We start from the raw sequence: 144,179 nt of genomic DNA, 5'->3' as shown, positions 1-144,179 counted from the left end.
AATCCCACCACATGTGGAAAAAGTCCCTTCTGTTATTTTACATTTCCAACACTTGCTTTCCTTATAAATAAGGGGTGTTTCGAAGCAATGCTGTGTTCCAAAATATTTCAGGGAAGTTCGAGGTTGCGGTTTAAGCTCAGAGCTGAGCTGAGATTCAAGAGGTCTGGGTACGATTTCCACTCTTGCCACAAGCTTCCTGTGCACCGAGCATTAGTCAACGGAGCTCTCTGGGTTTCGGTTCCCCGTCTGTAAATAGGAATAGTTGTCATCTATCATGTGGGAAGTGTCATTGCAAGCCGTGCTCTCAGTGGGTTTTTGCCTTGTTTTGTTTTTTAGCTGCTGAACTGAAAGCTGGGATTAAGGCATTTCCTGTCCTTTAGCAGGCTTGTAAATAGTGGAATTAAAAAAAAAAACTGAAACAGGAGAAGCAATGGACAGCAATTCCTGTTCATTTCAAGCCTAGGTCTTCTGCCCAAACTGAAATCATGAATGTTTGGTGGTTGAGATTTCAGACCAAGTCTCTAGAGAATATAATATGTATTGATTTCATTATCGGTTATTGGGACACAAATTGTTGTTGTTGTTGTTCAGTCGTTCAGTCGTGTCCGACTCTTCGTGACCCCATGGACCAGAGCACGCCAGGCACCCCTATCCTCCACTGCCTCCCACATTTTGGCCAAACTCATGCCAGTTGCTTCGAGAACACTGTCCAACCATCTCATCCTCTGTCTTCCCCTTCTCCTTGTGCCCTCCATCTTTCCCAATATCAGGATCTTTTCCAGGGAGTCTTTTCTTCTCATGAGGTGGCCAAAGTACTGGAGCCTCAACTTCAGGATCTGTCCTTCTAGTGAGCACTCAGTGCTGATTTCTTTAAGAATGGATAGGTTTGATCTTCTTGCAGTCCATGGGACTCTCAAGAGTCTCCTCCAGCACCATAATTCAAAAGCATCAATTCTCCGGCGATCAGCCTTCTTTATGGTCCAGCTCTCACTTCCATACATCACTACTGGGAAAACCATAGCTTTAACTATACGGACCTTTGTTGTCAAGGTGATGTCTCTGCTTTTTAAGATGCTGTCTAGGTTTGTCATTGCTTTCCTCCCAAGAAGCAGGCTTCTTTTAATTTCGTGACTGCTGTCACCATCTGCAGTGATCATGGAGCCCAAGAAAGTAAAATCTCTCACTGCCTCCATTTCTTCCCCTTCTATTTGCCAGGAGGTGATGGGACCAGTGGCCATGATCTTAGTTTTTTTGATGTTGAGCTTCAGACCATATTTTGCGCTCTCCTCTTTCACCCTCATTAAAAGGTTCTTTAATTCCTGGGACACAAATTATGATCGTATAAAGCTGGGAAATAGCTTATTCGTGTAAAATGTATTTGCTCTGAGTTGTTATTGTATTGTTCTGTTTTCCAATTAAAAAAAATATACTTTTTTCTTTTTAAACTGTTCGGAAGGCTCAGTAAGGCAAGATGGTTTAGAACTGGGTTCTTGTTTGCTAGCAGCTGCCAGAATTTTTATGCCTAGAGAAGTGGAGATCTGTCACTATATCACATATTAAATAATATTAAAGAAAAAATATGGAATTGTGCACTAATGTCAAAACTACCCATATTGTCAGTTTCAGAGAACAAAACAAAATACCTGCCAACTGTAGGTCAAGATAGATTGTTTTTATTGATCACAGCAGGATATAGAGATTATTTTCCAACGAATGTTATGGGTTTGTAGTGGAAAGAAAGGAGAGAATGAGGGGGGAGGGGGAGAAAAGAAAAAAGGAAGAAGGAGGGAGGGAGGAATTGAGTTGATTTACTCTTTGTATCCTGCTTTTCCAACAACAAACATTGAACTCAAAACAGCTTGCAATAACCACAGTAGCATTAACACTGAAATCACTATAACATCAAATGCAGTAGCAGCTAAAGCAAACCACCACAACAAAATTTCATGAAAACAAGTAATACAGTTGCTGGAAGTGGTGTCTCCATCTATGAAAGCCTTTATTTAATTTCTTCTTATTAAATAGTTTGGACCGCACTCCCCTTCCATGTGATATTGTCTCCAATTCTCTGCCTTTCAAATTCTCCCAGATAAGTACTGCCCTCTGTTGCTTCTTCTTTTTGCTCAGATCCTGAATTTACTTAAACTGCAGAAAGTCGAATTCATCAGCCCGGGATTAATTAAAAGACAAACTGAGTAAAAACAAACATTTTTGGCCAGGTCTGTGTAACCGGACATTTTCACAGTGCCTTTCCATTTCCAGATTTAAGGGAATGGCTTCGAGGATGTTGCACTCCAGCAAATACCGAACATTATGCATGTTCTGGCACTATGGGAAAGTCCTGATAATTGATAAAAATGTGTGCTCCTCCTGCCGCTACACATTTTATCACAACAAGCTGTCACAGAGTACACAGGACAGCTTAATCAGATATAAACAAGCAAAGGCATTCCAGCATTTAGCTAATATTTGTGGGTCATTTCCTGCTCTCCTCCCAAATAGTTTTCCAAGCATCTCAGATGTTCTGTCTGAGAATGAACGGGAGGGTGCTTAAGACTTCTGGCTCAGCTCCAGAGCAACTCAGTGTTTTAGTCTAAGCTCTTTGGACAATGGCCGTTCCTGGCATCAAACGGGGTGCGCATTTTGCGCGGTCGAGCGCAGCCGCCTGGATCCCAGAGCAGCTCCTGGTAGTTCGGGCTGGCTTCACCTTCCCGGGCTGGATACCTGGGGTCTCCGCCTACCCAGTCAGCGGCCCAATCCCACCTGGGGGAGGTGTTGCCAGGGGGATTGGCCAGGTAAGGGGAGGGAACACAGACCCACACAATAGAAGGTGTTACATACCTGGGAAGCACCACTCGGGCTCCAGACCTTCTCCCACCCTCCACTCCCTCAATTAACCTTTTCATTTTTGCAGGTTAACCTCTTTTTCCACAGGTACACAGGTGCTGCTATGTTGAAGGGCCGGAAAGGAATTTCCCTGCATTGGCAGGTTTCGCCTTTCCTGTAGCAATACGTCACAACTTTGGCGGTTGCAGGCCTTGGGCGGAATCCTTTAGTCATCTTCATAAAGGGGAGGCATGGGGTGGTGACCACTGTGGCATCGATACCAGGGTTTCTGTTAAAGGGGTCTTGGGGAGAGGCATTGGCCATATGCCCAGAGGTTGTCATTGCCCTCCCCTCTCCAGCGGCGGCGAACAGGGGGCAGGCTATCTGCTTGAAAATATGTTCTCCAGAGCTAGCCCAATCCCCTCACATGCTGGATAACCCTGAAGTTACCCAGATCCCCGGCTGGAAAGCTGGGAAGGATAAACGCCCAATGCCTGAGCCAAGGTCTCCCTACATCTGAATCTTAATAAAGTTGTGGCCTAATTTTAAACCCATAGCACGTTGTCTTGTGTCGTTATTCCACTCAGGGGCTGCCTGGGGTTTGGGGGACTCCGCGCAACTATAGAATTTCAGGTGGTTGTGACTAAGATCTGGTTCTCACTGAGATGGTGAGCCGTTTTCAGGGCAAGCAGGATGCATGCGGGGGCTCATATGGCTGGATGTTCCTTAGTAGAACCAACTGGAAAAATAGAGTTTGGAAAGATGGGGCCTGGCCTTCCCAATTCCATGCCATATTTCCCATGTGTGGATGATGTCGCGCAATGGACATCATCTGTCCCCTAACTAGCCAATGCTACTCAAGCATTTCCCAGGCAACCTTGGATAAAAACTGATTTTCTGGATCCATTTCAAACAAGATTTAGTCCTGGCACATATCACTTGGGAAGACAGGCGAACTAATGCCAGTGTACTGGAAGAAGCAAACATCACCAATGTTGAAGCAATGATTCTTCAACAACAACTTCGTTGGACTGGCCGTGTTGTGCGGATGCCTGATGATCATCTTCCAAAGCAACTACTCTATTCCGAACTTAAAAATGGAAAGCTTAATGCTGGTGGTCAACAAAAGAGGTTTAAAGACTCTCTCAAGGCAAATCTTAAAAAATGTACAGTGGTACCTTGGTTTACAAACTTAATCCGTTCCGGAAGTCCGTTCTTAAACCAAAACTGTTCTTAAACTGAGGCGCGCTTTCCCTAATGAGGCCTCCCGCCGCCGGTGCCCTTCCACCGTTCGGATTCTTTTCTGAGACCAAGGTAAAGTTCTTAAACCAAGACACTATTTCCGGTTTTGTGGAGCTTGTAAACCAAATCGTTCTTAAACCAGACTGTTCTTAAACCGAGTTACCACTGTAGTATAAACACCGACAACTGGGAAACACTGGACTGTGAACGCTTCAATTGGAGAACAGCCTTTACCAAAGGTGTCATGGACTTTGAAAAACAAAATAAGATAAAAAAAATTCCTTCCAGTAGCACCTTAGAGACCAACTAAGATTGTTCTTGGTATGAGCTTTCGTGTGCATGCACACTTCTTCAGATCTGGACACAGAGTTGACCTGCACCTCCATGGACAGTTGTGAGTCCAAAATGACTCCCGGGCTGCGCACCTGGTCCTTCAAGGGCACAGTTACTCCATTCAGGACCAGGGAGTCCTCCACACCTGCCCATCTCCTGTCCCCCCAAAACAGTACTTTTGTCTTGTTTCCTGTCTTTAAATGTGCCGCGCAGAAGGGGCCCCAGAGTGGACAATGGGTGAAATAGCTGATCCGGTATAAGACAGCTTTCTTTATTCCCAACCACATATCCCCAGCTGAACGACAGCGTATATTGTACTGGTTCTTCCTATAATCTAACTGGCGGAGCCAGTTCAGAGCTGTGGTAGAAACGTCACTGACCAGCAGAGTGGGAGACACAAGATCAGCGACTGCAACTGGACATCTGTGGCTCACAGCTTTCTCCTGAATGATATGATTGCTGCCATGTGCAACACATCTCTCGGACACATGTTGCAAAGCTCACCGTCCTGGGGGGTGGGCTGTGTTGAAAGAGTGATGACATCACTTTCTATCGCCATCCATAATCCCGCAGCAGGCTGCCTTCTTCTGCAAACTCTCAGGGAAATCAAAATAATGTTTTGCACATGCCAGAAGCTCTTTGCGTTTGGAGTTCCACAAGGATCCACAGGACAGAAAGGAAAAGCAGCTTCAAGCTAGAGCTGCCTTCTTGAGGAAGCATGTTCTCTCAACTGCTAAGGGACACATGGTTTCGTTTCTGTCAGGAAAGCCAGTGGAATTCACAAATGTTCCCACATTCATTTCCATGTGTGTGAAAGGTGGCTGCGACATCTTTTCCTTGCATTTAGATTTTGTTCTACGTTTCAAGAATCCAGAGTCAGGAAGGAAGGAAGGAAGGAAGGAAGCAAGCTTATGCTTGTAATCTGTTGACAGGAAGGGGTTATGCTTTTATTTTAAAAATGACATGATAAACCAGGGGTCCCCAAACTAAGGCCCGGGGGCCGGGTGTGGCCCAATCGCCTTCTCAATCCAGCCCACAGATGGTCCCGAAATCAGCATGTTTTTACATGAGTAGAATGTGTCCTTTTATTTAAAATGCATCTCTGGGTTATTTGTGGGGCCTGCCTGGTGTTTTTACATGAGTAGAATGTGTCCTTTTATTTAAAATGCATCTCTGGGTTATTTGTGGAGCCTGCCTGGTGTTTTTACTTGAGTAGAATGTGTCCTTTTATTTAAAATGCATCTCTGGGTTATTTGTGGAGCCTGCCTGGTGTTTTTACATGAGTAGAATATGTCCTTTTATTTTAAATGCATCTCTGGGTTATTTGTGGGGCCTGTCTGGTGTTTTTACATGAGTAGAATGTGTGCTTTTATTTTAAATGCATCTCTGGGTTATTTGTGGGGCATGCCTGGTGTTTTTACATGAGTAGAATGTGTCCTTTTATTTAAAATGTATCTCTGGGTTATTTGTGGGGCCTGCCTGGGGTTTTTACATGAGTAGAATGTGTCCTTTTATTTAATAGGGCCTGCCTGGTGTTTTTACATGAGTAGAATGTGTCCTTTTATTTAAAATGCATCTCTGGGATATTTGTGGGGCCTGCCTGGTGTTTTTACATGAGTAGAATGTGTCCTTTTATTTAAAATGCATCTCTGGGTTATTTGTGGAGCCTGCCTGGTGTTTTGACATGAGTAGAATGTGTCCTTTTATTTAAAATGCATCTCTGGGTTATTTGTGGGGCATAGGAATTCGTTAATTTCCCATATATATATATATATATAGTCTGGCCCACCACATGGTCTGAGGGATGGTGGACTGGCCCACAACTGAAAAAGTTTGCTGACCCCTGTGATAAATTATAAGTTCTCATGGTACATATTCCATTAACTTCCCTGCGCTGTGTGGAGTAGACATTATAGCAACTGGGGTTCATTGTTTTCGAATTTGTTTCTGTTGCTATGGCAACACTTTTTCTGCTTTCTCATGTCTTCATGCAAACACTAGGTGCTTTAAGATAACTGACTCCTTGCATATCCTTATAGACCTAGAGGGCGGCAGGAATGAAACACTAAAGACCTTCTTCAAACACAGTAAAACCTACTCAAAATAACTGATTATTTGTCCGATGACACTTTTTTATACTCTCTGCCTACATATGCATGGGTCATCTTCATAGGCCTCAGACCACAGCCAGCATCATTCAAGAATAAATTGTATGGATCTAATGCAAAAGTCATTAAGAACTGATACTAAACACTAGGGGTGGGTGGTATCTGGTTTTCAGCATCATGATCAATCACCAGCTAAACGTTGCGATATACAGATTTACCATGATGTCTGAAATAAGGTTGGAGCTACTGTATGTGGATACATTGGCTGGTTTCATGAGTTTTGCATAGCACATGTGATTTTTGCATAGCACATGCACACACACACACATCATGATTCACAGTATATTGCCAGGTCAAAAATTATGAAACCAATATCATGATATGGACTTCAAACCAGTTTGGGACGATCTATCGCCCAGCCTTAATAGACTCACAGGGCCCCAGAACGCATCCTTTTTATTGCACATTCATGATTACTTGTGCTCAGGATGCTATCAGAGTGGTCACATGTGATTTAAATACCTTTTGTGCCCGCAAAAGTTTTGGGTGGTCACGTTGCTTCATTTCCAGCCAGTTCATATTTGGAAACTACCAGCTGAAATGCAAAAAAAAATTATTCCACAAACATTCTGGACTTTGTTTTGGTCCTGCTTTTGTTGCACTATAGCCCCTCCAGACATCAAGAATGCAGTAACATTGGGAAAGCTCCGCAGAACAAACAGAAGCAGAATAAACCCACCAGTTGGTTAGAGCATGGTGTTGATTGTTGTGTATTGATTCAAGGGTTATCATATCTGATTACTATTGTCTGTATCCACATTAGGGGAAAGTAACTGCCTTCCTGTTCCAGAAGGAACAGTTACTACTGGTTCATTCAAGTTGCTGCATTTGGATCCCCAGTCTTATTGGTTCCCACCAAAAGGCAGCTTTGTGATTGCTTGAGATTGTTCCTTCCAAAATGTATCCTCTACTGTCCCTATAAATGTAGCATCCCTCTCCTCAGTTCCCCAGTCTTGTTTGTCTGAATAAAGAGTGTTACATGAAGAAGCTGTCTCCTGCCTGCTATGTCAGAGCTGAAATCACTTGTGAATCACAATCCCCACGTTACAACATTGATAATAAGGCCAAGGTTGCAAGTTTGATCCCCGTATGGGATAGCTGCATATTCCTGCATTGCAAGGGGTTGTACTAGATAATTAACAGGTTTCCCTTCCAACTCTGCAATACTATGATTCTAATGCATTAGTGTTGCGTCAAGAACGTGTTGCAGAATACACTGCAAAATTCAGCCGTACCTTGGATCCCGAATGCCTTGCGAGTTGAACGTTTTGGCTCCCGAACGCCACAAACCCGGAGATGAGTGTTCCGGTTTGCGAACATTCTTTGGAGCCCGAGCGTGGCTTCCAATTGGCTGCAGGAGTTTCCTTGGTTTCCGAACGTTTTGGAAGTCAAACTTCCGAGGTACGACTGTACATGTTGCAAAATACATGTTGCGAAAAACACCAGTCTGGAAGGGCCTGTAGATGTTACAGTGGGTTGGATCCAGACTTGTCCTTTCTATTCACAGAAAGAACCAGGATCCACAGGATCTGTGAGAGTCTCCCAATCCTCTGGAGCAAATAGAGAACTGCAGGGGAAATGGTTAAACTGCTGAGAATCGCTTCCTTGACCCTTTCCTTTGACATAACTTGAACACCACTGAGCCCACATCTGAATCCACCCTAATAAATATCTAAAATTTGGCGACCATTACATATGAGCATTGAAAAGCCCATCCAAATTTGTTGACGACCTGACAACTGAGCCATATACCAGTGGTTTGTTTGCATTCACTGATGCATATAGGTGGGCGAAGAGGACAACACAGGTTTATTTTTCAGTCGTTCCTCGAATTCAATCCATCAGCAGTCCCACACGTATGTCAGTATTTACCAGATTTTAGATGTTTGCTGCAGCACTATGATCCTGCATGGCCAACGCTGTAAACAAATATATTTTCTTCTAAAAATAGTATAATCTTGGATTGAAGTCAAAACAAAAAAAATTAAAATTAAAAAAAAAAATCCTTCCAGTAGCACCTTAGAGACCAGCTAAGTTTGTTCTTGGTATGAGCTTCCGTGGGCATGCACACTTCTTCAGATACACAGTGCCGCGAAATAAGATTAAGATCGGAAGAAGAGATATTTTGTTATTGTGAAGAAGGAGAGAGAGAAGAAACACACAGCGGACACACATGCAGACGTGGTCCTTTCCTGCAACATTCTCCCTGACACCTAAAAACTCGGTGACTGTTTAGGAAGAGTGGGGTTGCCTGGGGGGGTGCGCAGAGTATAGCTGTCAAGTTTCGGATTTGAAAATAAGGGATCAGCAGCCTCACCTATCCCGGGGACAGTCACATGGCAGTGGTGGGCGGAGCCAGAAGCAAAAGTGGGCGGCACTGGTGTGAACGCGCGCAGTAGGCTTACTGTATTTTGGAAACGCTGCCCGTGGGCTACGACGCATGTAAGCGCAGGAAATGGCTCCCGCTTGCTTTGAGGCTGCAAGGAGGCAAGGTCTTCCCAGTCCCTGGCCAGTGGGGGGGGGGGGGAGAGAGGAGCTGCTTCCTTTGAAAAAACGGGAAATTAAAGGGATATAAAAAATAAGGGATAGCAGCGGGAAACTGCTTGAAATAAGGGAGATTCCCGGGGAAAACGGGATACTTGACAGCACTGGCGCAGAGAAGAAAAGAGGGAGGGATGTTGGAGGGAGATGGAGAGAAGACACTCCCCTTTTCCAGAGTTATTTTTAAATACTTCCTTATAGAGCACACACACAAATACATCATGCTGGCAATGGGGTCTCTGGGGTTTCAGGCAGCGGTTTTTTTCCCCTAGTCTTACTGGGGGTGGGTTGAACGTGGGACCTTGTCTGTGTGAGACATGTGCTCTCCCACTGGGCTAACGAAAACCGCAAGTGGAAAAGCACACCCTCAGCTGGTGCTGGATAGGAAAATTTATTCTAACGCAATCAAGATCATAAAAATCGCAAAGCGTTTTGATAAAATATTCCCCGTGGGGTATTCCGTCTCCCCCTCCCACAAAGAGGATTCTTTTAGAAGCACAACAGTCTTTCAAAAGCCCTCTCTGAATCCTTACCTAAGCAATTGCCACCCTGCTAATAGCTCTTCCATCCCACCCAGTGCTTTTTTTCCTATGAAAAAAAAATGTTTAGGGGTACTCTCATTTTGACTCAAGAAAATCACCGTTTTGTAGTTAAAATCGGAGAAAATAAATACAGTAAATGGACGAAAGTACGAAGATTCACAAAAAAAATTAGGGGCATGCATACCCAGTGCTTTTTTCTGGGGGGGACGTAGGGATAGGCATACCCCTAAACCAGGGGTGTCCAAACTTTTTTCAAAGAGGGCCAGATTTGATGAAGTGAAGGGCCTTGAGGGCCGACCAATGTTGTTGACTTTTTTGGCTTGAAGTTGTTGAGCTTTTTTAAAGATTTTACCCCAGGAAATAAAACTGCCACAGGGGCCGGATTAAACCGACCAGTGGGCCAGATTAGGCCCCCAATATGGACTTTGAACATGCCTGCCCTAAACGGTTTGTGAATCTAAGTTTGGCCTCACTGAGGGCAGTATTTCAATATGGGTAGGAAAATGAGAGTAACCGTAAACATTTTTTAAGAAAAAAAAAAGCACCGTACCACCCATCAAGTGGTCAGATAAAACTATATTCTTCTCCTCCTCCTCCTCTCCACATCTTCACAGCCAAAACTGCTCAATTTTTTTCCCTCCCATTCCGAATCTATTATAATTATGACGTTTTTCGCATGTGGGACCTTGCGACTTATTGATGCATCCTCGAGGAACCAGATTAACGTTAAGCTAAAACGCAAGTTTGTTTCAGTTTAGAACTTGTCGCATCATTTGGCCTAGGTTCTGCTTGTCGTTGTTTTTCAGGATTGGCTTGGCTTGGCGTGGCTATACGTTAAAAATAATCATAATAACCCAAAACCACCAAGAACATTTCCTGGGAATATTTCCCACCACCCTTATTGACTCGTTTGATTTTTCTTTGCTATCCTGTATTTGCATCTCTCTCTCTCTCTCTCTCTCTCTCACGCACACACACACACACACACAACGGGTGGGTAATATGATATAGCCTTTACATTGGCAAAGTGGTTTTTTATGGTCCCAGCAGAGTTCTACAGATGTTGATGTCATCTTCCTACGCGGAGTCTCGTTCTCCCAGATTCTGTAATTTGAACATAATGAGTGGCTTTGGTTTGGGCGGCCCAGCCTTAACAGGCAACCGTCTCATTTTACACTCAGAAACATCTGTTCGCCGAGATCATATTATAAACCAATACTTAAAATTAGTGGGTCCCAGTTTGCACTCTGCCCATTTTTTGAACCTACTACGGGAATTATAGTACAAATTGTTTCTCATGTTCATTGCTCTCTGGACAATCACTGTTATGACTATTTTTTTAATGAATTCATCTGGATTGTATCCCTCAAGACCAGACAAGGGCAAGTGAAAATTATTATTATTATTACTACTACTACTACTACTACCAAGGGCCTTCTGGCGGTTCCCTCACTGCAAGAAGTGAATTTACAGGGAACCAGGCAGAGGGCCTTCTTGGAAGAAGAAGAAGAAGAAGAAGAAGAAGAAGAAGAAGAAGAAGAAGAAGAAGAAGAAGAGGAGTTTGGATTTGATATCCCGCTTTATCACTACCTGGCTAACATTCTCCTTTCCCTTCCTCCCCCACAACAAACACTCTGTGAGGTGAGTGGGGCTGAGAGACTTCAGAGTAGTGTGACTAGCCCAAGGTCACCCAGCAGCTGCATGTGGAAGAGCGGGGAGGCGAACCCGGTTCCCCAGATTACGAGTCTACCGCTCTTAACCACTACACCACGCTGGCTCACGCCGGTAATGGCGCCCGCCCTGTGGAACGCCCTCCCATCAGATGTCAAGGAAATAAACAACTACCCGACTTTTAGAAGACATCTGAAGGCAGCCCTGTTTGTTGTTGTTGTTGTTGTTCAGTCGTTCAGTCGTGTCCGACTCTTCGTGACCCCATGGACCAGAGTACGCCAGGCACGCCTATCCTTCACTGCCTCTCGCAGTTTGGCCAAACTCATGTTAGTAGCTTCAAGAACACTGTCCAACCATCTCATCCTCTGTCGTCCCCTTCTCCTTGTGCCCTCCATCTTTCCCAACATCAGGGTCTTTTCTAGGGAGTCTTCTCTTCTCATGAGGTGGCCAAAGTACTGGAGCCTCAACTTCAGGATCTGTCCTTCTAGTGAGTACTCAGGGCTGATTTCTTTGAGAATGGATAGGTTTGATCTTCTTGCAGTCCACGGGACTCTCAAGAGTCTCCTCCAGCACCATAATTCAAAAGCATCAATTCTTCGGCGATCAGCCTTCTTGATGGTCCAGCTCTCACTTCCGTACATTACTACTGGGAAAACCATAGCTTTAACTATACGGACCTTTGTCGGCAAGGTGATGTCTTTGCTTTTTAAGATGCTGTCTAGGTTTGTCATTGCTTTTCTCCCAAGAAGCAGGCGTCTTCTGATTTCGTGACTGCTGTCACCATCTGCAGTGATCATGGAACCCAAGAAAGTGAAATCTCTCACTGCCTCCATTTCTTCCCCTTCTATTTGCCAGGAGGTGATGGGACCAGAGGCCATGATCTTAGTTTTTTTGATGTTGAGCTTCAGACCATATTTTGCGCTCTCCTCTTTCACCCTCATTAAAAGGCTCTTTAATTCTTCCTCACTTTCTGCCATCAAGGTTGTATCATCAGCATATCTGAGGTTGTTGATATTTTTTCCGGCAATCTTAATTCCGGTTGGGGATTCATCCAGTCCAGCCTTTCGCATGATGTATTCTGCATATAAGTTAAATAAGCAGGGAGACAATATACAGCCTTGTCGTACTCCTTTCCCAATTTTGAACCAATCAGTTGTTCCATATCCAGTTCTAACTGTAGCTTCTTGTCCCACATAGAGATTTCTCAGGAGGCAAATGAGGTGATCCGGCACTCCCATTTCTTTAAGAACTTGCCATAGTTTGCTGTGGTCGACACAGTCAAATGCTTTTGCATAATCAATGAAGCAGAAGTAGATGTTTTTCTGGAACTCTCTGGCTTTCTCCATAATCCAGCGCATGTTTGCAATTTGGTCTCTGGTTCCTCTGCCCCTTCGAAATCCAGCTTGCACTTCTGGGAGTTCTCGGTCCACATACTGCTTAAGCCTGCCTTGTAGAATTTTAAGCATAACCTTGCTAGCGTGTGAAATGAGTGCAATTGTGCGGTAGTTGGAGCATTCTTTGGCACTGCCCTTCTTTGGGATTGGGATGTAGACTGATCTTCTCCAATCCTCTGGCCACTGCTGAGTTTTCCAAACTTGCTGGCATATTGAGTGCAGCACCTTAACAGCATCCTCTTTTAAAATTTTAAATAGTTCAGCTGGAATATCATCACTTCCACTGGCCTTGTTGTTAGCAAGGCTTTCTAAGGCCCATTTGACTTCACTCTCCAGGATGTCTGGCTCAAGGTCAGCAACCACATTTCCTGGGGTGTATGAGACCTCCATATCTTTCTGGTATAATTCCTCTGTGTATTCTTGCCACCTCTTCTTGATGTCTTCTGCTTCTGTTAGGTCCTTTCCACTTTTGTCCTTAATTGTGTTAATCTTTGTACGAAATGTTCCTTTCATATCTCCAATTTTCTTGAATAAATCTCTGGTTTTTCCCATTCTGTTATTTTCCTCTATTTCTTTGCATTGCTCGTTTAGAAAGGCCCTCTTGTCTCTCCTTGCTATTCTTTGGAAATCTGCATTCAATTTCCTGTATCTTTCACGATCTCCTTCGCATTTTGCTTGTCTTCTCTCCCCCGCTATTTGTAAGGCCTCATTGGTCAGCCACTTTGCTTTCTTGCATTTCTTTTTCATTGGGATGGTTTTCGTTGCTGTCTCCTGTATAATGTTACGAACCTCCATCCACAGTTCTTCAGGTACTCTATCCATCAAATCTAAATCCTTGAACCTGTTCTTCACTTCAACTGTGTATTCATAAGGAATTTGATTTAGATTGAATCTTACTGGCCCAGTGGTTTTTCCTACTTTCTTCAGTTTAAGCTGGAATTTTGCTATAAGAAGCTGATGATCTGAGCCACAGTCAGCTCCAGGTCTTGTTTTTGCTGAGTGTATAGAGCTTCTCCATCTTTGGCTGCAGAGAATATAATCAATCTGATTTCGATGTTGCCCATCTGGTGATGTCCATGTGTAGAGTCGTCTCTTGTGTTGTTGGAAAAGAGTGTTTGTGATGACCAGCTTGTTCTCTTGACAGAACTCTATTAGCCTTTGCCCTGCTTCATTTTGATCTCCAAGGCCAAACTTGGCAGTTGTTCCTTTTATCTCTTGACTTCCTACTTTAGCATTCCAATCCCCTATAATGAGAAGAACATCCTTCTTTGGTGTCATTTCTATAAGGTGTTGTAAGTCTTCATAGAATTGATCAATTTCGGTTTCTTCAGCACTGGTAGTTGGTGCATAAACTTGGATTACTGTGATGTTAAAAGGACTGCCTTGGATTCGTATCGAGATCATTCTATCATTTTTGAAGTTGCATCCCAGTACAGCTTTCGCCACTCTTTTGTTGACTATGAGGGCCACTCCATTTCTTTTACGGGATTCCTGCCCACAGTAGTAGATATGATAGTCATCCGAACTGAATTCGCCCGTTCCTGTCCATTTTAGTTCACTGATGCCTAGGATGTCAATGTTTATTCTTGCCATCTCATTTTTTACCACATCCAGCTTACCAAGGTTCATGGTTCTTACATTCCAGGTTCCTATGCAATACTTTTCTTTACAGCATTGGACTTTCCTTTCGCTTCCAGGCATATCCGCAACTGAGCGTCCTTTCGGCTTTGGCCCAGCCGCTTCATCAGCTCTGGATCTACTTGTACTTGTCCTCCGCTCTTCCCCAGTAGCAAGTTGGACGCCTTCCGACCTGAGGGGCTCATCTTCCAGCGTCATATCTTTTATATGCCTGTTGTCTTTGTCCATGGAGTTTTCTTGGCAGGGATACTGGAGCGGCTTGCCAGTTCCTTCTCCAGGTGGATCACGTTTGGTCCAAACTCTCCGCTATGACCTGTCCATCTTGACCTGTCCATAGCTTGCCTGAGTAATTCAAGCCCCTTCGCCACGACAAGGCAGTGATCCATGAAGGGGAGCCCTGTTTAGGGAAGTTTTTAATGTTTGAAGTTTTATTCTGTGTGTAACGTTCTGTTGAAAGCTGCCAGAGTGGCTGGGGAAACCCAGCCTGATGGGTGGAGTATAAATAATAAATTATTATTAGATTATTGTAGAATTTATATACTGCCCTATACCCGGAAGTCTCAGGGTGGTTCACAAAACAAAATATCCACGTTGTGTATGACTTCTGCACAGATTTTTTTAAAAATTCTATGATTCTTTAATGAACTACAGGACTAGACAACAGGGGCAAAGCATCTGCTTATATACATTACTGAAAGAGTGGGCCACTCCCACTCTCAACATGATTGGCTGTCTAAACTTCTGAGCTGCGAATCACGACTCAGAGTTCAAGGGCCAATGGCAGAGGCCCAAATGTTAAAATGTTCTGTGATTGGACATCCAGCCCCACCCACCCACCCACCCATGCACTGCTGGATCTGCGCAGCCTAGGCATTCTGCAGTCACTGTGGTCGCAGCACAACACGACAGGCCACAGATACGAACCCCATACCCTCCAACATTTCCCCAATGAAAATACATAGGGACATCCTATTCTATAACGATAATAATATATATGTTATATAATATATATGCTTTTATATATGTTGGAAGCCGCCCAGAGTGGCTGGGGCAACCCAGTCAGATGGGCGGGGTATAAATAATGTTATTATTTATACCCCGCCCATCTGACTGGGTTGCCCCAGCCAATCTGGGCGGCTTCCAACATATATAAAAGCATAAAATTAAACATTAAAATCTTCCTTATACAGGTTTGCCTTCAGATGTTCTTCTAAAGGTTGTATAGTTTTTTATCTCCTTGGCTTGGGGGTCGCATAGCTCCATACTTTCCAGCATTTCCCCGATGGAAATAGGGACATCCTAAGGGACGCGGGTGGCACTGTGGGTTAAACCACAGAGCCTAGGGCTGGTTGATCAGAAGGTTGGCGGTTTGAATCCCCGCGACGGGGTGAGCTCCCGTTGCTCGGCCCCAGCTCCTGCCCACCTAGCAGTTCGAAAGCACATCAAAGTGCAAGTAGATAAATAAGTACCGCTCTGGCGGGATGGTAAACGGCGTTTCCGTGCGCTGCTCTGGTTCACCAGAAGCGGCTTTCTCATGCCGACCACATGACCTGGAAGCTGTACGCCGGCTCCCTCAGCCAGTAACGCGAGATGAGCGCCGCAACCCCAGAGTCGGACACGACTGGACCCTTTACCTTTACCTTTAAGGAAAAGTGGGTCATTCCAGGATCAAAACAGAAACCGGGTCACTCTGGGACTGTCCCTGGAAAATAGGGACACTTGGAGGGACTGGAACGCCAGATCCTTAACTCTGTACTCCCTCACCCGTCATGGTTCTTCTTCTTCCTGCCAGTATTTCGTCTGCCGTCTTGCTGACTTACTTCCCGTAGGTGGCCTGCCAAATCCCCTCCACAGTTTTTTGGCTACTCTCTGCACTTCCTCTACTTTGCGCATGTAATTCTTCTCCAAATATATCACCCTAAACTTAAGCCAGTATGTCAGCGTTGGCCAGAACGTTGGAGCAGGGCTATTCTTATCTTTATTATCTCCCAGACAATGCTTCTTCGGTTCATGCAAAAACTATATTTGTCTGCAGGGTGTTTTTTTTAAGCAACATTGTGTTTTAGTAACCTTCAAACAACCTGCTAACTCAATGGACAACCGACTCAGCATTCTGCACGTTCAGTTCACCTGACTAAGGCCTCTATCCTTCGATTTTGGCTGCCGCTACGCGCAATATTTGCTGAAGGGAGAGCCCTTGTCTCGTGTGAATTTACATATACGCCCACGTACAGTCATTTTAAAGTTTCAGCACTTGTTTAAAACTCTTTCTGCTACACATGCCGTTCTGCACTAGGGTATGGTTTCAGACCCTGCAAGTGTCCCTATTTTCCAGGGACAGTCTCAGATTTACAGAAACTGCTCCAGTTTCTGATTTGATCCCGGAATGTCCTGCTTTTCCTTAGTATGTCCCTATTTTCATCGGAAAATGTTGGAAGGTATGGAGTTATCCGACCCCCGATCCAAGGAGATAAGTAACTTTACAACTTTTAGAAGACATCTGAAGGCAGCCCTATATGGGGAAGGTTCCCCCACCCCGTGTTTCATGTTTTATTGTGTTTTTATATATGTTGGAAGCTGCCCAGAGTGGCTGGGGCAACCGAGTCAGATGTGCGGGGTATTATGGTTATGATTATCATTATGATTATGGAATAGGATGTCCCTCTTTTCATCAGATAAATGTTGGAGGGTATGTGCTTTTGAGAGATTTTACTTTCTTGGGCTCCATGATCATCACTGCAGATGGTGACAGCAGTCACGAAATTAAAAGACGCCTGCTTCTTGGGAGGAAAGCAGTGACAAACCTAGACAGCATCTTAAAAAGCAGAGACATCACCTTGCCGACAAAGGTCCATATAGTTAAAGCCAGGGGTAAAGACTAAGGCCCGGGGGCCAGATGCGGCCCATTCGCCTTCTCAATCCGGCCCGAGGACGGTCCGGGAATCAGCGTGTCTTTACATGAGTAGAATGTGTCCTTTTATTTAAAATGCATCTCTGGGTTATTTGTGGGGCCTGCCTGGTGTTTTTACATGAGTAGAATGTGTGCTTTTATTTAAAATGCATTTCTGGGTTATTTGTGGGGCATAGGAATTCGTTCATTATTATTATTATTTTCAAAATATAGTCCGGCCCACCACATGGTGTGAGGGATGGTGGACCGGCCCACGGCTGAAAAAGGTTGCTGACCCCTGGTTAAAGCTATGGTTTTTTCCAGTAGTGATGTGGAACACCAGAGATAGATTCATGGAGTCTTGAATGCAGAATGTAATGGCTGATAATTAAAATAAAACTTATTTGGAATATATAAAAAAAACAGTTTTGCAGGGGGGGGGGAATCCATGGGGGGGTGACAAGGAATTTTCCACACCGGGTACCACCTGACCTTCCTACGCCTCTGCGTGGACCTCAGTGTGAAAAAGGTTCCCCACCTTTGTTCTAATGATTGAAGACCCAGAAGCTTTTTTGGGCTGTGCCTCCGTTGCTTTCGGATGGGTGTTCGTTGTGGAATGGGTGTTCCAGCTTTTTCACAGCATCCACATGAACACCATTGGGATCAAGATGCCAGGCTGTACAGATTTGCTCCTTCCAGTGGGGAGGGGGGGGGAATCAAATAAGCTTAAAAAAAAATTAAAAAACTGTTGCAAGTGAAAGTGACCCACCTGGAAGAAACCATAGTAATCATTCTGCTCCCTGGACCATTTCCGTTAGACTGACCCGAACTTTTTGTGTGTGAGATTTGACTGCGGTGATTCTTGTGAATGACTCAAGAGTGCACCCAGGTCATTCATTTATAAAACAGGAAGTGCTTCAAGCTCTCCTCGATATTATTTCACAAGGGAAAAGCGAGCCAGCCTGACTAAGTCATTGAGGAGGACGGGGAAATCTTTGCAGCGGATGGGAGTAGAATAGCGTGGAAACGCTGATATTGCTTCATGCTCCAAATATTTCCACAAAACAATATAAACAGGGTGGTGATGCAATCACTTCTGCAACCGAAACAAGATAATATCACCATGGAAACTATCTGTAAACGCCCATAAAAATGGCAAAAGTAGTTTCTTTCCCAAATCGGTTTCATCTTAAACAGTAGCAAACGCAGTTAATAAGGAGTTTGCTTGTAATAGATCAGTGGTTCGGTGCTCATTTCATCTCTTTCTAAAACAGATTTTATCTTGAACAATTGCAAATGCAGTAAATAAAGATTCCACTTGTGATATGCCAGTGGTTCAATGCTCAGACGTTGTTCCAGTAATCCGACGTTTCGTCGCTAAAGAGCTTAGTCATCGAGCTTTGTAGTAAATAATATACTGTACAAGAGAAAGCAGTATGTAAATGACTTAAAGCAGGGGTATATCTGTCCCATTCCATTGGGAGGAGAATAGAAAGAGGACAATGTCCTTCAGTTTGTTAACTGCTGCTCCCAATGGAAACATGCAAATGTTTGTGCGTGCGCGATGCAAAAATCACAATGTGGGGGAAACCGTGAAGCCAGCCAATGCTTCTCTCGGTTCCTGCAGCCCCTGTTAGCTCTCCTGGCTCAGCTCTCCCCTTCCTCTTGCAGGGGGAAGCAAATCACAAGAGCAGGCGCCAGCAAAAATCACGAGGCAATATAAAAACCACGAAGCCAACCAGCGCCTCTGCATAGCTCCATCCTTCTTTCAGACATCGTGATATATCGGTATATTAGCTGACGATATATCACAGTGTTGAAAACCAGATATCGCCCAGCCCTTCTCGGTGCACTGCTCTTTCTTTCACATTTCTGACAAATTGAAACCAGGTGCTGAGAAGTGTCCGCTTCAAACTGACACTCTCTGCCATGCATGGTGTTCTAAAAACTACATGTTGAAAATATTCCGGAACGACACTAAAGGAATGACAAAATTATCGTAATATTAAAGGCCTAGGGCTTGCTGATCAGAAGGTCGGCGGTTCGAATCCCTGCCACGGGGTGAGCTCCCGTTGCTCGGTCCCAGCTCCTGTTCACCTAGCAGTTCGAAAGCACGTCAAAGTGCAAGTAGATAAATAGGTACTGCTCCAGCGGGAAGGTAAACGGCGTTTCCGTGCGCTGCTCTGGTTCGCCAGAAGCGGCTTAGTCATGCTGGCCACATGACCCGGAAGCTGTCTGCAGACAAATGCCGGCTCCCTCGGCCTATAGAGCGAGATGAGCGCCGCAACCCCAGAGTCGGACACGTCTGGACCTGATGGTCAGGGGTCCCTTTACCTTTTACCTATGGTCGGTAGAGTCCTGTAAGTTAGATGAATCATTCTATTCTATTTTATAAGACTGATCTACCCTCATGAGGAGCATGAATTTCAGGATCAAGACCAATTTCTGTCTTGCCTCATAAGAGCAAATAGCATTAGGGATGCATTTGAAAAAAAAGTGATTATCCATTATTAATGCCCTATCAGGCAAAAATAGGCCTTTAAATATTGGAATATACATCAAACACATACATATTTTATCATCGGGTCACTTAAGTCAACTATTAAACCATCGATGTTCGCTGCAGGATTTTCTTCCATGGGGCAGAACATCCAAGTGTTCTGCATATCTAGTAGGCGAAAATACATTTACAAGCTTTCTTCTAGCTGTCCATTTATTATCTATCTCTGTGGCCATTTCACAAAAACCTCCCATCCATAAATCTCCTAGGAGAAGGCAAGGGTGACCTTTCAGCACTTTTTATCTGGTCCACAAAGTACCTAAGTTCTCGCCAAGGATACGAAAGAGGAAAACTCCTCGAATTTGGTCTTTCTGACCGCTGGTCGTAGTTCACACCGTGTATATTCCAGCTATTTTGCTCCCTTCTGGCTCATGTCTGGGCTGCTAATAAGGGCAGGGAGAATGCCAAAGAGCGACCCAAGTGTTTGGTTGCACCTTCCGGTTAATTTCCAAATTGGACTCAGGAGTTCCTGTGCGATCCAACACAGCACAGCACAGCACAGCAAACACAACACAACACAACACAACACAACACAACACAACACAACACAACACAGCATAGCATACCATAACATAGCATAGCATAGCATAGCACAACACAACACAACACAACACAACACAACACAGCACAGCATAGCATAACACAACACAACATAACATAGCATAGCATAGCATAGCATAGCATAGCATAGCATAGCATAGCACAGCACAACACAACACAACAAAGCACAGCACAGCATTACATAGCATAGCATAGCATAGCACAGCACAGCACAACACAGCACAGCACAACATAACACAGCACAGCACAGCACAACATAGCATAGCATAGCATAGCACAGCACAGCACAGCACAGCACAGCACAGCACAGCACAGCACAGCACAACATAACATAACACAGCACAGCATAACATAGCATAGCACAACACAACACAACACAGCACAGCACAGCATAGCATAGCATAACACAACATAACATAGTATAACATAACATAGCACAGCACAGCACAGCATTACATAGCATAGCATAGCATAGCACAGCACAGCACAGCACAGCACAGCACAGCACAGCACAGCACAACACAACACAGCATAGCACAGCACAGCACAGCACAACACAACACAACATAACACAACACAACACAACATAACATAACATGGCATGGCATGGCATGGCATGGCATGGCGTAACGTAACGTAACGTAACGTAACGTAACGTAACGTAACGTAACGTAACGTAACATAACATAGTATAGCATTTTTTCGTTGTAGTTGACCCTTTCCTCATTATTCATTTGCTTTTATATTGGTTCTCTTTAGTGTACATTAATCTTATCCATTTTCTTTTTCCCCGGTATAGGGCCGATTCGAGAATTTAGCATAGTAACTATAAAAAAAGAAAATAAGAAAGGAAGAAAAGAAAAAAAGAACAAAGCCAAGGGAAGAAGAGACTCTAATAGAGCGGAATAAGAGAGAGAAAGGAATAGTTCTCACCCATCTGCCTCCAGGCAGAAAACCAAATTTTTATATTATGTGGCTGTGCAGTTTCCCCCTTTCTCCTGTTTTCATTACATCAACCCAGCTAGTGAGTGAGTGTGTGTGTAATTTTTTTTTATAATTTTCATTTATATACATTACAACAATTATTTTGCCAAGTTTTAACATTTTCAATTTCGACTCCCTTCCCCCTCTTTCTGCGGTTCCTTACATTTATTTTCATCCTTTCCTGCATACTCCAAATTGTCTTATTCTTTTATTCGTCTGTTCTAATATATCACTTTTTAAAAAAACAACTGCAGGCTTTTACAATAATCCTTCCAATGTCTTAACCTGTTTGCCGTTTGTTTGAAAATACCCAATAAACCACTTCCATTCCTTTCTAAAAAGTTTGTTGTCTTGATTCCTTATTCTTCCGGTGAGTTTCGCCATTTTTGCGTATTCCACAAGTTTTCGTATCCATTCTTCTTTTGTCGGGACCTCTTCATCTTTCCACTTGGGGGCAAATATCATTCTTGCAGCTACAGGTAGGTAGCCGTGTTGGTCTGCCATAGTCAAAACAAAATAAAATAAAAAATTCCTTCCAGTAGCACCTTAGAGACCAACTAAGTCTGTTCTAGATATGAGCTTTATTGCACGAAAGCTCATACCTAGAACAAACTTAGTTGGTCTCTAAGGTGTTACTGGAAGGAATTTTTTATTTTATTCTTGCAGCTGTAGTTGCATACATAAATAAATTTCTATACTGCTTGGGTAGTTCTAATCCTATAATTCCCAAGAGAAAAGCTTCTGGGTTTTTGTTTTGTTTTTACAAATGCTATCTTAAACATCTTTTTCAATCCATTATATATCATTTCCCAGCAAGCTTTAACCTTATTACAAGGCCACCACATATGAAAAAGTACCTTTTTTCTTCCCAACACTTATTTGACTTTGATTTATACATTTTTGCCAATCTACTAGGTGCTAGGTACCATCTATATAGAATTTTCACATAATTTTCTCTTAAACCATAACATGCAGTAAATTTTATATCTGTGTTCCACAATCGTTTCCATGCTTCCATATCTATATTATGACCAATATCTATTGCCCGGTGTATCACTGAGGATTTCACTTGTTCATCCTTTGTCTCTAATGTTAACTAGACTAAAGGTGTTACCTTTCAACAGCTAGAAGCACACTTTTTGCAGGCAGGCAGAAGGGAGTGGTTGCTGGTTTGAGCAGCTTCCAGGAGTTTTTTATTCGTATTTGCTAACGGAGCAAATAGCAGACACTGTGAGTCTCTTTCTATAATAAACATTTGTCTATTTAAGTCAAATTTGATGCCCACAATACTAAGCATCCTTGCTCAGCCATTTTAATAACTCCTTCTGTATCTTCACAACAGCCATGCGAGGTAGGCCAAAGGGTAAAGCTTTTAATATGTGAAACTGCATGTGCTCAGAGTATTTTTATGACTGTTTATCCAGGTTTTGTGCGTGTTTTTCTAGTGTTTAATCACTTTTTCTGCCTGTGAATGCTATATCATATGTAGTCACTTGTAATATTTTAGTTTTAAGATATATTACTATTGCACGAAGGACCCTTTTACAACTTCGTCCTCTCACTTATTAAAAGAACTAACAGGGCTTTCTTAGGTAAAACTAAACTCCCACTTATCCCTTTAGCCTTTCTGTAAACCTTTCTCTTTTTAAATAAAAGAGAGTCCCTTTCCAGCACCAACTTGGCCAGGTACCCTTTTTAAACTCTAGGCCAAATATGAGACTATCCCTTGTGTCCACAGTATGAGGGGTTCAGCCACTAGAAATCCCCTCATGTAAAAGCTCGCCTCTTCCCTGAGGTAATTTTGTGACACCCTGGGTCTGTCTGCCTATTTCGCCCTCACAGTGCACCTCACAGTTCCACCCTTGAAGGATGTTTTGTCCAGTGCTGTTCCTTTGTTCCTTGAAGGAAGTTTTGTCCAGTGCTGTCGAGTATCCCGTTTTCCCCGGGATTCTCCCTTATTTCAAGCAGTTTCCTGCTGCTCTCCCTTATTTTTTATTTCCCTTAAATTTCCCGTTTTTAATGGAAGCAGCTCCTCCCCTGCTGGCCAGGGACTGGGTGTGAAGACCTCGCCTACTTGGAGAGAAAAGCCTCAGCCCTCAAAGCAAGTGGGAGCCGTTTCCCGTGCTTACAGGGGGGTGTATTCCTCCCCCTGCACCAGCCCCTGTCCGTTGCCGCCGAGCCCCTCAGCCGGCCAATAGGGTTAGCTGGCGGGCGGAGCCTGGCTGCCTTTGAGCACCTGCTGCTTCCTGTCCTGTTTTGATGGGATCAGACAAGAAGACGATGGGGCTCCATCACGCGGAGCACATGGCTGCCCTCCTCTTTGCTCCGCTCCGAGCCCGAGCCAGCTTGGAGTTTACATTGCTGCTCCGCCCACTTTTGCTTCTGGCTCCACCCACCACTGACATACTGTCCCCGGGATAGGTGAGACTACTGATCCCTTATTTTCAAATCCGAAACTTGACAGCTATGGTTTTGTCTTTTTAATGAGTGTCCACAGAAATGAGTTTCATGTACCTTTGCTGGAAAATAACACAGATAACTTTCTGACTGGCACTTTATCGATGGAAATTTATTAGCTTAAGATCGTAATGGTTGCATTAAGGGTTTTTTTTTTTTTTTGCATACAAGCTTGGTTTCAGTGGTAATATCTTTGTTAATCATATAATAGATAAACTTACCTAACCTAAACCTACTCTCACAGACCTTCTTTTCAACCACCCCACACTCCCTCTCCCTGTTTTGTGCGTGTTTTGTGCATGTTTTTCTAGTGTTTAATCACTTTTTCTGCCCGTGAATGCTATATCATATGTAGTCACAGGATGTTCACTTGTAATATTTTAGTTTTAAGATGTATTACCAAGTGCCCCGCATTTTGCTGTCATTGGTTTTTTTAAATCTTAACTTGAGTTCTTTGCATATATTAAGCGAGAGAAGGGCTCTTAACAGCTGGGTGGCAGGCAGAAATTAAATGGAGCAAGCTTTTTCTAATTCTGGGGGAAGCGTCACCAGATCACATTCTGTCTGTCAGACATCTCGTTGCATTGTGCCCGAAATACATTCTGGTGGAGTGCAATCTTGCGCATGTCTGCTTGGAATTAAGTCTCATTGAGTTAAATGATTTAGGATTTTCCATGTCTGTGTGCCTCTTCACCAGCTGTAACTTCCGGCATGCTGCAAAAACTGCTGGCAGCAATCACAACTCTCTCACCACACTCAAGGCAAACTGAAAGAATTGTTCATAAACTTGCAGTGCACTGGTTCTCAGACTCCCAAAGATAACTTGGAAATTTGGCGTTATACCTGATGGTTTTTCAGCCTGTTGTAGCAATTGGAATGCACCGTGCTGGATGCTGGCTGAATTTTAATTGCATTTTAATTGCTCCTTTTATTTGTTATGTCACAAATTGTTGCGTTACAATTTGAATTCCATAGGCAGAGAGACAACAACTGGCCGAGGGTCACATAGTGAGTTTCATGGCTGGGTGGCAATTTTAACCCTGATCTCCAAGCTCCAAGTCCACTTGATATCCCTGCATTTCATTCCACATTCAGAGGGGGAGGGACGTCGAAATGAATATAATGAATATACCGTATTTTTCTGTATATAACACGCCCCCATGTATAAGATGAACCCTATTTTTTGAGCCCCAAATTAAGAAACAAATAAATGCAACATTCCATGTAAAAGATGACCCCCAATTTCAAACTTACAAAATTTGGGGGGAAATATAGTCTTATACCTGAAGTTGAGGCTCCTGTACTTTGGCCACCTCATGAGAAGAGAAGACTCCCTGGAAAAGACCCTGGTGTTGGGAAAGATGGAGGGCACAAGGAGAAGGGGACGACAGAGGATGAGATGGTTGGACAGTGTTCTCACAGCTACCAACATGAGTCTGACCAAACTGCGGGAGGCAGTGGAGGATAGGGGTGCCTGGCGTGCTCTGGTCCATGGGGTCATGAAGAGTCGGACACAACTGAACGACTGAACAACAACAATAGTCTTATACACGGTAATATAATTAATATAATTCTTTTCCATAGGCCTGGAAACATATTGGGTCCCTTGTTAACAGTCCTGAGTTGCACCTTTAAGACTAACCAACTCAGATTGCAATCCCGTACATATCAGGGAGCAATTCCCACGGATTTCATTCAGGCTTACTTCTGAATATTATTGTCACATGAATCCACACAGAAAAAAAATGGGGTGGGAAGAATCCCTTCTGAACTAAGAGGTGAGGGCCATACAATCTTTGTCCCAGCAGAATGGCAACTGTGACAGCAGGGAGACTTTCTGACCGAAGTAAGACATTTTTCAGATTAGTTAGTTGCTAACTATACGTAAAACAGTATTGCTTAAGTGGCCACAAGTGTCTATGCAAGGGAAGAAGAGAAAACCGTAACTTGGACACACCTTTCATTGGCCACACACTCTACGTCCATTGGCCACACGTCTAGGGTCAATCCTAAAGCTCTTTTATGAAACCTTGAGAAGATAACCATGGAAAATAATGAGCTAGATGGACTAGTTCCTTTCATGCTTACACCCAAGGAATCTGCATGTGCAACAACGTCCTTTTGTGTTTGATCTGGCAAGGAGATCCATGTACAGAAAAGCCTATACCTGTGTTGTGGGAAATTTCAGTCAAACATAACTATGCACGAGTGCTAGTTAGTGCATGAAAGGGTTAAGGCAATAGAGCTGGGTTCCTAGACTCAGCTAGGTCACGCCCCCTCTTCTCTTATGAGATAGGAAGTGATGCCTTCTTCTTCCTTTCCCTCTCTCTCCATGCCATGTAAGTGACCAAGGGAGACGTGCCTAAGCGAGCCCCAAGCTTAGTGTGTGTGTGTTTGAAGCTATTGTTCTGTATTTCCTACCCAAGAGTATTCTGCCTGTGTTGTCCTTGCTGCTGCTTGGATAAATGCATGAATCTGACCTTTGGAACTCTTTGTAAGTAAAACATTTTAAACTTACTTATCAGTGTGCTGTCTGTTCAGAGGGGTAGAAAGAGAGAAAAGCTTTGCAAGCAGATTAAATGGGAGGTGCAAAAGCTTTAAGAGCCTATATTCCTAACATTTCACTGGGCTGCTTGACTTTTGAGTTGTTATTGCTATTGTTATTTATTAAATTTGTATACCACCCTATACAGTCATACCTTGTTTCTCAAACGCCTTGGTACTTGTACATTTTGGCTCCTGGATGCCGAAAACCCGGAAGTAAGTGTTCCAGTTTTCAAACGTTCTTTGGAACCTGAACGTCCGACACGGCTTCTGCTTGACTGCAGGAAGCTCCTGCAGTCAATTGAAAGCTGCGCCTTGGTTTTCAAACATTTTTGGAAGTGGAACAGACTTCTGGAACGGATTACATTCAAGAACTGTACCCGCAGGTCTCAGGGTTGTTCACAGTTTAAACTCTGCTACTGGGAGCTCTCTCCTGCTGGAGATTGAGTTTAGACCCACACATTAAATCCAGGCACGCAGCCAATTCTTTTGTAAATAAATAAATAAATAAATAAATAAATAAATAAATAAATAATTTATACCCCACCCATCTGGCTGGGTTGGGTTTCCCCAGCCACTCTGGGCAGCTCCTGACATAATAATAATAATAATAATAATAATAATAATAATAATAATAATAATAATAATAATGCAGCAAATCATCAAACATTAAAAAACTTCCCTAAGCAGGGCTGCCTTCAGATGTCTTCTAAAAGTCAGGTACTTATTTAAAAGTCAGATAGACCTACATACGTGGGTCACAGGGAGTCATATTTTTCCTCCTACAGATGTCCCTTGCTGGATCGAGCAGAGGGGTTATAACTCAGGAAGCCCCTCTTAGTGCTCCGCACTGCCCTAACTACAAAATTGCTCCCTCCCAAGTAGACAAAACCACATGCATGCTGACTATAGAGTCACAATCAGAGCCTCCATGGTGTTGAATACTCTTCTGGCTCAGCAAGCACACATAGCAGGAGACATTTTTGGCAAAACTCTATTCTCTGCCCTAAAGGAAATGAATGTTTGCAGATGGCGTCCACATGACCGAAGTAGGAAGTATGAATGGAATCCTTACCCACAAACAAGAAAACAAGGCTTGCATCTTCAGTCACCAAGATGCTGATAGATGCTTGCCCAGAAGGCGGTTGACATCTGGCTGTATAACTACATTCCTGGCCTGGAGACCGTTCCTAAATTTACTCTCATCAGACTGTTTACAAAGCTGTGGCAGAAGAATGCTATTCAGTGGTTTGGAGCACCTACACAAGCCTGACACACAAACCCCATTTTACAGCATTTCCGAAGTTTTTAGGTGCTCCCAAAATATCCGGAACAAGCACCAGGATGAAGACCGCAGTCCGGTTTTCAGGATTTTTAGTGCAATTGTTATTCTTCGCGGCAAACTGAACCTGGTCGTTCAAAAGGCAAAATGCCAGGCAAAGCAGTTATAGCCATCTTTGCCAATCTGGCATCTTCCAGATGTTTTGGACTACAACTCCCATCATCGGCTGAGCCAGAAGTTGGGAGCTGGTATCTAAAACATCTGGAGCTTGTCTGGTTAGCAAAGACTGAGCTGTAAAGTATTTCTGTTCTGAGGTGGATCAGATTTGAGCAGCAGGCCCAGAAGTCATGTGCGAAATAGCCTGTCTCCTTGACAATTACCAGTCCAAGAAAACTGGAATAGTTCTGATATGATGTGCCGTATTACTCATCCAAAGACTATCTCTAGAGAGACTTATCTTTCATTTGTTGGCAGCTTCCCTAAAGCTTCAACTTGAATGCGGAATATCTGCCCGGGTTTCTTATGTGTTTATCCCGTGGAAGGCAAAAGAGCTTAGCAAAGTTCATGCAGGTTCTCACAAGAGGATGAGTGACTCATTAACAAACCCCAAACGAGCAGGCACGCTGCGATTGCGACGGCAAGTATTATTGTTATTGCATTCATGCTGTGGTTCTCCCTTGTCTGGCTGCATTGTTGCCAGCCTTCTGAGTAGGGAAGTTAAAAATAGAGAACATTTGTTAGAAAGCTTTGGGGAGCGTTCTTTTTTGTTGTTGTTGTTGTTGTTGTTTCTTCAGAAAAATAATAATCATGGATCCCCTATGGTGCATAGATTCTCACTTGTGGTGCAACATTCATTCAGTTCAGATGATTGTTCAAGACAGAAATTGGAAATCAGAACAACTACTCCTTTTTTTTTTTAGAAAAATTTTATTATATTTTCCAATGAGACAACCACAATCCAACAAACAATAACAAACAAACAAAAAGAAAACAAATACAAAACTACAAAAAAGAAAAAAGAAAATCTCATTATCTTATCCCAGTTTTTTAACATTTCATTGGGACCTCCTCCCGTCCTCTCCTCTGCGTTCATTTCCAAACCTCTTTTAGTAACTTTGTAACATTGTAATTTCTACTTTCCACCCTCACATCTTAATCATACAATCCTAATCTTAATCATACAAACTTAAATCTTAATCCTTATTCTTTTCAACACATTTTAACTTCATAAAAAAATTCTTTAAAACTACTCCTATGTCTTGGGCATTTGATAGACTGCAACTGTTTTGGAAGGCTGCTGTTGATGAGATAAGCTTCATTAGAAAAACCAAACGTTATTTGCGCCCCAACCTTAGTTTTGATAATCTTTCTCCAAGGTCTCAGGCAGTTCCAAGAATGGGAACTCAACTGATGTGTTTGTGTTTCTCTCTCTGTGTGTGTGTGTGTGTGTGAGAGAGAGAGAGAGAGAGAGAGAGCTCCCATTACTTAGATGGGAGTGTTTGGGTTCCTGTAATATTTTCCGGGGATTACAAGTCAAACTAAGGCTATCTTTAGGGGGTCGCAGGCCCGGGGGCAAATCACACACCCCAGCCTTCCAAAGTCCAGGCCATCCTTCTCAGCGACATCACGCAAGGTAATTTTCAATGAGAACGAAAAGCAAAGCCTTCTGAGGCTGTTTTTCTTCCTGAGAGGATGCCGTTCTCTCAGATGTCAGCTTAAAGGTTGTGTGCGTCCTCTCTTCCCCTTCCTCTTAAAGTTAGAAGTCCTGTAGGTACCATAGCAACAGCTGCATCACGTGGCTTTCTGCAATGCCACCTAGAAGCAGATGTGAACTGTGTTGGCTAATAAAGTCTGAGCAAGTGTCAGACACAGAGAGAACTCAGCCAGACTCGGCATTGCTTTTGGAATAATTCATTACTCAATGATTCCTCACTCCTCTGATTCACACAGGTAAATCCCAGCCCACAAGCAAAGTGAACTCTAATTACAATTCTGCCTTTTAAAAAGGAGCTGTCAATGCCACTTATATTGTGCTGAAAACTCTCTCTCTCTCTCTCTCTCTCTCTCTCTCTCTCTCTCTTTACTTATCCAGTACAGTGGTACCTCAGGTTAAGTACGCTTCAGGTTACAAACTCCGCTAACCCAGAAATAACGCTTCAGGTTAAGAACTTTGCTTCAGGATAAGAACAGAAATCGTGCTCTGGTGGCGCAGTGGCAGCGGGAGGTCCCATTAGCTAAAGTGGTGCTTCAGGTTAAGAACAGTTTCAGGTTAAGAACGGACCTGCGAAACAAAGTAAGGACATAACCAGAGGTACCACTGTACTCCATTGTGCTAAAGCTTGTAGTTGGGTGGGTTTGGGAGTAGAATCTGTATTCCTATGGTCATGTGTTAGCAACCATTGCGGGGCCCTTTGCTTTGTTATTGGTGAGATTGATCCTGGCTGCAAGGCTGTGATATAGAAAAACAGCGGTGGTTGTCTTTTGCTGCCCAACTCCCCAAGGGACTGAGTCCCCTAAGTCCAGGATCGGTCAGAGATGAATGCATGGAGGCAAGGATGCAGTGAAAGCAAGGCAGATCTTTATTTTTCTGTTGCAACAGTGTTCCCTCCCTTCCTAGCAAGGAGGCAAGGGAGACCCCAAACCAAGAAGAAACATCTCTTTTCAAGGTTTGCATTTTGGCATCAAGAAGAAGGACATCCCCTCTACAAGCAGTCAGAAATTACATCACACATAAGGTGGGACAAAATAAAAAAATTCCTTCCAGTAGCACCTTGGAGACCAACTAAGTTAGTTCTTGGTATGAGCTTCCGTGTGCATGCACACTTCTTCAGATCTGGCTATGGCAGACCAACACGGCTACCTACCTGTAACATAAGGTGGAGTTACTGTGGCTCAGGCAGGCCAAGGTGTGATATTCCTGAGGATTTCATAGAATCATAGAGTTGGAAGAGACCACAAGGGCCATCCAGTCCAACCCCCTGCCAAGCAGGAAACACCATCAAAGCATTCCTGACAGATGGCTGTCAAGCCTCTGCTTAAAGACCTCGAAAGAAGGAGACTCCACCACACTCCTTGGTAGCAAATTCCACTGCCGAACAGCTCTCACTGTCAGGAAGTTCTTCCTAATGTTTAGGTGGAATCTTCTTTCTTGTAGTTTGAATCCATTGCCCCGTGTCCGCTTCTCTGGAGCAGCAGAAAACAACCTTTCACCCTCCTCTATATGACATCCTTTGATATATTTGAGCATGGCTATCATATCCCCCCTTAACCTTCTCTTCTCCAGGCTAAACCTACCCAGCTCCCTAAGCCGTTCCTCATAAGGCATCGTTTCCAGGCCTTCGACCATTTTGGTTGCCCTCCTCTGGACACGTTCCAGCTTGTCAGTATCCTTCTTGAACTGTGGTGCCCAGAACTGGACACAGTATTCCAGGTGAGGTCTGACCAGAGCAGAATATAGTGGTACTATTACCTCCCTTGATCTAGACGCTATACTCCTATTGATGCAGCCCAGAATTGCATTGGCTTTTTTAGCTGCTGCATCACACTGTTGACTCATGTCAAGTTTGTGGTCTACCAAGACTCCTAGATCCTTTTCACATGTACTGCTCTCAAGCCAGGTGTCACCCATCCTGTATTTGTGCCTTTCATTTTTTTTATTTTTTATTTTTTTTTTGCCCAAGTGTAGTACTTTGCATTTCTCCCAAGTTTCACATAGTTCCAGACACAGTTTACACAAAACATTAGCATTTGATAAGACCATCAGGATGCCCATCAGACATCTCTCAATGCAGAGCATCTGGGCAAACCATGACAATTAATACAAAGGAGGTTCATAGATATAGGAGAGCAATCCCTTCAGGAACTTCCCCTGAGTGCTATCTGCCTACCTGTTCTCAGGTAAGGGAGATTAAGGAGGCAGAGGAAATATTGAGAGCCTTTAGCAGAGGCAAGGTGCCTTTTGGAGTGTTCTCCTGTACTCTTTTAGACATGTGATTTATATGCTTATGTATGTGTGTTTGCCTTGTGCAATTATCAACATTTATTCTATATCTGAGACCTTAGAATTCCTATAACAGCTGGTTGCTGGCATTTAAAGGGGGGGTGAACCTAAAATTGAGTGGGTATCAGAACAGTTGCAATAAACGTGCTAAAAAAATTGTTGTGCCTACTATAAGTGCACACTAAAACAAGCAACTACTGCATAGATCCACTTAACGCAGGAACTTTGGAAGCTGTCGTATCCTGAGACTCTGTACACACACCCATTTACAACCAGTTACAGGTAGGTAGCCATGTTGGTCTGCAGACCATTTACAACCAGTGACTCCCACTGCTGGTTTGGGAAGCAGTGTAAACATCTGTATCTATTCTGTATCTACGAGCAATGGAGGAATGTTCACATCTCTGCACCAAGAGATCTCTTTATCAGAGATATGTTGTTTGAAGTTGAAGCGCCCTTGACAGCAAACTTCAAGGAAGCTCTACAGAGACTCATCAACCGTTTTGCCCAAGCCTGCAGGGAGTTCAGCCTTCTCATAAGCCTGACGAAGGGAGACCAACATCTTCCTGGGACAGGATGTTACCAGCACTCTATGCATCAGCATGGATCACTACACAATAGAGGTGGTAGATGATTTTGTCTACCTGGGTTCCACCATAACCAGGAACTTCCCGATTGTCAGGGGCTGGACCAAGGAGGAATGGTGGGGACAGCCCCCCCCCCCACTTCTCCTGAACCTTCCTGAGAACAGGAGGACAGTATAGATTTAGAACAGTGGTTTGCAGAAGGGCATACCGTATTTTTTGCTCCATAAGACGCACTTTTTTCCTCCTAAAAAGTAAGGGGAAATATCTGTGCGTCTTATGGAGCAAATGGTGGTCCCTGGAGCCGAATTGCCCAGGGGTCAAAAGAGGATTGTGCTTCTTATTTTACAAAGAGAAAAGGGGGTATTGAAAGGACCCCGCTCAGCAGCTGATCAGCAAGAGATCTGGAGAGAGATAAGAGTCACCGGCTCCCTTTCAGCCCCGCTCCCTTGCCCAGGCCTCCATTGTTGAATGTGCTGAAGAGGGAGGTTGTTTGTTTCCCCAGCGACATGTGACTGGTTGATTAGATTATCTGTCTGGAAACTGTAGAAACGGCTCCCTTTCCTTAAGAAGCTGTAGAAATGTAAGCTGAACCCCATAAAAATGGGGCGTTTCCTCTTTGCTTTTCCCCCTTTCCAAAATAAGCTTTGCTTTTCCCCCTTTCCAAAATAAGCTTTGCTTTTCCCCCTTTGCAAAAAAAGCTGCACAAATCTGAGCTGATCCTCAAAAAACAGGGCTTTTCCCTTTGCAAAAAAAGCTGCAAAACTTTGAGCTGATCTTCAAAAAAAACAGGGCTGTTCCCTTTGCAAAAAAAAGCTGCACAAATTTGAGCTGATCCTCAAAAAAACAGGGCTTTTAGAGGAGGAAAACCAGAAAAAAAAATCTTGTTTCCTCCTCTAAAAACGAGGTGTGCCCTATGGTCCGGTGTGCCCTATGAAGCGAAAAATACGTTAGTTCAGGTGCTGCAGAGGGAAGAAGCTGGGAAATATTGGAAGAGGAACAGCAGGAAGAAGAAGAAACACCAGGGGAGATACAGCTAACAGACCCAGTGTCCTTGGAAAGCATTCCTGACCCTGACCCCTCCCAGAACCAGGCGGGCATTGTGGGTAGTAGAACAGAGAGTTCAGAGCAGAAAGCTCAGATTAGCCGATGCAGGGGTGACGTAGAATATGGACCACGTGGGGGGGGGTGTTGGACTTTACTTGGAGCAATGCCATATCTAGAAAGAGACCACATTCCTTTGTTTCTCGCTGTGATTATTGAATAAACTAATTGGTAAGAACTCTTACCAGGAGGAGGAAGAGGAAGGCAGTATAGATTTACAACAGGAGTTTCCAGGAGGTTGCAGCTCAGAGGCAGATGAGGGGGAAAGTTGGGAAATCATGGGAGAGCCGGAACAACCCCCGGCTGACGCAGGATCATTAGAAAGCATTCCAGACCCTCCATCTCCCAGAACCCGGTGAGCCTTAAAAGTAGGAGAGCAAATAATAATAATAATAATAATAATAATAATAATAATAATAATAATAATATTTATACCCCGCCCATCTGGCTGGGTTTCCCCAGCCACTCTGGGCGGATTCCAACAGATCATTAAAATACAATAATCTCTTAAACATTAAAAGCCTCCCTAAAGAGGGCTGCCTTCAGATGTCTTCTAAAGGTCTGGTAGTTGTAAATGTGTGTTTGTTCAAAACCTCAAATCTCCGAAAGTACTGCGCCAATCGCTTTGAAATTTTGAAACAACGTTGGGTTCCATTCCTGGAGTGTTTTTATGCAAAAATATTACATAGAAGTCACACCAGCGACAGGTAAAAAGGAAAAAACATACTTTTTTAGATCCTAACCAATCACATAGTGAGCAGCATGACATCACAATACTACATAGCCACCACCATTGTCAATGTAGTGACATCATATCACATACAGGCTAGACAAGGTCAGACAGCCCAGGAGGAGAGAGGAGAGGGAGATGGGGGGGGGCATTGGGAGAGCGATGGTCTGAGGGGGATCTTGGAGGCGAGATCCTACCCACGTCGTCAGAGGGAGGCGAGCACAAACTACAGAGAGAGAGAGTCAGTGAGTGGGGTCGTGTGTGCAGGGGGGGGGGTGGAGTCAGCACTTTTACCGGGATGTCCTGTGTGTGCATGGGGGCGGAGCCAGTAGTTTTGGTGGGAAAATGAAAGGAGCCGATTGGGAGGGAGGAAGAAAGGTGGGGTGTAACGGAGGCAGGCAGGGGTTCAATGGAAGAAGCTGTGGGGAGGAAGGCAAAAAATGGGGTCTCCTTCCACTATGGGGGGGAGGGGGAAGACGGAGAGGAGCCAGGAGGGAGTTCAACGGCAGAAGCTGTGGGGAGGCAGGCGAAAAGCAGGCAGGAGCTCAACGGGAGAAGATGGACCTAAAAAGCTTTCTCTTTTCTATCTTCCAAATGAGCCACAGCAGCACGTGGCCAGGAACAGCTAGTACTGTTATATATTTGCGGGAGACCCTAGAAATTGATAAATGGTAGGATTATGATTAATTGGGATTTCAATGAAAGTACAGGTTTGCAGAACTGTGCCAGGCAAGGAATCCCTGGGCTGACTTTTGCAAACCAGGCCAGCCGGTCTAGTAAAGAGCAAATCTGTTAACACACCTGAGCTTGCTGGGCGCACGACCCAAGGGGAAGTGGGGATGAGCCCCAAAGGTATGGTGGGTACACATCCTATGGTTTTCAGGTCTCTAGTGGGCTTGAGCTCGCACGAGGCAGTAACGTAGTGAGATTTATTTGGTATTATTATTTATTTACAGCATCACTGCGTGTGACCCTTTCCAAAGAGGTTCCTTAAACTCCTTTAATTTGACACAAGGAGGCAACAGCGAAAGGTTGAGGGTCCAGGGTGGTCCCTGAGTCCTGCTGAAAAGCATAAGCCTGAATCCGACACTTTAGACTTCTGGGTTCCCTGGAATTTCCCATATGTAACCTCTGTGACAACACAGGGCCTCTGTTTTATTTTCCTTTCTGTGTCCCAGGTCCTCAGACATGCAGGACACAGCAGCTGCTATGGCGCTGTAAAAATGAGGAAGCTACACAGGAAGGTCCCTGCCCCGAGGGGCTTACAATCTTTAATATGAAACAGGGAGAGAACAGAGAAAGGTTGAGGTCCAGGGTGGATCCTGAGTCCTCCTGCGAGACATAAGCCAGGGGCTCTGAGTTTAGACTTTGGCATTCCCAGACATTTCCCACCTGTAAACTCTTCCTCTGTTTTTATTTTCCTTTCTGTCTCCTAGGGCATAAGAGAGTTTTTCACCGGCCACAGGAGGCACCCCTGACCGTTGTGGTAGGTTAATTCCATGGGGAATCAGTCCCCCACATGTGCAGGGAGGTCGTGGCGCTGACCTGAGTGGTTGGGGTGTTGCAGGCCCGTCTCGCCCCAGCCCCTCGCCCCCTTCCTTCAAGCCAGGGGTCAGGCCAGGCAGAAGCAGTGACCATTGGCAGCCAGTGGTGACGTGGGCATGGGCAGCATGGCAGGGGGGCTCGTTCTGTCCCCCTCCTTCCCTGGGTCAGCTGGCCAGGCACCCTCGTCGGCGCTCAGGCTGTCCCTACAGAAGTTTGGGAGCTTCTCCCCCCCCGGGGGCCCCATGTCTCCACCGCAGGAGGGCCCTGCCTCCACTGGCTTGCCTGCCCATGGGCTGAAGCTTGTCTGCTCTTTGCCATGCAGGAGAAGGAGGGATGTGGCTGGGGGGAGGCAGCAGAGGGAGGAAGCTGGGAAGGCAGACAGGAGGAAGGGGGAAGAGAAAATATTGAGGGTGATGTGCCCCAGAAGAAAATAATTGAGGACGGTCCACGGGACCCCTGTCCCCTAGAGAGTACAATGTCCTTCTTCCTTCACAGGGCCGTAGTTTGAAGAAAAGCAAAACACCCCGGCAGTAGTAGCCCAGCGGTGCAGTGAAAACAACTAACAAGCGGAGGTATGCTGTGCCCTTCCGTGGCAGGAGAAGTGTTTCCCAGGGATCTTGCTAGCTGGAGGAGGAAGGCCTGGTTTAGATATCCCTGTGGTTTTATGGAGAGGGTTTCTCTGTGGTCCATCTTTCCAGGACAAGGATCGTGATCCTCTCCCAAGGCTGGGCTGGGGCAGTTTTAGGATGGCACAGCTGGTGCGCTCACACTGGGCACCACGCTCCTCCAACCAATCAGACTAACTGAGCTTGTTTCTTCCTTAGGTGAGAGGCCGGCCAGAACGAGGGGGGGAAAGGCTCCCACTTCAGGTAAGTGGAAATGCCAATTGAGTGCCCCATATTATAGGAATGCTTCCTTCCCCTGTCCCCCCCCCTCCTCATGTGGGGCTCGTGCTGACTGCAACCCCCCCCCTCCTTCCTAAGGGGTGGAAGGGATTTCTGAGAGACAGAGAGCAAAACATTTCTCTCTCCCCTTTCTCCACCCCCCAACAATGCCAGGATCCTGCCCACAGCCAGCGCTGGCTGGGCTCCAAACTCCAACCATCTTCTTACCAGCCAAGTGCTTTTCAGAAGCATTGTTCCCTCCAACTGGGTTGCCTTGCATAACCCTCTGCACCATGCAATTCTCTCACCCTCTTTGAAAGCCACCTTATCCAAGATGCTCTCGTGGGGCATCTGATTGTCCTTGGCTTCCCTATTCCCACAAGGAGGCGACTCTTGCAAGATCGGCAGTGCAATCTTGTTCACTCTCCTTACAAAATCCCCCCTGTTTTGCAATTGCATGTGTCCATCATTCCTTGACGATTACAGAAAACCTGCAACTTTGGTGCATCTAACTTGCATGCATTTAGCTCTATGTTCCTGGCCCAAAAATCAAAAAGGGGGCATTAAGCAGGCGTGTGTCCGGGAAAAGAGACGTGGGCAATCCCGCCCAGCCCTGGACCCCATGTGTTTTGACCCTATGATATTTTGCTTGAGATGTCCTGCTTCCTCCACAGGCCATGCCTCCAGGGATGAGGCTCCAGCTCCCGGGATGAAGGGCGAGAGAACATCCCGGAGGTTCCCGACTGCGATCCCTCGCAACGCTTCCCCACTGCCCCTTCTCCGTGCGGGCATGGCTCCTTCCTGGCACATAGCACCCATAGAGGGGACGATGAGATTGACGAATAAGGAAGTGAGAGAGATTCACGTGGGACAACGCCATTATCCAAGAGGCTGGGTTCCATAGCCTCTTTCTGTAAAGACTGAAATGAAAAAGGACTGTAAGAAACTTTTCCTTGTCTCCATACTTTCCTGGGCAACCAGCCGGGAGCAGCTGACAGCATCCTGACACAGACAGATGCCAGTAACAACCAGGAAGAAGAAGACGAAGAAGAAGAAGAAGAAGAAGAAGAAGAAGAAGAAGAAGAAGAAGAAGAAGAAGAAGAAGAAGAGGAAGAAGAAGAGTTTGGATTTGATATCCCACTTTTCACTACCCGAAGGAGTCTCAAAGCAGCTAACATTCTCCTTTCCCTTCCTCCCCCACAACAAACACTCTGTGAGGTGAGTGGGGCTGAGAGACTTCAGAGAAGTGTGACTAGCCCAAGGTCACCCAGCAGCTGCATGTGGAGGAGCGGAGACACGAACCTGGTTCCCCAGATTACGAGTCTACCATTCTTAACCACTGCACCACACTGGCTGGTGTATGGAGGATGTCCCTGACAAAACACAGAGTGGGTGAAATTCTCCTCTGCTCATTGCTCGGCAGCCCTTTGCATCAATTTCAAACCTTTTTGGTGGAGTTTTCATTCAAGACCATTGTGTGGCATCATTGCTTTATGACCCTTTCCCACACTTCCCATTTCTCCTCCCTCCATCTTTCCCATGTCTGTTTCTGCCACACCTACTCGGCTACGAGTGATCACCGAAGAAGACCCGCCGTACATCTCTCTTGCCGCTATGGCCTATACCTCCTCTTTTGTTGTTGTTCTCACCTAAAGGCTTCCATCCATCTCCCTCCCTCCCTCCTCCCCACGACCAGTCCTTCCTCATTTCTCAATTTCTCCCAACTTATCCCAAGTGCTTGAACAATTCAGCAGCTCAGCAAATGAATAGGGAGAAGCTGGCGCACTGTCATGCAACGGACAACAGCATGTGCTTGCTGCCCCGAGCTAAAGTTAAATGAAGCATGGCGCCAGAAAAAGAAAAAAGAAAAACACGCTCATATATGCACACGCATTCACAGTGAGAAAGGGAGCTGGTCAGATCCGAAGTTGCAGCAGGGGAAAAGCTAGAGGGTTCGCCGGAACTTAACTAATAACTTGAACAAAACCATCAGCAGTGCTGGGAGTTGGCAGTCAGCCTTCAGCAACTAGCTAAGGAACAAACGATTCCTCTCATTCCCATTGTGAGAAGCAAAGTTACAGGGAACCAGGCAGAGGGCCTTCTCAGTGCCCGCCCTGGGGAATGCCTACCCATCAGATGTCAAGCAAATAAACAACTATCTGACTTTTAAAAGAAGACTGATCGCCGAAGAATTGATGCTTTTGAATTATGGTGCTGGAGGAGACTCTTGAGAGTCCCATGGACTGCAAAAAGATCAAACTTATCCATCCTTAAAGAAATCAGCCCTGAGTGCTCACTGGAAGGACAGATCCTGAAGTTGAGGCTCCAGTACTTTGGCCACCTCATGAGAAGAGAAGACTCCCTGGAAAAGGCCCTGATGTTGGGAAAGGTGGAGGGCACAAGGAGAAGGGGACGACAGAGGATGAGATGGTTGGACAGTGTTCTCGAAGCGACTAACATGAGTTTGGCCAAACTGCGACAGGCAGTGAAAGATAGGTGTGCCTGGCGTGCTCTGGTCCATGGGGTCACAAAGAGTCGGACACGACTGAACGACTGAACAACAACATTCTCGGGTTGGCCTCTGTTATTTTCTCCTACCTATGGAGGACCTACGAAGGACTCTACAAAGGCTCTTGTGAGCCCCATAAGGGAATAAGGGCAGAATTTGTTTATTACAAAACACAATTCTTTGGGCTCAAAACTGACAGCACCTGGTATTGCATTACTTTAATTCTATTATGGGTTAATTACTTTTCGAACTATTATCTTTTTATAGGTTTTTACCTTTTTTGCATTTTGTGAGTGTTGTTTAAATTTGTGCAAACCACCATGAGTCCCAGGCTGGGGGAAAGGTGGGACAACAACAACAACAACAACAACAACAACAACAACAACAACAGCCCAACGTATTTTGTAAAGAAAAGACAGATATGCCTGAATTGGCACAGCCAAAGCAGCTGGCTACTTCTTTATCCATAGAAGAATGTAAATAAGACCTGCTTTGCAGGCTAAGACGTCTGCTACCCAAGAGCTCGTGACCAGCATTTCTATGGTGAGAAAAGCAAGTTTTAATAGGATTTTGTTATTATTGCGTTTTCTGGAACTTAGCAGATATTCTCATTTCTCCAGAGCTGCAATCTTAATTTTCCGTTGGCACAATGCGAGTCGTTTACAAACTGATTTGTGATATATTACTTTTAGATAATAGAAGCCAGCATCTTGATTAACCGGGGAATGTTCCTTCAAACACTTGGAGTTCCTCCCCCCCCCAACGTGGTATGAACACCCCTAATGTGGCTCACACAAGGACCCCCCCAAATGTTGAGCGGCACAGAGAAATGTTCTCACAGGATTCTTGCTTTTACTCATTTCTCTAATGTGACATTCTGACTACATCAGCCCTTCTAAGTGTCCCTATTTTCCAGGGACGGTCCTAGATTTTCAGAAGCTGTCCTGATTTCTGACTTGATACTGGAATGTCCCGCACTTCCTTAGGACATCCCTATTTTCATCAAATGTTGGAGGGTTTGGTAGGGTGTCCTTATATTCACCGGAGCATGGGTAGGCAAAACAAGGCCCGGGGGCCAGATCCAGCTCAATCGCCTTCTAAATCCGACTCACGGATGGTCTGGGAATCTGTGTTTTTACATGAGTAAAATGTGTCCTCTTATTTAAAATGCATCTCTGGGTTATTTGTGGGCCTGCCTGGTGTTTTTTACATGAATAGAATGGGTGCTTTTATTTAAAATGCATCTCTGGGTTATTTGTGGGGCACAGGAATTCGTTCCCCCCCCAAAAAAATAGTCCGGCCCCCCACTAAGGGACAGTGGACCGGCCCCCTGCTGGAAAAGTGTGCTGACCCCTGGTCTAGAGCTTTGTGACCCCCGAGCCAAGGAGATAAGCAACTATACAACCTTTAGAATACATCTTAGGAAAGTTTTTTTTTAATGTTTCAGGTTTCATCATTGTATTTTTATATATGTTGAAATCCACCCAGAGTGGCTGGGGCAACCTAGTCAAATTGGTGGGGTACACAGGTAAATAATAACATTATTATTATTATTATTATTATTATTATTATTATTATTATTATTATTATTGAATAGGATGTCCCTATTTTCATTGGAGAAATGTTGAAGGGCATGGAATAATCATTTTGCTCTCTCTCACTCTTCCTAAAAACCTGAAGATGGGAAAGCGCTGACACATTTCGAGAACAATGGACACTGTATTCTGAACCATGTAAGAGAAAGAAAACAGATTGCTGCAGCAGCGGTCCCAAGGCAGCTTCGCTTAAACCCGGCATGTAGACAAGAAAGCAGCATCTGCCTATCGGATACTTCTGGGCGCTGGGCTGACACAGAATATATGCTCAGGTCTGTCTGTGCCAGAGAGAAAAGGAGGGAATGTAGGGTTGCTATACAGTGGTACCTTGGTTCTCAAACGCCTTGGTACTCAAACAACTTGGAACCCAAACACTGCAAACCCAGAAGTAAGTGTTCCAGTTTGCGAAACTTTTTTCAGAAGCCGAACGTGCTCCATTTTGAGTGTTACGCTTCTGTTTTGAGTGCCACACTTCTGTTTTGAGTGTTACGCTGAGGTCTGTCTGTTTTTGCTATTTATTTTGCGTTTTTGTGGCTCTTTTTTGTGACTGTGTGGAACCCAGTTCCGCTGATTGATTGATTGATTGATTGTGTGACTGCAATACATTGTTTATTGCTTTCATTTCATGGATCAACGGTCTCGTTTGATAGTAAAATTCATGTCAAATTGCTGTTTTAGGGGTTGTTTTTAAAAGTCTGGAACAGATTAATCCATTCTGCATTACTTTCTATGGGAAAGCACGCCTTGGTTTTGGAACGCTTTGGTTTTGGAACGGACTTCCCAAATGAATTAAGTTTGAGAACCAATGTTCCACTGTATTTCAAAAAGTGAAAATCCAGGTGGCTTTTTTGGCCGAAGTGGTTGGCCAAAGGTTTTGAGCTGGGGTCGCCCGAAACATAGAAAAGGGGACTTGGAGGTCTCCGCACACAATATTTGCCAGGTTAAGCTGTACCTTCGTTCTGGAACGCCTTGCGACTCAAACGTTTTGGCTCCCAAATGCCACAAACCCGGAAGTGAGTGTTTTTTGGAAGCCAAATGTCTGACGCAGCTTCCACAGCTTCCCGTTGAGTGCAGGAAGCTCCTGCAGCCAATCGGAAGTCGTGCCGTGGTTTTCGAACGTTTTCAGAATCCGAACGCACTTCCGGAATGGATTCCGTTCGAGAACCAAGGTACGACTGTGCTGGGAAACCTTGGACAGGAATATGCAACTTGCTCCCTCCACAGTTTGTTGGTTCCAAGCCATTGCTATTATCGGTCACATACCAATTCGGTAAGTAAATTCAAGCTGTTCAATTGAAGTTGATTTAGAGCTCTTGTGCAATAAACTCACAGCCTCCTCCCCCCGCCACCAAAACAAAAAACAAACAAAAATGGCTTTTTGCTGTAAAGAAAGTGACAGGAAAATACACTGAAATTGTGGGATGATATTTGATTCAGGCAGTGTCATCTAGCCCATGGGCGTACCCAAGGGGGGGCAGGAGGGGGCACCTGCCCCCCCTAGAAGCAAAAAATAATAATAATTAAATGGTTATCGGCAGCCTAAAAGGAAAAAAAGCTCTCCTAGAAAGCTCAACTACCGGTCTTTCTCCCCCTCCCAAAATCTAAATAACAATTGAGCTCTGCCGACCAGCAGCCGGCCACCACTGTGTGTGTGTGTGTGTGTGTGTTGCGCCGGCTGATTGTTGCAAAGGAGCTTTGGAAACAGTTCCCTTGCATGGTGAGTAGTTCCTTTGCGAGGGCTGAGGATCCTGGGAAACTGAGTTTTTCAGCCATTTGGGGGCTTCCTGTTGGGGGGGGGGAGTTTTTCTGTTTTTTGAAGCTGTTTTTGTTTGATGTTTACATAATATGGTCAGTAATCTAAAAACGAACCGAACCCCTAAAAAACGGGGCATTCCTCATCCCCAAAAAAGGTCAATAACTTTTTGAGCTGAACCCCAAAAAACGGGGGTAGATCACTGCTGAAAGTAGATCAAAGTCTCTTGGGAGTTGGCCACCCCTGGTATAAGACATGTAACTAGAATAAAAATATAAAATATAAAATTCAAGCAAATAATTGTAATAACTACCGTAATAAAGCACTGCTATAATTATATATAATTTCCCTAAAATTTTGGTTTCATTCGCCTTTCCGTGCTGAAATGTCACAACCTGAACGACCATGGCTTGGCCCCCCCCCCCTAGTTTTGATCCTGGGTACGCCCCTGATCTAGCCTCTCCACCAACGTTGTGCAAACAAACTGGGGTGAATGCTCACCAAACATGTCATCCATAAAGGAACTCTGCATTACATTCAGCAACATCTGGAGAAGGTTTTTCTGCCAAAAGTGAATGAGGATAAGTTGAAGCAGCAATTGGCTGCTTTGGATAAGTTGGCTAGTTTATTTTATTTTATTTTTTCCGGGGTGGGGGGAGGGGAGGTTTTTGAGAAGTTCCCAGAACTCCTAAATCAAAGATCAGTAATTTTTCTTATGCGTCTTCAACGGAAAAGTGAATTCCAGCTTTGCGAAACAATTTGTTTCATTCCTTTGGATAGCATCATGGAGTGCCTGTCTATCCCCTATAAAAAAAGAAGTAGTGTTTACTAGGAAATTGTCATGGATTAATCTGAAGGGGAAAGAAAATTCATATAAGTGTAGGAGGAACAAAATATTAGTGATATCCACCCCCCCCCCTTTTTTTCCTTCAGATTTCTAACTAGACTGTGACAGTAAGTTATATATAACAGTAGGGTTGAAATGTTGAAATCAGAAATTGCCTAACGGCAGTCTAAAAAGCAGTTGAAAAAGTCGTGCTTTATGATCGCAGCACGGATATTGTTTTTCGTTTTAGCCAGTTCTCCTCCCCAGTTTTATATATTTCTACAGTTAGTAAGAGCGGTTTTTTAAGAGCAAGCGAAATGTCATCTGTTTATCCCCTTTCAGTCAATTGCACAAGACGGTTAAAGCCATATTACCTGGGGAATGCCCAAAACACACTCACCACCTTGGGCGGGACTTGCCTTGACAAAAAATTTCCACACAGGCAGGAAACCAGACCAAGAAAGTAGTCATTATCCCACACTGATGAAATAACACTAAGAGAAAAACGCTTTCAATGGGATTACTATGAAACGGTTGGGAGGAGTGGAAAAATACCCGGCGGCTGCTTAAAAAACACATAAGGCATGGATAGGCAAACTAAGGCCCGGGGGCCGGATCCAGCCCAATCGCCTTCTCAATCCGGCCCGCGGACGGTCTGGGAATCAGTGTGCTTTTACATGAATAGAATATGTCCTTTTATTCAAAATGCATCTCTGGATTATTTGTGGGGCCTGCCTGTTGTTTTTACATGAGCAGAATGTGTCCTTTTATTCAAAATGCATCTCTGGGTTATTTGTGGGGCCTGCCTGTTGTTTTTACATGAGCAGAATGTGTCCTTTTATTCAAAATGCATCTCTGGGTTATTTGTGGGGCCTGCCTGTTGTTTTTACATGAGCAGAATGTGTCCTTTTATTCAAAATGCATCTCTTGGTAATTTGTGGGGCATGGGAATTCGTTCATTTATTTCCCCAAAATGTAGTCCGGCCCCCCACAAGGTCTGAGGGACAGTGGACTGGCCCCCTGCTGAAAAAGTTTGCTGACCCCTGACATAAGGTCTTGAGCCTTTTGTTGGGTGAAGGAAGGGGTAGGTTGATTTTCAAAAAGGAAATAAAATGGGAGAAAGAGAGTATCAATAAAATATAGTTACTTTTATCCTTGGCTCGGGGTCGCATAGCTCCATACCCTCCAACGTTTCTCCGATGAAAATAAGGACGCCCTAAGGAAAAGGTGGCGCTGTGGTCTAAAGGTGACGGGGTGAGCTCTTGTTCAGTCCCAGCTCCTGCCCACCTAGCAGTTTGAAAGCACGTCAAAAGTGCAAGTAGATAAATAGGTACCGCTCCAGCGGGAAGGTAAACGGCGTTTCTGTGCGCTGCTCTGGTTTGCCAGAAGTGGCTTAGTCATGCTGGCCACATGACCCCACATGACCCGGAAGCTGTCTGCGGACAAACGCCGGCTTCCTCGGCCTATAGAGCGAGATGAGCATGCAACCCCAGAGTCGGACACGACTGGACCTAATGGTCAGGGGTACCTTTAGATTTAAGGAAAAGTGGGACATTGTGGGATCACATCAGAAACGGTAAATCCGTGGGAAATAGGGAGACTTAAAGAAACTTGATGGGAAGTGAGAGCTGGACCATCAAGTAGGCTGATCGCCGAAGAATTGATGCTTTTGAATTATGGTGCTGGAGGAGACTCTTGAGAGTCCCATGGACTGCAAGAAGATCAAACCTATCCACCCTTAAAGAAATCAGCCCTGAGTGCTCACTAGAAGGACAGGTCCTGAAGTTGAGGCTCCAGTACTTTGGCCACCTCATGAGAAGAGAAGACTCCCTAGAAAAGACCCTGATGTTGGGAAAGATGGAGGGCACAAGGAGAAGGGGACGGCAGAGGATGAGATGGTTGGACAGTGTTCTCGAAGCTACTAACATGAGTTTGGCCAAACTGCGAGAGGCAGTGAAGGATAGGCGTGCCTGGCGTGCTCTGGTCCATGGGGTCACAAAGAGTCGGACACGACTGAACGACTGAACAACAACAACAACAAAGAAACCTGGGCGCTCCTATCACATTTTGTTAATGTAATAAAGCCCAAACAAAGGCAAACAGTTCACCAGGCAGCATCCATTGGAAGGGAGAAAGGGCTCCTTTATATGTTATTGTCCATCCATGAGCATGTAGATTTGCTACTCTGGAAAATGCAGGAGTTTTGCCCTCCTTGGCCTATGGCACCCAAGGTTGCTTCATAAATCAACTGCTATTGGCCAATGCAAACTGGATCCAAAATGCTATCTTCCTTTCAAATCCAAACTCAAAGCTGAATAATAATAATGAGCCTGTTTCTAACCATTACTCTGTCTCTCGGTGTCTATTCCCCACCTGAAAATGGGGGGTGAAATATTACCCCAGTTAAACTAGCAAATATGTATAAGTCTGATAATAAGTGTTGGAAATGCAAGGAAAGTGTCGGTACCTTTTATCATATGTGGTGGGAGTGTAAGAAGGTGAGGGCATATTGGGACATGATATATCATGAGTTGAGAAAAATGTTGAAATATAATTTTGTTTAAAAAAAACCTGAAGCCTTTTTACTAGGTATTATAGGTACAGACATTAAAAAACAGGATGTTAAACGTTTCCAATACGCAGTGACCGCAGCTAGGATTTTGCTAGCACAAAGGTGGAAACAAGAAGAATTACTGACGAAAGAAGAATGGACAGTGAAACTGATGGAATATGCAGAACTGGATAAAATGACGGGAAGAACAGTGGGACCAGAAATTCATCAAAGACTGGTTAAAGTTTACGAACTATTTGAAAGACAATTTGCAATTGAATACGCTAATAGGACTTCAAGAAGTTTTGTAGTTAATGTGTAGAAATATTATTGTAAGTATGGTAGTTAGAGTATGCATGAGATTTATGATAATGTAAGCAATGGTTGATTAAAGAAGTATAATATTAAGATATAATTTTGAAAGCCATGTGGAAGGTCTGAGGGAAGTCACGGCTATGTTAGCCAAAACTGGAAAATGTATGTGAATGTATGTTTGATTTTCTTTGTTGTAGTATAGTATAAAATAATAAAAATTATTTTTAAAAAAATGGGGGGTGAACAGAGACCGGCTGTAAAATGTGGTTAGTTATGGTAGTGATAAACATTACCTGCCCATGACTTAAGAGACAGGGTGGGCTTTAGGCTAGATAAATAACTCCTGTTTTAAAGTCAAAATCACATTCGGAGATGACTCACATTCTTTGCAACAGCCATCAAAGGAAACTACAAATGCGGCTTTAATTAGTTCCATATTGCTTCCTGTCGCGCTGAAAGGGTTTTGTTTTGTTTTTTAAGTCCAGTATTGTGCATTTGAAAAGATGCGACTGTTCTATTTTCGGACAATATACACTGCATCCCTTTACATAAGAAAACTAACTTCTGGTGATAGCATTGCTTTTTGAGTTGATTTGAAAGAAAGAATGAAAGAAAGGAAATGTGCTCTAGTAATAGGATTTCCCCTGCAATAATTATTCCCCTTTATCCCTGCTAAAGCTAAGTGTTGCCTAAAAGCTTTGCGGTACATGTTTAATTGACTCTATGCCCAAAAGACAAAGGATAATCACATGACAATATGCTCTTACGCCGATTCGGTGCATTAATAACTGGAATGAGGCTGATTGTTCATAACACCGACTGGTTTCATTAAGCCAAAGCTGCACGTCATTTGCAGATTTCATCATTTACAAGTTGGGTGCTAGCAGAATAGACTTGGCGGACGGGTAATCACCACTTGAAAAGAAACCCAGTTTAATCATGGGCATCGCTGGGCTTTTCTGTCGAATTCCAGCCCTGCCTACTACCTGCGAGTAGCACGTGGCAATCTTCAAACCGGCAAGAGAAAGGCAGGCGCTGGGCTGAGGGTTCATTGCTGTTCGAGCAAAGAGGGAGAAGTCTGTCTTAACCTGTCCACAGCCACAGGAAACGCAGACAGGGAGGGCAAACGAAATGGTTCCACAGGTGTCTCCTGCCCGAGGGTACCGAACACCATAAAAAACAACAGTAGGCTCTTGAACCAGCACTCCACCCGTTCTTCTCAATCCTGGAACTTGGCTACATCGGCAAAGAAAAAGCTCTTTATTATGCGTTGCTCGCGCATTCTAACACCGCGACACCAGATGGCGCTGCGGAGTTCTGCATTTTGCCAACCCGATTTCTCATACAAAGTTTAAAACGCTTCTCCGGTGTGTCTAGATCCAGCCCTGGTGTGCCATCATACCAAAAGGGTTCCCTACAGAGGGAGGCAGCTGCCTGTTATGGGCTGGCTAGATGCAGAGGAGTGGGGGGGGAGCACCAGCTGGGGAACCCCGAAGGGAACCCCCTCCCCAAGGGAAGAAGGCTCAGAGCCAAGGGTGTGGTGATGGGTGGCACTGCAGAGTCTGAACCGCAGGGCTATGTATTCGACCAGGTCCACAGCACATCTAGAATGCTGTCTTCAATTTGTAACCTTCCCTGCCGCACACTTCTTGCAGTCCATGGGACTCTCAAGAGTCTCCTCCAGCACCATAATTCAAAAGCATCGATTCTTTGGCGATCAGCCTTCTTTATGGTCCAGCTCTCACTTCCGTACATTACTACTGGGGAAACCATAGCTTTAACTATACGGACCTTTGTCGGCAAGGTGATGTCTGTTTTTTAAAATGCTGTCTAGGTTACAGGGAGTACCTTTTTACAAATTTATTCCTAGCAGAGGCTCTTCTGGGGGTAGGGATCTCCACCCAGCTGATGGGCAACTTCTTGGGATCAGACACCTCTCTGACTTCAGAATCCATTAACCCTCCTAGGACCCCCTTCAAGGTCCTCCATATCTAACTCCCCAGGCTATTCGCACTCACGACAAGTATGCCTACAAAACACTCCCATCACTGCTGGCCTATTTTAGCTCCACACACAGATGTTTCAAATACCGCTTCTGTGAAGGGTAAGATTTATCACCCATTCAAAGATGTGGAAGTAAACCACACATGGAAATATTAAGTGGTGGGGTGAATCACAAGCCGGTTAAGTCTGTGGAACCCGGTGAGTTTAAAATCAGTTTAAATGTTAAGTATTTCCAACTGGTTTGAAGAATGCAACTTGAGTTGTCTCAGGCAGGCAGGAGTACACTGCTCCCAATATATGGATCCCTTCTGTTTTATCAAAGTCTTCTTCTTCAAAGTTGCGCTTGACTTCCAGATCCTTTTGACGGATTTGCTGTGTGAGCCTGAAAAAGCAAACCAATCCCTGTGCCTCTTTTCCTTGCATGTGTAATAAGAATGATGTGTCTGTTCAAATGGCTGCTGCTGAGTTCAGTTTGCCATAGTGTGAAAATCTATTTGCACTCCTCAGATGGAGGGGGAAAAAATACATCAGAACAAGAGTACGCTATTATTATTATTAATAATAATAATAATAATAATATTATTATTATTATTATTTTGTAGTGTTCGTTCCTTTTAAATGGCATGTTATAAAATGGCACCTGGAAGGTGTACCAGTAATAGGTAGAGACTTTTAGATGAGAAAGTTCATCTAAGTTCATCTACATTGAACGAAACTTGATTTCTAACTACACTTGGGTTCTTTACTTTTTTAAAAACAGAAAGTGTTTTGTCATGAGGTAATTAAATCCAGTATCAGAAACAAAAAAAACTTGGTTATTAGTTAGGCTACTCCTTAAAAATGTTCATGAAAGCTGCATTCCTAAGGTAGGGGGAAGTGCTTGAACCTCTATAACCCATCTTTTACAGAGTATTGGGAAATGATATATAACGAATTGGAAAAAATGTTTAAAAGTACCTTTCCCCCCCCCCCAAAAAAAAACCAACCAGAGTCCTTTTTGTTAGGGATAATTCAGAGGGAAATTCCCAGGTGTCAAAAAAGATTATTAACGTATGCCACTCCTGCGGCCCGTGTTTTGCTAGCCCCCAAATGGAAAATGAGCAAGGTCCCAACCAAAGGAGAACTGCAATTTAAACTGATAGAATATGCACAGCTTGCAGATTTAACATGTAGAATAAGAGAACAAGAAGAATATACATTTAAAGAAGACTGGAAAATGTTTACTGAATCTATGGGTGAAAATTGCATACATTTAAAAACGCCGGTAGCATTAAGATAAAGTCAACAGTGTAAAACAGTTTTGATGGCTGTAACAATGGAATACTGAATGGTTTAGTTCAGGCACGTCCAACAGGTAGATCGTGATCTACTGGTAGATCACTGGACGTCTGCAGTAGATCACTGGCTCCCCCAAAAGATGCTCTCCTAAAAAAAAGCTCAACATTTCACCTCCTCCCTGAAAAAACTAAACAACTTTGACCCAAACCCCCCTAAAATGGGCCTTCCTCCTTCCTAAAATAAGCTCAACAACTTTGACCTGAACCCCCAAAAAGGGGGTAGATCACTGCCAGTTTTTATCTCTGTGAGTAGATCGCAGTCTCTTGGGAGTTGGCCACCCCTGGTTTAGTTCATGTAAAATATGCAGGGATGTATGAGAAGCAAAATGAACCATGGAAAGAGAAGAAGGGAAGTCATTGGTTTAAGGTTGTTTAAATGAATATTTTGAAATGTAAATTAGAAAAATTTAATAAAAATTGTGTTTTTTTTTAAAAAAAGTACCTCCGTATCCCAAACCCAGGTGTGCTTCTCCAACCTGGTTTACATTTTATTTTATTTTATTTTATTTTATTTTATTTTATTTTATTTTATTTTATTTTATTTTATTTTATTTTATTTTATTTTATTTTGGCTAAATGCATAAAGCTTAATGCACACAAGTTAAATATGTGTTAGTTGTGGGCTTGCTACATACTAAGAGGAGACCTCGATTTATTCTGACTCACCCCATATGCATGAGGACCATGTGAGGGCAGTGTTGCCAGAGTTGCAGAACCAGGGGCAACATTTATTTTATTATTCTTCCATTTACATCCCACCTTTCCTGCGAGGAGCTGGAGGTGGTGTGTGTTGTTCTCCACCCTCTCCATTTAATCCCCACTGCCACCTTGCAAGGTAGGTTCGGCCGAGAGATGTGGCTGGCCCAAGGTCACCCAGCAAATTTCACATCTGAGTAAGGATTCGAACCCTCATCTCACAGGTTTTGCTCCAATACTCAAACCGCTGCTCCTTGGGGCGGAGACACACAACCATTGGGTGCACCTGTTGACCCTTGGAAACCCACCTTAAAATGCTGGCCATGTTTTGGTGCTGGAATTAAAGTTGGAAACTGCTTACCTGTAGCAAAAGGAAGCCTCGGTTGATTCATTCAGCTGGGGTTGCAATGAAATGGTGCCGAGGAGAAGATAAATCTCTCCCTCTTCCACTATGCAGACAGCTTCAATGTGAACCAAGCCCTTGGCGTAGGTCCCCAGTCTGAAATTTTGGAGATCTGCTGCGAATCAATGTACCGTGGTACCTTGGTTCTCAAACTTAATCCGTTCCGGAAGTCCGTTCCAAAACCAAAGCGTTCCAAAACCAAGGCGGGCTTTCCCATAGAAAGTAATGCAAAACGGATTAATCTATTCCAGACTTTTAAAAACAACTCCTAAAACAGCAATTTAACATGAATTTTACTATCTAACGAGACCATTGGTCCATGAAATGAAAGCAATAATCAATGTACTGTAATATAAAATAAATAAAACAGTATTGTAGATGATAAAAATTAAAAAAATAAATAAAAAATTCTTACCTGCGCTGATGATTGTCATTGTTTTTGCTTTTATCCATTTCCTCAGTCACTCAATCAATCAATCAGTAGCTGAACTGGGATCCACACAGTCACAAAAACAAATTAACTGAAAAAGCCTCAAAACAAACAAAAACCGCAAAATAAATAGCAAAAACAAAAGCACCAAATATAAGCTCCAAATAACACCTCAGAACACTGCAATCGGAAACAGAAGGCTTGAATTACAATGGGGGGGGGCGCAAATTAGCAGCGCAACAGGAAACAACACGGGGGGGGGGTGCAAAACGGAGCATGTTTGGCTTCCAGAAAAAAAGTTTGAAAACCGGAACACCTAGTTCATGAACTAAGCTGTTCAAAAACCGCTGTACACAATACTTAAATAGATGGACCAATGGTACAATTCAGTATAACACCGTTGCCTATCTTCCTGAGACAGAAGTCACATGAAGTAAGTCACCACAACGCCGGGACTTTGCCTGGCACTCCAGTTTTATCGCTGTCTCTCCCTCCGCACATGAGGTAAACTTTAGTTTCGTAAGTCACGCTAAGGATGAAGGGAAAGGGAAAGGGAACCTGACCATTAGGTCAAGTCGTGTCCGACTCTGGGGTTGCGGCGCTCATCTCGCTTTACTGGCCGAAGGAGCCGGCGTACAGCTTCCGGGTCATGTGGCCAGCATGACAAAGCCGCTTCTGGCAAACCAGAGCAGCGCATGGAAATGCCGTTTACCTTCCCGCCGGAGCGGTACCTATTTATCTACTTGCACTTTTGATGTGCTTTCGAACTGCTAGGTGGGCAGGAGCAGGGACCGAGCAACGGGAGCTCACCCCGTCGCGAGGATTCGAACCGCCGACCTTCTGATCAGCAAGCCCTAGGCTCTGTGGCTTAACCCACAGCGCCACCCGCGTCCCGAAGAATGAAGGGAAGCGCACCTTAAACGCAAGGAGTTATAATCAAGGCATCATTCTTTGATTATAACGTGCAACGCGCAGTATTCAATAACAGAGCACAAGGCGCTTGGAAGGATCTAACTGTTCATTTTAGTATTATCGTTTCTGCTTTTGCCTCTGCTGTTTTGCTTGTGTTGCTAGTGAACAGAGGAGGGTTGTTGCCAACCAGCTAGCAAGCAAGTTCAAAGCTATAAATAATGATAACCGGGAAGAAAATGTCTGTCACCAAGCTTTATGTTCCATTTATAATGACTAGAACGGTAGCTTTTGTTACGGAAAAGGGTTTCTTTCTGTCTCCTACATCTATATAGGTTTGATGAGCTACTGAAGGTAATGAGGCCCTTTATATGTCCAGGTGTCCTTTGTCAGCAACAAATTGTCGCTGCTTTTTTGTGTTGAATATATGCAAAACAAAATAAAAAATAAAAGAATTCCTTCCAGTAGCACCTTAGAGACCAACTAAGTTTGTTCTTGGTATGAGCTTTCGTGTGCATGCACACTTCTTCAGATACACTGAAACAGAAGTCACCAGATCCTTAAATATAGTGAGGGAGTGGGGAAGGGTATTACTCTGAAGGGTGGTGGGAATGGATGATCAGCTGATAGGTGAGGAAAACCTGTTGACAACTGTTAACAACTGCAATTGGTCTTACAGGAAAAAGCAAGGGGTGAGGTGGCTAAAGATAGCTTTGTCATGTATAATGAGATAAGAATCCAATGTCTTTGTTCAGACCATGGTTTTAAGTTTGGTTGTTGTTGTTCAGTCGTTCAGTCGTGTCCGACTCTTCGTGACCCCATGGACCAGAGCACGCCAGGCACGCCTATCCTTCACTGCCTCCCGCAGTTTGGCCAAACTCATGGTAGTCACTTCGAGAACACTGTCCAACCATCTCATCCTCTGTCGTCCCCTTCTCCTTGTGCCCTCCATCTTTCCCAACATCAGGGTCTTTTCCAGGGAGCCTTCTCTTCTCATGAGGTGGCCAAAGTACTGGAGCCTCAACTTCAGGATCTGTCCTTAAGTTTGGTAATGAGTTGCAATTCAGCAACTTCTCTTTCCAGTCTATTTCTGAAATTCCTTTGTAGTAAGAAAACTACTTTGAGATCTTGTAGTATAGAATGTCCTGGGAGACTGAAGTGTTCTCCTACTGGTTTCTCTGTCTTGTGATTCCAATCGCAGTCGTTAACAGTCGTCAACAGGTTTTCCACACCTAACAGCCAATCCCGCATTCCCACCACCCTTCTCAGTAATACCCAATTCTACCAGCAAGACAAACAGGGAGAAAACCATCTGCTGTGTCATTTCTGAATGGCTTTGTTCTAATGACACAGCAAAAAGCAGTTTCTAGGCAGAACAATGCTTATTGTCAGCACAGCACAGTTTATGCTGGCAACTCGCAATGCTGATCTCTTTGTCACGAGAGAATACACTATTGTTCTATTACTTTTAAAAGTCAGGCAATTAAACACAGCTACCCTGATCCAGTCAAATAGGTTTGTTGTCGGAAAGAGGTTTCGGGATCTGTACCGCAACAAGGATTTTGTCCTCTCTGCTTGTTTTATCTGAGGCATTAAGATTTTTACCCCAGGAATTAATTGATGTTGTTATAATTTGGCTATTATTGGGGGGATATTGGAAAACTAATTTTAAAAAAGCTGATGGAGATCTTGGTACTGTACACCCATCAGTGGGACTGCTTGCATCTGTTTTCAAATGGATGTACTGCCAGGTAATGCAGATTGAATCTGAAATGGACTTTTGTTTTCAGAATGAAACCAGTTTCTAAAGAAGCACTTTTCAGGGGCGCAAAGCATGCAATGGAGCCAGATTATGTGTGTGCTATGGTGTGTGTGTGTGTGTGTGTGTGTGTGTGTATCAGGCTCCATTGACGCTAGAAGAAAATGTGCGTACCAAGTTGTTGGGTTCTTGCGCTCTTAATTTAAGAAAACACTGAAATCAGCTTACTAACACACAATACACACTGCAGAGAAATTTAATGGGTGTTTCTGGGTGTGTGTTTGGTGGCATTGAGGTAGCGATTCTGGGGGGGGGGGTAAGAATAGAACAACCCTATTTTCACCTGTGACTTGTTGGAAGAAATGAATTTTGCAGATGCTCTGGGCTCCTCAGAGCTGGTCATCCATATATTCCACTTATACAGTTGGTGGGGTTTTTTCCGTGGTTCTGATGAGCCCAGGGACAGAAGTGCAACTGCCTTGGATTCGCTGAGCACGCTGAAAAATTGCAATACTAAAATGACACTCGGTTGTGCTTCCCTGTCCACAAACCCCCTGCGGTCTCAAGCCTGCCAAAGCCTTAGTCACCCCTGCTGAGCCGCCATAACCATGCCAGGAATCCTAGGGAGGGTAAAAGCTCAAGATTCAAAACATCGCATGTGAACGAGATCATGCCTAGTCCGGTCCACCACATGGTCTGAGGGACAGTGGACCAGCCCACAGCTGGAAAAGGTTGCTGACCCCTGCTGAAAAAGTTTGCTGTCCCCTGTGTTACACTGAAACTAATGTGCTTCGAACAAGCCACATCTCAGTAAAAGCGGCTGTGTGCCCCATCCCGCTTGGGACTGTGCCATTGTGCGGACGGGGGGCAGGGGGGCTTAGCCCCTTTCCCCACATAGTTTCCCACTGCAAAATACTCCGAAAGGAAACAGCCACTTGCGCGGGAGGGATGAAGGGTTTTTAAAGAAATTAATTTATTACCCATCCCACCCTCCCTTCCAAAGGAGCCCAGTGCTGCAAATATCAAAATGTAAACACAACCGCCTCTGCCCTCTGTTCCGTGTTTCCAGTCCAGAACAGGGGGATCCCAGGGCCGGCCCACCCATGAGGCAAGGTGAGGCAACGGCCTCATGTGGCAATATCCACGGGGCAACAGACCCAGGTGTAGATCTTCATTCGCCTGTTGTTCCAGATGTAGATCTTTACCCATTCTTTATTCCCTGGTGGGGAAGGGGACACCATTTCGTGGTTCATCTCTGGTGCCAAAAATGTCTTGGTCTAGCTCTGGGGGTTCCCTGTGTTGTGTATTCTGTCAGCCGGGTGGAGTAATGTCATTTGTCAGTTTAAGGGTACAAGTACAATCCACAGCCTGATTGGTTCCCACCGGAAAGTTAGAATATTATTGGTTCCTGCTTAAATGTATCTATCCTCTCTGTACCAGTGTGCCTTAAATAGAGCTTCCCCTGTCCTCGTTCCCCAGTCTTGTCTTGTCTTGTCGGTTACCTTACAATAAAAGAGCTGTTCATGAAGAAGTGTGACTGGAATTGTTGTTCCACGAACCCAAGACACAACACCTAGAACTGCTTTTTAAAAAATAATCAAATGTGTGCTGCCCAAGTGTGTTTAAACAAATTAAAAACTAACAAGTAGTATGACCCTCAGCCGAAATTCCTTAGGAGGAGTAGGAGCACTATTTTTATGATTGAATTAGGTCCCCTTTCCTTGTGTTTTCTGTTCTATTTTCATAGAGTTGCACAATAAGCTGTTGCCTGTTGCACAACAGAGTTGGACTTGGGCCTCGTCAGACGGGGAGAAAAATGGCACACAAGATCCCTAATGTTGCCTACTGCATTTTGGAAGCTGTATGATAACATTTCCCCCTCTCTAATTAGCCGGAGTCTCTGTGGTAAGAATGATTAATGCCAGCCACAGAAAACATTTCCTGTTTTCAAACACTTGCAGTAAATAAAACTGATTTCTAAAGGATACGAAACCGGGTATTTTTGAGGCTTTGCGGGACATCTGGAACTTCATCATCCCAGAGTCCTTGAAAAGAATCAGCTTTGCTTGCTTTCAAAAGTGAATCCCTTTTTCATAGCCTCCAACATTTCTCCGATGGGGACGCCCTATTCAATAATAATGATAATAATGATAGAAATTTTACTATTTATGGTATTTTTCGCTCCACAAGACGCACTTTTTTCCTCCTAAAAAGTAAGGGGAAATATCTGTGCATCTTATGGAGCGAATGGTGGTCCCTGCAGCTGAATTGCCCAGGGGCCAAAAGAGGATCATGCTTTTTATTTTACAAAGAGAAAAGGGGGTGTTGAAAGCAGCTGTTCAGCAAGAGATCGGGAGAGAGATAAGAGTCCCAGCTCCCTTTGGCCCCGCCCCCTTGCCCAGGCCTCCATTGTTGGATGTGCTGCAGAGGGAGGTTGTTTGTTTCCCCAGAGACATGTGACTAGCTGATTAGATTATCTGTCTGGAAACTGTAAAAAGGGCTCCCTTTCCTTCAAAAGCTGCAGAAATGTGAGTTGAACCCCATAAAAACGGGGCTTTTCCTCTTTGCTTTTCCCCCTTTGCAAAAGGAACTTTGCTTTTCCCCTTTGCAAAAAAAAAGCTGCAAAACTTTTAGCTGATCCTCAAAAAAAACCCAGGGCTTTTCCCTTTGCAAAAAAGCTGCAAAACTTTTAGCTTATCCTCAAAAAAACAGGGCTTTTAGAGGAGGAAAACCAGAAAAAATATTTTTTTTTCTTGTTTCCTCCTCTAAAAACGAGGCGCGCCCTATGGTCCGGTGCGCCCTATGGCGTGGAAAAATACGGTATATCCCACCCATTCGACTGTGTTGCCCCAGCCGCTCTTGGCGACTTCCAACATATATAAACACACAATAAAACATTAAACAACTTTGCTATACAGGGCTGCCTTCAGATGTCCTCTAAAGGTTGAGGCAGAGACCTCATTTTCTCTTTTTGGTGAACTTACTTTTTATGTTAGGTTAATACATCGTGCATATTGATGGCATCATCATGACCAGGATGCAAATTGTTAAACAAGACTCATGATTAGCAGGGAAAAAAATTAACTATTCAGAAATAAAGAGGTTGGAAAGTAGGATGCAACAGAATGGTAGGGCTGAATAACTGCATGGGCAAAGAGATTAAGTAGAACATGATTCAGCCGATGAGATTAACAGCTTCTGCTTTGAAGTGACAAGGACCTAGGAAGATATGACAGATTCACTGTGGAGACTTCCTGGAAGAGGAACGGCCCTCAAATAAATGCTGCAGTGACAGCGGACGCCAGCGATCTGTCGTCTTTTATCTCACAAATAAAAGTTATTTCTCAAACAGAGAACAGAAAGACCTGCTTGGAAAAAGGTACATTTTTCCATTTGCAGAATCCCACCGCCCTAGAAAGTCATCGAGCAAACAGTTCAGTGCAGCTAAATCAGGATTAGATAGCTATGAGGCCAAAGATAACATTTGCAGCTGTGTGATTTAGATTAAAACAATACAGGGGACAATCAGGACAGCATAAGCTGATTGCCTGTGAAGGCCTGCAAGATAGATTTGCATGGCCTGAGACAACTGGCGCTCACGAGGTGGATGGGCTTCTGTGAGATGGAAGAGGAGGCCCACCTCTTTTGCACACGAAGGGCTGGCAAATGGATGTTTACCGTCATGTCCCTATGTACAATCTGTATGACCCAGGCCATGAATCTCAAGAATAAACTCATGCATATACGATGTATGAAATACTCCTCAGCCACCACTTATGGGGAAAAGCTTATGTAGATAAGACCAGGGTATGGCTATTATGGTATCACAGCATGTCGATTGCTGCGTTCCTGCAATATGGACTAATGAAATGAATCGGGGAGAACTTAATTGCAACTGATTTTGCTAATCAGAAGAAGAAGAAGAGTTTGGATTTGATATCCCGCTTTTCACTACCCGAAGGAGTCTCAAAGCGGCTAACATTCTCCTTTCCCTTCCTCCCCCACAACAAACACTCTTTGAGGTGAGTGGGGCTGAGAGACTTCAGAGAAGTGTGACTAGCCCAAGGTCACCCAGCAGCTGCATGTGGAGGAGTGGAGCCACGAACCCGGTTCCCCAGATTACGAGTCTACCACTCTTAACCACTACACCACACTGGCTCTCCATACTGAACCTGTGAAGGTGAGGGGGGTAGCAAGAGCTCAGAGCTTTAGAGCTCAATTCCTGACCATTTCATGGTGACACAGAAACGGGCATTTTCCCCAAACCACAGTCAGCTGCCCTACACCGGACATCATAATGTGGAGAAAAGAAGCAGTTGCAAAGGAACCAACAAGAGCCTAGTGCATCCCTGATCATCCCTTGGGAAGTGGGCCTCACTTACCTGGGAGTAAACTCCACAAAATCAGTGGGATTTACTTACAACTTAACATCCTTAGGTCTGCACTGCGCGACATGAGTAGAAGCTCTTGCACAAATCCCTCGTGGGTAATTTGTCTTCATTAAACAGGAATAATACTAGGAGGAACATGAAGGTCACTGAATCTAGGCCTTGGTCACATGGAAGAATCTACATACCTAATCCAGTGGCGTAGGAAGGGCAGGGCGCAGGGGGTGGGGTGCCCCGGGTTCCAGGGGAGGGGGGGTGACACTCGGCGGCCCCTCCCCAAACCGAGCCCCGCTGGCCAGCACCAGTCAGTGCTGCTTTACAGAGGGGCAGGGCAGCCCCACGACCCGCCGCTTACTCAGTGGTTCACCCGGTCGCCACGGGAGCAGCAGCGCTGGCCTGAATGAACTGCACGTGGCTGGATTTCCGGGCATGCCCAGTCCATCCGAGCCAGCACTACTGCTCCCGCGGTGACCGAACGAGCCGCCGAGCGAGCGGTGGGTCGTGGGGCTTCCCTGTCCGTGCTGCTTTACGGACGGTGGAGCCCCACAACGCGCCGCTCGCTCGGCGGCTCGTCCAGTTGCTGTGGGAGCAGCAGCACCGGCCTGGATGGACTGGGCATGTGCAGCCCGTCTGATGTCATGACGTCACGACACCCCCGCCCCCAGTGGGGTGCCTCCACCCTACTGCCCCGGACAGCCAAAAGGCTTCCTCCGCTGCTGACCTAATGAGAATCTTATGAAGAGCTCCTCTGTTTCCTGCCTTCGGCGGAAGCATGAATAATTGGGACAAGAGACAGGACCTTCTCAGTAGCTGCACCCAAGTTGTGGAACACCTTCCTCCATGAGACTTGGTTGGAGCCTCCCTTTGCTGTCTTCCACCAGCTGGTGAAGACTTTTATATTCCGAACAGGCTTCTTTTTTTTTCAAGTAGTGAATGTTGTTTCTATCTGCTGTCCCTGTTTCTATACAATCGTACCTTGGAGGTCAAACGGAATCCATTCCTGAAGTCCGTTTGACTTCCAAAACGTTCAAAAACCAAATCGTGGCTTCTGATTGGCTGCAGGAAGCTCCTGCGGCCAATCGGAAGCTTGCAGAACCCCTGTCGGATGTTCGGGTTCCAAGAGAACGTTCACAAACCGGAATAATCACTTCCAGGTTTGCGGCGTTCAGGATGCCAAAACGTTCGAGTTTCAATCGGTCTGGTCTCTGGGATAACCTCGTTTCCTCTTTGATCGACTGCATGAAAGAAAGATCCAATCACTGAACTTTGCATCATTTAAGGATCAAAAGTTCTTACCACTCGAGTATCACTCTGTCTTATCTAACGCTTCACCTTCAGTTGCTGCCAGCTCTTCATGTCAACAAAGACAAGACAGAGAGAAAGATCTGGGGAGGAGAGAAATTTCTGCAGTGATGCAATGCTGCTTCATTGGAAAATAAGGCTGAAAGCTGAACGATGACACAACCTATTCCTTCTTGGCTTCTTTAATAAACCACGTACAATAATTTTAATAATAATAATATTTTTTATTTGTACCCTGCCCATCTGGCTGAGTTTCCCCAGCCACTCTGGGTGTAATAAAGAACATTCTAATCTACAGAGACCGGTAACTCACAACTGCTGCCTCGTGTGTCATTTTTGCTGTGTTAGCAGCACCAAAGTGACCTCTCCGGAGTGCAAGCCTAAGCAGTGCGTATGGAGGTCCTGGGCTGCCCAGACGACAAGACCCCTTGTGGTCCAAAGGAAAGCAGAGCAATACGTTGGGCACCAGCTTGGCTGCAGGAGTTGCCGGTAGGAGGCGTACAAGATACCATCCATCCAACCATCTTGGGGATTCCACTCCAGATTTGTGTAGGATTTACCGTATTTTTTGCTCCATAAGATGCACTTTTTTCCTCCTGAAAAGTAAGGGGAAATATCTGTGCGTCTTATGGAGCGAATGGTGGTCCCTGGAGCTGAATTGCCCAGGGGCCAAAAGAGGATCATGCTTTTTTATTTTACAAAGAGAAAAGGGGGGGTTGAAAGGACCCCGCTCAGCAGCTGATCAGCAAGAGATAGGGAGAGAGATAAGAGTCCCAGCTCCCTTTCAGCCCCGCCCTCCGTTGTTGAATGTGCTGCAGAGGGAGGTTGTGACTGGCTGATTAGATTATCTGTCTGGAAACTGTAGAAAAGGCTCCATTTCCTTTAGAAGCTGCAGAAATGTGAGTTGAACCCCATAAAAACGGGGCTTTTCCTCTTTGCTTTTCCCCCTTTGCAAAAAAAGCTGCAAAAATTTTAGCTGATCCTCAAAAAAACAGGACTTTTAGAGGAGGAAAACCAGAATATATATATATATATATATATATATATATATATATATATATATATATATATATATATAGTTTCCTCCTCTAAAAACAAGGTGCGCCCTATGGCCCGGTGCACCCTATGGAGCGAAAAATACGGTACTCCTTAGCATTTTCTTCTCCCGAAGAGGTCCTGCAAGGCAGTGGATATGTATGCTTAGAGCAGGGGTCAGCAAACTTTTTCAGCAGGCGGCTGGTCCACTGTCCCTCAGACCTTGTGGGGGGCCAAACTACTATAAAATAAATAAGACAGTTTTGTGGACGATAAAAATAAAAATTTTCTTACCTGCACTGATGATGGTAATTGTTTGGAGGGGGGGGCTTTTATCCATTTCGGCAGTCACACAATCAATCAATCAATCAATCAATCAACCAGCAGCTGAACTGGGTTCCATACAGTCACAAAAACAAATTAACCAAAAAGGCCTCAAAAACGAAAGCGCAAAATAAATAGCAAATCAAAAGCGCCAAACTTAATCCGTTCCGGAAGTCCGTTTGACTTCTGAAATGTTCGAAAACCAAGGCGCAGCTTCTGATTGGTGCAGGCGCCCCTGAAACAATAGCCGACAGCCGCATCGGATGTTCGGCTTCTGAAAAATGTTCGAAAACCAGAACACTTACTTCCGTGTTTTCGGCGTTTGGGAACCAAGGCGTTTGAGTACCAAGGCATTTGAGAACCAAGGTTGTTGTTGTTGTTGTTGTTATTTAGTCGTTTAGTCGTGTCCAACTCTTCGTGACCCCATGGACCAGAGCATACCAGGCACTCCTGTCTTCCACTGCCTCCCGCAGTTTGCTCAAACTCATGTTGGTAGCTTTGAGAACACTGTCCAACCACCTCGTCCTCTGTCGTCCCCTTCTCCTTGTGCCCTCCATCTTTCCCAACATCAGGGTCTTTTCCAGGGAGTCTTCTCGTCTCAGAGTATTGGAGCCTCAGCTTCAGGATCTGTCCTTCCAGTGAGCACTCAGGGCTGATTTCTTAAAGGATGGGTATGTTTGATCTTTTTGCAGTCCATGGGACTCTCAAGAGTCTCCTCCAGCACCATAATTCAAAAGCATCAATTCTTTGACAATCAGCCTTCTTTATGGTCCAGTTCTCACTTCCATACATCACTACTGGGAAAACCATAGCTTTAACTATACGGACCTTTGTCGGCAAGGTACCAAGGTAAGGTAAAAGTAAAGGGACCCCTGACCATCAGGTCCAGGCGTGTCCGATTCCGGGGTTGCGGTGCTCATCTCGCTCTATAGGCCGAGGGAGCTGGCATTTGTCCGCAGACAGCTTCCGGGTCATGTGGCCAGCATGACAAAGCCACTTCTGGCGAACAAGAGCAGCACATGGAAACACCGTTTACCTTCCCGCCAGAGCGGTACCTATTTATCTACTTGCACTTTGACGTGCTTTCGAACTGCTAGGTGGGCAGGAGCTGGTACCGAGCAACGGGAGCTCACCCCGTCGCGGGGATTTGAACCGCCGACCTTCTGATCAGCAAGCCCTAGACTCTGGGGTTTAACCCACAGCGCCACCTGGGTCCCTAGGTACCAAGGTACCACTGTACAAATACACAATTCCTCAGTTTTGTGTTGCCATCTTAAAGACACAATTAGCCGTACAGCTGTTTGCATGCCCACTTTGCCTTTGGGCTTTCCGTACAACTTTGTCGCCATTCAAGGCTGCTGGCAAATAGGAGTGCCTGGTTCTAAAGGGCTTGGGGGTAACATACAGGCCATCTCTGCATTGCCCTCTGCTTTCGCCTTTTTCTGCTCATCTCTGTGCTTCACATAACAGATATGTGTGCCAGCACTTGTGAAGAACTGGCACAACTATCTCAGTGCATTCAACTGGGCCAATGCAGCCCAGAGCAACTTTGTGGGAGAGCTTGCATCACCCGCTACTAGAGCTTGTATGACAGCACAGAATCTTTGTGCCCAATTCTATATTGTTATTTGTTGGCACAATAGTTCATAGCACTGGATCACATTTTATTTTTTTTTAAATTTAAGGGTGGGGTGGAGGGAGGACGCAAATTGTTTTAAAGTATTCATATATTGCAAACTGTTCAAATGCAAATGTTCCAGAAATGAAAACGTATTTTAATAAGCAAACAGCAAAAGGGAAGGGCTCGTCCACCTTTCTGCTTATTCTGCGCCTAGAGAGCACAAATCCGTGCAGTTTTCCGCTTGACTCTGTGCTTTCTAGGCAGGGAAAACTCGCTCTTTGGTGCTAAATTGGAGCAAACATAAATCCGGGGGGGACGGGACACCCTACTGCCATTTGCTCCATTTGAGCGCTAAAGAGCAGTTTCTGTGATTCTGTTTCCTACTCCAGTGAGTTTAAGTAAACAAACAAACAAACAAACAAATAATAAACAACAAAAACTTTGCAAAGTGAGGTCATTGGTTTCGGGGCCAAGCATTTGCCTGATTTATGTCAGGTGCTCTCAACAAGAAATACTAGACCTAATATTTCAGTTTTGGCAAAGGTAGCCCACGATGGAAGCGGCCCCAGGAGCGAGTGGTGGTGACTTTGGCCAAATGCAAACCAGCAGTTGAAGACAAGCTGCCTTTATCAAATTCAAATATTGAGATTTGTAAAAGAAGCAAATAAAGAAGAAACAAATAAAAAAGGTAGGATGAAAAAGGCCCCTCTGGGAAGGGAGGGGAGATTTAAATCTGCTTTAAAAGGAGCTAATTGCATAGCTGCCTTTGGGTCAAAGCAACCTAATTCAGCTTATAAACTTTAATATCAACAGCCTTAAGCTGTCTGAAAATTCCCACACTTGTTTCTGCAGTTTTTATACATTGCATGCTACATCCTAAGGCAGCTCCAGATGTTTCTCGTGCAATATGGGATGCTCTGCTTTTTTAAAAAGCATGCATCGTATGTGCATTGCTAGACAGATGCACACACTTTTTTTTTGGCAGGGTAAATGAGACTGAAATGTTGTACTTACTTGCCTGGGAAGAAGCCCTGCTGAATTCAAGGGGGCTTAACTTGAACAGCGTGCAAAGGATTGCAATGTAAAAAAAAGTGTTGCCTCTCTATGGTGGTGGGGAACACCAGAGAAAGGACACAAACCTAGAAATGGTGGCCAAAGATTTGACAGTGGCTCAGTGGAGATTTTTTTTAACCCAGTTCTCCCCTGCCCCAATTTGCCAATTTTTGTTTTGGTATTGTTTGAATTTTGCACGTGCGCTGAGAGGCATCATAGAAATAAGCTGTAACCAAAGCATAACAGTCCACCATTTCCACTGCGCTAGCTGTTATGTTGAAAATCTAGGAAGAACATATAAAATAAAAGCCTTTGCGGACGATCTAATCCTTACAACAGAAACACCGCAGGAAAGCATAGTGAGGGCTATAGAAATTATAGAAGAATATGGAAGTCTGGCAGGATTCAAACTAAACAAAGTAAAAACAAAAATGCTTGTAAAGAATATGATAGAGAAGGATATAGAGCTGTTGGAAAAGATTACAGGCATAAAGGTATGCCAGAAAGCTAAATATTTAGGAGTGTGGATTACCCCCCAAAATATAGACTTGTTCCAGAATAACTATATTCCAACCTGGAATAATATAAAATACAATATGGAGAAATGGAGCAAACTTAAATTGTCTTTATTAGGAAGGGTAGCAACGGTGAAAATGATGGTGCTTCCTAAGCTTTTGTTCTTATTCCAGACGATTCCAATACTTGGGGGGGAAGACAAACTGAAGGAATGGCAGAGGGGTATTGTGAGATATATATGGCAAGGCCAGCGACCTAGAATTAAACATCTTAATATGATTGATATCAAAGTAATAGGAGGACTGGCATTGCCAGATATAATTTTGTATTATGATGCCGCCTGCCTTACCTGGTTAGCTGAGTGGTGTCGACTTGACAACCTGGAATTGCTTGATCTAGAAGGATTCAATCTGAGGTTCGGATGGCATGCATATCTAAACTATGATAAGTATAAGATTCACAAAGACTTCTCAGACCACATCATAAGAGGCTCTTTATTGAAAGTTTGGTTGAAACACAAACATTTACTGGAACAACGTGTGCCATGGTGGAACTCCCCATTAGAGGCCCAAGCGAGAAGATGTGGTGATTTAATGTCCAAATGGTGACATACCTAGAGTTATTGGAGAAAAGAAACAACAAATTAGAATTAAGATCATATGAAAATTTAAAAAACACAGTAAATTGGCGGGGAATAGAGATTTTTTCCACTTGGACAGTTAACTCTAGCAGCATGCCCAAAAGAGAAAGTACGGAGGCAGATATTGAACTGGTGAAATATTTGCAGACACACCTAGTTGAGAATCTTCCGCCTTTCACTTTGCCCAAGACTGCACAGCAGCTTGTGACCTTCTAATCCAAACAATTATGTACAGTAGTCCACCAGAGGCACAATAAAAATGGAAGGGAAAAAAACCCTGTCTGCTGGGGAATATAACAACAGCGCTTGGTAAGCACTGACTAGGACATGACACAAAACATTAAGGACAGGCTGTGTTTGGCTTGGAAGTTGTGCCAGACTGATTTAGGCTGAACAATCTGCAGGCCCTGATAAACACACTTTGCTTTCCCCTAAGCCTAGTTCTGCCTCAGAGTTATCGCAGTCATCTTGGGAGGGCCTTTAATTATATCAAAGGACATATTGCAATATGTAGTCTAGAAGAGCCTGCGACTGACCGCCCCCCCCCCCCGGAAGCTTGTCCCAGTGATCCGAAATCATTATAGCCCTGACAGTGATTTTATTCAGATTTTAAAATAAATAAAAACAAATCCCTCTATTATGACCAGGAAAGCAAGGTTTCTTGAGGATGTTTAAAACAAATGAGAAGTAGCCCAGTCCTATAAGCTCCCATCACCCTCAACCATTGACTTTACTGGTCAATATCTTGGTTGTTTTATCAAGAAGATCTGTCACAATGTCCCAGGACATTCTATAAAATCAATCTCCCAGGACATTCTATAAAAGATCTCAAAGTAGCTGTCTTATTACAAAGAAATTTCAGAAATAGACTGGAACGAGAAGTGGCTGAATTGCAACTAATCACCAAACTTAAAACCATGGAGAAACCTGGTCTGAACAAAGACATTGGATTCTTATCTCATTATACATGACAAAGCTATCTTTAGCCATCTCACCCCTTGCCTTTCCCTGCAAGACTAATTGCAGCCGTTAAGAGTCGTCAACAGGTTTTCCACACCTATCAGCTGATCACCCATTCCCACCACCCTTCTGAGTAATACCCCTCCCCACTCTCTCACTATATATAAGGGTCCGGTGACTTCTGTTTCAGTGTATCTGAAGAAGTGTGCATGCACACGAAAGCTCATACCAAGAACAAACTCAGTTGGTCTCTAAGGTGCTACTGGAAAGAATTTTTTATTTTGTCACAATGTGAATAAATGGAGAGAGAGAGAGAGAGAGAATGAGAGAGAATGAACAATTGTTCACTTATGCAGACCCTATGCTCCAACCAAGAGGGAACACCACTAAATATGGATGCCTTCTCGTGTCATAATATACAGCATGAGCAGCAGTTTTCAGACCTGGCAAATCAGGCAGACAAATGCACCACCCTATTCTAAAGGAATGACATCCTGATTCTCAGCGTCTCCATCTCATAGCCCCAAGCTCCACATCACATCCTTTACCAACCATAATCATTCCGTTGCTAGGAAAGGAGGCCAGAGCCCATCGATGTGATTTTTATCGTAAATCAGGTAAACCTTTGTACTCTGCAATACCCCCCCCCCTTAGAGACATGTTCTTAAGTCAATGCTGGGAGGCAGCGATAGCAGCTGCAACATGCTTCAGAGCGAGCATGAGGAAATCCTGACCTACCTTCCCGATGCCACCACGGCAATACCATTTATTGATCATTAGCTATGCCCGATGCCCCATCAATAACATAGCAATGAACCTGAACATGCCCCACAGAGCTGTTATTAAGAATGCTGAGATGATACATGAAGCAACTTGCACATATTAAAAAGTGCTTTATAAATGCTGGGTTGTTGTTGTTTTTTACAATCACCAACGGCATTGTTTGTTTTCATTATCTAGCCAGCTGTACACTGAATCGTTCATGACACCAGCTGCTGCTGGGTGTGTCTTGGTCTACGTTTTCATTTCTTGCCTGGAGGGTGTTTATTCTCGCTTGGGCAGTGCTCCCTGGGTGTTGCCCTCTCATGTCTCACTTGGCCAGCCTGCCCGCAGTTGTCCATGGGTGTGTCCCCCTCTGATTTGGCACTGCCCATTGAGCAGGCTGGAACAGAAGGCAGGGCTGTTTCATGCCACTCTAGCAAGTGGGTCACAGCTGCTAGAGGACTCTCCTTGCCCCTTCTCCCCGCCTGCTTCAGGAAGTGTCTCCATTTCCTTTTCATTTATGACTGAGCCTGAGCTGGCCGGTGACGGCTGCATGCCCAAAGTTAATTTAAAATGAATGCATTGCCTATTAACAACAGGTGATAAACGCCGTAATGCCCATAGTGTGGTTTAGTGCTTAGACAGTGCACTTAATGTGCTAAGGATCAGGAAGTCCCTGGCTTGAATGTCGCCTCTGCCTGAACTCACTAAGACCACAATTCTAGACACATTTAATGCACCTGAAGTTCTTTGAATAATAATAATAATAATAATAATAATTTTATTTATACCCCGCCCTTCCCAGCCAGAAAACCGGGCTCAGGGCGGCTAACATCAATTAAAATCACAGCAAGAAACATAAAAACGATCAATTTAAAATAACAGATTAAAATACAAATTTAAAATTCAATTAAAACTGCAGGTCTCAATTTCAAAATATCCCACCAATAAAAGATGAAGCATAAATATTAAACAGAAACCAACCCAAAGGCCAGGTGGAACAGCTCCGTCTTGCAGGCCCTGCGGAAAGATGCCAAATCCCGCAGGGCCCTGGTCTCTTGTGATAGGCTGTTCCACCAAGTCGGGGCCAATATTGAGAAGGCCCTGGCCCTAGTTGAGGCCAACCTAACGTCTTTGTTGCTCGGGACCTCCAAAAGATTATTATTTGAGGACCTTAAGGTCCTACATGGGACATACCAGGAGAGGCGGTCCCTTAAATACGAGGGTCCTAAACCGCATAGGGCTTTAAAGGTCAAAACCAGCACCTTAAACCTGATCCTGTACTCCACCGGGAGCCAGTGCAGCTGGTAAAGCACTGGATGAATGTGGTCCCGCGGCAAAGACCCGCAAGGAGCCTCGCCGCGGCATTCTGCACCCGCTGGAGTTTCTGGGTCAGTTTTAGGGGCAGCCCCGCGTAGAGCGAGTTATGCCTGAATGAACGATGCCAATGTCGTTTTCTTATTATGGCCAAGGCAGGTAAAGATGCAAAATTTCTGCCTCATGTCTTCTAACGCTATTTACTGATTCAAATCACACACCAAAAAGGAAAAGAACTGGGAGGTAGTTAGTTATCTAGGTTAGTGAATTCACAATGAAGTGTAGTACTTCATATGCCTTTCCTGCATGAGCACAGGAATGGGCAGAATTTTAATCTCTCACTTTGACTGCTGCAATCTCCTTTCCTCTGGTCTTCTGTTATCTCGCTGTTATCCACTTAAGTCCATCCAACACTCTGCTGCTAAAATTATTCACATCTCTCCTCATCGCTCGACCACGGTGTCCCTCCTTAAAATCCTTACCCTGGCTTCTTGTTTACTCCCAGATCCTACTATAGCTGCTCTACTGGATCAGAATAAAGAAAGGCTTATCTAGTCCAGAATCCTGTTGTCACAGTGGCTAACCAGATGCCTAGGTGAACGCCACAAGCAGGACACTTGTGATTCCCAGCAATGATGGCTGTCACTTAAATCAATTGGGAGTCAAGACCTCAGAATAATAATAATAATAATAATAATAATAATAATAATAATACCCTGCCCATCTGGCTGGGTTTCCCCAGCCACTCTGGGTGGCTTCCAGAACATATAAAAACGTAACAAAACAGTAATTGCTCAATTGTGCACGTTGCAACAAAGCACCTCTCCTTTCGTCCTTCCAACTTCCAGTTTCATTGCATGGTCCCAGGTTCTCGTGTTATGAAGGTGCAGAAAAGCTTCTTTCTTTCTCTATATCCCACTTTCTTCATATCGTGTATAATCTTATAACGCCTCTGTCATCCAGTCCCAGCTTCTTCGCATTCTCAGCATTTTTAAATGTTCTCATCTTTCCTCATAGGGGAGCTGCTCCAACCCCTTGATCATTTTGGTTGCCATTTTCTGAACCTCTTCCAGCTATTAAAAATATGCCTTTTTTTAAAGATGTGGCAACTGGAACCCTGTATTGGGAAAATTTTAACATCAGCCAGTAATGTGAGATCAGAGCCGTAACCCCAGAATCGGACACAACTGGACCTAATGGCCAGGGGTTCCTTTACCTTTTTTATGTGCTGTAAGCCGCCTGATGGGTGGGGTATTATTATTATTATTATCCAAGCTAAAGATACCCAACCTTCTCAACTATTCCTCAAAATTTGGTATCTGAAGAAGTGTGCATGCACCCAACCAAAAGCTTATACCCAGAACAAACTTAGTTGGGTCTCTTAAGGTGCTACTGGACAATTTTTTAAAAAGTTTGTTCCTCATGAAGTTTGGTTTCCAGACCTTTCATCATCCTTTGCACATATTCCTCGGCACATATTCCAGAAACCGGGGTATTAATAATAATGGCGGTTAACTGATTGAGGTTGAATCCTGACAAGACAGAAGTACTGTTTTTGGGGGATAGGGGGCGGGTGGGTGTGGGAGACTTCCTGGTCCTGAATGGGGTAACTGTGCCCCTGAAGGACCAGGTGCGCAGCCTGGGAGTCATTTTGGACTCACAGCTGTCTATGGAGGCACAGGTTAATTCTGTGTCCAGGGCGGCTGTCTACCAGCTCCATCTGGTACGCAGGCTGAGACCCTACCTGCCCGCAGACTGTCTTGCCAGAGTGGTGCATGCTCTGGTTATCTCCCGCTTGGACTACTGCAATGCGCTCTATGTAGGGCTACCTTTGAAGGTGACCCGGAAACTGCAATTAATCCAGAATGCGGCAGCTAGACTGGTGACTGGGAGTGGCCGCCGGGACCACATAACACCGGTCCTGAGAGATCTACATTGGCTCCCAGTACGTTTCCGAGCACAATTCAAAGTGTTGGTGCTGACCTTTAAAGCCCTAAACGGCCTCAGTCCTGTATACCTGAAGGAGCGTCTCCAGCCCCATCATTCAGATCTCATTCACTGAGATCCAGCACCGAGGGCCTTCTGTCGGTTCCCTCACTGCGAGAAGCAAAGCTACAGGGAACCAGGCAGAGGGCCTTCTCGGTAGTGGCGCCCGCCCTGTGGAACGCCCTCCCATCAGAAGTCAAGGGAATAAACAACTACCTGACATTCAGAAAATACCTGAAGGCAGCCCTGTTTAGGGAAGTTTTTAAACTGTGATATTTTAAATGTATTTTAATGTTTGGTGGAAGCCGCCCAGAGTGGCTGGGGAGACCCGGCCAGATGGGCGGGGTACAAATAAATAATAATAATAATACCATTATTTTATGGAGGAGAGGGCAGCATGTAAGCCCCTTCCCAAGTAACCCATGCATGATGCCATTTGAACGGCAAGGCCCATCAACAGTTGTTGGTTTTTTTGGGGGGGAGGGGCCGAAGCCCCTTTCGAATATTTGATTGGAGGCGTGGCCTGAGGGACCCCGGAGTTGGCTCCTAGGGGCGGGGCGGGGGAACTCTTCGCATGCTCAGAGGAGCTCTCGTTCCGTGGATTAGCGGGAGGGCCGCGAAGAGGGCGAGGCTAGTTCCTCCTCCTCCTACTCGCGCGGGAGGCCCAGTCGGAGCGCAGCCGGGCGAGAGGCATCTCCTTGCCGCTCCCGCAAGCCGCCGGAGGAGGAGAAAGGCGGGGAGGCGCGGCGAGGCCTGCGCGCCGGAAGTGAGCTTTTGACTGAGGGGAGAAGAAGGAGGAGGAGAAGGAGGAGGAGAAGGAGACGCGGGTGCGGAGGAGGAGGAGGGAGCCCGGCCGGCTGCGCGGTGTGGCTGCGGCTGGCGGGCGGCTTGTGTGTGTGTGTGTGTGAGAGAGAGAGAGAGATTGTGAGGCGGCGTCGGAGGAAGGAAGGAATCTCGTCAGCCTTGGCTTGAGGGGTTTCCGCGGGCGGGCGGGCGGAGGACGCAGCCAAGCCCAGCCGCTCCGAGCGAGGGCGCTGAGGGAAAAAGGAGGAGGAGCAGGAGGAGCAGCCGCCGGGTGTCCAGCAGGAGCAACAGCCGCCGCCGCCGCCGCCGCCACGGTGAGCCCCGCTTGCTTTCCCTCCCCGGAGCCCCAAGCGCCGCCACACCTTCCCCACCCCACCCCCGAAATCCTCCCCGCCCCACACAACCCGGCGTTGTGGGTGTGAGGGAAAGTGGGTTGGTTTTTTGGGGGGCGCTTCTTTTTCCGCCTCCTCCTCCCACAGGAGCAGCAGAGGCGGCGGAGCCACACGACCTTACCCCGGGGTGTGGGGTGTTGTAAGGGGGCGCGGTGGGGTGGGGCCGGCGAGGGAGCACCTCGGCCTTGCCGCCCGCTTGTCGCCCCTTTTCGCCAGGCGCTTTTCCTTCTCTCTCTCCCCCCCCCCTCCGCCCTTCGGTGGGGAGGGTTCTCCCGTTTTTATTGTCCCTGCTTGTGGGTCGTAGCGTGGGGAGGGGGCGGTTATAGGTATGAATGTGTTCCTCCGCCCCCCGCGACCCCCCACCCCCACCCCCCCAAAAAAGCTTAAGTAAGTGTTGGGAGAGGGATTCATGTTTCGAAACGTACCCCACCCTGCCTCACCCCACCCAACCCCCGGGATGAGCTTATATCTGTATCCACATCTATAGCCACATCTCTATACTGTATCTATATCAACATATATAGCCACATCTATATATCCAAATCTATATCTATATACAGCCACATCTATATATCCAAATCTATATCTATTTATAGGCACATCTATATATCCAAATCTATATCTATATCCATATCTATATCTATCTGCATCTATATCTATATCTATATCCACATCTATATATCTATATCTATGTATATGTGCGTGTTTTCATTGGGAGAATGGGTGCAGCAGGGTCTTTTCTGAATTATTGGGGGGGTGCACGACTTGGGTGTATTTATGTACAGCGCATTTCTGCATGCAGGAAGGGTCTCCACGGAGCAAGCAACGCAGCGAGCCAGTCCCCTTTTCCTCCAGCCCGCATGCGAGAGGGGAGGGATGGGCTTGCAGCAGAAAACAGCATTACACCCCTTCTCTGTCTGTTGCTATACCCAACTGCTTGTGGATCCAGCCTCCACCCTTAACACCCCTCCTTCCTTCTGGAATCTGTTACGCGCAGGTTGCGCGCTCGAGAGAGGGGGGGGGTTGGTCTAGTACTCTGGTTAGCTCCCCGCTCTCCCCCTCCCCCCAAAAATCTGAAATCTCTCCCAGTGGCATTCCCAAGGATTGCTGTCAAATAGGCAGAGATTTGAACGTAAAAATAGGAAAGCAATAGCACTTAGCCGTGCTTTCAGAACGGACTTAGAGGCTGTCAGAGGAAGGGTTTGCTCAGGGCTGAGGCATTCAGGCAGTGCCAGCGGGGAGGGGGGGGGGCGGACTCCGCCCTGTGGAGCTGGCAGACCAACATAGCTCCTCTCTTGCAAGGATATGCAAATCCGTGTGGAATAATTCTCGAGAAAGCCTCGCAAATTAAGAACTTGAGGGCAAAGGGGTTGCAAGCATGGATTGGCGTGAAATAAATGTTTCCTTTCAGAATGTGTTTGCATAGCTGTACAGAGAATAGTGGGGTTGGCATGGTGTTGGAGAATCCATCCTGCCGGCGCAGCTGGTGGCTACCGTTAGGATGAGGAGAGGTTTCTAGTGCATGGTGAGGATTATTGGTGAAATGGGAAGGATGAAGTAGGAGAAATCATTTTTTTTGTATGTAACTGTTTGATAATGTTTGTTCCCTGCAATTGCCGTTTTTGCAATAATGTATACTGGCCTCTTGTGCAAAAAAGAAGCAAAACTTAAGATAATGCAGAAATGGTAATGAAAGTGCCTGCTTGAACTAGCACTGTTACTGATCCGCATAATACCAGCAGCTGTAAGAAATCTATCTTTTATTTTCATTATTTCATAAAAAAATTATACTGCTTGATTGTAAGAACATACAAACCCCCAGACCCCACACAGTTATTAACAAAGGCAAGTTTAGTGTGATGCGTCTGATGCATCTGAAAGTTCACTCAATAGATTTCTAGATTTTCCGTCAACCAAAGTCTTCTGGGTGGTTTATAAAAAATGTAGCCTAGAGCCCAGAAGTCATGTGAATTCTGGGAAGGACAATGTGACACTGAAAGTTGGAAAGGGATAATGTGTAAGGGAGACAGAAGAATAGTAGCGGGGAATATATACATGTTCCAAGAGAACATATACAACAATAAAAAAATAAGCTGCAGAGATGTGAAAGATATGTGTGTAGAAATGCAGGTACATATCACATTTGAACGGTTTTGCCACTCTTGTGTAGCCTGTTAAATTATAGCCCTCCGCTTACTGAAGAAACCCTTGTAAGTGAAGGGGCGGAGAAGTGTAAGAATCTGGAAAAATGCTGAATCAGATTCCAGCGTCTCAGTGTCTTTCTCCAGTGAATACATTTGACAGTGCGGGCTGTTAATGTGCCAGTTTCTCTTACGGTTATGTGTACAGAATATAGATCTAGTTGTTTTGCCATGCCTCACTTGGTATGTAGCCCTTCTCTGTATGTTGCACTGCATTCCAGAATACAATGGTATTCCAGGAACAAGCAATTTTAAGGAGACAGTTTTGGGAAAGTGCACGTGAGTAGGGAATATTGCTGAGGGAGACCACAACTGGGATTGAAATCTTATTCATACTTGAAGTAAACTGCAATTCCTGTTGAACACATTGTGAATCAGTCTGCAAATACAGTAATCTCTTCTGGAATCTAAAATATTCATATGGGGTTGAAACTGTTTGTTGATTTCACTTGTTGGTTAATTTATCAAACACTAATGCATTTTAAACATTATGGCAATTCTATTGTATATGGTTTTTTTTAATCCTTTCTCTGTTGTTATACAGTTATTCGAATGTTTTAGGCACGAGATGCATGTTTAATTAAGGGTATTATTATCGGGTTGTTGCTGGGGGGCTCAGGACAGCATCACAGGTGAAACTATGCTCAGGAAAGGGAAACCCGGAGCAATTCCATAGCAAATAGCTATGCAGAGTCCCACCAAGTGGTGTTGAGGGGGGTTGACTTTTGCAGTGCCCTTGGCAGAGAAGTAGCATGCACAACTACTGGGATCAGCTCTAGCAGTGAGTCCCAGGGGTGGCCACACTTAGGAAAGAAAAGGATACTACTGCTGTTGAGGAGGCACCGAGCGGGTATGTTAGGCTTGGAGACAAAAACCAGGCTGCTCTTGAAGCTGTTCCTTGGCTGGGAACTCCTACCTCCACCACCCTCCAAGGCATTGACTTCTGGCACCACTTCTTCCCAGTCGTTTTACTCTCCACTTTGAAAAAGGAAGTGTGTTTTATTTCAGCCACAGCTAGAACCCAGACTCCTCATTGACCTTGTCCTGGTGGCTGCTGTTTCCCCTGCAGGTAGGATTGCCGTACACTGCCACCTCTGAGAAATTTTGGACCTTTTCCCTATTTTGAACTGGGACCCAATGAGAAGTCCTGTCCCCCCACCAAGAGGAAGTTAAGCTTTGGAGCAAGGATGCAGGGAGGTGAGGGAACCGGGTAGCAACAGGTACATACAAACAAGGTTGAGGCAATTCTTCCTCAAAGAACAAGACTAGTAACTGGAATCTGTGTAAATATGGCAAGCATATATCTTTTCTCTCTTTCCTCCCCTCCAGCACCAAATCTTCCCTGGAACATTTGTACAACAGGCGGACACCAGACCTGATACAGTTTGATAAATCCCTGATTTGAGAACTAGAAATAGTTTATTTTCCATTGTCTCCTCCATTGCCCCCCCCCCAATATATGGGCAGCAACCATTCTGTGCACGTTCGATTGGTGTGCAAGGACGTCACATGAGTCCTTTTTGACCTCAAAGAGGCTGGAATGGGGGGTGGGCTTATGCACAAATGGGTTGCCTGTGTATAAAACACCCTTAAATGATATTATTTGTGCTTACTTTATTGCTTTTTAATATTCTAGAGGACACAACCATTTGGTTTTAGGGACTTAATGTCCATTGATGTGTCAGGCTCAGGGTCAGACACATCCAACTCAAACCATTTATTTTAACGTTTTTAATGCTAAATGAAAACCTTTTGGATTATTTTCACTACTCATTTTTATCAGCAGCTGTGTATAAACTCAGTCCTAGGTTTTTTTTTTGTTAACCTATCCTGCCTTTAGACCATAATTAGTTTTGCTATTTCCTCTGGCTATCTGGAGTTTGATAAATCCCTGATTTGAGAACTGGAAAGATATTATCTTCCATTGTCTCCCTCATTAATGATGATAATATCTTCAGGAAGCTTATTCCCACTTGAGAAATAGGAATGTGATTTGATCATGCTTTCTGCACATATCACATTTTCAAAACACTCCTCTGCATGCTTTTTTTGGTATGTAGATATATTGATTGGTTTACATTTGTGGAGGCCCAGAAAATGTTGCCATGGTTTGTTCTTATGACACTCCTATCTTGCAGACCTTGGGTAATAGACCAGTACAGTTACAAACCAGCAATAGGAGGCCAGGTAAAAAAAGCCATAAATGCAAGAACCAGACACTGCAAAAAACCACATGCCAGCTTTGTCCCCTTATCTACCCAGGCAACACTGTTACAGAGTCTAATAATGTCAGTCACATTATCATGGGTTCATTTACCTGCTCCTCTCCCTATGGGATATGTTGCTTGTTTTTTTATATTGTTTTGTGCATCACTTAATTTTTTTAAATTTTTAAGGATTTTATAAATTTTAATATTTGATATTATATGCCATCATCTGCCAACAGCGCCCTTCTGCATCCTACAATTGATCAATCGCTGTATTAAGAATAAGCAGACAAACATGATATCAGAAATGGCAATGTGCAGAAACCAGTAGGAAGACATTTCAAACTAATAGAGCCAAGAAACTTCATAGCGAAACTCCAGTGTGAAATCATATTTTGTCAGGCAATTCGGTTTTGTAACCTGTGGCTTGAATTCAAATTACAGATATGTGTACACCAAATGAGGTTTAATTTACCGATGCCCATGATGTTTTTGTTATCCCCAAAACTACCATTTTGGTCACTGTACTTTTAAATTTCACTTCCCCTGTACAGTCATACCTCGGGTTATGAATGCTGCGGGTTGCGTGTTTTCGAGTTGCGGACCGTCCCGAACCCAGAAGTACCAGAACAGGTTACTTCCAGGTTTCGGCACATGCGCAGAAGCGCAAAATGATATCATGCACAGAAGTGCCAAATCGCGTCGTGCGCAGACAAAGCACTTCAGGCTGCGAACGCTGCAGGTTGCGAACATGCCTCCCACATGGATCACGTTCGCAACCAGAGTTATGACTGTATCTCCACTTCCATCCATATTCATATATGCTTGTACTACACTCAGTGCATCTGATTAAGTGGACTGCGGTCCACAAAAGGTGATGCCATAATCAGTGTGTTATTGTTTAAGATGTTGTTTGTTTCCTTTCAAGTGGTATCTTAAAACCATTTGATCTATTATGAGCAACCAAAGTTTTTTTTTTTTTTTAACAGAAGTTCATTCTGTCATCAGATATATGTTCCAGTGTCTTAATCTTGTGACTCTAGCTTGGTTTCCTCATGAGTTACACCCTTATACCGCCATTGATAATTTCTATATGTATGAGGCAGACCAGATTGCTGTAGTTTTCATCTTTGTCTAGCCACACTACTTTTAACACTTTTTCTTACTCCATTTATCACTCTTTCCCCACCCTTTCTCCTTGTTGCACAGGTTCTTCATTTGGTGCAGTCCTGGGATAGTGTGTCAAATATTTTGCACCTTTTTATTTTTCAGACTATCCCCTTTCATTTCCATTACACAAACATCATGGCATTTCCATTACACAAACATCATGGTGGAAATGAGCTATGCAGATAGTGTTCATTTGGAAAGGTAAAGGTGAAGGTACCCCTGACCATTAGGTCCAGTCGTGAACAACTCTAGGGTTGCGGCGCTCATCTCGCTTTACTGGCCGAGGGAGCTGGCATTTGTCCACAGACAGCTTCCAGGTCATGTGGCCAGCATGACTAAGCTACTTCTGGTGAACCAGAACAGCGCACGGAAATGCCGTTTACCTTCCCGCTGGAGTGGTACCTATGTATCTACTTGCACTTTTGGCGTACTTTCGAACTGCTAGGTTGGCAGGAGCTGGTACTGAACAACAGGAGTCCACCCCATCGCGGGGATTCGAACTGCCGACCTTCTGATCGGCAAACCCTAGGCTCTGTGGTTTAGACCATAGCGCCATGTTAGCAAAAAGGGCTGGATTGAAACAGTGACATGTGACTCCGGGCCATCTTGTGTGTACCACTACCTTAGCAAGGATTGCGTTAATAGCTTTTTTCTTTCTTTCCAAGCCTCATTTCTCCCCTCTCCTGTTCTACAATTTGTTCACTATTTATATTGAGGCCACATGTTTGCACAGCCTCTCAACTTCTAACATATGTCATCTCCTCTCCTTTGAAAAAACCTAGGCTTATTTGAAGAAGAAAAATCTAGGACTTCTGTGGGGGGGAAGCTAGTCCATCATTTGAGTGTGTGTGTTCAGTACATGCTCTGGACTCATATGTGACACAATATCACTAGTACTATATTTTTTTTAAATCAGACTTGCCCTTCCAGACTTACAGTTCATCCTTGTATCCAGTAGGAAAACCATTGGTGGTATCCTGCAAGCATTATAATTGCTAGGCGTCAGGCCCGTTTTGTGACTGGCAAAGTTCCAATTGTGACTACGTGGAGGTCTCTGCCAGGTTGGTGACTGACATCTCTTATCCCAGGCTTCCTCAAACTCGGCCCTCCAGATGTTTTTGGCCTACAACTCCCATGATCCCTAGCTAGCAGAACCAGTTGTCAGAGATGATGGGAATTGTAGTCTCAAAACATCTGGAGGGCCAAGTTTGAGGAAGCCTGCTCTCTCTGGCTGACCCCTCCAGCTTTCTTAAGCTGGTAAGCAGAAGAGCTTACTTATTGCATTTATATCCCACCTTTTCCTCCAAGGAGTACATGGTTCACCCCCCTCCTCAGTTAATCCCTACAGTGACCCTGTGAGGCTGTGACTTGCCCAAGGTCACCCAGTGAGCTTCATGACTGAGTGGGGATTTGAACTCTGACCTCCCAGGTCCTAATCTGACACTCTAACCACTACACCACACTGACTTCCTAGAGTATTTCTGCTATGGGGCAGCTATATAAATTAAGTAGGCAAATAAACATGGGAAAAGCAAAATGTCACAGAGAAGGATCTGAAATCTTTTCCTTGAAGCCTGAATTTGTTTTATTTTGAATTGTTTTATTTGATATTTTAATGTAAATTTATTTGAGATTTTTGTTCTTTAAAACATAAAGCGGTATAGAAATGATGGTGATTATGATAATAATATCTGGGGGGCAGGTGCCTAGACATACCGTTGTGGCGACTGTAACCCAGGTTTAAGGTCCCATTTGGTGATTAGCTTATATACCTGAGTTTCTAACACCATCGTTTTTTGATTATCCAAACTCTGATGAGCTACATAAATATGGACATGCTAAAAACCACAATCTGAAGCCATGTTTTTTGTTGGTTTATTAATTTGGTTTATTTTAACTATGGTTTGGAAATACGTGTAAACCTGGCACTCTTCCATAGCCATGGTTGTTTTGCCCATCCCAACCCAGATGCGCAATCTAGCTACAAAGCACGATCAACTGGAAAACAAATCAAGCTTTGGAGAAAAAAGCCATGGTTTGTTTGATCACCTGTGGGACTGCTTGTTGTTCAGACATGCTTTGTTAAACAAACAGCAGCTTAGTTTATGTGAACAAGGGCCTTTGTATTTTTCTAAAAATGTTGTGTACAGTGGTACCTCCGGTTGTGGACGGGATCCATTCCGGAGGTCCGGTCAGGTCCTGAGGTTTCCGCAACCTGAGGACCACTTCTGCGCATGCGTGCACGACGAAACCTGGTAAAGTACTTCCGGGTTTGCAGCGGGCGCATCCCGAATTTTACGTAACCAGAGGGTTACATAAATGGAGGTACAACTGTATATGATTGCTGTGGGTATGGTCTATAGTTTATCCCTTCTGAGACTATAGGATGTTAGGTGCTAGCATTATCTAGTAATGGCTCAGCATTCCAAACAGTTGCACTGCCTTTCTGTCAAAAAAAGAATTGTAATCTGGTGTCTTTGGCAAAAGCATATCAAATATTAGAAGCATAAAACTAGGTCAGAGATGTTTTTAAAATGATGAATGAGAACCACAAAACCATTAAACTATCCAGGTCACATTTTTCAGTTTTTTCTTTTTACTTTAAATACACATTTTATTATGCCTATTAACACAAAAAAACATTCTCACTAGAAGACCATCCTGCATTGTTTTAAAAGCTACTTTTTAAACTTTAAAAGTGAATTGCTCATAATAAGGATGGCATAATGCAGTTTCCCAAACCTTTTCCCTTTGTGGGCCACTTGAAAATTGCTGATGGTCTCGGTGGACCATTTAATGATTTTTCTGCCTATTGTAGCAATTGCAGTGCACTATGCTAGATGCCGTTATGATTTTTAATTGCATTTTTATTGCATTTTTGTTTTTTCTAATGTATGTATCGCAATTTGCATTCCATAGAATTCAAATTGTAATGCAGTGTAATTCAATAGAAGATATAAAAGAAGCAATACAAGGACAAAAAAAATTCAGCATAGACATGCAACAGACTCATAGAATTGTAGAGTTGGAAGGGATCCTGAGGATCATCTAGTCCAACCCCCTGCAATGCAGGAATACGCAGGTGTCCCTTGCGGGGATCTGTGTAGAAACTAGCCCACTGCACAAAGTTAAAATTCATGTTGATTGCTCCACTCACCTTTGTCTGTAGTCCCACCCACTGCTGGCATGTGGGCTCTGGAAAGTTGCCCAGAGGGTAATGCAGCCTTTGAGCTGAAAAGTTTCCTTACCCCAGCCATGATGTGTCTAAGCTAAACACAGAGTTGTGCTTGGGTGGATATGCACGTGACTTTGGTGGTTCCAGGAGCAAGGTTAGTTTCGGTTTGTTGCTCAGGTGCTTACCAAGGGAAAAGTTCAGGTGGCAATTACTCTTTTAAAAAGCCACCCTTGCTTTTTTCAACTTTCCCTTGTGCACAGTTCACCCCCATTTCCATGCCTGATCCTCTCTCCTATATGCAGCCCCCTTTGTGCACACACCCTTATAAAATTCAGTCCCCTTTTCTCTGCCGCCTCCTTTTCCCAACTCTCCCTTGCACCCAGGGCGCCCTCATTTCTATCCTCTCATTCTACAGTTCCCTTCTCTGCCCACTCCCATGCCAATATATGTTATTGTATCTGTAAGATGAATAGAACTTTAAGAGCAAGTCTGCCTGCTACCTAATATTGATCAGTGATTGATAACTTCTTTACTAAGGTAACAATTCTTGTGTCAAATGCTGCACCCCCTTCCTCATCTCTGACTACAGTTCCTTTTGCTTACATGAGCCTTAAAGTTGGAGGGTTGGTTCAATTTTGAAGGATTGAAGTAGGCTACAAAACAAATAGAACCTATGGCCCTAGTAAAATTATGAGAGACGATGGCTGTCATTAATGAATAGCTTTTACTGGGGTGGGAGCAACCTTAGTGGGGTGGAGCAGGAAGGAAACCAAAATACTGTAGTGTAAATGACTCAGGTGGAGCAACAAAATGGCAATACACATGCAACATACCGTATTCTGTGTCAGTGGGGCAGGAAGTTATAGATGAAAATGAAAGAGAACTTGATTCCATGAGAATACTATGTGTTGCTACCATTCAGAAATCCACAAAGCTAAAGTACAGTACAGTGTTTTCTCAAACATTTTGACTAATCCTAGAAGTTGTGGTCACCATTATCTGCTTCAAGGACAGCTTCAGTGTTATGCCAATACAGTAATAGCAAAACACTTCTATGACTTTTATTTCATGTTTGTCACATTGTTTTATTATTTTGCTGCTCAGGTTTTAGTATTATGTATTTTCAGGTTTTTCTCTACATAACTATGGAGTGGTTTTGTTTTGTTATGGTGAAAGCTACTCTTGGCCCATAGACAGTCTGATTCAAATAAATCTAAGGAAATCCCCCCATCTTACTCTATCTCCTCTTGTTAGTCTTGAACTGCTTCCATTTACAACCTTTCACATGCTGCGCATATAGTCGTATCTCCTTTGGCGTCCGGGATCCATTCCGGAGCCCCGGACGCTCGACGAAAGGGACGCTTGATAAAGCGCCGCTCCGCGCATGCGCAATTTAGCGCTTCTGCATGTGTGCGAGCGGCAAACCCGGAAGTAACCCGTTCTGGTACTTCCAGGTTTCCCGCGGACATTCGATGAAATGGGCCCTAAACAGGACAGACTCAAAACGAGGTACGACTGTACTGTTGCTAAAGCGTTTGACTTCTCATAAAAATCTAAGCCATTTGCACTGGGAGGACAGGGGCGCATGAGTGTGCAAGCTGTCTTGTCTGTCGTGTCCTAACCAGAATAATCCTGCTTACCTTTAATAGTGTTTGACTATAAGATGTAATAACTCTTCAAAATATGAAGTTCAAACCATCATAATAGGATGCGGCGAAACAGGGGAAAGAGCACTCTGAAAGATTTTGCTTTTGAAAAGTTGTTCTTAACAGCAAGTGGCTTTGCCTATGTATTAAAGTATGCTCTCTCTTTCTGTTACAAATAGATGAGATACAAGGATCTAATTATTCCTCTTCACCCTCCACATTTTCTAAAAATATTGCAATAAAAGCTATTAATCCTACATCCTGGTTGATTGCTCTGAACATAGTACAATCCTTCTCTTTCTCCTCAGGCATATATAATTTAGTTTTATATAAAATGAGATATTTAACTAGTTTAGGGAGTTTGCTTCATTTTGGCACTTGTATGCAAGATGCATTTTCCATAACCCTTTAAAAAATTTTCTTGAGAATGGATCAAGTACCACTGAGCAGCTGATTGTTTCACAAGGGAAACAGTTTGGCAGGGGTATCCCTCTGTCAACTGGATAGGTGCCTATTTTTATCCTTGCTTCATAAAACCTTCCAGCTGTCTTTAATTTAAATAAAATGTGGATATGTTGGTTGATCCAGAGTGAAAAATTTCTGTCAAGATCTGTCTTTTGTTGAAACACTCTAGTCTCTAAGCCATTCATTCTAAGGATAAACTACTTTAGTTCCAATTATGAAGAAGAGCACATACAACAATTATGTCAGTAGTTGCTGGGTTCACACAACACAGTGGTGCATATTATTAGACTATTGCAAATTATGTACTCTGGACAAGTAGAGACTTTTATTGACTGTCATCTACAGCTCAAAATATCTTGAGGAAGTTTAGATGTGAAGCAGTCATCAAAGTAGCTCAGTGCAGCTATTTGTTTGCATTTGGCACACAGATGACGTTGTCAGTCAGGAGAGTGTTCTTCTCGGTCAGTCTTAGAGACCACAGAGACCTGTAGTTAGGATGATAATCTTTTAGTGTATGGTGCACAAGCCATTTACTTACTTTCTTATTACGTTTCTATACTGGCCAGTAGCCATTTTCTATTTCATGTTTATGTCTCACTTTTATATAATGGTTTTAATTTTTACTGTAAACCTCTTAGTTGACACCTTTGTTATTGAGCAGTAGGGATGCGGGTGGTCCTGTGGTCTAAACCACTGAGCCTCTTGGGCTTGCCGATCAGAAGGTTGGTGGTTCGAAGCCCTGCAACGGGGTGAGCTCCCGTTGCCCTTTCCCAGCTCCTGCCAACCTAGCACTTGAAAAGCACACCAGTGAAAGTAGATAAATAGGTAACCGCTGCGGTGGGAAGGTAAACAAACAGCGTTTCCGTGCGCTCTGGTTTCCATCACAGTGTTCCGTTCTGCTAGAAGCAGTTTAGTCATGCTGGCCACATGACCCAGAAAACTGTGGACAAACTCTGGCTCCCTCGGCCAGAAAGTGAAATGAGCACCACAACCTCATAGTCGACTTTGACTGGACTTAACTGTCCAGGGGTACTTTACTTTTACCTTTTACCTTTTTATTGGGCAGTATATAATTTCCCCCCTAATGTTTTTATTGAACATATACAGTTTGAGAGTGATAAAAAAGTAAAAACGCAAGACAGAGAGAAAAGCATAATACACATTTTCTGTAACTGAATACAAGATGATGTAGAGGGAATGATTAATATGAGCAAGTAGATGGTAGATTATTGTTTTAAGCTTATCATCATGCGGAAGAATTAGTCCTCTCCAAAGTGATACCAGAGTAACTGGGGGGCTGACAGTTGATTTTCTGTTAACACAACATAAAAACAGAAACCAAATTGTTTCAAAACAATCCTGTTTTGAAGTGCTGTGGACCCAGTCTGTTATGGTAAGTGAGCTTTTCTGAGAGTGCCACAGACCAGATCCTGTCCAACCATCCTTTCTTTCACAACCCTATTTTGCATTTACAGTGGCGTGCTATATGTGCCTGTACTGTTGCCAGCAATAAAGCAACAAATTCCTTGTTTTACACAGAAAAAATAACTCACTATCTTTTGACAGTAGTGGGAAATGGGGATCTGGGTTTAGGAGTTGCCCGAAATTGCAGGGGGGGGGGGAAATCATTGTAATGCTTAACATATGTACAGTTTTACCCACAACCCCCCCAGCACAGTGGAAGTATATTTGGATTAATACTATGATGTTTCACCAGGATCCAGTGCCAATGAAATGCAATATTGAGAACTGCTTTCTTAATTCTAGCAGAAATAGATTTCAGGGGCAGGTGGGTCCACAAACATTCTAAATTGGAATCATCTATTTTTATCCTGAGATCTTCTTCCTATGCATATTTCAATGGCACTATAGACCACATGGACACATTGATGAGAAGCTTATAAGTCTTAAAAGCAGTCCCCTTAAACTCTGACAAAGGTTGTGTACAAAGATGTTGGTGTACAGTTTGAAAACACAGGCTATGAGCCATACCTATGAAGCCCCATAGTAAATGACAAAGAAAAATAGCTTTTTGTAGCCAATTGCATGGTGTCCACATGAGCTTGGGCAGTCTATTAAAATCATTGTTTTTAGTCATCTTCTTGAAATTGCCTTATGAAGATGCATCATGTTTGTCATCTTTTTGTGTTGATAGTTTTATGTTGATACGTAGACTTAAGACAATGAAATTCAGTTTGGTAAATTATGGAGACCATGCTGAAGGAAGAACACTCTAGTATGTTGTAGAGTGGAAGAACATTCTAGTGCTAATATCAGTGGCCAAAATCAGTTGGAATGGAGAACCTGGAATTTTTATCTTGGCTATACTGCAGATGTAACAATGTGTTAAGATGGTATATGTGTGGAATCCAGTTGGGGCATCTTGTGCTGTTGTCCACAGAGACATCTGCTAATGGGCAGAAGGGTAGGAAATGATTGTTGCCAGTTCCCCTTTCTGGGAGCCCCCAGTCTGTTCTTGAGGGTTGGGGGACCCTCAAACAGATTTTGGTGGGCACAGGAGGCTGCAGGGGGTAAACAATACTTTGCTGGTTGAGGCATAGATGCAGTTACTGTTAACAAACTTATATTCTGTAATTGGCATAAATGTAAAACCAACTGATGATTAAAACTCTCTTGTTATTTAATTTATTTAGGCAAGTCGTGTATCCCTTATACTTTGGAGGGGGAGATTTTAAACAGTTGTCAGTATATTTTAAAACATAGGGTATAAATAATAAAGTACTGGAAAAAAATCACATTATAGAACATCACAATTAACAACCAGTCAGGGCACTGTCTAATATCGGCATAAGCTACAGAAATACACTGAAAATGCTAAGTTTTAGAACACAGTTAGCAGGTAAGCAACTAAACAAAATGACCTCTAAAAATAGCAATAAAATACTACAAATTATAATAAACTACATAATATAAAACCAACATTTTTAAATAATATAATTGACAACTAAGCAAAATAAAAAGCACCATATGACTAGTCAATCATATAGTTAAACAAACTGATCTAATTAAATTCCTATCCCCTCCTATACAGTGATAAAGACAGTTTAATCTAACTGTAGCAGAAAATTCCACCCACTTCTATTCAAGAGCACCCTTTCATAATCACTCTCAGAACAATGAAACAGATAAACGTTATAAACCAACATACTCAAACCTCAGTCTTCTAGCATGCCCTCCAGTTAACTATTCATTCACCGCAACCACTCCTATAATTCAATCTAACATCAACCACCGACTCACATGTCTGCACCACGAGACTCTGACCCTCTCCTAAATAAAGCTTTAATGCCAATAATGCCCCCTCACCTCTCACTCAGGGTTACTGTTGAAGATAATCTATCCCTACTATTAGGCTGCCACTCGATGGCCTTTTAAATGTGTTTGTGGGGTGGGAGGGAGGTTAATGGTTTTTTCTTTCTTTGTCTGTTTTATTACATTATGTATTTGTGGGGAGGGGGTTGGGACGCGGGTGGCGCTGTGGGTTAAACCACAGAGCCTAGGGCTTGCCGATCAGAAGGTCGGCGGTTCGAATCCTCGCGACGGGGTGAGCTCCCGTTGTTTGGTCCCTGCTCCTGCCAACCTAGCAGTTCGAAAGCACATCAAAGTGCAAGTAGATAAATAGGTACCGCTCTGGCGGGAAGGTAAACGGTGTTTCTGTGTGCTGCTCTGGTTCGCCAGAAGCGGCATAGTCATGCTGGCCACATGACCCGGAAGCTGTATGCCAGCTCCCTCGGTCAGTAAAGCGAGATGAGTGCCGCAACCCCAGAATCGTCCGTGACTGGACCTACCTAACAGTCAGGGGCCCCTTTACCTTTATTTGTGTTTTTATTTTATACTTTGTGCTTTAAACCACCTTGTGATCTTTGGAAGAAGGGCAGTATATTAGATAGACAGATAGATAGGCAGAATCTCTGTCATCTATATCTATATCTGTCTGTCTAGCAACAGCCAAGCAATAACACCACCTATAAGAATGAATGCCTTGTACACATAGCACCTACTTCCCTCATCTCTTACCTAAAGAACCAAGAACTACTCCAGTATCTGGTTGTCACCCTAAGAAGGTGTAGGAATGAATGTCTTCAGGTTCATATGCAACCTGATAATATAACCTTATACACCTCTCCACACAAAAAGCGAGAGAAAGCCAGTAAAAATACAATATGAGGTGACACCTTTGTTCCTGTGGTGTACCTGAAGGGTGATTGGTGTTGGCCTGCTGCAGGAGATCTACCACCCATGGCAGGTCTGGTTAAAAAAATCCAGTCGCATAAGCAGAGTGAGCCTGCTTCTCAGCTGATTGCATTAAACCAGATAACAAGGCTCTGAATCACAGCCTGCTCACTTGCCCAGGTCTCACCATTGTGTGAGGTGTAACAATGATTCCGCCTGGAAAAAAATGGTGCATAAGGCCTTTCAATGTCCCCTCCCTTCCTACGCACATACTCACACAGTTTTGCCCAGAATCTAATAAATGTAATGTTTAAAGAGTATTATTGCTATTTCACATTACCTGACCAGTCTATTTGTTTGATAGCACAGTTTTTCTTGTGTCCTGGAATTGGTTCATGTAAATCTCAGTAGACATGTCTTCATGCCAAGGAGGATATTTATGAGGAAAGGAAAATAATTGTTCTATTGGGATGTTATTCGCACACACTGATCTATCTGAACCATGCCAATATGCTGCACAGCTGTTTTAGTGACATAAGGTTTTTTGTTTAAGTAAGGGCGTAAATAAGAGCTTCCTTCCTCTTCCATTCATACTTGTTTTAACATGATGTGGAATTGTGATTTGGCGAAGAATGATCATGAAGTTGCCATCCCTTGTAAAGCAATCCATGAAAATGTTTTTGTCTGAGATATTCTCTTTATATAGAGACACTTGATCTACAAGGTGAAAACAACATGGTTTTGTATTTTTACTTTCAGGGAATTAATTGGGGACTACTGACTGGGTGGCACCTTGCTGTTCACAGTTACCAAAAGGCTTTAAAAATACTAACAAATACCTAAACAGGGGGATTAAGAGTGTTAGCCCAGTTCATGGTAACACACAGTTTAAATTAATAATCCAGATTGGGTTGTTACATTGGCTGCATGTAGCCACATATGTGGCTACCTTTTTGAAGAGCTTGGAGAAGCGTCAGTTGGTTCAGAATATGGCAGCAAGGCTGTTGTTGAGTGCTTGCCCTTGGGTGTACTGATAGTAAATACCTTTTTAAAAAAACAAACCCAAAACACACTTGGTTCAGTCAGCCTTCATTGGTTTGTTTGCTGTCTTCTGCTGTTTTAAATACTTTTCTGTTCTTGCAAGGTTTTGCCTCACCAGGCAAATAATGTATTCTGTGGTGAGCTTTGCATTTTATCTGCTGAGACTGTCTCTATGTTTTTAAAAGGATATCTTAATTGCTGTAAGTATCTCTGATTAATGCATATACATTTGAAGAGTGGGGTATAAATTCTTGAATAAATAAATAAAACAGCTAGACTTGTGACTGGGAGCGGCCGACTGGACCATATATCACTGGTCCTAAAGGAGATCTTCATTGGCTCCCAGTACGTTTCCGATCACAATTCAAAGTGTTAGTGCTGACCTTTAACGCCCTAAAGGAGTATCTCCACCAACAACACAATCTGGTAAAGGAAACAAATTTAAAATAAGATAGCAAAGAATGTTAAAAATATTGCAGAAGTATAGAATGTTTTATTTAGAATTATCTCCAAGTGTAAGTATTAAAGAGAATTGCTTTAAGATGTAGTGGTGTTATTTAAGATCCACAGTGTTATAGTCAAAATTGGCAATGTTGGAAAATCTGGAGTTGATTTCATGCGTATGTGATGGAGCTTGTGAAATGGTGAAATAATACTGAGAAAAGATTATTAAAACACTGAAACCGACTCATTATTATTTACCTTTAAACTCATTATTAATACAGTGGTACCTCTGGTTAAGAACTTAATTCGTTCCGGAGGTCCGTTCTTAACCTGAAACTGTTCTTAACCTGAAGCACCACTTTAGCTAATGGGGCCTCCCGCTGCCACTGCGCCGCCAGAGCACGATTTCTGTTCTTATCCTGAAGCAAAGTTATTGACCTGAAGCGTTATTTCTGGGTTAGCGGAGTCTGTAACCTGAAGCGTATATAACCTGAAGCGTATGTAACCCAAGGTACCACTGTACTTCTCAGTTATATGAAAACAGACATGCTATCATAACAGCTTATTTTAGGAGGCTATTTGTTAATAACTACATGAATGTTACTGGTCACAAAATGGCATATACTCACAATTCCTACAGTACAAAAATAGTTTGCTGAATAAATAAAATTGGTACAACTGAGGGAAAGGAAGCAGAAAAAGGAACAGTTTGAAAAATCCTGGTCTCATGTTTGTAAGCAAAAATTTTTAAATTGAAGCGTTGTGAGACCTCACTGCTTAAATGATAGGATAATAATAGGAGGATAGCATGGAGAATGATAACAGTAAATAATAAAATTATGCATTAAATATTATACTAATATATTTATTTCCTTGTGTATTGTAATATATATTTGTATTCTAAGTATATATTTGATAAACCTATTTAGAGATGAAATTTACTACAGATGGACAGAGCAGTATCTAAGTTTATTTTAGGCATTTTAGCAGATAGCTGTATCACAAAGTTTGAAGTGTAAAATCCCAGTAATAGTTATGCTCTGATTGCCACAAAAGGAGAGGGGCATGGGTATGAAGCTGAAAACAGGTGCAAAGAGAGGTACAGAACAGAACAGAAAAGTGGCTTCCGTAATGGGATTGGCAAGGTGAAAAGCAAGTTTGGTAGTTGCAGTGAGGGGGGGGGGAGCTATAACACCATTCATTCCTTACAACTACCTTTTATTAAATAGAACAAAAAAGAATTTTATTGGCCGCAAGCTACAAAGTTCAACAATTGCAACCCTGTTATTGCTTAATAATTACCTATGTAATTATGCAGGAAGGATGGTTCACTTAGACTGTTGAAGGTAAGAATTCAAGATTGCAGGTGTTGCCTTCTGGCATCTTGGGGTTTCTACTTGTCTGTCAACTCTGCAACTAATGAACAGTTGTGTTTTTGAATCCACAGATAGCATATGCAGTGCATTTTTTAAGCTCTTTTTGGTATGTACTAAAGACTCCCTTGGCCTATAGAGCGAGATGAGCGCCGCAACCCCAGAGTCGTTTGCGACTGGACTTAACTGTCAGCGGTCCTTTACCTTTTTAAAGACTTAGGCAAAAGCAAACTAATGCTTTTTAAATTTATTTTATGGGCTGTGGCGCAATAGTAAGGTTGGCTCAGCAGCCCAATACATTACCTTGATGCCTAAAAGCTGTTAGTGAATACGCTTTAGTTTGTAGATGGCAACAGATCTGCTACTGGTATTCCCCTATCTACCCTAGAGCAGAAATAGGGCAGTGTCTGAGGAGAAAAGATGGCAAGGGGAAAAGCAGGACTCCCCTGCTGAGCGCCTGAGGCCCCGGTCCTGCCATTCTCTACCTGGCCCAGGCCGGGCCTGACAGGCCTCATAAGGACTGCTGCTGTGGCTGTTGCCCAGCAAGGACTGGGGTATTTTGGGGAACGTTTTGCTGGGAGTTTTTGCTGTTGTTACTGATATTAACTGATATTACTGATACTAACTTTTTGTATCTTCATTTTTATGTGGAAATTGTTTAGATTTGTTACGTAGTTTTTAATGTGTTTTATTTATTTTTGACTCCTTTGCTATGTTTGTAATCATGTTAATCTTTTCATATTGTAAGCCACCTTGAGCGTTGTTTTAACTGTGGAAAGGCAGCATACAAATAAAAAATGGGGGGGAATTCATAGAACCATGGAATTGTAGAGTTGGTCCCCGACCCCAAGGGTCATCTAGTCCAACCCCCTGCAATGCAGGAATCTCAACTAAAGCATCATGACAGCCTCTGCTTTAAAACCTCCAAAGAATGAGAGGCCACCACCTTCCCAAAGAGTCTGTTCCATTGTTGAGCAGCTCTTACCATCAGAAAGTTCTTCCTGATGTTTAGTCGGAATCTCCTTTCTTGTAACTTGAAGCCATTGGTTCATGTCCTACCCTCCGGAGCAGGGGAAAACAAGCTTCCTCTATCTTTGCTGTGGCAGCCCTTAGATATTTGAAGATGGCTTTCATATCACCACTCAGTCTCCTTTTTTCCAGGCTAAACATACCAGACTCCCTCATCTGTTCCACATAAGGCCAGACCTTTGATCATCTTGGTTGCGCTCTTCTGCACACGTTCCAGCTTGTCAATGTCCTCCTTAAATTTGTCGTGCCCACAACTGGACACAGTACTCCAGGGTGTGGTCTGACCAAGGCAGAATACAACGGTACTATTAATTCCCTTAATCAGGAGGAGACTGTACTTCTGTTGATGTTGATTTATGGCTGGAACTATTAGTTTAAGACTGGGAAGTACATTGCAAGCTCTAGGGGTGTGTGTGCATACTAGCTGCACGCACACAAATTTTGCAAATATGCAAAGAAGAAAATTATATATGCATGTAAACATAATTCAGGAGACAGGTTGTGTCTTGGTTCTAAAAACAGGCAAAGGTGTGGGTGAAAATCATTTGCATTATGCTTCCACAGAAAGGAATGTAGCCAGACTATTCTGTATGTGGTTTACCGGTATGTTGGTCTCTGCAGTGTAGGCAGTAGGAAAAGCTCTTAGCTCCAAAATATGGTAATACCTGAATCTTTACTTGGAATCCTACCTGTACAAATTCTATTGAACTCAGTTGGGTTTACATTCAGATAACCATGCTAAAAAGATAGAGCTGTTAGTTTCCCAAGAAGTGCATGTGGAATTGTGAAGTGTTGGTTGTAAAAAATGTATTTTCCATGGATTCTCATGTAGGAAATGGCAAATAAACTATCCCCGGTCCATAGTTGGACAAAGTGCTTCTGCTGTCTCCTAGATAAAGGAAGGGTGAAATATGTATTGCAGTTTACTTTTAACTCTGATTGAGGGTTCTTTTTCTTAAATGAAAGAACTAATCCTAGGTCTTTGGGCCTGTTTGACTTTTAAATATGGTTGGCCATGGTGCCTAAGCCATGTCTTCACACTTTAATTTCTCTTGACACATTTATTTCTTCCTTGACTTCTTGGCTCTTACATACCATAGCTTGCCATTATGTCTGAATGGGCAAACTATGGTGTGTACTTGTTCCTTAAACCAGAATTGATTTGCACTGCAGTTTCCCATTCTGGTTTGGAGAACAAGTGCCAGGCTATAATTTGGTAGAACCAGGAAGTCACAGAGGGAAGTGCTCAGTTTTTAGACCCAGTGGTTAAACCAGCCCCTATCTGTGCCTGCCTGTTCTGTGTATTGTGCTGAGTTGTGCAAGCATCATCAATTAGTATTTTTAGAATATGGTTTGTTGTTGTTGTTTAGTCGTTTAGTCGTGTCCGACTCTTCATAACCCCATGGGCCAGAGCACACCAGGCACTCCTGTCTTCCACTGCCTCCTGCAGTTTGGTCAGACTCATGGTAGCTTCGAGAACACTGTCCAACCATCTCTGTTTACAGTTACCGGTAAATATTTAATTGCAGTTAAAAGCTTATAAGAATAGGCACTCTGGGTAATAGTAAAGAGAGCAAAGCAGAGCCCAACAGCTAATGTTATCAGTGCCTGAGCATTTGCTGTTGGGGCTACCCCTCCACCTTCTCAAGCATTTTTGCCCCAAGGGTGATTGCTCTCAAGTGGTTGACAAAGCATGATATCTTGGTTGCCGTTTGGGGTTGTTTGGGAACTGCAGTGATAGGAATGAAGAACACTTCTTACCTTTGTTCAAACTTGCCCGCTGTGTGCTTAGGTTAGGAAGAAGATAGGGGATGGGAACTCATGACCCATTAAGCTAAATTCAGCCCACTAGCGATGTACTGTGGCTTATCATGTTTTCTATCACAGACTGGCAGGAAAGCCCGGAGGTTTTTTGATCTTCTGGTGGTTGGTACACTGTGTTCACTTTGTTGGGTTACAAGTTGTCCAAGCCTGTTGCAGGGGTTGGGACGTTTAGGATTGGGAAAAGAGTTAATTGAGGCAGTGCTGCCTCCACACACATGTAAGAGAGAAGGTACGCTTGTGAAGTACCATTGTGTTGCAGAGTTCAAACCATTGTGAATGAATGGAGTGGGAACTCTGGGGAATGTAGCATGGGGGTGAAAATGGGAGGGTGATCCCATTGGAAGGGACCTTGGAGGCACCTGGGGGAAACTGAGTACAGTCATACCTCTGGTTGCAAACGTGATCCGTGCGGGAGGCACATTCGCAACCCGCAGTGTTCGTAGCCTGAAGCGCTGCATCTGCGCACATGCGTGATACGATTCGGCACTTCTTCGCATGCGTGTGATGTCATTTTGTGCTTCTGCGCATGCACGGGTGCCGCAACCCGAAAACACACAACCCGCAGCGTTCGTAACTGTAACGGAAAATCCCAGGTGTGGAACTGCCTAGCCATCTGGCCCTTAGGGATAAGCCCACTGGTTTAACATATGGGGAAAACAGAGCAATATCAGGGAGATAGCCCTGAGAAGTGTGAATGGGTGTTAAGTACTGGCAAGGATACCTTGAGCACTGGGGGAGAACAATGGGATTCTGGTTGAGGGATATTAACCTGAAGCACCCAGAGATTACCTGCTGAGGCATTTCCCTGTGTATGTGGTCTCTCGCCTACTGGATCATGGCAGAGAGATGGGTCCCCTTAAGGGCATCACTCCATACCCCAAATGAGTTTACTCGGGAAGAGACTTTGCTTAGGTGACACCCCCCCATAATTTCTGTAATAGTAACCCAAGGTATGACTGTATGGTTTGGACATGTCAAACTGGGATTGATTTTAGGTGAGTATCTGAACTGGACATGGGAAAGAGATCTTGCACTGATAAGTATGTGACCAGGTATTATTGGTGATTAATTGTTCCTTACAGTATTAGAAATTCAGGTGAACATGCTTACACAAATGCAACTGATGCCCCACTCCTTTTTAATGGTTCTTTGTGTTTGTTTTTAATACTTGTTATAGCCATAGCTCAACAAAAACTGTTGCTGTAACGTCTTTCTTAACTACAGAATGGAATCAGATTGCTGTTGGGTTTAGCTTAGTGGTTATGAACTATAATTATATGACAACTGTATGCAGGAAAAGATGTTTTTATTGTAGCAGTTTGAAGACTGTGTCCATCTTTGTAAAAAAACAAAAACAAACCACAGTTGAAATGCTGATACTGAGTCCTTGTTGAAAGGAATTTGGCAGCTCCTCTGGACTTTTACTGGATAAGTACCCACATTGTACAAACCAACAATGTCTCACATGGCAGGGAATCTAAAAAAACTGAACACTCACATAATTGCCACTTAAATCCTTATATAAAGGATCCATTTAGCAAGAATAAGAGGGTGTTTATTATTGATGGCTTTTTAGAAAGCTCAGTCTTTATAAGCTGGCTCTTTATAGATCAAGGCCATATTATTTTATAGACATTGCATCTTCTAAAAGAGATAATCCCCCCAATTACAACTATGTCCCAGGAAATCCCATCCAATATTTCAATATAATCTGACTGTTTTTAAATAATTTATTTGCAATATATTTCACTTAACTGAGTTATTGAACCCCGACAAGAGCAGGCAACCTCCCATCTCATCCGGTCTATGGAACCACCCACTAACAGTGCCTCAGTCTTATCTGGATTGAGCTTCAGTTTATTGGCTCTCATCCAATCTATTACCGAGGCAGGACAACGGCTCAGCACATTCACTGCTACATAAGTTGAGCTGTGTGTCATCAGCATATTGCTGACAATGTACTCCAAACTTCAGATAACCCCACTCAGTGGTTTCATTTGTAGATGTTAAACAGCATGGAGGATGATAAAATTGAACCTTGAGGAACTCCACATTGAAGGCTTCACAGGGCTGAATATCACCCTCTGGAAATGACTATCCAAGTAGGACCAGAACTTCCACAGAGGGGTGTCACCCACTCCTAACTTGGACAGCTGCTCCAGAAGGATACCACAGTTGATGGTATTAAAAGCTGCTGAAAGGTAAAGGAGAATGAACAAGAACATATTTCCCCTGTCTCTCTTCTGACAGGTCATCATACAGGGGAGCGAGTGGCTCTGGTCTAAACCACTGAGCCTCTTAGGCTTGTTGATCGGAAGGTTGGTGGTTCGAATCCACGCAGCAGGGTGAGCTCCCATTGCTCTGTCCCAGCTTCTGCCAACCTAGCAGTTCAAAAGCACATCAGTGCAAGTAGATAAATAGGTACCACTGCGGTGGGAAGGTAAATGGTGTTTCCATGCACTCTAGTTTCCGTCACGGTGTTCTGTTGCGCTAGAAGCTACATGACCCAGAAAGCTGTCTGTGGATAAACACCGGCTCCCTTGGTCTGAAGCGAGATGAGTGCTGCAACCCCATAGTCGCCTTTGACTGGACTTAACCGTCCAGGGTTCCTTTAACTTTTACCTTATAGGGCAACCAAAGCAGTTTCTGTGCCCAAACCGGGCCTAAATGAAATTGATAAAAATATCACTTTCCTCCAAGTGTGTCTGGATCTTATGGCATTCCCTTTGAACACGAAGTTCCGCTGCACAATGCCAGGCAAAAAATCATTTACACCGCTAAACTTCCTGATAATATAAAGAGGATGTTTCAGATATATATACACATACAAATACACACACACACACACACACACACACTGCCTTCCTGGTGCTAAATTTATCTGCTTTGAAGTAAATCCCATTTCAGTAGAACATTTCTTTCAAGTAACTTCTTCAACTGTTGCAATTGGTCCTTTGTTGCAGAGTGTACAGATATAGCTGATTTTAAATTTTTTTCTTCAAGATTTAGATTGTGTGGTCTTAACTCAGTGCCTTTTGTTTTCTAAATGATTATTGTCGGTTCAATACCAATGTAGCATTTATAATGTGATTGTGCTTCTTTATATTCCAGGAATGGTAAAAAGAAAGAGCTAGCAATAGATTGAACATGGGCAGTGAGGTCTTTATAGTAAGAGAAAGAACAACGTGCAGTGATTTGAGGAGCACTTTCAAATCCCTTTAAGGTCTACTACAGATAAGCAATTTGTTAATCAGTGTTGCTAAATGTTTGGCCTAAGAAGCTTTTGAGTGCTGGTTTGACCAATAAAGCCTTAAACGGCTCATGACCACAACACCTCAAGGACTGCCTCTTCCCATATAAACTGTCCTGGACTCTGTTCATCATCTGAGGACCTTCTTTGTGTGCCTGCTCCATGAGAAGTCTGAAGGGCGGTGTCAGGTCTGCGTTAGGGTTGCTCACGAGTAATCAGGCATGAGTCTCAACTGTCTTTTAACGGTTTATTGGTGCAGACTGTTTACAGTGCAGAGAACGTGAAAACATGATCATCCTAGTCACTTGCAGACTCCGGGAGTGCTGGTTTCCAGCTGCGACCCCAACATAAGAATTTAGGCACCCCAAACCGCCGCCACCTGTCTCCTTTTGACCCCTCTGTGCAACTGGGCTGACGGGAGTGGCGTGCTCCCATCAGAGCAAAACTCATGAGGCGTGTTGGGGCTCACAGCAGCATCTCCAAGCCCTTGCCTCGCCTGGCTGTTTCCAGTCCGCTCCTCCCCACTGGAGGAGGTCCCGCTCTTACCGCTTGAGGAGGTCTCACTACTGAGGAGTTGTCTGGGCTCTCGGTTCATCAACAAGACCTCCCGCCCTGCTGAGGGCGGTTCCCTGACAGGCGGCAACACGAGAACGGGCCTTTTCTGTAGTGGCTCCCCGTTTGTGGAATGCTCTCACCAGGAAGGTTCGCCTGGCGCCTTCGTTATTTATAATTTAGACACTAGGCGAAACAAAATAAAATAAAAAATTCCTTCCAGTAGCACCGTAGAGACCAACTAAATTTGTTCTTGAAGAAGTGTGCATGCACACGAAAGCTCATACCAAGAACAAACTTAGTTGGTCTCTAAGGTGCTTCCGGAAGGAATTTTTTATTTTATTTTGTTTTGACTATGGCAGATCAACACAGCTACGTACCTGTAACTGACACTAGGCAAAAACATTCTTCAACCAGGCCTTTGGCTGATAAATATCCTACAGCCTTTTAACTATATCTGTGGGAAGGCGGGGTATTGTTTTGTGGTTTGGGCTTAAATATTTACTTGTGTTTATCTTTATTTTATTCTGTAAACTGCAATGGGATCTCTTGATGAAGGGTGGTGTATAAATTTAATCAGTAAATAAATTTGAGGGCAGCATCCCATAGAACAGTTCATCTGTGCTGATGCAACCAGTGTCTCTTAAAATGCTGTCGTGGCTGAGTGTAATGTAACTTTCTGTATACAGTGGTACCTCGGTTTTCAAACGCCTCCCAAGTCAGAACGCTTCAGAACTCGAATGCCAAAAACCCAGACGTAAGTGCCTCGGTTCTTGAACGCGCCTTGGAAGTCGAACAGGAAACACTGCTTCCATTTTGAGTTTTCCGTATCGAGGCTTGTGTTTTGAGGCTTCCACTTTTGGTTTTTGGTTTTTGAATGTTTCGGAACTTGAACGGACTTCCGGAACAGATTATGTTTGAAAACCGAATTACCACTGTAGTTATCGGTCAATGTGAAATGTGCTGCTTTCTATACTTTTGATATTCTGTGTACTGTAGTTTTGCAGGCTACGTTCAAAAATATAAATTGAAGAAAGCAAATAATGCAGCCGGTTCACTTCCACATTTAAATTCTGCTTTTACATGTTCTAACAACAGAGATCCTACTTAATGTTTGAATTAGACCTTGGCAAAGCCAACAGCACTCTCAAATTATGTTTGACAAGCTATGCTTAAGAGGTCACTGTTCAGCTGTTGAGCCCCTGGATGTGAAGACTTTTGGATTAAGATTTTTGTATGTCTGAACCTTAACTTTAGAGCTTCAGTTTCGGGGGAAATATTTCACTTCTGACCAGCAGCTGCATATTGCAGGTATAGGTTGTACTCTTATGGAAGTTTGCAAAGTACCCAGAGAACTTGTTATCACATAGCCCATATGGAGCTGATGGAACACTTTACAAAAAATGCAAGCGTGAAACCCCCAACCTCAGAGGCAGCTGCATAGGGAAAAACCTTACTCTGTACAAACCCTCTCACTAAGATGGATCTCAATAACCTCAAACGTGGATTTTTGTTCAAATTTGGCTTACCAAATAGTTTCGGTATTGTTTTTGTTTTGTTTTTTAAAAAGGCATTGAGTCACATTCTGCTCAGCTGCTATTTTTAGCAGCCAGCTTCTTTGAATTAGACTTAGCTGGTCGCAAAGAGTACAGGCAGAGCAGCCAGGGCTGTGCACACACAGCCCTTCTTTGAAAGCTAAAATCCTGCTCACAACTGCTTAGCAATAAAGTGGGAGGGGAGACGACTGAGTCTAGCTCTCTACTTCTGTCACAAAGAGTGAAGCGGTGGGAACTGAGCTTTCTATTGAAGGGTTTTCTGTGTGCATTCTCAGCTGCAGGTTTGAAAAGAAGAACCACCAATGGTTAGAGACATGGAGGAACAAGGATATGTGTATCATTGTCTTGGCCAGCACATATACAGCCCTAGATAGTTTAGAGTGTTGGTCAACTGGCTAATTAATTTAATAAATCACAGATTTATTAGAACAGAGAGACTTCTAATTACAAAAAAGTGAGATTCCAAACAACTGTGAACTAGAAGGTGATGCGGGGGGGGGGAGAGACATTGTTCAACCCCTTTGCAGGTGTCCTTTGGGGGTCTTACGGGGTTCTGTTCTTTCCCAAACACACATAAAAAGACAGCTGCCAAAGCAGTTGCATGGAGATCCAGAATGTGGATGACACCCAAATTCATCTGTTTTCAATTAGGTGCCAGTTGCACACACCAATTACAAAAACTGAAATGCAGTTGTGCTATTCAGTATAGTGCTGGAGGTTTTTGTCCTTGTCTTTTGGAATATGTTCCTCTACCACCCCACCCCTTCTCTCACGCACACATACTTGCACTTAAAAGGGAGGAGGAACCTTCCACTGGATTATAATCCCAGCACCACAGGTTCCCCAGCCCTGGTGTGGACAGTATGCAGCCACATGGCCTTGGTATAAGGCAGCAGCATCCTATGTTCCAGCCACTGTTCTTCCTCCTCTCGCTGTCAGTACTGAAACTAGGTGGTGCCGTGAAAAAGACACCTGGGGTTGGCAAGAAAGTGGTGATCTCTTGTCTTGCAGGTGCAGCCTGTTTTTTTGTGTTCTTTTTCTGCCCGGTTTTTCCAGAAGGAAGTTAGCAGGAAGGGAAAGACTGAAATGTTCAGCTCTGTCTTGCTGCCCCTTTCTCCAAAGTGATTTCCAAGATGCAGGCTGGCCGCAGGTGGGGGAGGGACAGGCTCCTTGTTTGAAACTGTTTAGGAAGCCTTAAGGCTGAAGTGTTGGCCATGCTTTAAGTAAAACTGCTAGAAGTCTCTCTTACTTGGTTTATTTGGCTGTCCCAGACTTATTTGCCTCGTCCTGAACTAATTTCAGTTCTTGTTTATGTAATGGAAAAGCTTCTAGGCTGCCACTTAAAAAAACAAAGACTTTAAAAACCCAACCCTTAACATCCTTCATGTTAGGTCAACCCTTTGCCCATGCCTGAATCCTGGTTGCTGCCTTCTTTTTTACCAAACTTGGCCTTGCTCTAGAAATCTTTTGCTCTTGTACATACGTGGTTCAACCACTTTTCTAATTGTTTTCTACAGCTACTGACCATACTTCCTTCTTTAGCCTACAAGGCTTGCCTACTCCACAATTACTCACTCAGTTTTACTGCAGTTCAACACTTTGATGCAATGTCTATGTAAGATTCAGTCTTCTTTCCCTATTTCATACCAGATTGTTTCTCCAGATAGTAAACCTGGAGGCACTGGTTTTATTTTTATATATTGCCCAATGTGCAGGTACTTAACAAATAGTAATCTGGCTAACCTGTGCTACTATAACCTCTTGTATAGCTTAAATCTCCAGTCTGGTTTTCACTCTCCTTTTTCCAGCCCCAAAGTTCACTTTTATTTAATAGAAAACTGTAAAACAGCAACTTGGCTATGTGCCAAAATGTTTTTAAAAATTACTAAACAGAGTATACTTTAGTTCATGGGCTCAGTGAACTTGAGATTTTCTACTGATGGATTTGTGCGTGTTCCACTTCTCACAAATAACACCGAGGAACTGTATATGTATACCTACTGTATTGGCCCAAACATAAGCCACACTTATTTTTTTTCCAAATTCTGACCGTGAAAAGTTAAAGTGTGGCTTAAATTCGTGACATTACAAAAATTGGCTTTTACGATATTGCTGCTGAAACAGACATGGTAAAACAGAACGGGTGTGAGTGCCTGTGGAATTTTAAGGGAGCGGTTTCCCCCCCCCCCCCGAATTTTAAATGTGTGACTTATTTGCTGATGAGGCTTATATTCAGGCCAATACGGTATGTGCATTGCTTTCTGCTCTCAACATCTGAAATTTAGGAGCTCAGTTATGTCCAAGGTTTGGGAACTTCCCATTATTATTTTTTTGCTGTATGTTGCTGCTTCCTTAGTATTTTTCTCTCTCATTACACTGAGATAGTTTTGTCTGTTCTTTCTGTTTTAATTAGTCAGGCCTTGAAAGACACAGCTAATGCCCAAAGTATATCTGTAATTAAATTTATTTAAATAAAAGGAAACACACCATCATTTCCACATATGGAAGGCATCCTTTTTGCCCCCCCCCCCTTTTTATGAGGTTCCTTTCAAGTGGCTCAGCACCCCTGGCAAATGTACTCCTTTATACTAAATACTCAGGATAGTTATATGCTTATGGTGTTAATTGGGAAGATCACACCAAGCCAACATTGTCACTAATGCAAAAGTTTCTGTAATAGCAATAATATTTACAGATATTTCCCTTTTCCTTTGGGCACTTTAAGAGAAGTGAGGGTTTCAAGATTATTCACTGTCTGGCAGTGGCTTTGAATGTGAGGGCAAGAAGTTACAGGGGTGCTTTTTCTTCAACAAATTTTGGATAGGTGTGGCAGCAGTCATTGTTTCTTGTGACAAGTGTTGCTTGGCTGGCTGTGTGTGTGCCATAGATGTAAAGTAACAGCATAATTTTTCTAGCTGCAGCTTGGTGAAAGGGTTTTATGGGGAATGAGTAATGGGCTGTGTGTTTGTGTGTATGGCAACCTTTCCCCTGTATCCCTGGACACTGATGGTGTATCATGGTGCAAAATATGACACCATTTTGAAAGTCTTCTCCTTTTGTTGCTAGCAGGTTTCAAAAATGTATTATTATTCTTGTGCAGTGTACTAGATGCCGTGTCCTTGCTGGTTTTCAGAATTAAGTTTATGGCCAACTCTGACAACTGTATTTGTGAATCCCTGACCTTCAGGGAAATGGAACATGGACAGATGGCTAGGTGTTGTTAGCTCCACAACTTGTCAGTGGTAGCAGTGTGTTTGCCTGCTCCAGATTTTAGATCTGTCTAAATGCTCCTGAAAGCGAGAACAAAGGTTTTATTTAGTAATGTTTCCTTTGAGGAAATCTGTACAGCAGTGATATTCATCACTAAACATTATAAGCTGGATTGCCAATATTAACTTGACTATTATCTAAATTTTGGGTGCAGTGTGTTCCCTTTCATGAACACGACACTACTAATTAAGAAGAAGAGACTACTTGCTTGGCTGTAGGAATCTTTCCCACAAGACAATAATCAGACTCTTCTGACAAGAGAACAGCTGTCTCTTGCTTCAAACAAAATGAAATGCTCACTACAAACACATCCTTCCTCAACTTCCTCTTTTATGCACCAGAAATAGTGCTGTGGTAGCAGGAGGCTTGTAAAATATCAATTTATAGAGGAGTGTTACTAGTGTTGCTCTAGGAAGAACTGCAATTCAAATGCATTCAGATTTTTTTTTTTAATTCCATGCCAGCATACTATTAAAGTAATTGTTGCTGGTCTAACAATTCTTTGGATTATTTGGCTGGTGTCCTTGTCCAGGAAATAAAGAATTAAATTATTAAGCTCTTCCTTTTCATCAGTTTGGCAAGCAGCTACATTGGAAGATGCAGGGATGAATAAAGATTTTACTGTGTGCATTTTTTTAAAAAAACTGTGCAGTCTTTAGATGTGCTTCTTGCTGGTCTTTCTGCTAACCATTTTAGCAGTTTTGAGGTTATCTGTTCATCTACAAATGATCTGCAGAGTAATTGGTCCTTTCAAATTTTTTGAAATTGGTTGATGTTATTTCTAAACTTTCTCACAGGAGAAAGAGAATGTACTGACTGTTACTTTAAATTGGGCAGACCTGAATGAAGGCTAAATTCAAGTGAGTCAAAGTAAACTCCCTCTATGCTTTAATGGAATACAATGCAATCTTCAGTTTCCAAGGAAATAACTAGTTCTTGAAGTCAATTCAACAGTGTTTCAGGTTAGCTGTGAATGTTGACATTAAATTTATAAGATTAGAAAGCCTAGCTGAGAAAGTACACACATTTCTACAAATAGCTATGTCTAGATTTCCAACTCTGTTTATTTAATATGTCTAATAGAACTACTTTTAAAGTTCCCTATTATTTTGTCAGATTACCTCTTTTTAAAACATGCTCTAAGATCTGAAGCATTCAAGAACCATTTTGTTTGAGTACAGTCGTACCTTGGTTTTCGAACAGTTTAGTTCTCGAACATTTTGGCTCCCAAATGCCGCAAACCCAGAAGTGACTGTTCTAGTTTGTGAACTATTTTTGGAAGCCAAACGTCTGACGGAGCTTCCGCAGCTTCCGATTGGCTGCAGGAGCTTCCTGCAGCCAGTCGGAAGCTCCGCTTTGGTTTCCAAATGTTTTGGAAGTCAAACGGACTTCCAGAACTGATTCCGTTTGACTTCCAAGGTATAACTATACTTCCAGTCAAGTGCATTGGAAGTTGCCTGGCCTCAGTAGTAATGATTAAAAAGACAAATAACAAGAATAGAAATAAATTCAGAATCATACTGAGATAATTTCAAAAGCCGTATGAGGACAGTATTTTCATTTCAGCCAACCAAAATACCGTCCCCTATTTTTGGAATATAAAAGCATTTTATCTTCCCCAAAATGTGGGTCAGACATTTCATATTCCATCTTCCTAGTAGCAATTGATACAATCTGCATAGTAGCCAACAAAGCCTCATGTGAATGTCTGCCACCTCTTCTCACGTTCAGCCTTGAGGCTGTGACCAGATGCAGACTCTGTGACTTCACCAAGAGCCACCTCTGTTCTGCCCGCTCACCCACCCCACCCACCCACTGTTTGACATTGGGCTTGAAGAAAGTTTGCATGTTGCTTTGCAGCATTTGGGTTGGCCTAATAAAGGTATTGCCCAATATGGATTTTGAAATCTTTATTATGACAACTTTTGCTTGGGGTGATGCTAAGATTATGATTTTTCAGTAAAACAAATTGCCCAATACTGTTCTTATCAGACTTTATCACTTCACAACTTCGTGATGGGGTAGTCAGGGAGGACACTGTAGAGTGGACTAGAGACGAAACATGAATCCTTGCTGCTTATCCAACCCTTCTTGTCTAGATCATTCACCAACCAACTGCTTTCATTTCTTTCTGATATACACTATCTTAATCAAATAGTGGGATCTGCAACAAAACCATGGTTATTTGTTGAATTGTGTCAGTGAAGGCAACTACAAATGCTATTTCCCATGTAGTGCGAATGGTTTGTTCCACCCAGCATGGCAAGAGGAGGGGATGGAAGCAATTTGAGCAGTGTGGACCAGCATGCTTGCTTGTTCCCAGCAAGACATACCCGGTAGTTTATTTAACTCTGACTTACAGTTATATGTGAACGAGGCCATGTTCGCCCAAATGGCTGTGTTTTTCCTTTTTAGTGCTCTATCAAGTCTGCTGTCATTTGTGTTGAAGAGTGTGTGTCTTGTAGTCCTCTTCTCTTGAGTTCTTGCCATATTAAGATGGTCAGTATTTCTAGGATATGCGTATATCTAGCTTATCTGCCAACTTTGTATTCTACTCTGTGTCATATGATAAAATAACTGTCCTTCCTTTTGGATAGTCACCATAATTCAGTTAAAGTCTTTATTGAAAGCAGATGGTTTTTTAAAAAAAATCATTCAGTTATAGCTGGCTCTGTTGTGCCTTTATTTCGTGTCGAGATCATAGAGGATATATCCTTGCTCAAGGAGTCTGGACAGTTTCTAATATTTAAACTCTGTGACAGGATGTCTTCTAGGCATTCTCTGCGGCCTATATAAGCAGGGTTTCTATGAGCAGAAGTATATTCTGCTATTTAGGAGAGTGCATTTCTTATTGAGTGATATTGCACAACTTGTGGTCAGCTTGAATTCCCTGGACTTTTCCAGTGCAAAAATGGTTGCTGGCACTGACTCACAAGAAATGTCAACTAGATGCATGCTGAGGATCTTAATGGGTTTTTTTGTTTTGTTTTTTGTTTTTTGTTTTTCCTATTATGAAAGAGTGATTTTGAAACAATGACTTCCTAATCCTCCAGTAGAAAACTATTGCTTCTTTCTCCTGAAAAGTGGACAAACAAGTGTGGTCCTATTATCACGAACTCTGTTAGAAAGCTACCATTACACCATTTGCTTCAAAGTCAAATACAGAAACCCTTTTACACTTTTTTTTAAAAAACCAAACACTTTGTGCTTCAATGGAAAGCTTTGCTATCAGCTGTCTTCTCTACCTGGGTCAGTGAGTGAATGAATGATACCGGTAGACAGAATATTACCACTGTGCTGTTCAGCTGCTAAAAGGTTTATTCTCAACATCAGTGTGCTTTTCTCAGAATACATTTTCATATTTTATATGAAAACGAAACTATTTGCACTGTAAAGCAATGGCCAGTGCTTTAATCAGATTTCTGTTGCACAAGATCTTGTGATGAGCAGGATTATTTTTAGGAGAGCAGAGTTTTTAAGGGAGGCAGCATAATACAGTAATCTCTTCATACATGGGTTACATTGATGAAACAATTTAAATTTCTAAACCCTTGAGCAGTAATTTAAAACAAAACAAAACTGTAGCCATATTTTCAACTGAGCAAGAACTGAAGAGACAGCAAGATTGGCAGGCATAGTGGATTCATTCAAAATCACAAAATCATTTGTGATCCGCCAAACATAATTCGAAGGCCCAGAGACTAACAATGACTTTGAGTGACTTGATGCTGGTTTGGAGAGATCACTCAAACCATAGTTTGGTGGTTCAGATGTCATGGCAAACTGGTTTGATGAAACCAGGAAGACGTTTGTTTAGGGATGTGAGAGGAAATAAGTGCATAATAATAATAATAATAATAATAATACATATTATTTATACCCCGCCCATCTGGCTGGGTTTCCCAAGCCACTCTGGGCAGCTTCTAGCAGAATATAAAAATACAGTGATTCATCTAATATCAAAAGCTTCCCTAAACAGGGCTGCCTTCAGATGTCTTCTAAAAGTCCGATAGTTGTTTATTTCTTTGACATCTTATGGAAGGGCGTTCCATAGTGTGTGTTCATTTGAATGTGTCCAAAGCATTAGGCTGTGAAGCAAATCCCCCTTTCTGGAATTAAGTTAGCATGTGCTGCATTTTCAAAGATAACTGCTTCTCTTTGTTACTTGGGTGCAGCAAACAGGGGGGAGGTTCTATTTTTTATGGAAAGAAAATGTTTCACGATATATATGATCCCCGTTGCATGCATGGTGTTCTCTGTTTAGATAAGAACATGAAATATCTTGTGGTCATTAGAAGAAGAAAGAAGATTGCTCATGATCTATACAAGGAACTAAATACCAGTAAAATGTCAATCCTCTGTGTTTATGTAATATATATTGAATTGTTCAGTGTCTCAAAATGACAGCTGTGGATTTTTTTTACCAGTTTTTTTAGTGACCCTCTAATATTTTAAACATAACAGATCATGGTGGTCATCAACTTATAAAGAAACATTAGGAAGGTTGTTGAGCATAAGTGTGTTGTGAAATAACGTCATATACTCTTCAAAACCTACAAAGTAGTCACCTTTAAAATGCTACTTTTTGTCTTTTTTAGATGGAACAGCTATCGGATGAAGAACTTGATCATGGCGCGGAAGAAGATAGCGATAAAGAAGATCAGGACCTGGACAAGATGTTTGGGGCTTGGCTTGGGGAGTTAGACAAACTCACACAGGTTAAAGTCACTTTATAACACTCTCCGCATTCCACAGTGAAGGAGATCAGCGTTCATAGAGTAGAGTATATTGGTCATTGACTGTATGAGCCATATCAGCAGGGAATGGGTAGCATTTGTAGTGTGATAATAGTTCCTCGCTGAGCTATTAGACAGCTGAGCTATTGACCTGTCAGATGCACAGCCACTTTTTGCTGTATAATGCAGTGATATTGCTGAGCCTCTTGGGCTTGCCGATCAGAAGGTTGGCGGTTCAAATCTGTGCAATGGGGTGAGCTCCTGTAGCTCTGGCCCAGCTCCTGCCAACCTAGCAGTTTGAAAGCACACCAGTGCAAGTAGATAAATAGGTATCGCTGTGGCGGGAAGGTAAACGGCATTTCCGTGCGCTCTGGTTTCAGTCACGGTGTTCCGTTGTGCCAGAAGCGGTTTAGTCATGCTGGCACATGACCCGGAAATCTGTCTGTAGACAAACACCGGCTCCCTCAGCCTGAAAGTGAAATGAGTGCTGCAACCCCATAGTCGCCTTTGACTGGACTTAACTATCCAGGGGTCCTTTACCTTTACCGTATTGCCATATGACTAAGGATTTGATGCAGAAGATTATGTGTTTGAAAAGTTTAAATTTGTTTAAGAAATCTGTGGTATTAGAACTCTGTTAAGTTGCTTGCTTCTGATAAAAGGCAGAAACTGAGGTGCATATAAAAAGACAGCTAAAATAATGCTTAAAACTAAAATTAAGGTGTTTCATTTTTTAAGGGAATTTATGCATAGAAACACTAATCAGCCTGACTAGTGTTGTTATTTTGCTGAGTTGGTAATGCAGAGATTTTGTTTTTCTCCATCGTTCATTCCATCTAAAATCTGAATGTCTGCAATTGCTGTATGTAATGATAGCTTTAGCAGAACCCAAGATTTGTAAGCATGCAAACATGCTTATAATTTTACAAGTGCATCGTTAGTTTGGGGCTGCTGTTGTACACTGAATGTTTATATTCCATGTCCATGCAACTTATTATTTTTTACTTGATTTAATACCCAGTCGTCTCCCTAAGGTCCCATGGTGGGTCACAGCAATGTAAAATACAACTTTAAAACCAGTTTGATTACAGTCACAAGAATAGGGTGGGTCCTGAAAATATGCACTTCATGTGTCAAAGGCCAGGATCAAGAGTTGAACATACAACAAAAACTGCACAGTGTAGGCGTCATGTGCACCTTGGTGGGGAGGGAATTCCACAGTGTAGGGGCTGACACAGAGAATGCCCTCTCCCAGGCCACCAACACCTCAAGCTTCGCAGGGCAATGGAACTATCAAGAGGGTCCCCACTGCTGATCTTAAGCAGAGGTGGTCTCTCAGATATTTGAGGACCAAATTTGCTATAGTTTTAAACATTAGCGTGAGCACCTTCACTTATGCCCAGAAACAGACTGGCAACAAATGCACCTGTTTTCAGATAGTTATATGAACACTAGAGAGAGCCAGTGTGGTGTAGTGGTTAAGAGTGGTAGACTCGTAATCTGGGGAACCGGGTTCGCGTCTCCGCTCCTCCACATGCAGCTGCTGGGTAACCTTGGGCTAGTCACACTTCTCTGAAGTCTCTCAGCCCCACTCACCTCACAGAGTGTTTGTTGTGGGGGAGGAAGGAAAAGGAGAATGTTAGCCGCTTTGAGACTCCTTCGGGTAGTGAAAAGCGGGATATCAAATCCAAACTCTTCTTCTATACAGGCTAAAATGTCTTATATTGCCACGTAAAACTGAAATAGTTACGGCACACAAGCAGTTTTGTATTTGGCAAATACTATGGAGTAGATCTTAGTGCCATCAAATGTTGGTAGCTTGTTTTCTGTTGAACATATGTAAGGGGGACGATGACAAGACTTTAAAATAGCACAGATACAAAAGCAATACAGTACATTTGCCCGTGTCTGAATATGCTGATTTATGTTTTACACTGTTGTAGCTTATTCTGTCTCCAATTTGTTTTATTTAGAGTCTGGATACAGATAAGCCCTTGGAGCCAGTGAAAAGATCCCCTCTTCGCCAGGAGACTAATATTGCCAACTTCTCCTATCGCTTTTCAATGTACAATTTAAATGGTAAGGTGCATTATTAAATCATTTTCAGCTGGAGGAGGTGGGGAAATGCTTAAAACTTATAATTCTTCTAATAACAGAAAACATCGTGTGCATCAGAATGGGACCTGTTTATAAAAGACACTTAAAATGACTTTTAGTGGGCACTAAATCCATTTGGCCCCTTCCTCCCCCCCCCCTCCAATCTTACTATTGAATGAAGTGTTGGACTTGGAATGGATGAACTTGTTAAACATTCCAGAAAAGTTGGAAGATTCAGGACAAACAGAAGAAACGGCTTCCTTACACAGCACACAGTTAAACTCTGGAAGAATTGATGGACACCAACTTGGATGGCTTTGGAAGATGATTAGACAAATTTCTGGAGGAAAGGGCTATCAGTGACTATTAGACATGGTGGCCATTTTCTGCCTCCATTGTTGGCGGCAGTATACCTTTGAATACCAGTTGTTGGGAATTGCAGATGTGGAAAGTGCTGTATTGCTCAGGTTCTACTTTTGAGCTTTCTATAGGCACCCGATTGTCCACTGTGAGAACAGGATGCCAAACTAGATGGGCCTTTGAATTGATTCAACAGGTTCCTCTTGTTTTCTTATGAAATGCTGACACTATGGTCCAAGCCTTGTCGCAAAATTTATAAAATGCAGATTGTAATGTCACTATAATGAGAGTGAATAGGACAACAAAACGGTACATAAGCTGAAACTTAGTAAGATGTAAATCTAAATACAATTTTGAATTACACGTGTCGTGTACTACTTTTCTCTTACGTTTTAACGATTTAAATGCATTTATTTATTGCAATTTGCGCTGCTTTTGGGATGTAAACCCTTCCAAGGCAGCTTACAGGGAACATTAAATTATATTTTTAAACTGTAGTAAACAATATTAACAGTTTCAATATAGGGCAAGTTGGTGGTAGAATTGAATGTGTTCTAGGGAACACTCTGTTTAAGGGAGCCAATAGTGAGAGCCAGTAGATCCTGCTACTGCCCTATGTTTACACTCTAGAACTGGGGTCTTCCAGAGCCTATGTACACGGCCAATAGGGTCAGTGGAAGTTGTCCACAACATCTGAAGTGCACCACATTGACTATTCCTGCCCTCAAACATGCCCCCAGAACACAGTGCAGACATCCAGTTTCTATATATACATACATCATTTTATTTGTATGCCACCTTTCCATAGTTTAAACCATGCTCAAGGCGGCTTACAACATAAAAAAATACATAATTGTAACATAACAAAAGTAAACAATAAAACATAAAAAACCACAAATAAGTCAACCTGGAAAGGGGAGAAAAATTGAAAATTCCTGCTGTAGACTGACCAAATAAATTAGATATCAGAACAGTGGAGTGTTTAACAGTGGAATGTTTAACAGAGTATTGTGATAGAATCTGGATCATATTTTTGTCATTCATTGCAGAAGCCTTGAATCAGGGAGAAACCGTGGATCTTGATGCGCTCATGGCAGACCTTTGTTCCATAGAGCAGGAGCTCAGCAGCATCGGGTCACAGTCTGCAAACAGTATGTCAATGAAACGCTTTGCCACAGAAGGAAAAATGGCTCAGAAACCATCTGGTGGTGGACGACTTGCTGCTAAACACAGTAGTATGAAAGGATTGTCCTCTTCGTCATCTAGCCGGGTGACAAAGCCTTCACATGCTATCTTCTCCCTGGATGACATTACGGCACAATTAGAGAAGGCGTCTCTGAGTATGGATGAAGCAGCTCAGCAACCTATAATGGAAGATAGCAAGCCTATAGTTGCTACCCAGCATAGGAGGACAGCCTCAGCAGGTACTGTGAGTGATGCTGAAGTCCGTTCTATCAGCAATTCCTCCCGTTCGAGCATCACATCTGCAGCCTCCAGTATGGACTCCCTGGACATTGATAAGGTGACAAGACCTCAAGAACTAGATTTGACTCAACAAGGACAGCCAGTTAGTGAGGTACAGTATGATTCATTCTTCACAGGCTTTAAAAATGCAACTCGTTAGCCTGCCTCGGTGCCCTTTTGTTAAACATGTTTTAATAAACATCATGCATTGGGCTAAGCAAAAATTACTAATTTTAAATATTTCCTAGAGAAAATTGCTACTTTCCTGTCTTTCTCGAACATCTTCCTTTCATGTGCATATTCTGCAATGAAGGACTAAGCCACTTGTTTAATTGCTCAGAGGTATAAGTACAGGTATGATGTCAAGGTGACACAATCTGTATTGATTCTCTGGGCAAAATGAGTCCTTTTAAACAGTGATCTTATAGCAGCACTGCAGAGGGACTCAGGGGCGGCAGTGGTTTTGCTCGCGATATACCGCTGGGTGAAGCCGCCATTGCGGTCTTGATCGCTGTATTCTACCTCCAATATCAGAGGAAGTAGGATTCTGAATTCCATTTGCTGTTTCACTCATGTCCTGTTTGCAGGCTTCCCAGAAGCACCTGGTTGGCCACTATGGGCTAGACCAAGCAGGCTTTTGGTCTGAACTTGCAGGGCTCTTCTGTTCACAAACCATCACCTGTTTGATGCTTCTTGAACTTCAGACAATGTAGCATTTTTGCTCCATCTCATGGAGAATGAGAATCCTGGTAGTTCAGCTCTACATTAAATAAAATATGGTTTGAAGAAAAACCTAAGAGCCATCAATATCATCTGTAATTAATGGGAAGAACAAGACAATGACTAATGGGTGAAATGCCATACTGGTTTGTTCCTAATCCATGAGACTTTGCAATGAAGCAGTAATATAAGGAAGGATAAAACCATTGAGAGGAAATGGCTGAATAAAACATCATTCATACCTGCCTAGAACATTCAGTCTCATGCTTGGTGAGATGGCAATCATATCTGATCCTTAACATTCTCAGTTAATAGTTTGCAAATGAATTTTGAAGCCTTCCATGTGGTCTTTGACAACTCTATGTAATTATGATAGATAAAAGTAATTGACTGAGGACATTTGCCTAAGGATCTGTCCATTTGAAGATGTAGATACAGGCTAAAATGAAAAGTATGTATTTAAGAGATTTCAAAACTACCAAGTACTGTAAAGTTAATATCATGTTCCAGAATTAGTCTGAAATAAATACAGAACACCAAGTTCCGTTAAATTCAGTAGCTGAACCTATCAACACTGTTGAATTTTTCCATGTAACTTTATATACAGTATTTTGACTTACTCAGAATCTGTCTTCCACTCTTGGATTAGTGATAATCGTCAAGCACTTCAGTTGTGTTCTTGTTTAGAAGTCTATAGGGGCAGTGTCTTTTGGAGTGGGAGAAAGCTTCTCCTGTGTACAAAAATTTGAAATTACTCTTTTTCTTTCTCTAGTAACTTCAGGAAATAAAGTAATGTTAGTAAGTCTGCTGTAAGAACCATTTCCAGAGGTATAGCCATACCTCTCTATTACAGCAGAAACAACATGGTCTAATAGCAAGACTACAAATATATTGTGGCATGAGGCTTCATGGAATGGAGTCCTCATCATCAGGTGCTGAACTCTAGTTCTTGTCCGCAAAAAATTATGCCATAATATATTTGTTAGTCTTGCCATAAGAATCTGCAGTTTTATTTCTATCATATATATTCAGTCTTCTTTAAATGACTTAAAGCAGGGGTCGGCAACCTAAGGCCCATGGGCCACAAGCGGCCCATGGGGGTCGTTTAACCGGCCCATGGGCCCCCGCCACCCACTCAGTTGGCTCCCATGTGCTGTGCTAAACCCGCGCAGAGCAGAGCGGGAAACGCCTTCCATGATGCTGGCCGGCTTCCCATTGGCTGCAGGAAGCTCCTGCAGCCAATGGGAAGCTGCACACACACGCCTCCTCCATGCTGAAGGAGAGCCGGAAATAGCATTTGCATATGCGTGCATGGGCATGCGCACACACACTTTGGCCCAAGTCACAAAAACTTTTCCGACCGCTGACTTAAAGTCATGATGCTAGCCCAGTTTGTTTCTGAGTATGTCATGCACTGTTGGGAACATACAGCTTACTGAGACTGTTTCGGCAATTTGCTTCGGTAAAACGCATTTTGAAAATGTTGCTGTTTCGCATTAGATGAAAAGCTTTGTATGCCAGGCCATCCCCTGCTTAAAGCACGGGGATCTACTTCAGCATATCTTCCATTCAGTACAGTAGTACCCCGGGTTACGCACCCCCTGTGTTGCGGATGTTTGAGTTGCGAAATCCCGCAACCTGGAAGTGTTTCCGGAGCGTGCACGACCCCTGGATGCGCAGAAGCACTTAAATCATGCTTCTTCTGGGGTTTTTTTTGTGCATTTGTGATACGCACGCCTGCGTTACGTACCGCGACCCGGAACGGATCGCGTACGTAACACGGGGTACCACTGTACTGTCTTGTTCAATATTGGTGCTTTGCAGATTGCCATACAACATCATGTATGAGGAAAATCTTGTTAAGGGCACTTCAGGACAGGGTTGAGAACCTTCAACTCTTATCCGTATCAGCCAGCATAGGCAGTGGTCATGGATGATGGGAATTATGACCCCCCCCCGATTATGTTGGGGCTATAGCTTCCACAGTCACTGCTCCAGGAAGACCAGTCAAGAGATTGGTTGTAGCTGCTCAGAGCAAATGCTTGATATGTAGACGGTCTGGATTTGACTCCAGGTAGAGCTGAGAAAGACTCTTACCTGAAATTCTGGATATCCACAGCCATCATAAGTAGATTGTAGTGACATAGATGAATCAGTGGTCTGACATTTATCCTGTGATAGAAAAGGCCCCAGGTGATTTTTTTCATAATTTTGGCCGAGAGAAATACATTATCCTCCATCAAGAACAAAGCTCCCCTGTTTTGCAGACATATTTTCCTCTCCCTTTTGTTCTTCCTTTGACTCAGAATTCCTCTTGGCTGTTTCCACTTCGTATCATGTGATGCAAAGTTCTATTTTATTCCCACCACCGCAAGGCCCCATTAACTTTAATTGGTAGAGTTCTCCTCTGCCAAAATCCATGCATGGTGCTGGAAATTAGTCTATGCAGATCTGCTTACTTTGCATATGCATGCTGCATTTTGAATCGTATGTTTGAGATTTTGCAGAAATTTTTACTTTTGGGCATGTTGTAGTATGACATCTATTTGTGGAATAGTGGTCAGTAGGTAAGGAAGCATAGATAGAGATAATGTCCTGTCCTTTTTGATGATGCATTTGAAAGATGAAGGCAGGGTCAAGCAATTTTCAGGAATTCAAATTCCATTTTAATCAGCAGTCTTGTCTATGAAGAGATCTCCAAAAGGCTGCTTTGCAAAAAGGTGTTTCAACCACAGTTGTTAGTTAAAAGTCCTATGGGCACAGGATAATGTCTGCTTCACAGCATGGTGGTAATTGGCTTGAGAGGGGGCACTATTCTACCTCTCAGAATACTACATTTTGAATATGCGTGAAGTTTTGAAACTGTGTCTTCATTATTGTTCAGCATCAGCAGTGATTTATTTATTTTGTTAATTTATAATAAACTAGTGGAGAGGAATTTTGATCAGTTACGATCTTGAAATATTAGTTTGGCTCGCAGCTTTGTTGGCAGCATAAATATCAGCAGTTGAGCATCTGTTATTTTTGGAACAAAAAGAAAAGAAAAGCTTCACTCTTCTATTGGAACAACTCCAGTGGAAATATTCAAAGTAGCATACCAGTTTGCAATGAGAGTCCTTATATATGCACTACAAATTTCAAATGAAGGAAGTGTTCATCCTAAATGTGTTGTACAGAGGTTCCGTCTCAACATTCCTTTCACATAATATGCTGCAGCTGTAAGATTACTGGAGGAACTCTTATTTGGAGGGAAATTGATTTGAATTTCCCTTCCTACTCTCAAGAACAATACAGTTTATTTAAAGTGTGTGATTTTGTTCATATGTAGATTATGTGTCCCGGATTAAATATGGCTTCCACTACCATTTTAAAAAATGGTTGATGAAGGATGTTGAAGGCAGATGTGATCCATTGGTTCCTTTCCCTTTGGGAGTTGGCTTGTGATTTGCTGCTGTTTAAAAAGTTCAAAAATAGTGGTGAGGAAAACTAAAAGGGAGATGTTTTATATAGGGCCTACCACACCTCTTGTATTAGTGTGTTGTACCTTATTTGCAGTTGAGTAGTCAATAGTATCTTGCAGAAGATGCATAGTTTCATTACAGGTTTATTTTTGTTAAATTCTCTTCCACAGCAGGACACTTAGGGCAGCTTCGGGAAGGGTGAAACATCAGAGCCTTCAAAAAATAGCAAATTGCTATTTGATATTCTCCATTATTTCCCTCCACCCCCTTTTTATATATATTGGTTCATAGGCCACAGTCACATACTTCATACGAACAAGCCTCTATGAACCCATTTAAATCCCATGGCTTGCACACTTCCCCTTCATCCCTCTTCCCTTCTGCATGAGCAGGAGGGGAGGACCTCTGTTGAATTTAGTGTTGCTTTCAAAGAATCTCAGTTTAGCTTTGTGAATGAAGCAGGGATCCTGGTTTAAAACACCAACAGCACTCGGTTTCTAAACAGGTTAATTCAAGCCATGGGTTATGAAGCTGGTTTATTTAATTAACTATTACCTGTTTAAAAACCAATGCCTGGTTGTAGCATTGCATATGAACCTGGCCATAACCTGTGGGAGCAAAAAGGCAGAATGGAATATAGCAATACTCAGTCTGGAAACCACCATGGATGCTGCAGAGATCCCCCCCCCCCTTATTTATCTGCTCAGAATTGCTAATAATCAAACTCTCTATAGCTTGACTTGGTAAACAGTATGTGGCTTGAAGGCACACACACCAATGTGATGGATATTTCTCAACTGTTCCATAAGTAGTCAGTAGAATAATTTTAAACAAGTGGTAATCCTTGTGGTAGCCTCACAACATTGGTGTTGCTTCAGTTTACCTGGACAGGACAGGGTGAAAGTGAGGTTCTGTCAGTATATTCAACCCCATTCTGGTAAGATGCAGGGACTTCGTTTTCACGATGGCGTCTCAGTGGCACCGTCCAACCACATCAAGGTACAGCTTTTAACTAATTACTTCCAGAACAATTCTTCTCAAAACAGAAATTGCATATGGAGCATTCTGAGGCCGTCAGCTGTAGTAAAATATAAATCGCATAAGTGCAAATGTATTATTTTAAAAATTATGTCCCATATTTCTATATAATGGCACCCAAATAAGATAAAAACAATATAAAACAAACCTTTAAAAGAAATGTGATATTTGAAACAAGCTGGTAAAAAGTGGGCCGTTCCAGCTAAAAAAAGTCACCTGCAGTAGCAGGTGGAAAACCTGTCTAAATAAAAAGAGGTTTATCCATCATCAGAAAGTCACCAGAAGGTGATTTTCTGGTGTCAGATAACTTATTTTTTATTTAGGCAGTTCTTACTCGGAAAGGAGTTACAAAACTAATGTTTGTACGTTTGGGGTAAGCTATTAATTGTTTGCATTCGCTTTTTCTACAAAGCTAGTGAGCTTACAAATAAGGGAGCTGACAAATGCATCTAAAAGCTAACATGGCTATAAACAATTTAGAATCTGCTGCAAAAGCAGTGTAACACAGTAAAATCACAGAGAAGCTGTAGGTTAAAATATTTGCAAATTAAGTGATACATTCTGATTTTTGATGATGCATTTCTGGGGTAGCCTAATACCAAACAAATTCTTCAACACTGCATTAGAACCCTATGTTTTTTTACACTCAGACCTAAATATTTTAATTGAAATTCCCATGCACACAATCCAATGCTGTACACATTTACTCAGAAATAAATCTCACTGGCTGTGAAGGGACTTACTCCCATTTGGTCTCTAGGACTGCCAGCATTTTATCTTAAAACTTGAAAGGTGTTGTAAAAGACAGCACTAGCTTACACCAGTGAGATAATAGTTTTCTCCACAATTTGGCTACTCTCCTGTTGGTATCAGTCTGTCTCGAGACAATGGAAGCGTGCTCCATTGTAGAGTTACAGTGCCTGGTGTGGCTGTTTTACAGACCAATATAGGAGAGGCATGTTTTATTGCAGCTGGGTCAGATGAGGGCATCTGATTTAGCTGGTGCACCGTGGCATTTCTTCTCTCTGTGGTCCTCCCAGTGGTAATTTCTCCTCTGCTCACTGATGTGCATACACGACCTGACGGTTTCCAGGCAGTGTGTTCATCTTGCAAGGGATTCCTACAAGGCAGGGTTTCGGTTTCCAGTCTTCATGTCACGTTTGCAAACATCTTTATAACACAAAGTTGGTCTGCCAACTAATCTGTCTCCCTGTAGAATGTAACTGCAAACTTGTTTATTAGTAAAGCTCTACAACAGGAGAAAATACATGCTCATTTTCTCTAAAATGGCTAATCTCACAGGGTCTGCAAAGGTGCTCAATGTTCAATATATTTTAATTCATATTGCCGCTCCTTGCCCCTGCCCTGCATGATAATAAATAGTTCCTTCCACCACCCCTTTCTCCTTTGCCCTTCCCATCCTTTTCCTCTGACATTTTCACAGCATATTGTTTCTGTGGAACATTCCAGCAAGCAAGCCAGACGTCGCATTGACTTTTCTGAAGAAGAGGCTGAATTGGCACCTGTAAGTTCTTAGTGGGGTCCTTACCTGTGTATCTGTGTGTGTTAGTTTCCTCAGTGTAAAACGTATGAGAAAATTTGCAATGCTGACTCCATTACAAGTTGCATTTACAAAGCAGCAGTGTGGAAGATGCAAAATTCTACGTCCGTTCTCAGAGTTGCATCATGCCGATTCTTTTTATATATTTAATAAATGTGTGCCCTGCCTCATCAAAATTAAACTTGAAAACGAAAAAGAAAAAACATTAAAACATTCAAAATAAAGCAGTAAAATAAATTCACAAATAGCATGAAACCAGCAGGCAACATTAAAACTAAATGAAAATCCTAGACAGCAGCAGGTAAAACATTAAAACTACAAAGGCAGCAGTGAAGCAGGGAACTGAACTAAAAGCCCTGTACAAATAAAAATTGGCCCCTAAAACTTCAAAGAGTTAGGTGCTGAGCACACACAGGTTTAGAGACAGCATCCACACCTGAGGTGCTGCTCCTGAAAAGGCTTGGTCTTCTAGTGCCTGACATCAGTACATAGGACACTTTGAGAAGGGTCTAGATGATGGGCAAGTTCATATTGGTGTAAGCAGTGCTTGAGAAAATCTATAAACTCCCATAAGATTTCAGGGTACAATAACACTAGGACTTCTAATCCCAGTTAAATCAACCACACTAGTGGTCTGAATCAGAACTACTGTACTGTTTTGGTTTAAAATCTACAGAAACTTACCCGGTAGTACAATATCTTTGTCTTAGAATCAAAGACATGGGACAAATTTGGACAATAATATCTTAGCCTAATAATTGCTTGAACTTATTAAAAAAAATCTTTAAAGCTCTGAGTTATATCCCTATCTGCTTTGTGTGAATATTTCGTAATGCAGGACTAAATAAAACAATTGTGTCTTCATTAATTATCAATTGCACAATATTGCCACCTGCTGCCTAGAATAGGCATAAAATTTATTATCTAAATTTACTGCCTCTATAAATGACTAGAATGCCTACACACACACACACACACACACACACACAAACACGCACGCACAAGCTAGTTGCATATTAAGATAGAAAGAGATATATGTTTTGGAAAGCCTTTTTCTCAGGTAGACCAGTGCTTTTTGGATCATCACTCTTGCTGTTGGCTATTATACAATACTCCGATGGTTATATTGTAGTTTTACAGTTGTATGTAGAAGGAACTTCTTCATAGAAAAGAAAAGCATGTTCTGTTACAGTATCATCAGAGATACAATAAGAGAATCTCATGATAGCGTAATCTTTCGCATGCCCACTTATGGTTGGGATGGGAAAGCAGGTTGCTAACTGCTATAGCAACGTTGTATACCACCTTGAGAATATTTGGGTTGAGGGGTGATTTTAAAATGTAATAAATAATTAACTGGATTTGGCAATTTCTGAATTACACTTGTAACTGTAAAAACCAGAAACTTAACTTTAAGCTATAAGAAGCTATTCTGTCTTGTGAGTAGATACTTGCAATTTTATAGAAAGGCTACCTCTTATTGTTAAGTATAAGAGGCTCTGTGTTTTTAATCTGAATTTTGTACCTGTGTTCAGCAACATGATGCACCAGCTACACATACTTAAAATATAATTTGAACCCTTCGACTGAATTTGCTAAGTTCAATAGGCTTTGAGAGTTATAAACTTCATTTTCACATCTCTGTTGTTCTAGTAGGAAGCCTTACCTTTTAATGTATATTTTGTTTTCTTGTATTAAACAATAATTTTGTTTATTATAATAATACATATGCGGCTTACATGCCAAAATAGTTACCAAGTGGTTTACATAAAACCTTGCTTCATAGATTTCCAGGTGTCCATGTATGAATTCATTTTTGAATGGGGTTCCAGGTCCCCCCAAAAAACATTATGCAAGAAGTCCTACTTGATTCTTGTCTCATAAGTGATTATTTTTCTGTGTATTAGAATATCATTCAGTAACAGCAACAAAAGGAGAATCCATGTGAAGCAGGGATTCATTGGCCAGGCAGTTGGTTGACCTTTCTGTGTGCTTTGTAAATGGATAAAATCTATTGTAACAAGATGCTGCTTCTGATAGCACATTGCAGTCCACACATTTATTTATTTATTTATTTATTTATTTATTTATTTAATCAGTAAATCAATCAATCAATCAATCAATCCGTTAGTTGCTTTATCTTACCTGAAGCAACTTCCAACCAAGCAACCAATACTACAGCATTTGTCTAAAATAATTTGCTGTTCGGGGTAGCAATTTCTAATGAGAATTTTTGATTTCAGCACTTGACACCAAGCCACAACCCAGTTTAATATGAGCTAATGCAAAACAAGCTGGCTTCAGTGATTTCTGGCTTGCTTAAGCTAACATAGTTGACCACAGTTATTGGTAGAAATAATACTGCAAGCTGTGATTTTAAGTAGAAGTGTATCCTTCTGAACGCCTCCCATCTATGTATGCAAGCTAAACATCCAAAGCTCATTTGTCATGCACATTGCACTAAGCTATGGTTTAGTGTGGCTTGTAAAAACAACCATTGCCACTCTTCCATTGATTTTCTCCTCGTTTCTCTGTCCTTCCTCCCCTCTTACAATGCTGTAGCTGAATGCGACCCAGAAACCTAGTGCTAATTGCAGTGGTCAGTGCAGGTGGCTGCCAGTTCTCCAGATATCCTCACCCTTTTCTTGGTGAGGAAGGGACTACTGTATCTTGTTCTAGCCATTCCAGGTGTGGATCTACACACCGGGGGGGGGGGCTATAAATAAGTCAGAAACTAGATAGTTATAACATACAAACAAACAAACAAACAAAAACCTACGGAAAAGCACATATAAAAATTTCCTTCTCTCTGGCACCATCTGGTGTTGCATGTTTATAGTGCATTCAAATCGTTGATTCTTTGCTAATGTAGCTGAGTCTCAGGTTTCTAGAAGAGCACAGAACACCACAACTCACTCTATCCAAAACTTCTTAGCATACTTAAGAAACCAAATGAAGCCAGAGGTAATGATATGATTAACAACAGCAAAATCAGAGACTGCACATGATTAAAAAATCATCCTCAAAGTCCTGCAGTGAACAAATACTATGATTTTAAACAATTGTAAGACACCTTGAATGGTGCATGGTCACTAGAAGAGTGAGTTAGAATTTTAAATAAAATAGACTTTAGCCTTTGCTCTGTTCTGTGAATCAAAATAGTTTGACTAGGTTTATGAAACAGATTTGTTTTGTGTGCTCAAACCTCATCTAGGCTTAGCTCAGTGTATGCCCAGCAGCTACAGATAAGGTTTACATAACAACCACCTACAGTAAATCTGTGGTTTAACTGCACTAACAAAAAACTGCAGCTATGATGGGACCAAAGGATTTCCAGGTGTATTTCCTGTGTATCTATTGCATTCAGTGGATTTCCTGTGTATCTATTGCATTCAGTCACCTTTTACAGAAGAGGAACATCTCACAATCGGTTCTAGGTGAATCCTACCATAGAGCAGGGACAACCCAAGGAGTTGGAAGAGGTTTCCATAATAGTGTGGCATAATAAAGGTGAAAACAATCAAAACTGGGTGGCGTCTTGTAGTCCACTACTACAAAAGTCCTTGCTACTAACCTGTCCTTTCTTTGATAAACCGTTGAACGACCAAAGTGTTTTCATGGCTTGCTTTGCTGTAATGCACCAGTCAGTTGAGAAGTCTGGTGTGTTGAGATGCACCTGGCAAATGTGTGGAAAATGTGTCGCTTTTACCTGTATATTATTAAGCAGCTTTGAATGCGAGAGGAAGTTTTCAGCCTGTATTAATACTTTTAATTGGTTGTACAGGATGCGCTGATAGCCAGAAGTAGTCTAAATGCATAACAGTTAATTCTGTAATACTTTTGTAGAATTGCTAACAAGTAGGGCACGCAAAATGAGAATTGGCCACAGATAAAAAAGTAGTTTTGCAAACATGCAAAAAGTATATATCCTGACCACTTGCCTATTTGCAGCTTAAAATACATCTGCAACTATTATTGAAGTGCTTCTGATGTAAAGAGGAAAAGTTACACCTGTCTGCTGCTAATCATACACTATAAAATTACTGTACTGACTTTCTTTTTGACTTAATTTCTTTCTTTCTTTTCTTTTCTGCACAAGCATTCCTATTTGGACAGGGAAACCTCCCTTCTTCTGAGAAACATTGCAGGAAAGCCTTCTCATTTGCTGACCAAGGTGATACTACTATTTCCCACCTGCATGTGACCATTTCCTGGTAGATAGAATGGCATTCATAGAATGGCATTCCTGGTTGATGTTTGTGTGTGTGAATTTGGACTTTGCTTCCAGTAGATTGTGGTGGTTGAGAGAATGACTTTTCCTCTGGTTGGAGCAGAGGCACTTTATTTTAAAATGCCTTCGGATGAGGAAGGCTGGAATTATTCAGATGTCCTTTCCTAAAAGCAGTCTATTACAAACAAAGATATTTCAAAGGATGCCCTCATAGCAGTAGGACATGTTAAGATGCTCATTGTCCATGTTGCGAAAAATCAGTGGAAATTGAAAATTTAAGAAAACATCAAAAAATGTCAGATTCATGTTGTGCTACAATAAAGAACCTGTTTACTTGTGATTTTTCTCTCTCCATAATAACCTTGGAAAGAGCATTTCTAGTAGCTGACCTCGTCATAGTCGATGGATTCCCTCCACTCCCGAAATTTGCAACCTGCACTATTTCCATCCTCAGAATAAAATTACTGAAATTAGTACATTTCAGTATAAACTGTTTGCTCCAGTTTTGTGCTTCTTTCTAAACCCAGTTTTTGAATCTTTCCTATTTATTTATTTATTTGGCGGTGTGTGACAAAGTAAAGGTTAAAAGGCAGGGAACGTGACTGAGACCCACAAGGTAGGAAGTGAATCCAGGCTCCACACCCTAAAATGTTTTCTATCATTAGCTTCTTCATTCTTCTTCTGAGAACCAAATTCACAATTGCAGCAGAAAATTGTTTCTTAATTAAAGCCATAAATATACTGTAAACCTCCCTGTGGACAACTCAGTCAGTAGAGCATGAGACTCTTAATCTCTGGGTTGTTGGTTCAAGCCCCACGTTGGGCAAAAGATTGGTTGGACTAGATGACTGTGGTTGTGCCTTCCAACTCTACAGTTCTGTGATTCTGTGATCCTTGGATGAAGGGTGGTATATCAATTATAATAAATAATAATAAAATCAGATGTTATCCAGATTCCATACAAAACCTGTATTGAAATTGCAGATGGCACATAACCTTCAACTAGTGTAGGTTCCTAACAATTTGTTTAAGAAAATGCAAATAAGGCACTGTCATGCTTCTAACCCGTTTCCCCATTCTTCATTTCTTTTGTAAATTATTATTACAGTAGAAAACCATAATTCTTCAGCTGCTCCTGATTCCTGTTTATCAACAGGTGAAGGCTGCTTATGGAAGCATGATTAAAATCAATTAAGCAGCAAAGCTATAAAATAATCATGATTGATTAAATGAAAAACATTTTATTTTAATTCTTCTAGAGCAGCCTTTGCCAACCTTGAGTCTACAGATGCTGTCTGGCTACAACCCAACTCATCCTTGACCATTGGCCATGCTAGCTGAGGTTGATGGGGATTGTAATCCAACAGCATATAGGAACTTACGACTTGGAAAAGCTGTTCTAGAGAGAAAATGGCACCACTTGGCTCGTTGAGGGAAAGTTTTTGATAGGATGTGAGTGATTACTGTTGGTGATTACATAAAGTTTTGTCGGTACTTGCTGGAAAGATAGAAAAATTAAATTGTAGAGAGATTTAGTAATGAATTTGCGAAGCGACATACTCAAAATAATTTGAAGCAAATGGAAAAAGAGAGGTAGCCGTGTTGGTCTGCCATAGTCAAAACAAAATAAAAAATAAAGATTCCTTCCAGAAATAGACTGGAAAGAGAAGTTGCTGAATTGCAACTAATTACCAAACTTAAAACCATGGAGAGACCTGGTCTGAACAAAGACATTGGATTCTTATCTCATTATACATGACAAAGCTATCTTTAGCCATCTCACCTCTTGCTTTTTCCTGTAAGACTAATTGCAGTCGTTAACAGTTGTCAACAGGTTTTCCACACCTATCAGCCAATCGCCCATTCCCACCACCCTTCTAAGTAATACCCCTCCCCACTCTCTCACTATATATAAGGGTCTGGTGACTTCTGTTTCCGTGTATCTGAAGAAGTGTGCATGCACACGAAAGCTCATACCAAGAACAAACTTGCTTGGTCTCTAAGGTGCTACTGGAAGGATTTTTTTTATTTTTTATTTTTTTTTTGGAAAAAGAGAGAAACTCAGCATCTGTGCTGCTTCTTTGATGTTTTCAAATTGAAAGACCCAGTTCAGATGTCATGGGAAACCATAATTTCCTGCCACGTGAACAAGCCACAGCCTAACACCCTCTTCTCTTGACTCGTCTTTCACAGGAGCAGGAAGTTGTTAGCTTCTGCTCCCATTTTTAAAATAAAGACAGTTCTCTCTGACATCCCAACTGTGGTTCGTAAGAACTAGTTGGATTTGTTTCAGATCTCTTCCCCATTCTCATTATCTGTAGTTTAAACAAATTGCAGTTCCCTGCATTTGGACAAGAAACTATAGTTGGCTTAAAAACAGGAAGTAAAAGTTTTCAGTGTTCTCCTGGCTCTCAAAAGGAAGAGGATAAGTGCCCAAGGCTTGCTGTATCTTTATTTACAAATGAGAAAACCATGATTTCTCACTGCTTCTGGAAACAGGCCAAAGTGAGCTTGTGACTCGTTGCAAATTAGCACTGCACGTTAGCTAAGAAAACCAAGAAGTGGAAACTACAAATCTATAAAAATTTCCTTATGTCTGATATACTCTCTGTGACGGAGACCAAGTCCTTGCCATTTGATCTTGCTGGCTAGATTGCAGTTCCAACAGGGTAGTTTAATCAGTTCTGGTTAGATATGCTATCATCTTACCACAATAGGCAAGAGGTTGGCTGTGACATTCTACAGGAGCTGCAGCTCCCAAATAGCCTTAGAAGACCACATAAGACCATGTTACAGTAATCTATTCTAGAGGGCACAAAAGGCTGAATTCCTAACAGGAGACTCAACTAAATGTAGAGTTGCTAAAAGGTACTCCTGATCATGGCTGCTACCTGTTTTAAGGAGAATCTTTAGACTGCTCATACACTGATCCACTTCACCAGAGCACCTGGCTATCCCACCAACATTGCCCACCGTCTTAAAATTTAGCTTTAGCTAGCAAACAAGCTATAGATAACAATTTGGCATTCTTGACAATTTATTACTGCTTATTCGCACCATCCTTACAAATTCAGTCTCTGAATTTGCTGCTGTTTTCAATCGCAATTTCAATGTGTAACTAAAGCCAAATTTGTTTGGAATATATTAAACCGTAGGGTGATGAGCGATAAGTATTGACGAAATAGTCTTAAAATCTGATGTGTTAATGCTTTATAGTGGAACGAATAGTTTTTCCTGGAGTAATAAAAACTGCCCTTAGGAAATACAGTGCCTGCCCTGATATATCAACAGATTTAGTACAACATCCCAGGCTACCTTAGATGTCCAGAGTTGGCTGCATAGTTAGTGGATCGGTAAGATATTACTCTTCTCTGCAATGAGGAATTAAATACCATTACCACAATTAGCAAAGATCATTAGCACACTGTCACTTTGTAGCAAATTGAACTAGCAGTCCAGAACAAAAGTCATTTTCTGCTACTTCACAATCTCTGGTTTAGAAATCTTTCCTTTTTTAGCCCATGCAACTTAAGTAGCGGCACAGTTTAAAACTGTGTTTTAACAAAACATTTCAATGCTTGTTCTTGCATGCCTATGGAGTAAAAAATAAATAATAAATAAAGCTCAATGAAAAATGTTGATTTACTAAGCTGCTAGTTTGCTGTGGAAGCCTATGTTTAAGAAGCATTTTCTCTTTTGAATATATGCCTAGAAGCTATTATTTATGGCATCTATTTTAACAATGTTGTAAATTGAACTATTTTTTTTTAAAACAAAAACATTGCCTTCTAGTGATGGAGTTTTATGTCCTGTGTTTTCTGAGTTGGTTAAAAAAAAAAAAAATCCTAACTGGCTACCTGTAACCATGTGCCCCAAAGAACTGGATCTGTTTCAAGAGAAAATACTGTGTGGTATCATCTAAGAGGAAACTTTGGAGCAGCACAATAGAAGTTAACAGTCCATTGTAGAATTAATTGTATTGAATATCAGATCTTTAGAATTATCAGCCATTTGTAGTTAATGGGCAGTATCCAAAGAACGGTGTAGAGCAGAGCTTTCCAAACTGTATGTCAGGACATGTTAATGTGGCAGCTGCACTGTGTAGGTATATCACACGAACGTTCCCCTGTGCTCCTCCCAGGGCTGGAAAGGGGTTTGTTTAACGTCCGGTTTGCTAGCAAAACTGAATTACTGTGTCATGAAATGATGCATGTCTTAAAAAGTGTGTCATCAGCATGCAAAGTTAGGAAAGCTCTGGCATAGAGTTATACCAGGGGGCTTCTGTAAGGCCAGTAGAAGTTTAAAGTGCTGGTTCCCTGGACCAGATTAGTCAACCAGGTTCTGTCCAGATGTTGGATGGCATCTCCCATCATCTCCGAGTCTTGTTCTTGCTGGCTTGGATTGATGAGAGTTGGGATCCAGCAACACATGAAGGGCACTCTGTGGGCTACCCCTGCCCTACAATCACAGACTGGTTGTGAACCCCCCCCCCAAGCTTCACAAGCAGTTTTGGTAAATGAGAAATGAGACTCAAAATTCCATTTAGATCCATGGAACAGATTTCATAGTTGTTTTGATTTTGGCACTGTTTGGCACGAGCCGTGCTAATAAAAGAACTTGGAAAGCATCCCTGCATAAGTAGTAATTAGACATATATTTACATTGTTCATTCTTGCATCTCAGTGCCTAAGAAATAACTTGGCCAAAGGATAAAAGAGACCTTTTGACATATTTTGGCATCTTTAGTAAGTTTTGGTTTACTAAACTGCAAGCACAATTCTGGAGTTGGCAGTTTTTTCTTAGCTTAGTCAGGGGAGAATGCTGCAAAACAGGGTGCTTTTTAGTAGGGGTGTGCATGGACCCCATTCTTTGTATTTCATGTATATCTGCATTTTGGGGGGAAAATAATTCCAATGTGTTTTAATTGCTTTGTGGCCTCTACACTTCAATCTGTCATGCAAGTTCCATGCCACTTTGAAATGATGAAATGAAGGTCTCCCATTTTCTGTTCACTATGAAGAGGGATTTAAAACGTGTCAGCAGAGTTCCGAAGATTTCTGGGTTATTGTTTTTCATAAGGGCAGAGCAATGTACATTTGAACCTTTAAAAATTCTTCCACTACTGTGCTTTAATATTTTATTTTATTTTTAAAAAAATCAGAGATCTTCAGCACTCTACTGACTTGAACAGCCTCGCTTCTTGAAAAGCTAGGTGAACACTCATATATAGAAAAACATAGAGCTAAAAGGGGCAGAAAAGTATGCAGGCCACAGAGCAACTTGATGCTTTGTGGAGGCCCTGATCTGACTGGGGTGGGTGTGCTATTTGGCCTGCACACTTGTTAGTGATAATGCTTCTGGTTTGGTTTTACTTCTACCTTCTTTCATCACACTTTCCATCTTTCTAAACCGTGAAATACATTTCACTGGCCCTAGTAAGCACAAAGCAAGTTTATTGATTTATATTAAAACTGTATCCTACCCTTCCTCCACAAGGAGCCCAGGGCATAAAATAATTGTATTGACTTAATACAGTTTAAAATAAAATAAAGCATAATTTGAAACAGTTTAAAACTTCTAAAAACAATAAAATAGAATTTTAAAAAATCCCTACAACAATTTTAAAGGAATTTATGTCTTCAAAAAGTTGACAGTATAATTTCCCCCAAAGATCATCTGAGGTGCAGAATGAAGAATTGGAATTTATTCAGATTTAAGAGGCAGTTCAGCATGTGACCTGCTTTCACCCTACCCACCATGTTAATTGACGTGAAGACTTATTTTAGGCAAAAAGCCAGAAGTCATGCCAGCATGTGGGTCCCAAAAGAGGATTGCACCAATTTTTGTATCTTCTCTTTCTCAAATAACCGCAGAGCCCACCAGCCCTGTTATTTGCCACCCACTGTCGATTCGTTTTTAAGGTGGTTGCCGTTCTCTGACCTGTGGGTTGCGCTCAGTGCTGTAAACCAGTTGGGAGGCAGGTTTTTTGTGTGTGTGTGGGACATGGCTTGCTGATTGCTAAATGCCGTGTTAACTTTTCATGTAGCAACTCATTATAGGATTCAATAAATTGTCTCAAGATAGAAGGCTTGGTTTTCTTTTATTGCAACCGTTTTGAAAAAAAATATTGCTCATTGAATGAACTGGGAGATAAAGACATTACCCTTTAGATGGAGCGCTCCTCATTTGACACTTTCCCCAGCTGCCAGCTGGGCTCCTAAAATCATTTAGCAGACGTGTAGCTGCCTTTTTTGAAAGCACAGTTTGGTCTGCTTGTGCAGGTCAGGTGTGTGTGCATTTCTACATATTCTGCAAATCATACTGTGGGCTATAATTCTTACTTGCCAAGCAAAAGTTGCTGCCTAGTCCACCTCATGTTAAGTTTTGTGTGCCTTCTGGCACTCAGCATAGAATTTGAGCCTCTCTCTACCTATATTTCAATTTAAGGCTCCAGGGCTGAACTTTCCAATAAGTCCCTTCTCTCAGCAAGCTTTGCATTTGCAGCATGTGTGTTTTACTACATATTTTGAGGGGCGGCTTATGGGGTTCTTTTTAATGGAAATCGGAAAATAAGCATACGCTTTTTATAAGTTCTCTCTGTCTTGCCAAGACTGCCAACCTTTCATAATTAGGTTGTTAACCTTCAATATTTGCTTCCATTTATAGCCTTGTCTTTTTCTGCGTAAAGCAGCTGCTCCTTCTAATGGCCTTTTGCTTGTGTTATTAGTGGACAAAAGAAAAGGAGACATGCAGAAGTAGGCCAGTCTAATCTAACCGTAACAGTCTCTTGAAATAGTTACTGGTTATAAGCTATAACTTGTCACGTGCAGGAGCCCATCTAACTGGGTTTGACTTTCTAGATAGGAAGGCCAACAGCTATATAGTTTGAGACCAAACGAAACGTGACCCTACAACCAATGTGAAACTGTGGGTATTTAAGTGAGTTAAGGGAGGACTACAGTGGGTGGCGCTATGGGTTAAACCACAGAGCCTAGGGTTTGCTGATCAGAAGGTCGGCGGTTTGAATCCCCGCGACGGGGTGAGCTCCCGTTGCTCGGTCCCAGCTCCTGCCAACATAGCAGTTCAAAAGCACGTCAAAGTGCAAGTAGATAAATAGGTACCGCTCCGGCGGGAAGGTAAACGGCGTTTCCGTGTGCTGCTCTGGTTTGCCAGAAGCGGCTTAGTCATGCTGGCCACATGACCCAGAAGTTGTACGCCGGCTCCCTTGGCCAGTAACGCGAGATGAGCGCCATAACCCCAGAGTTGGACACGACTGGACCTAATGGTCACGGGTCCCTTTACCTTTACATTTACAGTTGTTCCAGGCTTTTTAAATCACCCCATCACCCCCCAAAAGGCAACAACATTTAGATGCTTGCAAGAGTTACACTTCAAAAGTTCCACTCCAGTTTTACTTTTCAAGCCGCATGAAACCATCTTCATGGTATGTAAGGAAGGTCCTTACACCAGCTTAATAACACTCTTTGTTTCTTGCCTAAGTGACTATTCGGATAACGTTTCAGGCCTCATTTATTATTGCTGTTATCATCTTACTTGTTACTTTCATTGAAGATGGTTATAATGCTGGTGAACCAAGGCCATTGCTGTCAGCAGCTGTTGCCTTTTTCACTGCTCTTTGTAGAACAGACTGAAAATGATGCTGCTGAAAGTAGCTACATGTGACTAGGAGAAAATCCATATATGAAAGAGCTTTCCCGGGAGGATGAAATGTGCAGCACTAATGCCACTGTGTGGAAAAATGTGCAGCTGCTTAGGTCAGGTGAAACTAACTTGAATGGCGCTCGTCTTTTTATCAAGAAGGGAATGATGAATTTGTGTTGGTGGTATCTTTCACAGTTGAGAAAAGTAATTTTGAAGCAAGAAAACTCTTACTAGGATTCCATGTTCTTTATATATGGATGGAAGAACCATTAAAGAACTTGTAGCTGGGTGTTGTTGGAGGGTGTTGCAACAGTAAGAATGATAAAAAATAATGAAAATACCAGGTGCGAAAAATGGTGAGTTGAGTAAAGGAAATGACAAATAGTCATTAAGTGGTTCTACTAGTACAGGCATAGGCAAACTCAGCCCTCCAGATGTTTTGGGACTACAATTCCAGTCATCCTTAGCTAACAGGACCAGTGGTCAGGGATGATGGGAATTGTAGTCTCAAAACCTCTGGAGGGCCGAGTTTGCCTATGCCTGTACTAGAAGATATCATACTGTTTTAGTTGAGTGATTGTTGCCTCTGGGTAATCAGTATTCAAAAGTTTTTCAGTGGTTAAGGCTTTGCCTAGTGTCGGTTAAACAAACTTTTCTTCTCCCGCAGGAGGAACAGGCTGCTAAGCTAAAGGCTGAAAAGATCAGGGTTGCTTTAGAGAAGATTAAAGAAGCACAAGTTAAAAAGGTAAACTATAGTTATTGCATTATCCAAACTCAGTCTTGATATATTATGGAGGTCTGTTTTGAAATATTTGTTCCCTGTTGAGGAATGCATACATGAGGCATAAATATTTTCCCTTGTGGTTGTATTTACATCGTGTATTTTTCTTGGGTGATAATCTCATCTGGTGGTGCAGTTTGCATTTGTATCACGCCCTAGTTTATTAGTTCTCAAATTCTGAATAGAGAGTCCCTAAAGATTTCTTAAATTTTAACACATTTTGCAACCAAGTACCATGGACGCTGGACCATAAAGAAGGCTGATCGCCGAAGAATTGATGCTTTTGAATTATGGTGCTGGAGGAGACTCTTGAGAGTCCCACGGACTGCAAGAAGATCTAATTTATCCATCCTTCAAGAAATCAGCCCTGAGTGCTCACTGGAAGGGCAGATCCTGAAGTTGAGACTCCAGTACTTTGGCCACCTCATGAGAAGAGAAGACTCCCTGGAAAAGACCCTGATGTTGGGAAAGATGGAGGGCACAAGGAGAAGAGGATGACAGAGGATGAGATGGTTGGACAGTGTTCTCGAAGCGACTGGCATGAGTTTGGCCAAACTGCGGGAGGCAGTGGAGGATAGGGGTGCCTGGCGTGCTCTGGTCCATGGGGTCACGAAGAGTTGGACACAGCTGAACGGCTGAACAACAACAACAACAACAACAACAACAACAACAACAACCATGGACACGGGTGGTGCTGTGGGTTAAACCACAGAGCCTAGGGCTTGCCGATCAGAAGGTTGGCGGTTCGAATCCCCGCGACGGGGTGAGATCCCATTGCTCAGTCTCTGTTCCTGACAACCTAGCAGTTCGAAAGCACATCAAAGTGCAATTAGATAAATAGGTACCGCTCTAGCGGGAAGGTAAACGGTGTTTCCGTGCGCTGCTCTGCTTCACTAGAAGCGGCTTAGTCATACTGGCCACATGACCCGGAAGCTGTACGCCGGCTCCCTCAGCCAGTAAAGCGAGATGAGCACCGCAACCCCAGAGTCGTCCACGACTGGACCTAATGGTCAGGGGGTCCCTTTACCTTTACCATGGTAGTATGTCTACAATATGAAAAATAAATAGAAGCAAGCTAGCTTATTATCTTGTTTTATTGAGAGATCACAGTAATGAAATGCACTAGCAACTTATTAAGCCAAAAATGTTGGCTAGTTGCAAGGTTAATTCAGATTTCCATTTTATAGCCTTTTAAAGCTAATTGATAACAACATAGGACTAATTAGAAAAAATGTCAACATGAATAGGAATAATTTGAACATGTTAGCTTTTACTTTTATGTTTTCAACTTCTGTCTGGCTGATTTAACTCTGTCTCCCTTCTGTCTACATACAGCTTGTAATTAGAGTCCACATGTCAGATGACAGCTCCAAAACAATGATGGTAGATGAACGACAGACAGTAAGACAAGTGCTGGACAATTTGATGGACAAGTCTCACTGTGGTTTTAGCTTAGACTGGTCTTTGGTAGAAACCATCTCAGAATTACAAATGGGTTAGTAAAGCTTGAAATATAGCTTCTTCCTGTCTCTTGCTCCGAGCAAGAGCAGAATTTTACCGATATGTGCTCCTGTTTTAGAACTCTTTGCTAACTTGCTCTGTATTTATAATCTCAGCTATTTGAGTTTTCAGTTTCCAAACTATCTGTTACAACATTTCAGGGATCTAAGACTTTTAAGTGAAGGGCCTGACGTACTTTTTGTGATATCTTATTAAAAACCTATGGAATTACTGGATGTGCTTAATGTGGCTATCCTCATAATTGCATGTGGAAAATACAATGACAAAAAAGTCAAGTAAACAAACCCAGTTCCATTGCTCTTTCTAAGTCTGTAAACCCCATTTTTAGTCTATAAGCCCCGAGGGCAGGGACTGTCTTACTACTGATTTCTGTAATCCACTTCAGGAGTCTTGTTGGATTACAGTAGGATTACAATCATCGTTTGTTTATATTGCCCACATTTGCATTTCCTGATAAGCAGGATTCCTGGCTAATGGTGACACATATATATCAGATATATTTTACCATGACATTACTGCTTTTTGTCATGAGTCAGCAAACCATTGCCCCGCTCCAAAAAAAACCCCACCCCTGTGTTTATAGCTTAGAATATTTATTATGTTATTTGTTTATTATGCAGAGAGAATCTTTGAAGACCATGAAAACTTGGTAGAAAACCTCCTCAACTGGACAAGAGACAGTCAAAATAAACTTATGTTTGTAGAACGTATAGAAAAATATGCACTTTTCAAAAATCCCCAGGTGAGTATAATGCTTTTTTTCTGCATCTGAGCACCTTTCTGACACTTACTATATTTTAATATATGAAACACAAATTATACACGGAATAGAGGAAATATCTCTCTTTAATAAAGTTGAACTGAAATACCTACACAGAATAAACCTATGCAAATACATTTCTCAGTCGTGTGGCTGTCACATTCATTTTTAACTATGAAAGGGGAATTTTCTACTTACTTCGCTAAGTAGTCCATAAATGACCATATTCTGGCGAAGATGCCCTTCCTGTGTTTCTTCTTTTGGTATATAGTCAATAAAGTCCCACAGTATTCTAACAAAAGTATCTTGTTTACCTTGAGTCTTTATTTTTTTCCATAAGTTTTTTTTCAATAGTGTTACTTGCTAGACCTTTTGCTACCAAAATTCCAATGTGGCAGCATAGAAGTTCTTCCATTGTCTGGCTCTAATAACCCTATGTTTAGAAGAGCCAGTTGTGTGGAAGGGCACTGATTGTTTTGTGATTAATCCATTTTCTCTGAATACTAGTTCTTGTAAACTTTGCTCTTTGCCATGCTCCCACCACATGTGTATATATGATCCAATAAAATGGCATCCTCTCCAACAAAGTGGGGCATTCCAGGATCACTCAAGGATATTTTATGAGGTGTATTTAATCTTTAAATACAACCCTCTGGTGTTGGCACATGTACCCTAAGACCAGAGTCCAGTATGCTTCATCTATTTGGATACCCAAGTCACGTCCCCAGATTTGTCTAGCCTCCCTGAACTTTCAGAATTTAATAGTGATCTGTAAATATCTGAAACACGACCCTTTGAGCTTGAGGTATAATCAGTTAACAATCTTTCAAATCTGGAGCTGCAAAAGAGTAAAAAGTTTTTGGGATACTATACATGAAGAAACAAAAAAGATACTTAGGAGCCCTATAGAAAAGAAACCCGAGGCTTACCTATTGGGACTATTGGGGGAAAAATATCCCACAAGAAAATAAAGTAATTTTTTTATACGCTACGGCAGTTGCCAGAACAGTACTAGCCAGTAAATGGAAAAGCGAAATAATTCCCTCTGAAAAGGATTGGATATATAAAATGAGTGATTATATGCAATTGGCAAAATTAACAGCAGCCATAAGGTCACAGTCAAATCAAAAGCTAAAGATCAGAATGGAAATGCTTTGAAGAATACATAGAAAAACACTGTTCACAAAAGAATATGTTGATATGCATAGATTAAGATTACAATTTAAAAGAGTTTAAAAGAATGAAGTTTGGAAGGAGACATGAAAGATAATTTAGATAAGGAATGCAGTGATAATATTTAATATAATATATAATAGAAATCGGGACATGTGTGTTATGTATGTAATGCTATATATTTTGGTTTATTTATATTTCTTTTTTGTTTCCTTTTTTATTCTTTGTATTCTTTTGTATTCTTTAATTTAAAAAAAAACAACTAAAAAAATCAATCTTTCAAATCTGGAGAAGTTTATTATCGCACATTTTCTAACATTTGGTTTTACCAAGAAGGTCCATATCTGCCCCTAAGTAAGCCATGAAAATGGTGTGACTTCTGGCCTCTTTGATCTCTTCTGCAGCACCTTTCTTGTAAAAGACACGGACCATTTATAAATTCTTGGAGCACCAGAGTCTATGTCTGTTGAAAAAGATGGGATGATACACCACTGGAATCATTGGGGGCATCTCTGGGACTAAAACGACAGTTCCCTTTGATGGAACTTTAAGCATTACTTTTGTAAATCTCTTACTTAACCACTCCAAGGATTGAAATTTATGTTTGTAAAAGGAGTGAACAAAAAGCAGAGCCCTGGCAGTCTCCCCAGACTCCAATTTTACCCATTGTCTGTCCTCAGCCACAATGGGAACCATGTGACTTATATGTTGAGTCTTACAATAGAGAACTATTGGACATTCCCCAGCCCCCTTCACTTGCTGGCTTGTATATGAGAGCCTTCAGAATTTGGGGGTATTCTTGAGCCAAATGCAAACTTGAGCATTTGAAATAAACAGAGTTGTTTAAGGAAGGGCATTTTTTCCTCAAACGCTACCAAGTTTTCCATGGTTTGCCATAAAAGTAACTTTGTTTACATTTACAGATATTTGAAGGCAAATGGTGAAAATTATGGTAACGTGTAGGGATTAACAGTATATCAAGCTTTGAAGCTTAAATGGAGTGATGTTAAAAAACATGACTTCAGATTTAGTAAAGTTGATTCGAAGCCAGCCACCTTTTTAAACAAAGCTGACTCCTTTCAGAGTTTGAGAGGTGTTTCAATAGGTCTGGACATCATCTGCATCCCCACCCCAAAAGAATTTGTTACTTCGTAATGTTGATTTCATGGACCAGTTCTGCTTCAGCCTTCTTCCTAGTGGTTCTGTGGCAAGATAAACAGGATAAACAAGAGACATCTCTGCTTTGTCCCATGCTACAGATTGGTTTTGAATCCAAATTGCTTATCTTGATTGTCATAAATATTCCATACTTTGATGCCCAAGCCCATCCTAATTACTTCAATCAAAGGCTTCATAGATACCTTGCACAAAGACCCCAAGGGAGTAAATGTTTGGTTTTACAGAAATGTATATACAGGGGCGTCACTGGGGGGGGGGGGCGGTATGGCCCGGGTGACAGGGGAGGGGAGGGTGACAAGCGGCGGCGCGTGGGGGTGACAAGCGGCGGCCCCTCCCGCCACTCCCATGTGCCGCTGCTCCCTCCGTCACCCCGGGAGCAGCAGTGCATGGTGTGTGCGGTGCTGCCGCTCCCGGGGCAACGGAGCGAACGGCGGCGTGTGGGGGTGACAAGCGGCGCCCCTCCCACCACTCCCATGCGCCGCTGCTCCCTCCGTCACCCCGGGAGCAGCAGCACACGGTCCGACATTTCGCGCAGGCGCACTCTGTTGTCGGACCACTGCCTCTGTGGCCCCCTTTTGCGCCGCAGAACGAAAAGGCGGCTTGTGGGGCTGCCGTGTGCGATCGGCGGGGAGCCACCAATAGCGCCCGGCAGCCCCACGAGCCGCCTTTTTGCTCTGCTGCGCAAAAGGGGGCTGCGGAAGCGATGGCGGCCCGATGATGGAGTGCGCCTACGCGACATTTCGCGCAGGCGCACTCCGTCGTGACATCACAATGCCCCACCCCCGGGACGTTTTCCTCCGCCACTGTGTATATATAGCCGAGTCCTGATTGGGTCAGCTATTTGGCAAGCACATGTAGATTCAGTTATCTGGATTGAATCCAGAAGAGAGTGTAAGTACTTTTTTAAAAAAATTCTCTGGTTTATAGGGGCTTTTTGTGGAAACCTGGAGAAATGGCACCCTTATCAGCATAGGGATATCATGATGGTTACATTTCTGAATTCTAAGTGCTTCAGCTGAAATCTCAATCCCTCTCTTACAGAATTATCTTCTAGGGAAAAGAGAAACCTCTGAAATGGCAGACAGGAACAAAGAAGTACTACTGGAGGTGAGACCTTCCACATTATTGATGTGGTGGCTGTTTTGCTACTGCTGCTATTCATTTATTGCTATGCAAGAATGGTGAAGGAATCTTAAGTCCCGCCCACAGAGCTCATAATCTAAATCCATTGGTCAAGTCAGTAATGAGGGCCAGGATAGAGCTGAAATAACTAATTTACTGTAGAGGACAAAAAGGCTAAAGATTCAAAGTTAGGTAATGTGTGTTGGAAGAAATATCCCTGTGACTGCAGAATATTCTCTTCAAATCTATGTTAACTTTCTATTCCAGGAGTGTTTTTGCGGAAGCTCGGTAACGGTGCCAGAAATTGAGGGTGTATTGTGGCTGAAGGATGATGGCAAAAAATCTTGGAAGAAGCGATACTTCCTTCTGCGTGCTTCTGGAATCTACTATGTTCCCAAAGGAAAGGCGAAGGTGAATCTTCTGTTTCTAAAACTCTTTTAAGACTTGTGCCACTCTCATATTTTCAAAACCCTGACACCCCAGTTTGTCACTCACATCAGCTCAAGTTTGCAGCCTGCCAGATAAAGTGATTCCCCTTCTCTTCCTCTCCCACACTGTTCTGAGGGTTCTGTCCCACTCTCCCAAGCCGATTTCATGGGGAGGAAAGGGGGAAAGCCCCATTGCACGAGTGGAAGTCCTTGCATAGGGGGCTTCTACTGATGGGGCTGGTTAGGTGAGTCCTAAGGTGAGCCAGTGTGGTGTAGTGGTTAAAAGCGGTAGACTCATTATCTGGGGAACCGGGTTCGCGTCTCCCCTCCTCCACATGCAGCTGCTGGGTGACCTTGGGCTAGTCACACTTCTTTGAAGTCTCTCAGCCCCACTCACCTCACAGAGTGTTTGTTGTGGGGGAGGAAGGGAAAGGAGAATGTTAGCCACTTTGAGACTCCTTCGGGTAGTGAAAAGCGGGATATCAAATCCAAACACTTCTTCTTCTTCTTCTTCTTCTTCTTCTTCTTCTTCTTCTTCTTCTTCTTCTTCTTCTTCTTCCCATAATTCCCAACTCTTCCTCTTCCCAAAGAAGGAATAATAAGTAGCTAGCTCTGATAACTGAATCTTTTTCAATCTCTGTCAAAAAATATTTGCAGTTACAGGTAGGTAGCTGTGTTGGTCTGCCATAGTCAAAACAAAATAAAATTAAAAAATTCCTTCCAGTAGCACCTTAGAGACCAACTAAGTTTGTTCTTGGTTAACCAAGCCCCAACTTTTGGTTAACCAAGCCCCAACTTTTACCGATCCCCATGGTATACTCTGTTTTTGAATGAAAACGCTCCCAATAATGATGAAAATATCCATTTAACATAGATAGATTTATTGTTACAGTTCTCAACCAGCACACACATATCCATGAAAAACAATCCAAAATACATGCTAAAATATGAACTATAAATATAAACTTTAAACTTTTTAGATAAAAGAAGTTTAGATTTTAAGGATCTGGTGACTTCTGTTTCAGTGTATCTGAAGAAGTGTGCATGCACACGAAAGCTCATACCAAGAACAAACTCAGTTGGTCTCTAAGGTGCTACTGGAAAGAATTTTCTGTTTTGTTTAGATAAAAGAAGATATCACTGCATTAAAAGGTGGGCTACAGCTGGTTATAGCACTGGTTTGTGTCTTTAGCTCTGTCCTGAAGTTGTGTGGGTACTGCGAACTAGATCGGACCGAATTTTTTATGGCTCTAGCACAGAACCTGGCTACCTTTGCTGTCACATTAGCGTTAGCATCTGAGAGAAGCCACTCTATATAGAAATTGTCCGAGTGTCCAGGTCGCTCAGCCAGCATTGAGTGGATAAACTCATCTCGCACCTCCTCGTAGAAGCAGCATCGCAGTAGTATGTGGCTAGTAGTTTCCACCTCTCCAGATCCGCACAGGCAGTATCTCTCGCACAATGGGATCCATTTGTAATTCCCTTGGAGAACTGCCGAAGGCATTATGTGATTACGGGCTAGAGTAAATGCTCTTCTATGAGAGGGTATTTCTGGTTGGAATAAATATCTGGCTGGACAGGACAGGTATCTCCGTTCCTCCTGAATTAAAAAGTGAGGTACTTTACTCAGATCCTTTGGTCTTTCTATGTCTGTTAACTTCTAATAAATCTATCTATCCATTTAACATTAATCACCACCTGATAAAGAAATATTCATGTAATATTTTAAGACTCGTGCTTTTCTTAATTTCCTGTTGGGTTCCATTAGCATATCACAGTTGAAATATTTTTTTATGTGCTTAAAATTGTCAATAGTGACTTAGTGTATGTCACGAAGGCATTGTTTTTTACTTTGGAAACACTGGCATTTTAATCTAATTTGAAGTTCTTTGCATAGCTGAGCGATCCTAGAAAATTGTTCCACTTTGATCTTGTAACATTTCCCATTCTGCTGCTTGTGTACTACTAATGTTTTTATTCCTGTCTTGGGTTAATTTGTTTTATTCTAGTTGCCTACTGAGATTATTTCCTTGTGTTTACATTAACCTGAAAGTTACACAGGAGGCAACTTTGAAAGAGTTACGGTAAAATGATTTGAGGGTTTCTACGTTCATGACTGTATGCGTTTCTTTTTGTAGGTCTCTCGGGACCTTGTATGCTTTCTTCAGCTGGACCATGTAAATGTTTACTACGGCCAAGACTATCGGAATAAGTATAAAGCCCCTACAGACTATTGTTTGGTACTTAAAGTAAGTGTTGAATAGTAGCTGTCAATATGAGAAATGAAAAGGTGAAGGGAAAGGGGCCACATAGTACTTGTTGGCATGCTTCTTTACCTTGTGTGCTGCGTGTTGCCCATTTCTGCATGAAACGCAAAAAAGGCATATTTTGTATCAGCCAGTGTTGATTTGACACTCTCTCCCATCAGTTTGAATATACAGATCCTGTTTTCATTTGCCTATGAGAGAAGGCGACAAGTTCTTAATCATATTTTGCAGCAGTTTCTGGCAACGGCTTCAGTGAAGAAATAAGAACCCTAGCATTCAAATGATGCATTCCTCACTTTTTGCTATCGCAACTGCAAAATCTTTGAACGTGACTGTTCTGCTTCCCTAGGAGTAGTCTTAATGCTGCCGCCGTAAGGTTGTTATTTTAAAATTCAGTTCACCCTGATCGCGCCAAATGTTTCTCTTGCAGCATCCTCAGATTCAGAAGAAATCGCAGTATATTAAATATTTGTGTTGTGATGATATCAGAACCCTACATCAGTGGGTAAATGGCCTCCGCATTGCTAAGGTATGTTCTACTTTTCTGCTCCTCTCCCAATAGCTGTCATACCATAAGAGTTGGAAAGTATAAATACAGAATGGTGTTGCTAATGTCCAAACATAGACGCTGTTTTTAAGGGCAGGGATTATAAAAATCAGATTTAAATATATATTTTAGAAAATTGTTACTTATATATAATAAAGTATATGATTATATAAAAATGGATTATTGTAAAAAAATGTAAGTTCTCCGTTTTTATTTACTCTGTTGGTCATCAGAATTTGCATTTCCAGGCTGGTATAATGCATTAAATAAAAAGTATGTCCAATTTAATAGGTGATGCCCAACTTTAGTCCCCCTTAAGATTTGAAATCACTGTACTTAAGTGGGTCTACTCTTGAGTATGACCAAGTTGGGTATCACTCAGTCTGCATTCTGTGACCATTTATTTTCACGTTGAAGAGATTTATAACCTCTTTAACATTTTTATTCCTCCTTTGACAAGTAACCCTCTTCCTAGGATTCCATGTCATACGGAACTTAGTGCTTGGGATGGCACCTGTGCCTTCTTGATTTTTCAATATACTCTCATATGCAAAGCTCTGTAGTTGTCTGGAGAATTGTAACTCAGTGTGTTAGAAGAGTTATTGCTGGAACTACCAATTTCACCCCATGGCACTTTCCAGATAGTTGTTATTCCACCCGACGAACAGCGGTTTTAGCTTTCTGTGCAGATTGGTAATAAGAAACCAAGACTCCAGCAGGCACCCAACAAAATGTCAGCTAATCTTCTAGTGTAGGTTTTGTCAGGAGCAAGCCCGCTAGTCTGAAATAAAAGGGATGGGGTTGATAAGCTTGGGACTTGAATCATGCAAGACTGTTCACATTCCCTGTTCTGTTTTGTTCAGTATGGGAAACAATTGTACGTAAACTATCAAGAAGCCCTGAAAAGGACAGAATCGGCATATGACTGGACATCCCTCTCTAGTTCTAGTATCAAGTCTGGATCCAGTTCATCTAGTTTGCCAGGTAAGCCTCAGTACCATTCTATTTCTATAAAATGTTTTAAGAAGTTTTGATTCACTGTAAAAACACCCCTTGGGTGACATGAAAATGAGACCTACCATTTAATTCAGAAACATGCACCTTTTAAAATGTAAAGAACGTGAACTAGGAATAATTACATTGAGACAGTGTTTGTGGGACTTGTTGCCAGAGCATCGAGATGCACTGTTTTCAGTTGTTAAATGAACAGAGAAAGCATTCAATTCCATTGAGTATCTTCCAGCTCACACATGGAGTCGAGGATTATACTTGTGAGAGGGATTCACACAAATAAACTTCGGTTTCTGCGGGGGGTTTTGTGGATTTTGCACATCGGTGCCCAATGTGCGTTCTGCATTTCTTTCCACAGAATCTCAATCCAATCATTCTAATCAATCTGATAGCGGAGTTTCAGATACCCAAACAGGACATGTCCGTTCTCAAAGTATTGTTAGCTCCATCTTCTCAGAGGCCTGGAAACGGGGTACCCAACTGGAAGAGTCCAGCAAAATTAGTGTAAGTATAATACAACAGACAATACAATGTTATCATGATAGGATATGAATTTTGCCGTTGCGTCACATTGGCCTTGCTTGTAAGCCGTGATTCCTGCGTAAGGAATCAGCCAGAATTCTCCATTAAATGTGAAACAGCCAAGCTCCATACATTACATTCTGGGAATATACCATGATGGTAACAGTTGCTTCATGTCGCAGCTTGGTCCCCTATGTTTTATGCTATGTTTTGTTTTGTTTTGTTTTCCTGTTGCCTCGCAGTCTCATGTGGCAAATGCAAAACCCGGAACAGCTCAGAGCTCCACTCCAGTGATGACTTAAGCAGGGGTAGAGTTAAGGTCAGGGGCCTTGTTTGAACTATTAACCTGGGTGAATGATGCAACCAAAATCATGCAGACTAACTTTTTTCAAGAGGTATCTAATATTTAAACCCACTGATTAGTCCACATGTGCCTGAGCCTTTAGTGCCCTAATTTGACAATGTCATGCACCCCCACCCCAATTTATTTATGTCATGGTTCTGGTTTAGCATAGATTGCTGGAAAATTCTTCCCAGAATGAAGACTCTTAAAAAGAGTTCTATAGCTTGCTGAATTTCAGATAAGTACTTTTTGCAATGGTATGCACAGCTCTAAATTGCAGGAAACCATAGTTTCACAATGCTGCCCTCAAATATTTATATAATAAGGAGAAACGCTAATAAAATATAGGATTGTTCATTTGGTGGTCCGTTATCTATTAACAGATGTCACAAAGGAAATGACCTTAATAACTTGACCAGAACTCTTGGTGCCTTCTGTTTGACCTCTTCCTCCAGTGCAATAATCCCTGCATGCCTTCACTTCCCTTCCTATCCTGTGATATAGTTAGACGTGGTGGTTTTCACTCTGTGTATTGATTATCAGTGCTTGGTCTCTTGCATTCCCCTCCCCTCAAATTTGGCTATATATATTTCCACCTTAGGCAGTTGTGAGGAATTCTGCTCTAAAAGCAATGGGAGATCTTGTCTTCCCTAATGCAGTTGCGAACTTTGTGCAGGTGCCTCTGCACATAGGACCAACCCAACCTTCTCTCTCAGTTATACGACACTTTATTCAACTTTTCGTAATTCACAGTAGTTAAGTTTTTAGCAGGCACTTTCACAATCATTTCTCTTTTCCTATATGTTTGAATTTTATTTTGTTTTTCCCCTCTTCCCTTTTAGGCTCGAATGGACTCAATAAGTCGACCCTTTACTTCAGTCCCACCAGCTTTGTCTCCGCAGGCCAAAGCGGCCCCCCTATATTCAGCTTCTCAGCCTTCGCCTCCCCTTCCGCCCCCTCCCCCTCCTCCGCCACCCCCTCCTCCACCGCCACCCCCTCCGCCGCCGCCCCTCCCCAGCCAGTCCATGTCATCGGGAGGCGGCTCAGCCACCGTGTTTGTGAAGTACAGCACGATAACAAGGCTGCAGAACGCCTCTCAGCATGGAGGGCTTCTCTTCAAGCCCCCCCATATGATGCAGCAACCCCCGCCAATCCTGCCACCGGCAAAACCCCAGAACCCAGTGCCCCCTAATGGCGTGGTCCCTCCACCGCCGCCACCGCCACCTCCCCCTACCCCCGGCTCAGCTATGGCGCAGCTCATGAAGCCCGTGCCCTCCATCCCATCAGTGCCGCAGTTCACGCCGCCACCCCCTCCTCCCCCTCCTCTCAAAATCCACCAGATTCATCAGACTATTCCTCCGCCGCCGGCCGCAGCCCCTGCCACGCCACCGCCTCCCCCGCCTATGCCTGCGCCGCCGCCTCCCCAAGCCCCTCCTAAACCTGCCATGACTCTGCCTACACAGAGCAGCTCAAAAGCTGCCTCGCCTGTCGCGGCGCAACCCACGCCGCCTGCCCCTGCCCTGGTTCCTTTAGCCATGAAGAAGCAGCCGAGTTTCGCGACTTCGCAGGTTCCCCTGTCTCCTGTCCCGCTAGGCCCTCTCCCCCCGCCCACTTTGCCCAAGCAGCAGAGCTACTCTGGCAAACTTCCCCCCTCGCCGCAGTCCCCTGTGCCGTCGGTGGTGAAGCAAATAGCCAGCCACTTCCCTCCACCTCCCATGCCGGCTTCAGAGTCTCAGCCTTTAAAGCCTACCCCTCTGAACGTGCCGCCGCAGTCTCCTCCGGCAGTCAAAGCCAAGCCGAAATGGCAGCCCACCGCCGTCCCATCTCCCGACTTTCCTCCTCCGCCACCTGAAAGTAGCCTAGCCTTTCCTCCGCCGCCCTCCCCTACTCCGGTGGTGGTGTCTCCTACGCTGGACAAGGCAGGGGGTTCCCCGGTCAAGAAGTCTACTAAGACATCCAGCCCGGGAGGAAAGAAGCCACCACCGACTCCCCAGCGGAACTCCAGCATAAAATCCAACAGTTCAGCGGAGTACCACGAATCAAAGAGACCGTCGGTGGATAGCCTGGTCAGCAAATTTGCACCTCCGCCAGAGCCTTTGGGATCTCCTGTGAAGGAGACTCCGCTTCCTCCTGCAGCTCCACCAAAGCCAGGAAAGCTCAATCTGCCTATCGTACTTCAGCAAGCGGGAATTTCTGCAAAGGCGCCTGCCACAGGAGCGCCCGGGAAGTGTACCGTGGAAGAGTTTCCTTCCCCTCCGTCAGATTCAGACTTCCCCCCTCCGCCGCCTGAAATCGACCTCCCTCTGCCACCCATAGAGATTCCAGCCGTGTTTTCGGGCAACACCTCTCCGAAAGTGGCCGTCGTCAACCCTCAGCCCCAGCCCCCGTGGTCCAAGCAGTCGGGGAAGAAAGCTCCTCCTCCCACCCGCCCCAAGCGCAACGACAGCACCCGGCTCACGCAGGCGGAAATGGCAGAAGCGCAGGCTGCCATGGCTCCGCAAGTGGCCGTGGCTCCGCAAGTGCCCACCTCGCCCAAGTCTGGCCTTAGCGTTCAGCCCGGGTTCCTGGCCGACCTGAACAGGACTCTGCAGCGCAAGTCCATCACGCGGCACGGCTCCCTCTCCTCGGCCCGGATATCCAGGGCGGAGCCGACGGCCACCATGGATGACATGGCTTTGCCCCCACCACCGCCGGAACTTCTCACGGAGAAGCAGAAGAGCAGCAATTTTGGAGGCAGCCACATATCGGGCTATGCAACGTTACGGAGAGGTCCGCCGCCGGCGCCTCCCAAGAGGGATCAAAATACCAAACTCTCTCGAGACTGGTGATAGTAAGTGGCTGCCAGTGAACTCTACAAATGACATGTCTGATACACTTGCGAAGCTCCTTGTCTTAATAGCTGTGTGTGTGTGTGTGTGTGTGTGTGTGTGTGTGTACACACACGTGCGCGCACACATGCACACACGCTAACAGAAGCTATATGGGCGCCGATTTTGGTTCACAATCAGTCCAAAAGATTTCTCTGTTTGCAGTTGGTTTATTGGGGCAAGGGGCGGGCTAACTCTTTTGAGATCCTTCTTACGGATTGGACCAAAATCTTTGAAACACTTCTTTTTCCTGCAAATCAGGAAAACATCTGTTGTCTGTCACGTGAGACATGTTGGTGCATGTATTATAAATGTAGGTATATAATATATTGTGAAGTATTTTGTTGCAATGATAGAGGCTAACCAGAATGTTTTTGTACATCTGTATTTATTTGTTTCAGTCAACCGATATGTATATTACCGGAAATTGGATGGCGCATCTTAAAAGAAAAGTCTTTTTAAAAATGAAGATAATGGGAGGCACTTTAATCAGAAAAAACCTTTTTTTCCCGAGGCGGTGACGGGTATAGGGTACTGACAGATTCTATAGGCGTTCGTACATTGTCAGTTGATTGATAACTCCGAAACAATCTACCAAAACATTCTGGTTGTAATACTACTGAGATTAAATCCATACATAGGAAAGGGGATTTGTTGTATTGTGGGCCTGGAGTTAAATATATTTGGACTTCAAAATACAGACATTCCCTTCTGGAACTGTTAAGGAAAGGATTTATTTAATCAAAACGCTTAAGAAGACACTGCCCTTTATTACACCTTTGTGCACTTAGGTGTAAGCCCCATGGAACACGTCGGAGACATATTTGTGACTAAATAGGTGTAGGATCCGTCTCCAAGGCTACAATCCTGTTCACACTTAACCAGGGAGTAACTTGCAATGAATCAAGTGGGATTTTCTCTGAAGGGGTCATGCTTTTAATTAGAATAAATACACTCTCTTCTAATCCACGTTACTCATTTTTATTTAGAGATCTGTTTGGCATTTAAGCAGAAATGGTGCATCCGCAAGCTCAGTTCAGAATCATTCTGGGTGCGCCAGTTGACATGTGTGACCACCAATTCGGCTATGTTCGCGTGCTCCTTGCTCCGGTGCTGCTCAGCATGAGGTTCTTGGTTATGGGCAGGGCTGCTGCGAGCGTGTTCAGCCAAGCGCACTTGCAAACCCGCTTCAACCTTCCCGCTTGACGTGGGAGTGTGGAGAAAATGGGGTTTGCTCACCCAATTGGGCACCCCCCCATACACATTCTGCATGGCTGAAGAGGGGCCCATGCAAATATGACCCCTGTTTCCGTAACAGCTGGGCAGGCAAGCATTGCTTAAGTGGTTGAAATGCTTCTTCACACGCTGGTGACCCCGGGGGTGTGTGTGTGTGTGGCTGGCTTGTTAATGGACAAAGCAAAAGTGCAATTGCCTTTCGCCTGATTTGGTGATGGCATGAGAGCCAAGTCTTGGCTCCTGTCATCTGCGATGGTCTAGTCGAGTCGAAAAACCTCTTCATCCTAGGAACCTGCGCTATCGTAAGGTCAAGCAGTGCATTTTGGAATTTAATCAGAACTTTTACCAGGCGAGGAAGTTCCGGAGCAGCGGCCCGGCTCATGCATTACGTTTACACCAGTCTCAATTATGGCTTAACATGAAGGACCAGTGTGCCGGAGGGACAGTGCTTCGCTCTTCCTTTTGCAAGCATGCCAGCAAGGAACCAAACCAGGCGCTGGTTTACTGTTGTGCGCAAGTCAACTTTATGGTTAGGAGAGAATCGAAAAATGCGATGGTAGGCTCCTTCTTTGGCTAACCAGCTAGATTTTTTGTTGGGAGAGAAACGCACCACGAGCATTGCTCCGTGTGCAACAGCAAGCAGCCTCTGGCTTGTTTCGTTGGTAGCATGCTGAACAAAGGCGAGTTGGTGCTGTGCACTTTTGAGCCAGTGTACCAGCAGCGCATTGCTCGTTCCGTTTAAACCATTCAAGTGATGCGCAGGCCCGGGCAGCAAGTATTGCATCTGCTGTGCGATGCGACGCAGAGATCGTAAAATTTTCTCATTATTGGCTATTACTAAATTGCATGTGAGTGCAGTGCGTTTGTGTAAGGGGAAGGACAGTGGTAATTTGCTCTGAACTTGTGTTTAAAGGGCTTGCCACCTTTTAAACCTCAAAAATTAGCCCATCGTAAGCTTGTCTTAGGTATCAGAAGTTAGTTGCTTCTGGGGCTGAGGTGGTGGCGTTTGCCTTTTTTTATTAAAAAAA

General features: G+C 43.1%; 1 protein-coding gene across 1 annotated transcript; it reads left to right on the top strand.

Annotated features, from left to right (window-relative positions):
• The first annotated feature begins 70,516 nt into the window (after positions 1–70,516).
• RAPH1 (Ras association (RalGDS/AF-6) and pleckstrin homology domains 1) lies at positions 70,517–141,995 on the top strand. The gene is made up of 16 exons (XM_033169986.1): positions 70,517–70,589; positions 104,663–104,782; positions 106,774–106,879; positions 108,307–108,833; positions 115,385–115,465; positions 119,601–119,675; positions 128,062–128,139; positions 129,511–129,670; positions 130,317–130,438; positions 133,850–133,915; positions 134,198–134,341; positions 136,497–136,607; positions 137,056–137,154; positions 138,036–138,156; positions 138,542–138,687; positions 139,891–141,995. The coding sequence occupies exons 2-16, from the start codon at positions 104,663–104,665 to the stop codon at positions 141,874–141,876; spliced, it is 3,942 nt and encodes a 1,313-aa protein (XP_033025877.1). The 5' UTR covers positions 70,517–70,589; the 3' UTR covers positions 141,877–141,995.
• Positions 141,996–144,179: the final 2,184 nt, after the last annotated feature.

This window comes from Lacerta agilis, chromosome 1 (genome assembly GCF_009819535.1).
Source record: "Lacerta agilis isolate rLacAgi1 chromosome 1, rLacAgi1.pri, whole genome shotgun sequence".
Classification (NCBI taxonomy): Eukaryota; Metazoa; Chordata; class Lepidosauria; order Squamata; family Lacertidae; genus Lacerta; species Lacerta agilis.
Note: the sequence above shows the minus strand (reverse complement) of the source record. Positions and strands in the feature narration are given on the sequence as shown.

Excerpts from the sequence above, each read along its gene's own strand:
- RAPH1 (XM_033169986.1), top strand. The coding sequence starts at position 104,663 with ATGGAACAGCTATCGGATGAAGAACTTGATCATGGCGCGGAAGAAGAT. Across the intron at positions 128,140-129,510 it reads AAGAAGCACAAGTTAAAAAG|CTTGTAATTAGAGTCCACAT; the intron begins GTAAACTATAGT and ends GTCTACATACAG. Across the intron at positions 133,916-134,197 it reads ACAAAGAAGTACTACTGGAG|GAGTGTTTTTGCGGAAGCTC; the intron begins GTGAGACCTTCC and ends TTTCTATTCCAG.